Source organism: Elephas maximus, chromosome 18, assembly GCF_024166365.1.
Source record: "Elephas maximus indicus isolate mEleMax1 chromosome 18, mEleMax1 primary haplotype, whole genome shotgun sequence".
Lineage (NCBI taxonomy): Eukaryota > Metazoa > Chordata > Mammalia > Proboscidea > Elephantidae > Elephas > Elephas maximus.
In genome coordinates this window covers 15,142,984-15,284,657 of record NC_064836.1, presented here as the reverse complement: position 1 = coordinate 15,284,657, position 141,674 = coordinate 15,142,984, and the positions used below count along the sequence as shown (strand labels likewise).

General features: G+C 47.0%; 3 protein-coding genes across 8 annotated transcripts; 2 read left to right on the top strand and 1 right to left on the bottom strand.

Annotated features, from left to right (window-relative positions):
* The first annotated feature begins 23,823 nt into the window (after positions 1 to 23,823).
* On the top strand, positions 23,824 to 45,082 carry SLC45A3 (solute carrier family 45 member 3). 6 transcript variants are annotated; one of them, XM_049858440.1, is made up of 6 exons: positions 23,824 to 23,894; positions 29,809 to 29,909; positions 37,848 to 38,250; positions 39,324 to 40,109; positions 40,951 to 41,216; positions 43,698 to 45,082. In XM_049858440.1, the coding sequence occupies exons 3-6, from the start codon at positions 38,079 to 38,081 to the stop codon at positions 44,130 to 44,132; spliced, it is 1,659 nt and encodes a 552-aa protein (XP_049714397.1). In that variant the 5' UTR covers positions 23,824 to 23,894; positions 29,809 to 29,909; positions 37,848 to 38,078; the 3' UTR covers positions 44,133 to 45,082. The 6 variants fall into 6 exon arrangements, with proteins under 6 accessions (XP_049714397.1, XP_049714400.1, XP_049714395.1 ...); XM_049858438.1 differs by lacking the exon at positions 23,824 to 23,894 and adding an exon at positions 24,213 to 24,300; XM_049858441.1 differs by lacking the exons at positions 23,824 to 23,894; positions 29,809 to 29,909 and adding exons at positions 35,983 to 36,117; positions 36,251 to 36,353.
* Positions 45,083 to 63,074: 17,992 nt separating this feature from the next.
* ELK4 (ETS transcription factor ELK4) lies at positions 63,075 to 79,710 on the top strand. Its single transcript, XM_049858449.1, has 5 exons — positions 63,075 to 63,165; positions 71,048 to 71,263; positions 72,622 to 73,497; positions 74,267 to 74,383; positions 75,902 to 79,710. The coding sequence occupies exons 2-5, from the start codon at positions 71,057 to 71,059 to the stop codon at positions 75,998 to 76,000; spliced, it is 1,299 nt and encodes a 432-aa protein (XP_049714406.1). The 5' UTR covers positions 63,075 to 63,165; positions 71,048 to 71,056; the 3' UTR covers positions 76,001 to 79,710.
* Positions 79,711 to 95,122: 15,412 nt separating this feature from the next.
* Positions 95,123 to 137,937, bottom strand: MFSD4A (major facilitator superfamily domain containing 4A). Its single transcript, XM_049858444.1, has 10 exons — positions 137,647 to 137,937; positions 127,494 to 127,692; positions 126,243 to 126,503; positions 122,596 to 122,764; positions 121,875 to 121,990; positions 120,594 to 120,767; positions 112,847 to 112,994; positions 108,312 to 108,382; positions 105,826 to 105,946; positions 95,123 to 98,275 (listed from the first exon to the last, which is right to left on the bottom strand). Exons 1-10 carry the CDS (start codon positions 137,874 to 137,876, stop codon positions 98,220 to 98,222), a joined length of 1,545 nt encoding a protein of 514 aa, XP_049714401.1. The 5' UTR covers positions 137,877 to 137,937; the 3' UTR covers positions 95,123 to 98,219.
* Positions 137,938 to 141,674: the final 3,737 nt, after the last annotated feature.

Genomic DNA, 141,674 nt, shown 5'->3' with positions numbered 1-141,674 from the left:
GATATTTTAATGATAATGTTCGATAATTTCCACATTCCATTGGATTACCTTTCTTTGGGATGGACACGTATATGGATCTTTTCCATTTGCTTGGCCAGGTAGCTGTCTTCTAAATTTCTTGGCATAGATGAGTGATTGCTTCCAGTACTGCATCCATTTGTTGAAACATTTTAACTGGTATTTTGTCAATTCCTGGAGCCTTGTTTTTTGCCAATGCCTTCAGTGCAGCTTGGACATCTTCCTTCAATACCACCAATTCTTGATCATATGCTGCCCCTTGAAATGACTGAACATTGACCAATTCTTTTTGGTGCAGTGACTCTGTATATTTCTTTCTTTTTTTTTTTTTTTATTGTGTTTTTAGATGAAGATTTACAGAACAAACTAGTTTCTCATTAAACAGTTAGTACACATATTGTTTTATGACATTGGTTAACAACCCCACGACATGTCAACACTCTCCCTTCTCGAACTTGAGTTCCCTATTACCAGTTTTCCTGTCCCCTCCTGCCCTCTAGTCCTTGCCTCTGGACTGTTGTGCCCCTTTAGTCTTGTTTTGTTTTATGGTCCTGTCTAATCTTTGGCTAAAGGGGGAACCTCAGGAGTGACTTCATCACTGAGCTAAAAGGGTGTCCAGGAGCCATACTTTCTGGGTTTCTCCAGTCTCTGTCAGACCAGTAAGTCTAATCTTTTTTTGAGTTGGAATTTTGTTCTACATCTTTTTTCCGGCTCTGACCGGGATCCTCTATTGTGATCCCGGTCAGAGCAGTCAGTGGTAGTAGCCAGGCACGATCTAGTTGTACTGGACTCAGTCTGGTTGAGGCCATGGTAGTTGTGGCCCATTAGTCCTTTGGACAAATCTTTCCCTTGGGTCTTCAGGTTCGTCATTCTTCCTTGCTCAGGAAGGGGTGAGACCAGTGGAGTATCTTGGATGGCTGCTCATAGGCTTTTAAGACCCCAGACACTACTCACCAAAGTAGAATGTAGAGCATGTTCTCTATAAACTATGTTATGCCAATTGAGCTAGATGTTCCCCAAGACCATGCTTCCCACGGCCCTCAGCCCAGCAACTTGGTCCCTCAGGGTTAATCCCAGTTTTGCCATAAAGCGGCTCTGCAACCACAGACAAGTTGCCTTACCTCTTGGAATTTAATTTTACTTATCTGTAAAAATGAGAGCACTACCACTTGGCTTTATAAGATTGTGGTAAGGATGAGAAAATTACGTGAAAGTACAAAATAGATACAGAATAAGCACTGGTTTTAAAATAAATCCACAAGGCTGTCCAAAGACAGTAAACAGGAGCCTGTGTGCTGTCACACACTCATCTCCTCTCCATTCCTTTAATCAACTTTAGATCAGTGGTTGCCAGGGGCTGAGGATGGGGTGAATAGGTGGTACATAAAGGATTTTTAGAGCAGAGAAATGAGTCTGCATGATAACGTGATGGTGGACACATGACATTATGCATTTGGCAAAACCCATAGGACTGTACAACACAAAGAGTAAACCCTAAAGTCAACTGTGAGTCTTAATTAATCAATATTGACTCTTTAATCATAACAAACATACCACGCTAATGCAAGATGTTAAAAATAGGAGACACATGAGATATCTAGGATGGGGAAGTGTATAGAGAGGCAAGGGAAAAGGGGTACTCACTGCTTAGGGGACCCTGAGCTGCTGTTAAGGGGGATGGAAAAATCTGGAAAAAGATAATGGTTGAACAACATGGTAAACAACTAATGTAAAAATATATATAGTGCATGCCTGTGATGGAACATTACGCGGAAATAATAAACTAGATGTTCACATCAGAGTATGCTGGATGTTAGTTTTTTTTTAAGTAAGAAATAGAAAAAATAAGGAAAACTGTGTGGGAGGGGTGTTAGCACTTAAATTGTGTCCCCCGAAAACATATGTTGAAGTCCTAACCCCCAGTACCTGTGAATGTGATCATATTCGGAAACAGGGTCTTTCAAGATGTTATCAATTAGATTAACATGAGAGTAGGGTGGGTTCTAAACCTATGTGATTGGTGGCCTTATAAAGAGCAGAATTTACACAGTGACAGGGAAACAGAGGAAAGATGCCATTCAACATTGCAGCTACAAGCCAAGGACACCTGGAGCTACCAGAGACTAGCAGAGACATGGAGCAGGTTCTCCCTCAAAGCCTCAGAAGGAATCAAGACCACCAACACCCTGATCTCAGACTCTGGGCCTCTGAAGCTGTGAGACAACCCATTTCTGTTCTGATACGCCACCCAGCCTGTGGTGTTTTGTTAGAGCAGCATTAGGAGATCCGTGCATGAGGGCATAAGAGAGCTCTCTGTACTATCTGCTCACTTTTTCTGCAAATCTGAAACTGTCCTGAAAAATGAAGCCTATTAAAATAAAATAAATCCTCTGGTTTTCCAAAGATATTTAAAAAAGAGCTTGGGTGCTGTTACTCCATTCCTTTAATCAACTTTATCATGCTTTCTATTTAAAACGGCTGAGACAGGAGGCAGCCCTGAATAATGGATACACAGAAAATCCAACCCCTTCCTTCACCCATCCCACCCTGCCACCAGGTCACCGACTCTCCTGGGGTCAGGTCAAATGTAGGCCACTGCCTCTTTTTGTGCAGCCCCTGGTTGAAGAATGGCTTGTACATATTTAGGGGGTTGAAAAAAGTCAAAAGAAGAACATTTCGTGATACGTGAAATACATGAAATTCAAATTTCAGTTCCTATAAAGTTTTATTAGAACACAGCTGTAAGTCAGAATCCACTCCAGGGCAAGGGGTTTTTTTAGAACACAGCCATGCCCATTTATTTATGTATTATCTATGGCTATTTTTGTGTTATGCCACACAGTGGAGTGATTGTGACAGAGGCCATGAGACCCTTAAAATGTTTACTATCTGGCCCTTTATAGAAAAAAATATATGGACCCCTGTCTGATTCTAAAGAGTAAAAGGTTTGTCTACATCAGAATACCAGCTACGTGGCTGCAAGGAGATGGACAAAACTGCGTCCGGAGGCTGTCCCCTCCTCTTCAGGAGCCCCTGCTGCATGCTTTCGAAGACCCTGTTTCACCTCTGGCCACAGAGGCAGCCCAACCTCCTGGGGCCCCGGGGGAGCCCGAGGGGCACTGCCCACCCCTAAGCCTAGTGAGGCAGGAGCCCCTAGCCCTGTTGCAGCTCCTCTGACTTCCCTTTTCTCTGGGCTTAGTTTTCTCTCTAGAAGGTAGGGAGGTGGGATGGTTAGAGTGGCTTGGCCTCTGGGGACTCAGTTCTCAAAGACAAAGGCGAGAAACCCAGGGGTGGAGCCCTAGGCCCCCTCTTCTCCCAGCGGCTGTTCCCACGTCTTCCCCGCAGTCCTGGTGGAGGAGGGAGGTCTGCAGAGCCCTCTTAAGAAAAACAGGAGAGCTAGCCGCTCGCTTCAGGGAGGTGGCAGCCTGCTCCTAATGACAGGCCTCTCTCTGGGGAGCTTATAATCACATTGGGAGGCTCCCGCTTCACGTGGCAGAGACGCTGGGGCTGATAGAGCCCACGACATCTTGGGAGGCTGCTGGGTGGCCTTGGGGGTAAGGATGTGTGTGCCCATTCGGGGCTACGCGGAAGGCAGGGACAGGAATTAAAATGCGAATACAAAGGCTCTGCCCGTACAGAAGCCAGAGGTGCTGGAGATGGATGGGAAGCTGGATCAGGAGGCGCCCCTGGCTGCCGGCCTGAGTGCAGTGCTCCTGCGCAATCTCCAGGCCTCTAAAATACCTCTTTCCTTCTCCTAGTCCTTCCCCGTGATCTCTGGGGAGTCCAGGAGGCAGAGGCCAAGAGCCCACCTCTAAGGGCTAAAAGGTCTGTTTTCCCAAAGACATTTCTGGGAGCAGAGATCCGTTGTCCTGTCCAGCCTGTCCATGGTCCTGAGCGCCCAGCAGCCTCTGCCCCCTCAGGTCATCTTTCTTCAAAGTGGACATGGTCAGAGGGCTAGAGGTCAAGGCCAGGCTCAACACTTGGCGTCACTTACTACATCGTTAACTTTAAACGTCCCCCCTTTCATAACACATGCGCCCCAAGGTCATTGTGAGGACCAGGTAACATACTGCACATACCACTTTGAAAACCAATAAAGAGAACTAAGGAATATTCATGGGGACAGGCCAAGACCTTGGCGCCTACACCACCCCGATGGAACTAGTCAGCCTGTCTCTACACTAAGGAAGCAGGCCAGAGTGGCTGAGTGACTTCTCAATAACCTGAGCACACAGAGCCTGAGGGGATCCAGGCCTCTAGACACTGTGATGTCACTCACCATCTCTGAGTGGTGAGAGTGGGAGGAAGGCCTGCCCCAGAGCTGGAGGCCTTGAAGATGCTATCACAGCTTCCTGTACTTCTTCACATCTCAGGCAGCCCTGCTTGTGGTCTGATCTCAGCCTCTCTGATAGGCCTTCTTCCTGCTTCAGACCTGACAGTTAGAATAACACAGGGGTCCGCTTCCGGCCAAGACTCATCCTGCAGCTTCTCTTGATACCCCCCTCTGCTGCTGAGTTGCTGGGAGTGGGTGGAAAGAGAGGTTTTGAATGTCTAGGCTCCAGGTGGCACCTGCCTCTCCCGTCTTTTATCCTTGAAGGAGTTGGCAAAGTTATAGACATTCCCACGTGACCTCTGGGGAAGCCCAAGACTAAGGAGAGTGAGCCCTGAGTTCTAGCCCAGCTCTGCTACTTTGCAGCCATATAACCCTTGATAAGTCACTGTCTTAGTCATCTAGTGCTGCTGTAACAGAAATACCACAAGTGGATGGCTCAACAAACAGTAGTTTATTCTCTCACAGTCTAGGAGGCTAGAAGTCCAAATTCAGGGCATCTGCTTCAAGGGAAGGCTTTCTCACTCTGTCGGCTCTGAGGGAAGGTCCTTGTCATCAATCTTCCCCTTGCTGAAGAACTTCTCAGGGCAGGGACCCCGGGGTTCAAGGGACGCGCCAGTCTCCTGGCTCTTGTTTCTGGGAGATTTGAGGTACCCTCCCCCTCTGTTCACTTCTTTCTTGTATCTCAAGAGATTGATTTAAAACACAACATAATCTTGTAGATTGAGTCCTGCCGCATCAACATAACTACCTCTAATCCTGCCTCATTAACATCATAGAGGTAGGATTTACAACACATAGGAAAATCACATCAGATGACAAAATGGTGGACAATCACACAATACTGGGAATCATGGCCTAGCCAAGTTGACACATATTTTGGGGGACACACAATTGAATCCATGACACTCACTTTCTTACCAGTGCTGTACCCCTGTCCTATAAAGCAGAGAATTAGTGCTTTTCCTGTCCACCTCTCAGAGCAGTGAGGAGCAGATGGGGGGCATTTGTGAAAATGCTTTGAAAATGGTGCCATTTACATGTAACCAGTAAAACCCGGTTACCATCGTGTCAGTTCTGACTCACGGAGACCCCAAGTGTGTCAAGAGTAGAGCTGTGCTCTGTAGAGTTTTCAGTGGCTGATTTTTAAAAAGTAGATGTCCAGGCCTTTCTTCTGAGGCATCTCTGGGTAGACTAGAACTTCCATTAGCAGTCCAGCACATTAACTGTTTGCACCATCCAGGGGCTCCATTTACATGCAAGGAATTGCTATTTTTTTGGAATAGGGACTAGGGAAGCAGACACAGACCGGGCAGGAAGATGGGACCAGGACCACACAATGGCCCTGAGCCAGGGGTAGAAGAGAAAGGGGGAAAGGGGCCAGGGAAGGGATGATTTAGTGCTCTGTGTCAGGAATCATATTAAGTGCTCCCAGATCCACCCACAGCCCCCTAAGATGGGTATTATAGTCCCCATTTTTACCGAGGGAGTAACCTAGGCTTCGCCGAGTTAAGTCCTCTGCCCAAAGTTTACAGCTAGGAAAAGCAGAGATGGCCAGCAAGCCCAAGTCTGTCTGACTCTGAAGTCCAAGATCGTTGCACCCACCAAGTGCCTACAGAACCTATCCTGGGTATGGGCATAAGGTTAAAATGGGGGGAGAGGTGAGAGACAGGAGGTACCCCTAAGCGCCTTGTACAGTGCCTGGCCCACAGGAGGTGCCAGGGCCACTGCTGGCTCCCACAGCACTTTCATGCAAATTGTAAAAAATGTAGATGCAGCAAGTAAGTGCCTTGCCTAGTTGCCCTTACAGAGTGGAGAACATGCGCAACTGTACCTGGTGGCCCTGGGAAGGGCTCTGAAATTAATGAATGAATTAAAGAAAAAACCTAGCTGCTGTCAATTCCAACTCATGGCGACCCTATGTGTTACAGGGTAGAACTGCTCCATAGGATTTTCTTGGCTGCAATCTTCCCTTTTTCAGACAGCTTGAATTTTTTTTTTTTTTTTTTTGTACTTTAGATGAAGATTTACAGAACAAACTAGTTTCTCATTAAACAGTACACATATTGTTTTATGACATTGGTTAATAACCGCACGACATGTCAACACTCCCTTCTCGAATCTGGGTTCCTTATTACCAGCTTTCCTGTCCCCTCCTGCCCTCTAATCCTTGCCCCTGGACTGGTGTGCCCCTTGAGTCTCGTTTTGTTTGGTACGTCTGTCTAATCTTTGGCCGAAGGGTGAACCTTGGGAGTAACTTCATTACTGAGCTGAAAGGGTGTCCGGCAGCCATATTCTTGGGGTTTCTCCAGTCTCTGTCAGGCCAGTAAGTCTGATCTTTTTTTGTGAGTTAGGATTTTGTTCTACGTTTTTCACCAGCTCTGTCTGGAACCCTCTGTTGTGATCCCTGTCAGAGCAGTCAGTGGTAGTAGCCAGGGACAATCTAGTTGTACTGGACTCAGTCTGGTGGAGGCTGTAGTAGATGTGGTCCATTAGTCCTTTGGACAAATCTCTGCCTTGTATCTTTAGTTTTCTTCATTCTCCCTTGTTCCCAAAGGAGAGAGACTAATGGAATATCTTAGATGGCCGCTCACAGGCTTTTAAGACCCCAGACGCTACTCACCAGAGTAGAATGTAGAACATTCTCTTTATAAACTATGTTATGCCAATTGAGCAAGATGTTCCCAAAGACCATGGTCCCCACAGCCCTCAGCCCAGCACTTTGGTCCCTCAGGGAGTCTGGATGTGTCTATGGAGCTTCCATGACCTTGCCTTGTACACGTTATGCTGGCTTCCCCAGTATTGTGTACTAGACAGCTTGATTTTTTTTTTTTTTACTTCTTTAAAAAAATTTTTGCTTTAAGTGAAAGTTTACAATTCAAGTCAGTTTCTCATATAAAAACTTATACACACATTCTTATGTGAACCCAGTTGCTCTCCCTACCATGTGACAGCATACTCCTTCTCCCACCCTGTATTTCCTGTGTTCATTCAACCAGCTTCTTTCCCCCTCTGCCTTCTCATCTCACCTCCAGACAGGAGCTGCCCACATGTGTCTGCTTGAGCTAAGAAGCACACTCCTTACCAGTATCATTTTATATCTTATAGTCCAGTTTAATCTTTGTCAGAAGAGTTTGCTTCGGGAATGGTTATAGTTTTGGGCTAACAGAGAGTCTGGGGGCCTTGACCTCTGGGGTTCCTCCAGTTTCAGTCAGACCATTAAGCCTGGTCTTTTTACTAGAATTTGAGATCTGCATCCCACTTTTCTCCTGCTCCATCAGGGATTCTCTGTTGTATTCCCTATCAGGGCAGTCACTGGTGGTAGCCAGGCACCATCTAGTTCCACTGGTCTCACTCCGGCTTTTGGAGTCTCTGGTTTATGTGGCCCTTTCTGTCTCCTGGGCTCATCTTTACCATAAGTCCTTGGTGTTCTTCATTCTCCTTTGCTCCAGGTGGGTTGAGACCAATTGATGCATCTTAGATGGCTGCTTGCTAGCTTTTAAGACTCCAGACACCACTCACCAAAGTGAGATGCAGAACGTTTTAATACACTTTGTTATGCTGGTTGACCTAGAGGGCCCCTGAAACCGTGGTCCCCAGAACCCTGCCCCTGTACTCTGTCCCTTGAAGTGTTTGATTGTATTCAGAAAACTTCTTAGTTTTTGGTTTAGTCCAGTTGAGCCAACTCCCCCTTTATTGTGTGTTGTCCTTCCGTTTGCCTAAAATAATTCTTATCTACTATCCCCTCTCCCTCGTCCCCACCCTCGTAACCATCAAAGAATGTTTTCTTTTGTGTTTAAACCTTTTCTTGAGTTCTTATAGTAGTGGTCTCATACAAAATTTGCCCTTTTGTGACTGACAAATTTTACTCAGCATGATGCCTTCCAGATTCCTCCATGTTATGAGATGTTTTATGGATTCATCGTTGTTCTTTATGGTTGCCCAGTTTTCCATTGTGTGAATATACCATAATTGGTTTATCCATTCATCCACTGATGGTTGCATTGTATCCATTGATGCTGTTGTAAACAGTGCTGCAATGAACATGGGTATGCATATGTCTATTCGTGTGAGGGCTCTTATTTCTCTGGGATATATTCCAAGGAGCGGGATTGCTGGATCATATGGTAGTTCTATTTCTAATTTTAAGGAAATGCCAAATCAATTTTCAAAGTGGTTGTACCATTTTACATTCCCCCCAGGAATGTATAAGTCTTCCAGTCTCTCCACAACTTCTCCAACATTTATTATTTTCTGTTTTTTGGATTAATGCCAGCATCATTGGAATGAGATGGTATCTCATTTTAGTTTTGATTTGCATTTCTCTAATGGCTGATGATCGTGAGCATTTCCTCTGTATCTGTTAGCCTCCTGAATGTCTTCTTTGGTGAAGTGCCTGTTCATATCCTTTGCCCATTTTTAATTGGTTATTTGTCTTTTTGTTGTTGAGGTTTTGCAGTATCTTGTAGGTTTTAGAGATTAGACTCTAATCAGATTTGTCGAAGCCAAATTTTTTTTTTCCCAGTCTGTAGGTTGTCTTTTTAGTCTTTTGGTGAAGTCTTTGGATGAGCATAAGTGTTTTATTTTTAGGAGCTCCCAGTTATCTATTTTCTATTCTGGTGTTTGTGTATTGTTAGTAATGTTTCGTATACTGTTTATGCCATGCATTAGGGCTCCTAGCGTTGTCCCCATTCTTTCTTCTATGAACTTTATCGTTTTAGATTTTATATTTATGTCTTTGACCCATTTTGAGTTAGTTTTTGTGCATGATGTGGGGTATGGGTCTTATTTCATTTTTTTGCAGATGGATATCCAGTTATGCCAGCACCATTTGTTAAAGAGACTGTCTTTTCCCCATTTAATAGACTTTGGGCCTTTGTCAAATATCAGCTGCTCATAGGTGGATAGATTTATGTCTGGATTCTTATTTCTGTTCCATTGGTCTATGTATCTGTTGTTGTACCAGTACCAGGTTGTTCTGCCTACTATGACAGTATAATAGGTTCTAAAATCAGGTAATGTGAGGCCTCCCATTTTGTCTTTCTTTTTCAGTAATGTTTTACTCATCTGGGGCCTCTTCCCTTTCCATATGAAGTTGGTGATTTGTTTCTCCATCTCATTAAAAAATACCATTGGAATTTGGATCGGAATTGCATTGTATCTATAGATGGCTTCGAGTAGAATAGATATTTTCACAATGTTAAGTGTTCTTATCCATGAGCCAGGTATGTTTTTCCACTTATGTAGGTCTCTTTGGTTTCTTGCAGTAGTTTCTTGTAGTTTTCTTTGTGTAGATCTTTTATGTCTCTGGTTAGATTTATTCCTAACTATTTTATCTTCTTGGGGGCCATTGTAAATGGTGTTGGTTTGCTGATTTCCTCTTCAACGTTCACTTTGTTGATATAGAGGGATCCAACTGATTCTTGTATGTTTATCTTATATCCTGATACTTTGCTGAACTCTTCTATTAGTTCCAGTTGTTTTCTTGTGGATTCTTTAGGGTTTTCTGTGTATAAGATCATATCGTCTGCAAATAGAGATACTTTTACTTCTTCCTTACCAATTTGGATGCACTTTATTTCTTTATCTAGTCTAATTGCTCTGGCTAGGACCTCCAGCACAATGTTGAATAAGAGCAGTGATAAAGGGCATCCTTGTCTAGTTCCCCTTCTCAAGGGGAATGCTTTCAGACCCTTTCCATTTAGGATGATGTTGGCTGTTAGCTTTGCATAAATGCCCTTTATTATTTCGAGGAATTTCCCTTCTATTCCTATTTTGCTGAGAGTTTTTATCATGAATGGGTGTGGACTTTTTCAAATGCCTTTTCTGCAGCAATGGATAAGATCCTGTGGTGGTTGTCTTTTGTTTTATTTATGTGATGGGCTACATTGTTTTTCTAATGTTAAACCATCCCAGTATACCTGGTATGAATCCTACTACTTGGTCATAGTGAATTATTTTTTTGATATGTTGTTGAATTCTATTAACTAGAATTTTGTTGAGGATTTTTATGTCTAAGTTCATGAAGGATATTGGTCTGGTTTTTTTGTGTGTGTGTGTCTTTACCTGGTTTTGGTATCAGCATTATGCTGGCTTCACAGAAGGATTTTGGGAGTATTCCATCCTTTTCTATGCTCTGAAATGCCTTTAGTAGTAGTGGTTTCAACTCTTGTCTGAAAGTTTGGTAGAATTCTCCAGTGAAGCCATCAGGGCTAGGGCTCTTTTTGGTTGGGATTTTTTTTTTATTACTTTTTCCACCTCTTCTTTTGTTATAGGTTTATTTAGTTGTTCTATCTCTGTCCGTGTTAGTTTAGGTATGTATGTGTTTCTAGAAATTTGTCCATTTCCTCTAGGTTTTCAAATTTGTTAAAGTACAATTTTTCATAGTATTCTATTGTGATTCTTTCAATTTCAGTTGGATCTATTGTGATATCGCCCATCTCATTTCTTATTTGGGTTATTTGCTTCCCCTCCTGTTTTTCTTTTGTCATTTTGGCCAATAGTTTATCGATTTTGTCGATCTTTTCAAAGAACCAGATTTTGGTCTTGTTAACTCTTTCAATTGTTTTTCTGTTTTGTATTTCATTTAATTCTGCTCTGATTTTTATTATTTGCTTTCTTCTGGTGCACAAGGGCTTCTTTTGCTGCACTCCTTCTATTTGTTCAAGTTGTAGGGATAATTCTTTGATTTTGGCCCTTTCTTCTTTTTGGATGTGTGCATTTACTGCTATAAATTGACCTCTGAGCACTGTGTTAGCTGTGTCCTAAAGATTCTGGTAGGAAGCGTTTTCATTCTTACTTGATTCTATGAATTTCCATATTCCGTCCTTCATTTCTTCAATTAGCCAGTAGTTTTTTAGCAAGGTGTTGTTCATTTTCCATGTGTTTGATTTTTTTCCCTTGGTTTCACTGTAATTGATTTCCACTTTTATGGCTTTATGGTCAGAAAATATGCTTTGTAATATTTTAATGTTTTGGATTCTGCTAAGGCTTGCTTTATGACCTAATATGTGCTCTATTCTGAAGAATGTTCCATGTGCATTGGAAAAGAACATATACTTTGCTGCTGTTGGGTGGAGTGTTCTGTATATGTCTATCAGGTCAAGTTGGTTGATTGTGACATTTAGATGTTCCATGTCTTTTTATTGAGCTTCTTTCTGGATGTTCTGTCCTTCACCGAAAGTGGTGTGTTGAAGTCTCCAGCTATTATTGTGGAGCTGTCTGTTTCTCTTTTCAATCCTGCTAGAGTTTGTTTTATGTATTTTGGAGCCCTGTCATTGGGTGTGTAAATATTTGTTATGGTTACATCTTCCTGGTGTATTGACCCTTTAATCATTATGTAGTGTCCTTCCTTATGCTTTGTGGTGGATTTTACTTTAAAGTTTATTTTGTCAGAAAGTAATATTGCCACTGCTGCTCTTTTTTGATTGTCGTTTCCTTGATATATTTTTTTTCCATCCTTTGAGTTTTAGTTTGTTTGTGTCTTTAAGGCTAAGGTGTGTCTCTTGTAGGTAGCATACAGACGGATCATGTGCCACTCTCTGTCTCTTTATTGGTGCATTTAGTCCATTTACGTTCAGCATAATTATTGATAGGTATAAGTTTAGTGCTGTCACTTTGATGTCTTTTTTTGCAAGTGTTGTTGACAGTTTCTTTTTTCCACTTAATTTTCTGTGCTGAGTAATTTTTCTTTATATATTTTCTTTTTCTCTTTTTCATTGTTGTTACTCTTGTATTTTCTGAGTCTTTTTGTTTTTCTTGTTTTTTATTTTGATGTGTAGGACTGTTAGTTTCCTTTGTGGTTAATATTTACCCTTGTTTTTCTAAGTTTAAAGGAAATTTTATTTCTTTACATCAGTTTGACTTCCTCTCCATATGAAAGATCTAGGACTACATTTTTTAGTCCCTCTTTTTTATTTAACGTTGTCATCTTTTACATAATGACCTCTCTGTTTCCCTGTTTGCAGTGTTTTAGCTTTGATTTATTTCTGTGATTTCCCTATCTGGGTTGGTATCTGGTTGCTCTGTCCTGTGTTCTAGTCTTGGGTTGTTATCTGATGTTATTGATTTTCTAACTGGAAGACTCCCTTTTATATTTCTTGTAATTTTGGTTTGGTTTTTGCAAATTCCCTAAGCTTCTTTTTATCTGGAAATGCCCTAATTTCACCTTCATATTTGAGAGATAGTTTTGCTGGATATATAATTCTTGGCTGGCAATTTTTTTCCTTCAGGGCTTTATATATGTCATCCTGTTGCCTTCTTGCCTGCATGATTTCTGCTGAGTAGTCTGAGCTTACTGTTATTGACTGTAGTTTCTAGGTGACTTTTTGTTTATCTCTAGCCACTCTTAAAATTCTCTATTTTTGGTTTTGGCAAATTGATTGTAATACGTCTTGGTGACTTTCTTTTGAGGTCTACCATGTGTGGGGTTCTAAGAGCATCTTGGATAGATATCTTCTCATCTTTCACAATGTCAGGGAAGTTTTCTGCCAACAAATTTTTGACAATTCTCTCTGTATTTTCTGTTCCCACCCCTCACCCCGCTCTGGTACTCCAGTCACTTGTAGGTTATTTCTCTCGATAGAGTCCCATGTAACTCTTACAGTTTCTTCATTTTTTAAAATTCTTTTATCTGATTTTTCCTCAAATATGTTGGTGTCAAGTGCTTTACCTTCAATCTCACTAATTCTGACTTCTATTTCCTCAGTTCTGCTCCTGTGACTTTCTATTGAGTTGTCCAATTCTGAAATTTTATTGTTAATCTTCTGAATTTCTGTTTGCTGTCTCTCTATGGATTCTTGCAGCCTATTAAATTTGTCATTAAGCTTTTTTCTAATCTTCTTAAGTTCCTCTAATGCTATGTCTGTGCATTCCTTGGCTTATTCTACATTTTGCCTGATCTCCTCCCTGATCTCTTGAAGAGTTCTGTATGTTAATCTTTTGTATTCTACCTCTGGTAGCTCCAGGAAGCTCTCCTCATCTGGAAGATTCCCTGAGTCTTTGTTTTGGGAGCTTCCTGAAGCCATCATGGTCTGTCTCTTTATGTGATTTGATATTGACTATTGTCTCTGAGCCATCAAAATATTATTGTATTTATTTATTTCATGTTTGCTTACTGTGTCCTAGCTTCTTGTTTTGATATGCCCAAATAGGCTGCTTGAGTGAGCTCGTTTGATTATTTGTGCCTTTGAAGCTCTAACATCCTGTCACCAGGTGGTTAGGGCTGTTACTAGGTATATGAGCCCAGGGGTCTGTTTACTTTTCTTGTATGGATTCAGCTCAGGTGTCCAGGTAGTCATTCAACAAGTGTGTGGTGCAGGCTCTCACCTACAGTCTCAGATGACTAGGGGTGATTGATATAGGCACAGGTATCTGGCTGCAGAAGGGGATCATGCAGTGAGCAAGGCAGGGAAATGACTACTGCCCCTGAGTGTCTATGAGGAAAGCATGTCCCTGTTTCCTAGGGCACCTAGGTGGGTGGGTTTTGCAGCCAGACTATGGGCACCCAATGCTGATGCCTGTAAGGCCTGGGAGGTATCACTTCTTCTTGGACCCCTGTCAAGGGTGGCTAGGTCGTGTGGGTGGAACCACCAGTCCTCAGGTCCCTCATGTAGGTAGGTGAGGACCCAGCTTAATAGACATAGCGGTGTCAAACATCACAAACCTGCCTCTCCACCATATAGCTGAGACAGTTGAAGTTAGACTTCAGGTATATACCCTGTTGTACTGTGCTAATGAGGCCCTATGCTGTTGAAATGGGTCTACACAGGACTATGCAGGGGTGAAAGGCATTCAAAGTCTGTGGACTGCTTATCCCTGTGCCTAGGCAAAAGAGCTGTTTCTGCCCTGAGTTCCCAGCTTAGGGGAGCCAGCAGGTTATTTTTTCCCCGTTTGTTCATTTGTTCCTTCTCCAAGGTCAGGAGGATGGCTCAGAGTATGTGACAGATCTTACTTCCAGCCCAGGGAAAGCAGCTATCACTGAAACCAGCTTGGGACCCAGTGCAGAGTGGGGAGAGGACGGTTAAATGGGAGACAGTTTTTTCAAAGGGGTGTTTTTTTGGTCCTCGTGGTAGATTAGACACAAGTATTTATGTTTTTGCCGAGAACGCCACTTTTTGCTGCTTCTGGAGGTGTGAGTGAACTCTTTACCGCTTGGTCTCTCCCGATGTGGAACATGCACCCCGAATGCCACTGCTTGCCTCACCACACTCGTGCCAGCAGATCCGGCCTGTGGGGTGCCTGTTCCTGCCGGGTCAGGTCTGGCAAATCCTCACTGCTTCTGAACTGTCTTTCCCTCCCCCTGCCACTCAGTCTGATACCTCAACTTTGTATTTGATGTCCAGGGCTCTTAGATTGTCATATATAACTGGTTCAGTTGTTTTTTCGGGTCTTTGTTGTAAGAGGGACCACTAGAAGCTTCTGACTACTCTGCCACCTTAGCCCCGCCCAACTGGCTACAATCTTTACAGAAGTAGATTGCCAGGCCTTTCTTCCACAGTGCTGCTGGGTGGGTTTGGATTGCCAACCCTTAGGTTAATGGCTGAAAGCAAATCATTTGTGCCATTTGGGGACCTTAAAAGAAGTAAATAAAAATCAAAATCCATTCAGGAAGAGATGGAGTTAAACAACAAAAAGTAACTGGGGATGGGGAAGAAGAAGGAATAATGTGGGGGAACAATATTATTTTTTAATTTTGTTGTCGTTGTTGAGAATACACACAGCAAAACATACACCAATTCAGCCATTTCTCCATGTACAATTCAGTGACATTGATTACATTCTACGAATTGTGTAATCATTCTCACCCTCCTTTCCTGAGTTGTTCCTCCCCCGTTAACATAAACTCACTGCCCCTTAAGGTTCCTGTCTAATCTTCCCAGTTGCTGTTGTCAGTTTGATCCCATATAGATAGTCCCTAAAAGAGCATAGTGTTCAAGGCAGACATTCTTTTACTAGTTAAGCAAAACTACTGTATGGTTTTAAGAAGATGTCGGAATATTTTTGGTTTAAGGTTTAAAGATTATCTCAGGGCAATAGTTCCAGGGGTTCATCCAGACTCCATGGTGGGAAACAATACTGAAATGGGAGGAGTGTCAAAGGGTGTATCATACTAAGAGGGGAGGCAGAGAGACAGCTTTCCCTGACTCCTCCAGATCAGGGGCCCTTTGGTGTGTCCTCTGTCTCTATACCCCTCTCGCAGGGCACCTGGTAAGCACATTTGAGTGTAATTGCTTGCTCACTTGCTGTTTCACCTGCTGGACCATCACCTCTGGGCGGGCAGGGGATGGTTACCCTAGCGTTCTGCCTCTTCGCTTCTCACTGGACAAAAGAGGTATCTTTGGCCAGGATGGCTGGATAGTGCTCAGCTCCTCCCTGTGGCTATCCCCCTCCCTTCCCTAACCCAGAACGTGGAGGGGCCTCTCCCACCAATTCCTTCCAATCCTCTGGAGTTCCACTGTATGGGGGCTGGTGTCTCCTGCCCAGACACCTGGGCTCAGGCCAGTGGATGAGTTGTGCAAAAGTAGTACCACATCCTGAGGCAAGAGGTTAGTTCACAATCTAGTTATTAATTACTCACTTGCTTATTATCTTGAGCATTGCATCAGGACCGTGAGAATGGCTTTATAGCAACTTAAATTAGTATCAGCTCCCCCCTTCCCCAACCCAGACACACACAACCACACAACACAAATTCAAGTCCGGTAGTCAATCCGGCCAAGAGCCATCCATTCACAGGCTATCCCCCACAACTCCTAGCACATTCAGGCCATCCCTTCCAGAATGGGAAAAGCTTCCCAGCCAGCTTAGGCTGGGAGGACACTTGGGGGAGAAAGGTTAGAGATTTTACACCTTGCCTCAGACACCTAGGGAAGTCCCTCCTCTGGTCTGACTTCATCACTCTTGCTGCAGTCCTAGTGTTTTCCCCCTGGTTTGGCATCCCTTACCACTGTCTGAGTAAATACTGGGAGAGCACTTAATGGTGGGAGTAGCAGACTCCTCCTCCGATTATCTCTACGTCACAAGTCAGAGAGTCAGCCCTGCAGGGGAGAAAGGCAGCAAGACCTCCTGGTGTCTTCTCTTGCGCCCTCCTGCCCCTCACTTGACCCCTCTACTTTCCCACTCTGAAGACTGTGGAGGCACAGCCCAGCAGCCAAATCCCCTTTGAGCTCCCCAGCCTCCTGATCTGGGCTCTGTCCAGGCCTGCCGCTGCCGTGGCTGCTGTGGCTGCTGCGCGGGAACACGCTGCTGAGGTCCGGAACTGAACGTAGCCAGAGCCAAGCCCTCCCTCTGTCGCCAGGTGTGTGGAGAAGGCAGGGCTCTGAGTACACCCAGGTGATGGGGCTTGGGACTTGCACTTGCTTCAGCTCTGGCACCTTGGGCAAATTAGTTGACCTTAGTCTCCCCATCTGTAAAAGGAGTTGGCACCTGCCCACCTTAGAGGTAGTTGTGACAATCAAACCAGCTGATGCCTGTGAATGTGCTTTGCAAGCCCGTCAGTACAGCGCGGAAAAAAGTAATTCCCATTCACCACCACCAACGTGGCTGTCGCTAGCTGTTGTCAAGGTGATTCGGACTCATGGCAGGGTAGAACTGTTCCACAGGGTTTTTAAGGCTGTGACCTTTCCGAAGCAGATCTCCGGGCCTGTCTTCCAAGGCCTGTCTGGGTGGGTTCGAACTGCCAACCTTTCATACTGGTCTCAGAACTCAGTTCAGAACTTCCCTGCTCTCCCCAACTTCCCTGGATTTATTCCCACTCGACTCAGATAATTTTTGACCCCTGAAGTTGGTTTGTGGCCTCGAGATTTTTGCACTTGCTGACATGCTGCTGAGTCACATTTTTGCACCACTTTTTATTTCCTATAGAAGACAGTGACCTCCACAAGGGCAGACTGTAACTTGTATGTCCTCCGTCTGCCCACAGCATCACATTTAGAATTCTGTCCATAAGACAGAACAATGGCAGGCACTGAGGTCCTCTTCCAAGTACGCTCTCTGTCCAATAGCCTGCCTTCTTCCCAACAAGCTTTCTACATAAAGCTGGAGGCTCAAAGGTAAGACGGCTTCTTCGCAGGCATAAAGCTACGAGATCTTAGCCCCATGCCTGCCACATAATTGTGACTTAATAAATGTTTGCTGGAATAGCACATGAATGATCGGATGCATAGTACATGGACTTGAGTCTGATTCCAGAGCCCACACTTTCTCTGCTCTAGCACACAGCCCTTCTGCAACTAGCCAGGGAGCAATGTTCGTGAGGGTGTGGAACTGGGGGAGCTCTGTCGTCTCTGGCTGTCCCGCTCATTCTCCAACCCCACCCTGGTAGTCAGTCCCTCAGGCTCTCTGAACCCCAGAGTAGAATCCCTGGCATTCACAGTGACGTAATCAACTAGTTGCTCCAGCCGTTTCAGAATCCAGGCCTCAAAACTAAGTGTCCTTCCCTCTAGAGACTTACAGGGAGGTTGGCTGGTTCCCTCCTGAAGCCCTCAGGGGGAAGCAGGTAGCATCATCTGTTATGCCTCTGATGCAGCACCCTGAGCGAGTTCCATCAAGTGTCTAACCTCAATCCCGATTAGTCCTGGTGCTTTGGTTTCTAAAATTGAGCCTTTGTAGCTGCTGTTGCAGAGTGCCCTGACTTCCTAAGCATTTTGCTGATGTCTCTAAAATGTGGGAGGCTAAAGGACCCAGGTCTGGCCTTTGAGAGGGGACTGGCACTGGTTTCACTAGATCTCAGGCCTGGAAAGTGTCACCCCTTATCAGATGCCTGAAAGCCTTACAACATCCTCAAAATGCTTGTTGTCATTTGCTGTGTTTGAGTCGGTTCCCGACTATCTTAGGCTGCGTTCTCTAGAGAAGCAAAACCAGTAAAGCATGTGTGTGTGTGTGTATATATATATATATATGGAGAGACAGAGGAAATGGCTCAGGCATTGTGGAGGCTGGCAAGTCTGAAATCCGGGGGTCAGGTGTCATGCTGGAGGCTTCTTCTGACTTACATGGTTTTGGAGGTTGACGAACCCATAATCAGTAGGTCAGATGGCAGGCTGCTGGCCCATGGGGCTGTGAGAGCTGGTGAATCCCAGTATCAGCAGGTCAGGCTGCTGGCTTGAGGGCTGTGGAAGCTGGTAGGTGAGATGGCAGGCTGTTGGCTCAAGTCCCAAGAACCAGAGGTCAGATGATGACGAGCCAGATGAAGGATCCACCACAAGAGCAAGCTTTGCCAGCGTGTTCATATGTAGTGGATGTAGGTCACAATCTTAAGGAAACAAACTCCCCTTACATCAGACACTTGAGTAGGGCTGTGACTTGAGTAGGGCAGTGACTTGAGTAGGACTGTGGTTCGAGTAAGGCTGTGGCTTGAGTAAGGATGTGACTTGAGTAGGGAAGTGACTTGAGTAAGGCTGTGACTTGAGTAAGGCTGTGACTTGAGTAGGGCAGTGACTTGAGTAAGGCTGTGGCTTGAGTAAGGCTGTGACTTGAGTAAGGGTGTGTATTGAGTAATGCTGTGACTTGGGTAAGGCAGTGACTTCAGTAAGGCTGTGACTTGGGTAGGGCTGTGACTTGAGTAAGGCTGTGACCGAGTCACGCCCTTTAATAATGGTGTGACTCAAGATAACCAAAAAAACCAAACCCAGTGCCGTCGAGTCGATTCTGACTCATAGCGACCCTATAGGACAGGGTAGAACTGCCCCACAGAGTTTCCAAGGAGTGCCTGGTAGATTCGAACTGCCGACCTTTTGGTTAGCAGCCGTAGCACTTAACCACTATGCCACCAGGGTTTCCTGACTCAAGATACACCCCACTAATCCTGCCTTATTAACATACGGAGGTTTAGGATTTGTAACACATAAAATGGAGGATAATTACACCATACCACAAAATGGAGGACAATTACATCAGATCACGAAATGGAAGATAGTTACACAATACTGGGAATCATGGCCTAGCCAAGTTGACACATAAAATTAACCATCACACGGACTCATGGCAACCCTATTCTGCAGGGGCCATGCACAATCGGATTGGATGGTTGTGATCCATAGTGTTCTCATTGGCTAATTGTTCAGAAGTTGCTGATCCTAGTTTCTCTGTTGGCAGCACACAAGCCTCCAACGTCAGATAGTTGGTGGCTGCTCAAGAGGTGCCTTGGCTGGGAATCAAACCTGGGCCTCCCACATGGAAGGTGAGAATTCTACCACTGAACTGCCAATGCCCGATGAGAAGGCTAGAATTGGCAAAAGTACAAAGACAAATGTAGATTAGTGGTTTGCCATGGGGAGGAAGAACGGGGAGTTATTGCTTAATGGGCACTGAGTTTCTGTTCGGGGTGATGAAAAAGTTCTGGAATAGATAGTTGTGATGGTTGCACAACATCACGAATGTAATTCATGTCACTGAGTTGTACACTGAAAAATAGTTGAAATGGCAAGTTTTATGTTTTTATACATAGAGAGAGACAAAGGCCCTGGGTGGTGCAAATATTTAATGTGCTCGGCTGCTAACCAAAAGGTTGGAGGTTCGAGTTTGCCCAGAGGTTCCTGAGAAGAAAGACTTGGCAAACCTACTTCATATATATATATATATATGGTCCCTATGAGCCGGAATTGACTCAACAGCGGTGAGTTTTATATATATATATGTAATATTAAATACATATTAAAAACCCACTTCTGTTGAGACAATTCCAACTCATAGGGACCCTATAGGACAGAGTAGAACTGCCCCATAAAGTTTCCAAGGAGCGCCTGGTGGAACTGCCAACCCCTTAGTTAGCAGCTATAGCACTTAACCACTACGTCACCAGGGTTCCATACATATATTAGCATGATAGAAAAAAAATTTAAACCTTCCCTGCATGGGGTGCCACGCCAGAGCAGTGCTCCCACCTGCCTCTTGTGTCTGTGCCCCCGCTGTGCAGTGAGGGGCTGTATTCCCTAGCAACTCTAGAGCTCCGCCATCTAAGCAATGGCAGTCAGGGTGGGGGCACAGGGGACCTCAAGAAATGAAGGTCATGCTCATTCCCAAACTTTGGCCTTATGGGGGAAGATGCAGCGGTCCAGCTCTTCTTTTGGTGGTTTAAATTTCCTCCTCTACCGTCCCCACAAAATATCCCAAAGCTCAGACTGTTTGATGATTGTGGAAACACAGTTCAGGTTAAGGGGAGTGTGGATATATCCGCTCCAGTTTCTTTCTTCACCCTTTTCGAACTCTGCTCCATCTTACTTCTTCTTCACCCAAAAGGTCTTAATCCTTTCAGCTAAGGACTCCCCAGGGGTTGGGTCTCCACTCAGGTCTCTCCTCCACCCACCCCTTTGAACAGCAACAGTGTGTGGGATTCCACAGAGGTGGGCAGACTCAGTGGTAGTTATTCCTTTCTTTGAGAAAATAATATTTATAGATTCTTTTCTATTTACAAAAGTAATTTATGAACCATATAGAATACTCGAAATTACAGAAAAGATCTCTCCCCTGCAAAAAATAAAAATAAAAACCACCCTTCCCACTTTGAGAAAACCAGTATTAGCTTTTTGGTTATGTCTTCCTTATCATTTATATTCTATAGATATACACCAAATTTCTTTTAACTTTTTATTTTGGTACAATTTTAGACTTACAGAATCTCAATAATGCAGAGAGTTTCTTACATAAGCATAGTACAATGATCAGAAGTAAGAAATTAATATCGTGGTTGTTGTTAGTTGCCATCCAGTTGATGACAACTCCTGGTGACCCCATGTGTGCAGAGTAGAGCTGCTCGGTAGGGTTTTCATGGCTGTGACCTTTCACAAGCAGATCCCCAGACCTGTCTTCCTGGGAGCTTCTGGGTGCGTTTGAAGCACCAGTCTTTCAGCTCGTAGTCAAGTGCATAACCAGTTACGATACCTAGGGACTCCTAGAAATTAACATTAGTGCAATACTATCAACTAAAAATGCTACAGGCTTTATTCAGATTTCACCACTTTTTCTACGAATATTTTTCTTTTTTTTTTTCTGTTCCAAGACCCAATCAGTATGTACCTAAGTAAAAAATATATTTATCACACTGTGTAGCAATTTTTTAGCTGGGATTTTTTACTTGGTAATATATTATGAACATTTTTGCAGTCAGTTAAAATGAAGTATGTCATCATCACTTTAATGGCAGCGTAGTGTTCCATGGCATGGATTTGCCATCACTTATTTCGCCAATACCTTATTACACCACATGTAGATTGTTTCTCATTTCTCATTATTGTAAAGAACACAAAACAAACATCTTTTACACACTTCTGACACAGATATCTCTGATTATTTCCAGAAGAGAAATTCCAGAAATGGAATTGCTGTGTCCAAGGGACCCACCCTCTTTTCTTACTCTCATCTCTTCCAAATCCATGGCCAAGATTTGGCCCTGCTGACGACGCTTCTGCTTAAAGAGATGCTCACCTCTCCCTCGGAGGCAGGCAGAGGAAAAAGCGAAGAGACCTCAAAGTGGATCACAGCTCCTGGATAATGGAGATGGGAACACCAAGGGAACTCCAGGTCCTTCATGGCTTCTCAGCCTACTGCAAGCTCAAGAGGATAATGAGGATGACGCTCCTGAGGATAATGGGAGGGGGCTGTAGGTGGGGTGTGGGGCAGAAGCTGCTAATGCTTCTTGCCAGCATCTTTGGTTTCTCCAATATTCAGCCAGACTATTAGCAGTTCCCCAGGGATGGCTTTACTCCTCACATCATCCCCCATTTCCTATAAATGGAAAGCGGCTAGGGAGTAGGGTGTGTGCCTGTGTATGTGTGGTGGAGAGGGAGAGGGAAGGAAGAGAAGGGACATGGTGGTTTTCCAACAGCCGACTTAGTGGAGGAAGGAGGCCCAGAGAAGTCGTTATTTGCCCAGAACGACACAGCATCTTTGGGAAGTGCCGGTGTTAAACCACAATATCGTGACTTTCTCTAAGGCCCTGAAGTCACCGCCAGGCTGGATGAGGGATGACTGCCTCTGCCTTGTTTCTAGAGCCCAGAGACTGGGGGTGGGGGGGGGTGTGGAGAAGGAGAGCAGGCAGAGGGCCCAGGGATTAGACTGAGGGATTGTTTTGATTTCTTTGTCTGAAAACGGTACCCGTCTCTTGGATTGTCCTAAGGATTGAATGAGTCAATGCACGGCAAGCTTTCAGGACAGTGCCTGGTACAATCAGTAATGCTTATCTATTAGTATTAGCACACTATTACTATTACATCATCAGAAAAGGGGAGGTGCGTCTTCAGAACAGAGCGCCCTACAGCATCCTGTGTTGGACAGGGCCTGGAGAGTGCACCCACCTGGTAATGAAAGGTCACCTGCGTTGGCAAGGGGTGACCGGGCGCTTATTCAGGTGGACCTAACATCAGGATGTCTGCTCACTCTCTGGAGCCCTCCTCCCACTGCCGCAGGTCACCAGCCACAGGGCATGCAGGCCTCGGGCTAGAAGTGGGGTGGGGTGGGGGGCTGCTACCCTCTGAGGTGGGACAGTTCTCTCCTGCTCCCAGTGTTCTTTCCCTAAGCCTGAAAATACCACGTCGACTCTCTCCTGCCTCTGTAATTTTCCAGCTGACCTGAAATTCCCCCTGACTCCTGCCCTCTTGCCTGGGGCAGAGGGGTACCAGCTTAGAGGCCCAGGACTCCACCCTAGTTTCTCTGTTGGCCACCGATGGGTGTGCTGAAGACTTTGGAAGGCCATCGGGGTCCCAGTGGGTCACCTGCTGGAGATGCCTGTGCTCCCAGGCAGGCATTGCTGAGACAGCTGTCAAGTTAAACTTGTTTAGTGGCTCAGGGGTAGTCTCGATTTTTCTCTGCTCTCTCCTGTGCTCTCTGTCTTCCCCTCTGCCACCCCAGGTCCACTGCTTCCCCTTCCTTCTCTAGTTCCCTTTCTTCTCTGCCTGCCTTTGCCTCCCAGCTGGAGGTGCCCTTCCAGATCATATGGCCGAGTTCCTCTTCTTACAGAGCCCAGAACAAGGAAGGGACTTGCCCCACATCACACAGCCGGTTGGGGGCAGGGCCAGCATCCACCGGATGCGCCAATGCCCAGGCCGGGGCTGCAGCCAACCATGTGCTCCCCTTTAAAGGCATCTTTAGGGGATTTGGTAGTAACCAAGACAATAATCCACAGACTGGATTTCTCTCTACTCCAATAAAATTCCTGGAGGAAAAAAGACACAACTGAGGTTCTCCCGGCGCCTGCCAGCCTACTTTAGATCCCTGTTGCCCACCTGCTCTGTTCCTTTTCTATCAAGAGCATCCTGGAAACAGGATCTCTTGGCACCTTGTTCAACAGCTAACACGAGGGGACATTTAACTGGCAGCTATCATTCCTCTTCTCCATTCACATCCTTAAGGAGAAAAACACTGGCACGTGGCTCTCCGTTGCAGGGAGAGGGAGTGTGTTCGCTGTAAGGAAGCTCTTTTTGCCTTGGAGAACAGCAAACAGTAGGAAGAGTAACTGGAGAGCGGCTGACATCTCCTTTCCGAAGGGTCCTGGATGCCTGGGTTGCAGCTCTGCTTGCAGACAGGAGGATGCCCAGAATGGCACATGTGGGTAATGACTGCAGACGGGCTCCGGGGTGAGGAGGTGCCCCGCGGAGCTGGGTAGCCCTTTCCTAAATGTTTTGGCGGCGAGCTACAGAGGGGGCGGTGCACTGTCCTAGGTAATGATAGGGCAGTTGGGAGCCACACGGGGGCTGCCCGTCGCGGTCGCGGCTACAAAGACAGTTCTGAGACCTCCTGCTTTCTGCCCTTGGGTACCAGCCCCACCCCTCTATACCCCCTCCCAGCACCCCCACCTCTGTCCCGCCTCGCCCCGCCCCCTCTGGCAGCGCCAGCGCGCATGCTCTCTCCCCCCGCAGAGTAACCTGGAGATTTAAAAGCCGCCGGCTGGCGCGCGTGGAGGGGAGGGGGAAGCTCCCACGCGCCGCCCTCGGGTGACAACCTCACGCCTCGGCCAGGTAGGAGGGCGCCCCTCCTCTCCCGGGGGCGAGGGTCCCGGCGCCGGCAGGGCAGGGGCGCTGCGCGGCCGAGCTCCCGCGGTGTCGCGTGTTTGGCGCCCGGTGGGATGGGGCCGCGCCGTGCCGGTCCCGGGCGCAGCGCGCCGAGCCCCGCGCGAATCCGAGGCGGTCGCCTGGCTGCGGGCACCCCGCTCAGCCGCGGGCTGGCCGCTGGGCCCCCGCCGAGCTGGGCTTTCTTCCCCGGTGGGTGGGCTGCAAGGCGCCCGGGTGCCCCGGCTGTCCCAGGCCCTGCGGCGGGTGGGCGGGGAGCGGCCCCCCCCCGGAGCCCGAGCCGCCCAGACGGCAGGCGGACCGGCCGCTCGCTCCTGTTGCAGCCTCCGGCCTCAGAGTTTTCTTTGGAAAGTTGCATTTATTTTCTCCGCTTGTCTCGGCTTCAGCGGAAAGGGGCAGGATGAGTCACCACGGCGCGCACAGTCCGGGACTTGGGGGAGACGGGAAAGGGGTCGGCGGCCGGGACGCTGCGGGGTCCTCGGACAGGGGCCGGCTTCCCTAGGGGGTGGGGCTGGGGTGAGGAGGTTATTAAGGAAGGGAAAGGGGACTGAGCCGTTTCGGACAGCAGGCCTGGGGCTAAGCTCTGGGCAGAAAGTTGAGGCTGGAGAGTGTGTGTGTGTGTGTGTGTGTGTGTGTGCCTGCGCGCGCGTGTGTGTAAGTTACTGTCCACCGTTTTCTCTTCACCTCCTGCATCTCGGGGCACATGTGGACATGGTGCGTTTCCGACACAGCGCGCAGGCGTGACGTGGTCGTATCTGGGCATCCGACTCTTAAGGCTCTCAGCTTAAGCAGAGACCTGCAGAGTTTCTTTTGAGTGAAGGTCAGACCTTGCCAGAGTCTCCAGTGCCCCTCAGGCACTGGAGCCCCTGCGCTGCTCTTGCCCTTGAACTCTGAATCAGCTTCCATCCCCCTGACGGACACTCTTGACCTGCTCAGCTCTCCCCCGCCCCCCCCCCCAGGCCAGTTCCCCTGCTTCGTCTTTTCCAAGGGCCAGAGTTGGGGGTGGGCAGGGTTTGGCATGGTGGGTACCTGGTGAGGACTTGCCCTTCAGCTGTTACACAGACCCGATCCCAGTGGAGCGGCGACTAAGAATAGCCCAGCCGCTGTTTTGCTGCCCTGGGTCTGCAGCCAGGCATTGCCAGTGGACCAGGGCCCAGAGTGACCCTTGCTGAGCACCCAGAAGTTTTGTTCAAGGGTGGTGGTGAGGCCATGGGGGCTTCTGCTGCCTTTCCTGATTCCATTAGCAGATCATCTTTCAGAGGCAGGATGCCTTGGAGTGGACTCACCTGCCCAGTCCTGGTTCCCGAGAAACTGGCTGGCATATAGGGGTAGGGTGGGGGGAGGGTCCAGGAGGTACAGGCTGGATGGGGAAAGTTCCAGGAAGCCTGAGGCAACCCATAGGGCAACTTCTTCTAGGGAATGAGTGGGACACAATCTGAAGTCACAGGCCCTTCTGTTGGATCAGTCCCATGCTCTCAGTCCTCCCCTATCTTCTCCCCCCAGGCCTGTCCTGGAACCAGGGCTCTTTTTCCTAAAAGAGGGTACTAAGAAAATGAAGTTTTAGTCAGCTGGAGGAGTTGGAAGATAAAGACACAGCTGTGGATGAATGTACAGCTGTGAACACACAGGCCCCAATTTAGTGGGTGTGTTGGGGGGAGGTTTTCCTGTGTACTCACTGAGCGGCTGGTGAGCTCCCCTTGCCCCTCCTGGCTGGCTGAGTAACCCTGCGGGGTCACGGGGGGGGGGGGGTGGTGGTGGGAGGGTAGCAGGGAGGTGGAGGAGGAAGAGCTGGACAGTGATCCTGGGCTGTGGCACTTGAGCCCCTTGCAGGCGGCTAGGTGGGGGAGGATGGCTTGGAGGCCCCTCTGAAGCTATCCCTTTGCCTGAGCTGCTGCTCTCAGCCAGGCAGGGCTCTGGAGAGAAATGCCAGAGAGACCAGGATGGTCCGAAGACTCAGGAAGTAAAATTAAGCACTGTCATCTGGATCATCAGAGTTTGGTAACAACATTATGAATAAAAACCTAGACTGTCAGGAAGACAGTTTAAATCTTGTCATCACCCCCCCCAACCCCCAGTTGTTTTTGGGACAAGTCGATTCCGAACCCTGTAGAACTGCTCCATAGTGCTTCCAAGGAGCTGCTGGTGAATTCCAACTGCCGATCTTTTGGTTAGCAGCCAAGCTCTTAACCACTGTGCTACCAGGACTCCTTTGGCCCCTCCACAAGCTGTAGAATGTTAGGCAAGTTACTTAATCTCTCTATCCTCAATATATAAAAAAAAAATCAAACCCACTGCTGTCGAGTCGATTCTGACTCACAGTGACCCTATAGGACAGCACAGAATTGCACCATAGAGTTTCCAAGGAGCGCCTGGTGGATTCAAACTGTGGAACACTTGGTTAGCAGCCATAGCACTTAACTACTACCCCACCAGGGTTTCCATCCTCAATATACCCACCTGCAAGACAGGGGTGATAATAATGATAAAAATTCTTACCTTATAGATAATTGTTATTATAAGAATTAAATCATGCATATGGAACACTTAACAGGGTGCCTGATGCAGACTAAGTGCTCAGTAAATGTTAACTAGTATTAACTATGTCTGTTACCTGTGGGTGATGCTAAACCATTAATGCGTTCAGCCATTAACCAAAAGGTTGGTGGTTCAAGTCCACCCAGGGGTACCTCAGAAGAAAGGCCTGGCGATTCACTTCCAAAAAATCAATCATTGAAACTCCTATGGAGCACAGCTGTACTCTGACACACATGGGGTCGCCATGAGTCAGAATCAACTGGATGGCGTACCTGTCATCTGTGACCACGTGGGCAGCAGCACCCAGGCTGCGATGCTTTCTTGGGCCCTACTCTTTAAAACAAAACAAAAAAAATCTGCTGTGGACCTCTTTCTTTGGGAACAAAGCCTCCTGGACTTTGGGGCATCACTATGAATGGTTAAGAAACTGGACTCTGGAGGCAAGCTGCCTAGGTTTGAATCCCAGTTCCTCCTTGTGCAAGTGGCTCAACTTCTCTGTGCTTCAGCTTCCTCCTCTGTGAAGCGAGGGTGACAGCAGCTACCTCACAGTGCTGTGAGGGTTAAGTAAGCTGCTGTAGGTAAACCTCTAAGCGCAGCAGCTGCATGTAAAAAGAGCTTGATAAATGTCAGCTGCTGTTATTTGGCGACAATGGAGGCAATCATTGTGCTTTGCACTTAGAAGCCAGAGTTCTTTAGCAAGGGAATTGGACCATATAGAAACTGTATGTAAACCACGAATGACACTTCTTAGTTGAACTTGTGGCGTGGTGTAAAGAGCATAGTCGAACTGGATGTCCTGGTCTTCCCCCTGTCAGTATCTGTGATTATTAGTTTTTAATCAGGCTGGAAACTCCCGTCTTGTGGTCCTCCCAAGAGTGTGCTCCTTGAGTCAGAAGAGGGTACCTGAAGGGATGGAGGTGAATATTTATCCTGCAGGGTTAAGACCCTCCTGTGCAGAAAGGGTATTTGTTGTTATCTTTAGAGAAACTGGATGAGAGGGACGGGGCCTGTGAATGTGGGATTCTGCTCTGGCCTTCCTCCCTCTCCAACCCTTGGAACCTTTTGCACTGCTTTCTGGTGTCCAGAGAGAAGCCCAGCCTGGCTTTCTCTGAACAGTCAGTGGCCCTGTTTGCTGGACAGCAAGGATGGAGGCTGGACCAGTTGGTACCAGCTCCAGTGTCTCTGGTGCTGATGCCACTTGACTCCCAGCAATAGAGCTGGAGAGCTCTTTGTCTAGTGTATTAAGTGTCCCTGGTTGGGGGTGGGGCTGGTGACAGAGCCATCACGGGATGGTCCTGATCCCTGGCCAGAACTTTCTGTTTAATCCCTTTTTCTACTCCGTGGTCTATGTTCCCTCCTCCCTGGGAAGAAGTCCACCATTTTACCACTGACGCTGAATGTCTTGTGGGGCTTCTGATGGAGGAGGTGGGCCTGCCTCACCCGTTGGCTTTGGTTTCTTGGTCTGTAAGATGGAGACGACGATATTCACCATGCAGGGCTGTGATGAGGATTCCATGTGGAAATGAATGTTTAGCAAATGCCTGCACAGATCAGTTGCTCAATACATGTTTGTTCTCTCCCCCTTCTCCTTTGTTAATGATGGAGAGCGCTCTTTCTGGGGAGCAGGGACGAGCCAGCAAGAAGGGGGTTGGAGACTAGCCCCGGGTCCCACAGCTGAGCCTCAGTCACCAAATGGGGGCCAGATGGAATGCCAGGCAGATAGGATGCCCTTAGGAGCAGCCAGCCTGCTGTAGCAGTCCCTCTTTTCCTGATGCTTGGTGTCACGTCCCTCCTCAGCTCTTATCCCATGTGCACTTTGAGCCTGTAAATAGTGTCAATTCAGGAGCACTGCCCCATCCCTGAGGATGTGGCAGTCTAGCTCCCCACTACTGGCCCTTGTCACTAGAGATAGCTGAGCACCATGAGCGTGGCCCTGCCTGAATCCTGGGCACTGTGGCCAGCGCACATCTGGCAGGAATCCTGATTCAACCTCACCCACGAGGCCACCTGTTGGACACCCACTCTTCTTGCTCTGGGTGGTGCTATAGTCCTGGCTTTGAAGCAGCTGGTGGGCTGGTTTGCAGGGAGGCAGGACAGCAAACCAGAGACCATGACGATCAGATGCAGCTATCCAGCCCGCTGGGGGGCCTGGCAGCCAAGATTTGAGAAAGAGGGAAGTCTTTGACAGCTGGGGTTCCAGGGAGCCCTCCAGGAGGTGTGAGGTTTGAGCTGGACAGGATTCAGGTGAGAGGGAGAGGCGGTACAGGAATAGGAAGTGACTGGAGCTGAGTGTTGATGAATTCCCTGACCCTGGGCCTAGGGAGCTGTGACAACTCACCTGAGGACTCGCAGGTAGCTGGAGCAGACCTGAGATCAAAGCCCAGTCCCATGGTTTTGGGTCTGGTGCTCTACTGAGTCCCTGGTGGTGCAAATGCTTAACATGCTCAGCTGCTCACTGCAAGTTTGGAGGTTTGTGTCTACCCAGAGGCACCTCAGAAGAAAGGCCTGGTGATATACTTCTTAAAAATCAGCCATTGAAAACCCTATGGAACACAGTCCTCCTCCGACACACGTGGGGTTGCCCTGAGTCAGAGTGGACTTGACAGCAACTGGTATTCTTTCTGCCATACCTCACTGCAGGGGGCGCCAAAGCTGGGGGAGGGGCGTTGGGAAATCCCAGGCCTCCAGTGGCCGTGTTTGGCAGATGCCTGCCTTTTTCTGCACAGTCCTAGCTGTTCACCTTTCCAGGTTCAGCAGGGTGGCCACCTCTTGTAGGAAGCCCTGGTAAGACGGAACATGTCCCATGCCTTGGGCCTCCACTCTGTGGGCTTCCGCCTCAGCACCTGCTCCACCTCAGTGCACTGATTGCATCTTAGCTCTGTTACCCATGTGAGCCATAAGCAGTTGTTTCTCTATCCCCAGCACCTTCACAGTGGGCTTGCACATAACCGGGGCTCAGTAAGTGCTGAATGGTCGGACAGACGGACGGACGGACGGATGGATGGATGGCTAACTGTGCAAAGGTGAGTCTCGGTGCTCTGACATTCATTTGAGGGAGGTGAGGTTGCGCGCACTGAGACATACGTCCCACAAGGCTGGACAAATCATGACTCTTGAGTAATTAAAAAAAAAAGTCTCTTTTGGGGGCCCCCCTCTCACCACTGAGTGACTTTTTTTTTTTTTTTTGAGAACACCGTTTCATGAGGCCTGAGTGCTGACCTAGAGCCCCTGAGTATAAAACACTAAGGCCTGAGCCGGAGCTGGTCACAAACACTAGAGTGTCAGAGTTGAAAAGGCCTCGGGGACTATCGAATTTGAGATCCTTGCCAGGGGTGGGACATGGCCGAGCTGGAGCCTGGTCATTCTTCATCCAGTTCAAGACTCTGCTGATCTGTAGGCTTGCCCAGGTCCTCAGTCCCCTGGCTTCCTTCCTGAATATTGCACCGCACCTTCTAAAGGAGGCTGGGCGCAGAGAGGGGACCAGGATTGGCTGTGCAAGGACGGGGGAGCCGCCTTGGCTGGCCTGGCTGTAAGGCAAGGTTCAAGTTCTCTGGGAGTGAGGCTGTTCAGGTGTCATTTTGCAGGAGCTGTAGGGAGAAGTGTGGGGCGGGGAGGGAACTTCCCAGTGGCCTGGAGACAGTTCTGAGCTCCCCTGCTCTCCACCCACATTACTTTCCCCCCCCTCAGCCAAGGGATATGTGGTACCACTCCCCAGCTGTGCAGGGAAGTATTTATTGTGGCCCAAGTAGAGAAACAATTTAGTTACTAATTTCTGCCAGGAACAGAGTCCAACTCTGGGAGGGAGTGGGGAAGAAGGCATTTCTGCCCCTAGATGTCCTGGTCATTCTGCTCATTTCAGGTGACCGCTGACCCTTGGCACTGTGTTGGTACTTGAGCAGTATGCAGGCAGGTAAAGGATGGGATCATACAGCTGGGGAACCCTTCTCCACCTGGCTCCCTGTTGACTGGAAACCTCTCCCCCCACCACACCAAGCTGTATAGTCAGTGAGCGCTCAGTGGGCACCCGTCCATGGAGGGCACCCTGCCTGGGTGGTGGTGGGGCGATGGGTGTGGGATCATATAGCAGTCCATCTGTAAAGAACTTTGGACATGTTGTAGTCTCATTTTACAGGTGTGGACGCTGAGCCCTAGAGAGGTGAAATGGCTTTTCCAGGTCACACAGCTATAAAAGGGTGGGATGATTTGTCAAAGGACAGTGAGAAGTCACACAACTTGAAGAATGTTAACAATGCCATTGAATTCTACATGTAGAGTGTGTTGAAATGCTTTGTTGTGGATATGTTCACAAAAAATAAAATAAAAAATTTTAAAGTTACTGAAACAGAACTGCATTCTCCAGGCTGCCAGAAATTTCCAATGGTTTGGCTTTTTGGTTCGACTACTTTTTATCTGTGCAACCTTGAGCAGGTTAATTTCTCTGAGACTTCATTTTCAGCTCTCTGAAATAGGAATATTAAATACCTACTTTGTAGGATTGCTGGGCACATTGGAGAGAAGGTATGTAAAGCACTTGGCCCAGGCCGGACACCTCCTGGGCAGTGAGCAGGTGTCAGCCACTGTAATTGTTTAGCCTGTAGATGGATCCCACCCTGTCTCCTAGCTCTGAGATGTTTATCCCACCGGCCACCTCTCTTCCCGGCCATACCAGACCCATCTGTTGCAGTGACCTCTCCTCACCTGTTGGGGCCAGCACCTGGGAAGGCGTTTACATTCCTGGCATTCCTCTGGCTGCTGGGGGCTGAAAGAGGCGCTAGTGCAGGGTGGGGGAGGCCCGTGAGAGAGGGGCCGAGAAGGGAACGGAAGCTGGGAAGAAAAGGCAGAGTCAGTCCCCCTATGACTACTGCTGCTTCTGTTTGGGAATGAGAAGACCCTCTCCCAGGCTTTCTCTGCTAACAGCCTGTCCAGACAACTGAAGAAGTGTCTATCAGGGGATTTCACGTACTTAAACAGAAGGAGCCCTGGTGGCACAATGGTTTAGTGCTCAGCTGCTAACCGAAAGGTTGGCGATTCAGACCCACTCAGTGGCTCCGTAGGAGATAGACCTGGCGATCTGCTCCCATAAAGATTACAGCCTAGGAATCCCTGTGGGGTGGTTCTGCTCTGTCATATGGGATTGTATGAGTTGGAATTGACCCGAGGGCATCCGATAACTATCTTAAACACTACAAGTCATAATGAAGTTGGTGGGATCAATCTGAGTCTCCTCACTTGTCAGATGAGTATACTAATCGTACCTACTCCATTGAAAGGTCGGAGAGGATTAGGATACTGGGAAGGGTGCCTGGCATGTAGTAACCTCAGTGCTACCCCTACTGTTAACTGCAGATGAAGAAACTGAGGCTCGGGAGGTCAATTAACAAGGTCATGCAGTTAGAGTAAGTGGTGTAGCTGGTGTGCGAACCCAGGTCAGGCTGACTCCATAGCCCAGGTCACCCTGCAGAAGCTACCAGTGTTCAGGGACGTCAGGGCTCAGGGCTCAGGGCCCCAGGTTGGAGAGCGTTGGGAATGAGGACTCCCAGGTCTTTGTGCTGGTTTGGAGGGCATGTCCAGTGTGACCTTGGGTAGCAGCTGGTCTCAAAGTCTGTTGGGGAGGCCGAGGTGCCTGGAGCCAGAATGTATGTCTGTGTTGACCATCACCATGGGATTGCCAGGTGACCCTTGGGAGGGGCACTTCAGCCTCAGCTTAGGCTGGTGGGGCTGACTCTGGCCAAGGTGAGGGTCAGCTGTCCCAGAATCCCTGTCTTTGGGCTGGGGAGGGGAGGGGAGATCAGGGCTGCCTCCAGGGACTGCCTGGCTGTCCTTTCCCTCCCCTTCCCCCATCTCCTCAGGCATTTGTTTCCTTTCAGAAGCTGGGCTGGGCTCTCAGACAGGGCAACAAAAGCAACTTTCCACCAACCCACTGCCACCTGTTGGGTTTTCACACATTGGGGGTGAATGGGGAGGGAGCCGTTGCCCTTTTCCCAGTGTCTGCGGTGTGCCCCCGCGGCCCCCCCAGGGCCTGGGATTCTCTTTGCTGCCCGATGATGTGACAGGACTCAGGAGCCCAAGGGGGTGGGGGGCCAGCAGCAGCTGGAAGGGGAATTGAGTGGGAAGGGGCCGGCGCTGGCAGCCGGGAGGGAGCGTGATGGATTACTCTGCGGGTTGAGGGGTTTCTCCCTAATCCCCCTTTGTGTCCCAGCCTGCAGCCCCCTCATTCTCTCTGACAAGCTGCTCAGCAGAAGGCTTCCAGTCGGAGGGAAGAAAAGGCAGCTCAGCAGGGCGAACTCTAAATCCCTGGCCTCCGGGTGTGGTGGGCTGGGGAGGGGAGGAGGGGGGTCGGCAGGAGCTAGGGAGCAAGCCTGGGGGGTTCCCCCTCCCTACTCTGGACCCCTGTTCTTTCTCATGATGCCCTGGAGATGGAGAGGCTGCCTTCTGAGCAGTGTTCTCAGGTGTCTGTGGGAGCCCTGGAGGTAGTGGCTCCCAACTATTTGTGCAAGTCCTTATTACAGAGTTGCTTCTTTATGAAGTGGGATTGGGAAGCAGGCCTTCACTGCTTTGGGAGTATTCGAGTCCAGAGAATCAAAGCTTGCATGGGTTGGAAGGCACTGAGGCCACCAGGAGTCTAATCCTGCATCCCCCTGACCCCACACCCCCAGCAGCCCAGGTAGGAATTCCCAAGACGCAGCACCCCTCCGAAGAGCTCCTTGAGAATGGAGAACCCATTGACTGCCTCATAAGGATGCTGGTTTCCGGGTCCCCTGGGTGGCCAGGAGCCAGTGGATGGCCCTTTCTGGGGAGCCTGTCCCAAGGCCCATTATCAAGCTGCTGTGTGGGCGGCACTCATTTTAGAAGTGGTGTGTGCCAGGTTTAATTTAGTGAGCCTGAGGGCCTTGGTCCCCTGGACTGAGGCAAGGAGGTGGCAAGAGGCCTTCTTCCCTGCCCCTAAACTAGAGGCCCCAGGAGAGCTCAGCTTGGGACCAGGCTGTTGGGGCCCAGTCGGGTTTGGGGGTCTGCGGGTCCCCCTTCTCCACCATCTTGCTGCTTCCGACCCCTGGGTTGCTTGGCACCTGCAGTTCCTGGCCAGGGCCCGGATAGCCGCTGGTGGGGTGTGTTAGGGAGACTGGCCTCGGGTGACCCCACCCCTTCTTCAGCTGAGTCATTATCCTCGTGCTTACCCTACCCCATCCCCGTTTCCTTTTCTGTGGGAGGGCACCTGCCTGCTGGCGGTGAAGGGCGGAGGAGTGTGCTGCCCGGGAGCGTGTGAGAAAGCGCCTTGGTCTTTGTGAGTGTGGCGGGAGGGCACAGGGTCGCGGAACCACAGGGTCAGGGTGGGGGCTGTGGCCGTTTGATGTGCCTGGGCTGGTTGTGGGGACACGGCCACATAAAGAGCCCATAGAATTGCTGCCTGACACTGGCCGGGGCTGGCTGCCTCTGCCAGGGCTCCCTCTGGTCTCAGTCAGCAGAGGGAACCTTCGCCCCCAGCCCCACCTCAGCGTGCAGGGTGGCAGGAGCCCTTTGAAAGCCTCTTTATCTGTCTCTCTGACCCTCCTTTCCCTTAGGGAGCGACTGGGGAGTGGGTGCCTTTCCCCCGCCTCCTCCACTTGGTTTTTGAATTTTGGAGAAAGTTCAGGCCCGGTTTATTCCTGTTGCATGGTTTTGCTTCCTTCATCTCCCTGCTCAGGGTCCAGCTTGAAGCGGGGGCGAGGGGCAATAATTGGGAATTCCAGGCTGGGAGAGGCTCCCTGATCCACTCAGCACCTTTGGACCTTTAGAAATTTCCAACTCGGATTGGGGCTGGAATGTCCTTGGTGTGTACGTGGTGGGGAGGAGGGGGGCTTAAGTCTTTCCCATCTCTAACACTCCACCCCCACCCCAGGGGTACCCGGTACCTGGAGCTGAGCAGATAGAATCTGGTTCACTGAATTTGCCTGGGGCCTCTCCAGTCTTTGGGTCTGTGCCCCCAGGGACGAGGAAGGATGGCCTGGGGCAGAGCACCAGGGGGGTTCCCAAGGGCTTAGGTTTCCTCCAGCTTTCCTGCTGTCCTGTCATCAGGGGGGCCTGGAGAGGAGGGGAGATGTTTGGAACTTGAGACGGACTTGGCCTCCTAGAAAGCTGCTCCTTCTTTTCTGCGAGGTCTGCCCAGTTTCCCATTTCTGTACCTTCCCCTTCCCTCTTCCTCCAGCCCCTTCCTCACCAGGTGAGCATGCCTGCAGCTGGCTCTCCTGATTGATCTTCTGTTTGCCAGACAGTCTGAGGGCTCCAAGAGCAGTGGGGCAGGTGGATTTGAGTCAAGCATTGCAGGAATTGGAGGGTCTAGAGAATTAGACCCTGGCCCCCTTCCTGTGTCCCTGAGGAAGACAGGGGAGCTCCCCAAACAGGGGGCCCAACAGTGACTCTCACTTTCAAGCCTTGCTGCAGTGTGTGCCCTGGGGCTGCAACCAGGAGTGAGGGCTGGAGAAGGTGCTGATCCCTCTCTTGTTCTCTGACCTGTCTGAGCCTGGGAACCAGGCAGGACCTAGGTTTCTCGGTTTGTGCCCCAAGGAAGAAGAAAGACCCTGGAGGCGATGGCTGGGTGACTGGAGCTAGTGTTGGGGAAGTGGTCTTAGTTTCCTCTACCCTGGGGCTGAGGTGGGGGCTAGGGCATTGGAGAAGAGAGGGGGCTTTAGAGGGGAATGTTGTTATGGGCTTTAATTTCCTCAGGCAACTCGGGGGCTGGGAAGAGGAAAGTCTGAGCTTGACTAGAGTGCCCCGGACCCTGGGGCAGAGTAGAAATCAAAAGGAGGAGGACGGGCTCAGCAACCTAAGAGGAGAGGGGCACTGAGCAGGGCTGGGAGCCGGCTCACTTCCTACTCAACTCCTTTCGAAGAATTCTTCACTTGGCCCAGCCCCTGGTAACCAGGTGGAGAATTTCTGGGGGTGGGGAAAGGCACTCCAGGAAGGGGAGGCAGCCCAAGCCCTATCTGGACTGTAGGAGGATGGGGAGGCTTCCTCTTTTCATCCTTTTTTGCCTTTCTCCCATGCGGCCTAAGGAGGGTGGGTGCTGCTCCCTCCAGGACTGCTGAAACGCTGGCTTCAGGGAGGCAGGCAGGGAGGTGGTTCCTGGTTGCCAGAGAGCTGCAGTTTATCTTAAACAGCAGAGGACAACTGGGGCCTGGGCAGGAGGGAGGCTGTGGGTGAGGCCAGGCCTCTGTTTGTTCAGGGAGGACCTGGTCCCCTGAAAGCCCAGGGCAGGTGAGTGTCCAGGGCCCTACCCGACTCTGGGTGGGGAGTGGAAGGGGCTGGAAACCTTTTGACCCAGAGCCCCTCCCACCAGGCTGGCCAGTACCGCCTCTCCTCCATGCAGTTTCCTGCTTTCCTGACTCAGGTGCTGTGGAAGTGCAGTGATTGTGGAGGGACTCCAGCTGAACCCACAAGAGCCCATTTAAGACTGCTGACTGGCGCCCCCCCGCCCCCAGCCCACAGTGTGGGTCAGTATTTTATACTCCTCCCCGGGCATCCCCCAGGAAGCTGGTGCACCTTCCTGTGTACCGTGTGGTTCTGAGTGGGACCTGGGGGAGAAGGCAGGAGGTTGCCCGGTCTTATCTGAAGACCTTTCCTTCCTGGCCTACCAGCCACAAAGCTCCAGCAGGTGGTTATGGGATGGACAGGTCCCACCCAGCACTGGCGACCATCTGATTTCTCTGTGGCTTTGTAACATGCAGGGCCCCATGGGGCCTTGTAAAGAAAAAAGAAGTGCCAAATTATGAGATGCTGAGACTGGAAGAGAGAAGGCCGCCTGGGAGCAGTGGAGAGGGCCCTGTCCTCAGCCACTGTGGACCTTGCACAGGAGTAGCTGCTCCCAGTAGCATTTATGGGCCTGAATAGGTGAGGAAAGGGAAGGCCCTCCTGCCAGGATGAGTGGACCCGAGCTCTGCCCTGCCCCTGTTTTGGGGTAGGTGGCAGGTTAGGGTCCTCTGGTCTTTCTCTTGGAGGCCCACCCTCTGTATCTCCATTGATGGCTGGCTTGACGTTCCCTCTCTTGTCAGCTCTGAGCAGAACAGACTATGGTAGGTGCTGTTGTTGGAAGCAAGGCCTGAAGGGCCTCTGGGGACACAGGGTGGCGAGAGGATCAAAGCACAGGGGGCAAGGCTGGCAGGAAAGGCAGTGGGCATCTTCCACCTGAGAAGGGAACCGTTTGGGGAGCAGGAACAGGTCTCCTGGCAATGGTGGGCATCCTGCCAGCTCAGGGTGATGCCAGGTGGTGTGGCTTCCTCCGCCCCTGAGGCTGAGACCTGGGACCGGCCCACTGTCCTGCGACAGATAGGCAGCAGCTTGTGGGAATGTTCTTTCTCCATGAAGACTGAACAAGGGAGCAGGACTCCAGAGCGAGGGCTTTCAGGCCTAACTTCTTCCAGGTGGCTTCAGTGACAGGTTACAAATCCAGCCCAGCAAACCACAGGCTGTCCTGCCGACCTAGCCTGCCTAGTCCTGGAAGTGGGGGTTATGGTGTAACGTGGCTCCCCGCCAGGCAGCGTGGAAATAGGAAGCGTTACTTCAGACAAGGGGAATTGAACGGCTTCTGGAAGTGGAGAGAGAAAAGCAAACAATCCGGGGCTGGCCGGGTCTCCAGGCGCTGTGATAGCAGGGCCTGGGAGACTGGAAATACAGTTGGTCTGATTTTTTTTCCATGCTAGTAGGCAAGGGCAATTGTAAAGATGTTTCAAAACAGAGAATAACCAACATGTGTTTGGCTCTGCAGTGTACTGAGGTTGAAAAATTATATTTACCTTATTAATTATGTCAGCCTTTGGCTAATATTAACATGCATTTCCTGATTGGACAGTGGGGGTAGCTCTTAGGTGGCAGGGCCACGCCACTGGCTGGAGAGTAACAGGATTCAGAGAACCCACAGAGCAAATCCTGGAGACCCGGTTCCCAGGGCCAAAGGCTTTGTATGCTGACGCTTGTCCCCGCCCTTTTAGGATCTGAGGAATGAGATGTGTCCCCACCGAGGTGCCCCACAGCACCCCACATTCAGCTTGGGCTGAGAAGCTGGACCTGGACCAGACGGCTGGCAGCAATGGGCTCCTGGCCGGATCCTAGACAGCTGGTGGCAGCGAGGAGGAGGAGAGGCCTTGGGGTCTGGAGCAGGGCTGGGAGGAAGCAGGACTGGAGTGTGTGAGCAGCCCCCGAACCTTCCCGCTGGGCCCACCATGGTCCAGAGACTGTGGGTAAGCCGCCTGTTGCGGCATCGCAAAGCCCAGCTCCTGCTGGTCAACCTGCTGACCTTCGGCCTGGAGGTGTGCCTGGCCGCGGGCATCACCTACGTGCCCCCGCTGCTGCTGGAAGTGGGGGTAGAGGAGAAGTTCATGACCATGGTGCTGGGTGAGTCACTGCACCCTCCCTCCTTCCCGCCTGCTCCAGACACGTTCAGCCCAAAAGTCACCAGGCAGCAGGCCTCTGCCCCAAGAGCCATGGGCAGGGAGAGGAGGTGGGCACGGCTGGGAGGGTGACCCTAGGCTGAGGGGGCCCCAAGAGAAAGAAGAGATAGACGACATACCCTAGTCACTTCTGTGTCCCTGACCCCTCCACAAGGCCTGGCTGGTAGGAATGCTGGAGAAATGACTCCCACCTTCACATACAGAGAGCCCTTTGTAACTGATAGCTGTCATCTCATTTAATCCTTGCAACACCCTTGGAGGCAATCCATTTTACAGAGAAGAAACGGAGGCTTGAACAAGGTTAGGTGACCTACCCAAGGGTTTGCAGGTACTGATCAGTGGAGTAATCAGTGTTTCCCAGCCAGGGTTCCTTTTTACCTCCTGGGCCAGGGGGTGGGCTCCTGACTCTGCAGAATAAGTTCTGTAAAAGCCACAAAAGGCAAGTCGCTGCCAGCATGGGACCCCCAGGAAGAGGGATCAATCAGGATTGCAGGCTCCAGAGTCAGACTGCCTGTTTAAACCCCTCCTTTGGCCCTTCCTGGCTGTGTGCCTTTGTGCAAGCGTCACTATCAGTAGCCCCTTCCTCAGTTTCCCCATCTAAAAATGGGAGGGTGGTTAGTAATACCTAAGGACTCCTTGGGTAGTTCAAATGGTTAACATGCTTGGCCAGGAACTGAAAGATTAGAGGTTTGAGTCCACCCAGAGGCACCTCAGAAGAAAGGCCTGGCAATCTACTTCAGAAAAATCAGCATTGAAAACCCCATGGAGCACAGTTCTACTCTGATGCACGTGGGGTCACCGTGAGTCAGAATCAATACCACAGCAACTTTTTTTTAGTAATACCTATGTTGTGAGGAGTAAATCAGAGTTGGTGTGAAATACTTGGCATAGTATCTAGCACAGAGTTTTCCCTCTGTGTGAATATTACCCTTATTGTTCCCATCCTTCTCAAGAAGATTGGCCCCCCTGCCCCTGAGGGCCCCATCCACTGACTCTCATTACTTGTCCTTCCTGCAGGCATTGGTCCAGTGCTGGGGCTGGTCTCCGTCCCACTCGTAGGCTCGGCCAGTGACCACTGGCGTGGGCGCTACGGCCGTCGCAGGCCCTTCATCTGGGCTCTGTCCCTGGGTGTCCTGCTAAGCCTTTTCCTCATCCCGAGGGCTGGTTGGCTGGCAGGGCTGCTGTACCCGGATGCCAGGCCCCTGGAGTTGGCACTGCTGATCCTGGGCGTGGGGCTGCTGGACTTCTGTGGCCAGGTGTGCTTCACCCCGCTAGAGGCCCTGCTCTCCGACCTCTTCCGGGACCCAGACCACTGTCGCCAGGCCTTCTCTGTCTATGCCTTCATGATCAGCCTTGGCGGCTGCCTGGGCTACCTCCTGCCTGCCATCAACTGGGACGCCAGTGCCCTGGCCCCCTACCTGGGCACCCAGGAGGAGTGCCTTTTTGGCCTGCTCACACTCATCTTCCTCACTTGTGCGGTGGCCACGCTGTTTGTGGCTGAGGAGGCAGCACTGGGCCCCACTGAGCCAGCTGAGGGGCTGCTGGTCCCCGCCACACCCCCCCACTGCTGCCCATGCCGTGCCCGCCTGGCCCTCTGGAACCTGGGTGCCCTGTTGCCCTGGCTGCACCGGCTCTGCTGCAGGGTACCTCGTACCCTGCGCCGGCTCTTTGTGGCTGAGCTGTGCAGCTGGATGGCCTTCATGACCTTCACACTGTTTTACACGGACTTTGTGGGCGAGAGGCTGTACAAGGGTGTGCCCAGGGCTGAGCCAGGCACCGAAGCCCGGAGACACTATGACGAAGGTAAGGCCACAGGCTGTTGTGGGGGCTGCTCTCCAGAGGACATTCGCGGGGAGGGAGATGCACACAGCCCGTGCCAGGACTGGATGCTGGGCTCCAGAGCCTCTGTTTCCTCGTCAGAAAAATGGGCTGGAGTTCCTGGGTGGCACAAACAGTTAAGCACTCCATTACTAGCTGAAAGTTTGGCAGTTGGAACCCACCTGGAGATGGTCTTAGAAGACAGGCCTGGTGGTCTGCTTCCAAAAATTCATAGCCTTGAAACCCCTATGGAGCAGTTCTACTCTGCACATATGGGGTTGCCATGAGTCGGAATTGATTTGACAGCAGCAAAAAGCAACGCCATGACTAGTCTGAGCACGCAGCTCCTTGTGGTGCAGGGCAGTCTCAAAAGAGCACCCAGCAGCCCTGAGAGTTTGAGCTGAGTCATCGCTCCAAATGGACACTAGAATGGAGGAGTCCAGGCTGGGTCTCACGTCTGCCTGGCTCCAACTTCAGGGACTGTCTGCTCCTCTTGCAGACTTCCTAAATAGCCTCTGCAACACCCCCCAGCTCAGGCATTCTGGGACTCTCTGTCTTGAAGCCTATGTAGAACTATGGTGCTCCCGCTTCCCCTCCTCTCACCAGACCTGAGGCTCCCAGGAAAGCCTTAGCCGTCATCCGCCCTCTGCCCTTACCCTGTGGCTTTGGCCACACTCTCAGGTCAGTGGAAGAACCTGGGCTCCTGGTGCTACAGGTCAGGTGGGAGGGTGCAGCTCTGCGCCCCTAATGTTGAGCTCTCGCCTTCAGGTTGTACTGGATTCCTTCCCCAGCTTACCTCTTCTGACCTTTCTGTCATTTCCTGCAGGGGTCCGGATGGGCAGCCTGGGGCTGTTCCTCCAGTGTGCCATCTCCCTGATCTTCTCTTTGGTCATGGACCGGCTGGTGCAGCGATTCGGCACCCGGGCAGTGTACCTGACCAGCGTGGCGGCTTTCCCTGTGGCTGCTGGTGCCACGTGCTTGTCCCACAGCGTGGCTGTGGTGACTGCCTCGGCTGCGCTTACCGGCTTCACCTTCTCGGCCCTGCAGATCCTGCCCTATACACTGGCCTCCCTCTACCACCGTGACAAGCAGGTACTCACGGTGGCTGCCGGGTGGAGTGGGGTGGGGCGGGTGTTTAGGAGAGACGTGGGCTATCCCAGAACCCAGCAGCTTCTGACCAGGGGCTTTGGAGAAGGCATTTTTCTGTCAGAGATGAAACCCATCTGAACCCCACAGCCAGAGAGCTGGGCTACAGAAGGTGGGTTTAGATTAGACTCTGGGAATGACTTCCTGCTGTCAGGACTATAAAGCACTTAAGTGGATGAGTATAGGAAATGCACATTCCTTCCCTGGGAGTCCAGAGAACAAGCCCCCAGAAACCCCCAGCCCTGGCTGAGTGAGGTGTGTCCTTCGTGGAGGCAGGGGGCTGGATCAGAAAACCTTTGGGGGCACCTAGCTTCAGCCAGTGGTGAGCAAGCGGAAAGGCCTGGCCTTAGCATGCCTCCTTTTTCTGGGGGAGGCTGCGTGCCTCAGCTGTGCCCTGCTTCGCTCTCCAAGATGGCAAAGGCTCCTTGCTGCCCCCTCTCTTTCTGGTTTATCATCCGTCTGTCTAATTCTCTCTTTTCTTTCCCTCCTCACTCCTTTGCCTCTGTCCTCTTCCCACTGCCCCGTCCCCCCCACCCCCCGCCACGGTGGACCTCTGAGCACCCACCCGGCTGACTAATCCGCCTGACACTGCTCGCCTGGGCTCTGTGTAAGTTGGGGGGCTTCCTTCCTGGTCAGCCTCAACACTAACCAGCTTCCCCACACTTCCGTGGGAGGCCTCCCTGCCTGGGCAGTGTGCTCACCTTGCTCCTCTGTAGGAGGCTTCCTGGCCTGGGCAGCGTGCTCGCCTTGCTCCTCTCCATGGGCCTCTCTGAGCTCTGACCCTGGGTGCAGATCTCTGAGGGGCAGGTAATGGGGGTGTTTGAAGGAGAAGGAGGTGCAGGCCTGTCCTCATAGAGCATCCAGACCCTGGGGAAGAACCTAGCCTGCCCTTGTGGGAGATGAGTGGGGTAGTAGACAGGTGTGTCAGCGTGGAGTAGCTGGCAGGCTGGTTCATCGACTAGGTGGCTGCAGAGGTAGGAAGCATGGAGGCAGCGGCAAGTTGTTTGTTGATCAGCCTCCACTCTCCTGCTGTCTCGGGCTGGGAGTTACATGCAATTGTGCCTGTCTACTGGTCCAGCTTTGTGATGAGCTGTGGGCTTCCCTGGTGTCATGTGTGAGCTCTCCTTGAGCTCCCCTCCCCACCCCAACACAGCCTGCTGGAGAACCTTTGTGTTAGACACTGTGCTGGGCACCAGGGGGCAGTGTCAGACCTGACCGTGTCCTTAAATAGGAAGCTCTGGGCTGTTGAGAAGGATCCCTGATTGGCACAGTGGCCAAGTGCTTGAATGCTATCTGAAATGAAAGGTCAACGGTTAGAACCCACCAGCCGCTCCACAGAAGAAAGAAGTGGCAGTCTGCTTCCATAAAGATTACAGCCTTGGAAACCCTATGGGGCAGTTCTGCTTTGTCCTACAAGGTTGCAGTGAGTCAGAATCCGCTCGGAATCAACTTGCTGGGGTGGGGTGGGCTGGATTGAACAGACACAGGGCACTGATCTAAGGCAGCTGACAAGAAGGAAGCGAGAAGGCCTTCAACATTAGCACAGATGGGACTGTGGGAGTGGGGAAGAAGGTGATTCCTATCCCCATCCTTCTTTTCAGAGTCCTGCTCCAAAAGACAGGGAGAAACCAAGTGCCTCTCCTCTGGAGGCTGAGTGTCCTGGATCCTCCCTGTTAGACCCACAGGGCTGCCTGCTCGCCTTCCAGTTTGTGGCTGTTTGCCACCCCATGGTGGTGAGGTGCAGAGCTGCAGGATGGAAACAGGCTTCTGTCTGCCTTCTCCCAGTCTTTGGGGCTGGCTCTTCAAATGGGCTTCGGTCTGGACTTCTACAGGGAGGCCAGGAAGGCAGGGCTCCATGCACTAGGGTATAGAACTTTGCAGAGGGATTACCCAGGCTCAGGGTTAACATCTAACTTCCTGGTCAAGCAAGTCATTCCCAGAGAAGGGATTTTGGGAGCTGCAAGGGACCTCACAGTAGGGCAGCAACTTCTGGGACCCCATTGGGAACAGTGCGTCTTCTCATGTAGGTTAGTGAGGCTTTCCTAATGTCTGATGGCAGAGTTGAGGGTAGGGAGGGTTCTGAGAGTTTGGATTCCCAGGGGCCCTGCCTTTGGATTTCATCCTGTGTTCCTGCACCTGTCTTCTCACCTGTCTTCATCCCTCTGCAGCACTGAGTCTGTCAGCCACCTGCCTGCTCTGGGAGAGGCTAGAGGAGCCTAGACTTTGCTTTCCCCACCCCTGAGGGTACTGACTAGGCCAGATGAAGCAGCGTCTGCTCAGTGTCCCAGCTTCTGCCTGGTTTTCCTCTAGGCCTGTTGCCTGGTTTTCATCCAGCCCCTGGGGTGAAAGTTAGGGTCTAGTCTCACAGCTGGAGGAGCCCTGTCCTGGGTACACACCAGTCCTTGTCCCCTTTTCTCACCTCTCCAGGTGTTCCTGCCCAAATACCGAGGGGACGCTGGAGGTGGCAGTGAAGACAGCCTGACAACCAGCTTCCTGCCGGGCCCCAAGTCTGGAGCTTCCTTCCCCAATGGACACATGGGTGCAGGGGGCAGTGGTCTGCTCCCTTCACCACCCACGCTCTGTGGGGCCTCGGCCCGTGATGTCTCCATGCGCGTGGTGGTGGGCGAGCTGTCCGAGGCCAGGGTCGTCTCGGGCCGGGGCATCTGCCTGGACCTCGCCATCCTAGACAGTGCCTTCTTGCTGTCCCAGGTGGCCCCGTCCCTGTTCATGGGCTCCATCGTCCAGCTTAGCCAGTCTGTCACAGCCTATATGGTGTCGGCTGCAGGCCTGGGTCTGGTCGCCATTTACTTTGCCACACAGGTAGTATTTGACAAGAACGACTTGGCCAAATACTCGGTGTAGAGCACTTCGGACCTGTTGAGGGAGTGCCTGCCCCACTGGGTGGGTCCCAGTTCCCCCTCTTCCAGTTCCTAGATAGCCCCACAGGGCTGCCCTCTGGCCTTCCACTTCCTATTGCTGCCGAAGTGGTGTGGCTCTCTGCTGCCACCTCGTGGTGATGAGGTGCATAGCTACACAAATGGGGGCTGGGGTCTTCAGCCTTTGGGGCTGGCTGGCCCCTCTCCAGATGGACTTCAGTCTGGACTTCTATAGGGAGGCCAGGAAGGCAGAACATTTGATTAGCTCCACGCACTGGGATGCAGGACGCTGTAGGTGATTACCCAGGCTCAGGATTAACAGGAGTGTCCTGGCCAAGTCATAGCAGAAAAGGGGTTTTAGGGGCTGAGTCAGCTTAGCCACCTGGTCTCCCCGCTCCAAGCCCCCTTGCCGTATAGGTTCCCCCAATATTGCTCTTGCATGGGGTTTTTCTGAAGCTGTCCCCGACAGGGGTTGAGAGTTATTTTGGGGGAAGAGTTCTGAGGGAAGGGGAAAGCCCTCTTGCTACCCCTCCCCAGCACTGCCTTTCTGCTGACTTCCCCTCACCCCACATTTGATCAGGACATGGCTTGTCTGTCCCTGTGTCACCATCATAGGGGCACAGGCCTTTAAATATTTAACTTATTTATTTAACAAAGTGCGAGGGACTCAATTCCCAGCTCTGCCTTGTAGGTCTCTAGGAGTTCGGAGGGGTGGGCTCCCCAACAACCGGGTCCTCTAAGATACCTGGTTTTTGGGCTGAGCATTGCCAGAATCCTCTTCTCCTGGGGTGATTGGCGTGGCCCCCAAAACTGCCTAGCTCAGGAGCTTGGAAGCCCCATTTACCCCAACAGAAATCCCAGATGCTGTCACCAAGGTGGAGGTGGGTCGTCAGGTCTCTGTGGCCCCCTAACCTCCCCTTTGCCCCTGGCCCACCCACCCACTGCCCTCGGCCCCCTCTAGGCCTGAGAAGGTGAAGGAGCTGCCAGCCTGCCTTTGCCCAGTTGGCTTCTCTTTGGGGACCAGAAGCAGAGTGCGCCTCCACTAGCCTGTGTCGGTCTCAGCACCCAGGGCACGTCTGTGCTTGGGGATCCCGCACAGAAACTCAGGAGCACGCCCCCGCCCAGGCTAGGGAGGCCTTATCTCTGGGCCTTAAGTGCCCTTTGCAATAATGTTACATCTTATTTATTTAGTGGAGTAAATGTTTTATACTGTATGTGAACAATCAGAGTATAGTGTTTATGGTGACGAAATTAAAGGTTTCTTATATGTTTAACTGGTGTGTGTTTATCTTTTCTGAGGGGGAAGGACTTGATCTCTTTAAAAGTATCCTGAACTCTGTTCATGGGGACCCTTAGCTTTTTGGCTAAGTTTCCGGTTAACGTTTGTCTAAGCTGTTGATGGAACCCTGGTGGCGCAGTGAGTAAGAGCTACGGCTGCTAACCAAAAGGTCAGCAGTTCGAATCCACCAGCTGCTCCTTGGAAACCCTATGGGACAGTTCTATTCTGTCCTATGGGGTTGCTATGAGTTGGAGCCGACTGGATGAGGGCACCTAACAACAAAGCCGTTGATGATCATTGCGTCAGTTCCCAGTATTTACCAGCAGATGGAGCCATAGACCAGCAATCTGCTGCGGATCAGTGATTGGGCGTGGCTCTGGTACACCCGTGGCTTGAGTTCATTCACGCAGTGGGAGGGGGCGGGAAGAGTCCCGGATGCAGGAGTGTGTGGCATTTTCCTTCTGAAAGGGTTTACAGCGTGGCCAAGGTGGATGGAGCAAGTACCCATTATCAACCTCGGCAGAATAGGGAGCACACTTGGCAGGTGTATGGTGAGGATTTCGACACCACTGTACATTGGTTTGGAAACCCTGGTTGCATAGTGGTTAAGTGCTATGGCTGCTAACCAAGAGGTCGGCAGTTCAAATCCACCAGACACTCTTGTGGGGCCGTTATACTCTGTCCTGTAGGGTGGCTATGAGTCGGAATCGACTAGACGGCAGTGGGTTTCTTTTTTTTTTTTTTGGTACCTTGGTTTCTCTTTTGATGTGATTCTAATAATAGTCTTTGATATTTCTTTGCTTTCAGCTGTGACAAGATGGCTCAAGTTCATCGTGTACATTTCCTGCTCCAGACAAGAACTTGGTCATTTCTCCAGGAATTCCCTGGCTTGTGTCAGTGACCACAGTCTGAGTGCTAGGGGTGCATAGAGATACTGAGTTAGTCCTTGTGTCTAAGTCTTTTCAGTGACATAACTAGGAAATGCGTATTTTTTAAAGGAAAATAAAAAACAAAACCAAAAAAACCCAGTAAGTTTGTACTAATATTTCCCAGTCAATATTGCAGAGTTTTTACTTATTTTATAGGTATATTTTTAGTTTTTATTGCCATTAGGTGAAAGTTAACAGAAGAAATGAGTTTCCCATTGGATAGTCTGTACATGAAGCGTGCAGGACGTTGGTTCCATTCCCCAGAATGTGTCAGCACTCTCCCCATTGCTGCCCTAGGTTCCCTGTTTCCTTTTGTTCTGATTTTCTACCCCTTCCTGCCTTCTCGTCTTTGCTTTTGGGCAAATGTTGCCCTTTTGATCTCGTATAATTGATTTTTCTAAGGAGCACATTCCTCTCTGGTGTTGTTGATTTTATGGGCTTGTCTATTGTTTGGCTGAATGGTGGTCTCTGGGAATGGCTTCTCTTCCAGGTCAGAAGGGTTTCTCCAGCCTCTGTCAAATCAGTAAGTCTGGTCTTTTTGTGAATTTGATTTTTTGTTCTACAATTTTTCTCCCACTCTGTCTGGGACCCTCTGCTGTGCTCTAAGTCAGAGAGATCGTGAAAGTGGTAGCTGGGCACCATCTAGTTCTTCTGGTCTCAGGGGTCATGTGGGCTATGGTTCGTGTGGCCCACTAGTCATCTAGACTAGTTGCTCTCTTGAGTCTTTGGTTTCCTTCACTCTCCTTTGCTCTGTGCTTATATTTGTATTGCTTATACGGAAACTTTGGGTTCCTAACCATATTGACATAGTTATTTACTTTATCCTTCAATCTATATAACAGTTTGAAAAGTGACAATATCAATACTATTGCTAACAAGGCCACTAAATGCAATTTAAGATTTCTTTGTGGTTGTTTTAGTCCTTAGGATATGTATGGTTTGGGATGAACAATCAAGATACTGTTATAAACTTTTTATCATGGAAAATATCAAGTATGCAGCAAAGTAAAGAACACCAATGTACCCACCACCCAGCTTCAGCAGTTGTCAGCTCATGGACAACATTGTTTCATCAATACCTCTTGCATTCCCACCAACCTTCTCCTATTTTCTAAAAAAAAAAAAAATCAGTGAAAATATATACAACGAAACATACCCCATTCAACAATTTCTACATGTACAGTTCAAGACATTGGTTACATACTTCGCATTGTATACCCATCATTCTCACTGTCATCTCTACCCGTGTTGTTTCATCACCATTAACTTAGACTCTCTGCCCCTTAAAATTCTCATCTGCGTTTTAGAGTTACTGTTGTCAATTGGATCTCATGTAGATAATTCTTTAAAAGAACACAATGCTCAAAGGAAACAGTTTTTATTGGTTGAGTTAAATTGTTGTTTAGTTTAAAGATGACATCATGGGAGAGCTTTAGTTCAAGACTTTAAGATTATCTCCAGGTAATAGATTCAGGGTTCCCTCAGTCTCAATGTGTCTTAGTCATCTAGTGCAGCTATAACAGAAGTGTCACAAGTGGATGGCTTTAACAAACAGAAGTTTATTCACTCACAGTCTAGAAGTGTCACAGGCTGTAAGTCCAAATTCAGGGCACGAGCTCCAGGAGAAGGCTTTCTCTCTCTGTCTGCCCCGGAGGAAGATCCTTGTCATCTTTTCCTCTGGTTTAGGAACTTCTCAACGCAGGGACATTGGGTCCAAAGGATGGTGCTCCCCTCCTGGTTCTGCATTCTTGGGTAGGAGATCCCATTCTGTCTTTTATATCACAAAAGAGATTGATTCAAGATACAACCTGATCTTGTAGATTGTCCTGCCTCATTAAGATAACTGCCTCTAATCCTACCTCATTAACATCATAGAGGTAGGATTTACAACACTTAGGAAAATCACATCAGATGACAGAATGGTGAACAATCACACAATATTGGGAATCATGGCTTAGCCAAATTGATACACTTTTTTTGTGGGGCACAATTCAATCCATAACAGAATGGACCCAGTAAGTCTGGTTTCCATAAGAGTTTGAAGTTCTACATTTTTCCTCCTTTTGATCAGGCTCCATCTATTGGGTTGTTGATCAAAATGTTCAGTAATAGTTTGTTGTTATTGTTAGGTGCCGTCGAGTCGGTTCCGACTCATAGTGACCCTACGCACAACAGAACAAAACACTGCCTGGTCCTGTGCCATCGTTACAATTGTTATGCTTGAGCTCATTGTTGCAGCCACTGTGTCAATCCACCTCATTGAGGGTCTTCCTCTTTTCCGCTGACCCTGTACTCTGCCAAGCATGATGTCCTTCTCCAGGGACTGACCCCTCCTGACAACATGTCCAAAGTATGTAAGATGCAGTCTTGCCATCCTTGCCTCTAAGGAGCATTCTGGCCACACTTCTTCTGAGACAGATTTGTTCGTTCTTTTGGCAGTCCATGTTATATTCAATATTCTTTGCCAACACCACAACTTAAAGGCGTCAACTCTTCTTTGGCCTTCCTTATTCATTGTCCAGCTTTCACATGCATATGATGTGATTGAAAATACCATGGCTTGGGTCAGGCGCACCTTAGTCTTCAGGGTGACATCTTTGCTCTTCAACATGTTGAAGAGGTCCTTTGCAGCAGATTTACCCAATGCAATGCATACTTTGATATCTTGACTGCTGCTTCCACGGCTGTTGATCGTGGATCCAAGTAAAATGAAATCCTTGACAACTTCAATCTTTTCTCCGTTTATCATGATGTTGCTCATTGGTCCAGTTGTGAGCATTTTTGTTTTCTTTATGTTGAGGCGTAATCCCTACTGAAGGCTGTGGTCTTTGATCTTCATCAGTAAGTGCTTCAAGTCCTCTTCACTTTCAGCAAGCAAGGTTGTGTCATCTGCATAACGCAGGTTGTTAATGAGTCTTCCTCCAATCCTGATGCCCCGTTCTTCTCCATATAGTCCAGCTTCTCAGATTATTTGTTCAGCATACAGATTGAATAGGTATGATGATAGTAGCTGGGCACTATTCATCCTATTTACTTTTGAAGCAAATCTTATTGTCATTGTTAGGTGCCGTCCAGTGGGTTCCAACTCATAGCAACCCTATGCACAACAGAAGGAAATACTGCCCAGTCCTGTGCCATCCTTATAGTGGTTGTTATGCTTGAGCCCGTTGTTGTAGCCACTGTGTCAATCCACCTCATTGAGGGTCTTCCTCTTTTCCACCAACCCTGTACTTTACCAAGCTTGATGTCCTTGTCCAGGGACTGATCCCTCCTGACAACATGTCTGAAGTATGTAAGACATGGTCTTGCCATCCTTGCTTCTAAGAAGCATTCTGGTTGTACTTCTTCCAAGACAGATTTGTTTGTTCTTTTGGCAGTCTGTGGTATATTCAGTATTCTTCGCCGGCACCGCAATTCAAAGGCATCAATTCTTCTTCGGTCTTCCTTAGTCATTGTCCAGCTTTCACATGCATGTGATGTGATTGAAAATACCATGGCTTGGGTCAGGCACACCTGCCTTCAAGGTGACATCTTTGCTTTTCAACACTTTAAAGAGGTCCTTTACAGCAGATTTGCCCAATGCGTCTTTTGATTTCTTGACTGCTGCTTCCGTGGGTGTTGATTGTGGATCCAGGTAAAGTGAAATCCTTGACAACTTCAATCTTTTCTCCGTTTATCGTGATCTTGCTCATTGGTCCAGTTGTGAGGATTTTTGTTTTCTTTATGTTGAGGTATAATCCATACTGAAGGCTGTGGTCTTTGATCTTCCTTAGTAGGTGCTCCAAGTCCTTTTCACTTTCAGCAAGCAAGGTTGTGTCATCTGCATAACGCAGGTTGTTAATGAGTCTCCCTCCAATCCTGATGCCCCGGTCTTCTTCATATAGTCCAACTTCTCGGATTATGTCAAATCTTAGACATGATATTTCATTCATAAATGTTTCAGAATGTATCTCTCAAAGATAAAGTCTTCCAAAAAACCATATTACAATGATCATACCTAAAAATAATAGTTCCTTAATGTAAAATATTCAGTCAGTGTTCACATTTTCCTGTCTCATAAATTCTTTATGCAACTTTTGTTCAAATCAGGTCTAAATAAGTTCCATATGTTGCCAACTGGCTGCTGTATATCCTAAACCTCTTGTAATCCACAGTTATCTCTTCAATATATTTTTTTTCCCCTTGTAATTTATTTGTTAAAGAAGCTAGGTTGTTGTTCTGTAGATATTCTCATCTGGATTTTGCTTACTGCATTTCCATGGTGAGATTTTCCATGTTTGTATTGCCCCTGATTTTCTGCAGATCAGTAATTCTAGTCAGAGGCCAGATCGAATTTGGTTGGTTCCTTGTTTTTTCTGCAAGAATGCGTAATGGATTGGTGTACTTCCATATCAGAGAGCACTCACTGTCTGGTCGTCCTTCTTTTTTGTTGTTAGCAGTCCTTGATTATCTTTACTTAGATCTATGATTTCATAAGGGTTGTACAGTGAGGGTATTCTAATTCTATTATTTCTCCATTCATTGCTGGAATGCTTCTAGAAACAGAAACTGAGTTCTGTGGTTAAGATCTTGGGTGCTAACCAAGAGGTTGGCAGTTTGAATTCACCAGCCGCTCTTTGGAAACCCTATGGGGCAGTTCTACCCTGTCCTATAGATCACTATAGGCAAGAGGTTTTGGGTGGTGCAAAGAGTTAAGCGCTCAACTACTAGCTGAAAGGTTGGTGGTGTGAACCCACCCAGATGCACCTCAGAAGGCAGACCTGGTGACCTGCTTCTGAAAGGTCATAGCCTTGAAAACCCTACGGAGCAGTTCTACTCTGCACACGTGGAGTCACCATGAGTCGGAATCGACGACGCAAACAACAACAGGCATAAGGCGTGGGGGCAGTGGTGGTTCAGTGGTAGAATTCTTGTCTCCAATGCAGGAGACCTGGGTTCAATTCCTGGGCAACGCACCTCATGTCGGCTGCCACCCATCTGTCAGTGGAGGCTCACATGTTGCTATGACGCTCAACAGGTTTCAGCAGAACTTCCAGACTAAAATGGACTAGGAAGAAAGGCCTGGCAATTTAGTTCTGAAAACCAGCCAGTGAAAATGCTATGGATCACAATCCCCATGTGGCCCAGGACAGGGCAGCATTTCATTCCATTATGCATGTGATCACTATGAGCGGGGGGTGACTGGACAGCAGCTAACAACTGCTGCAACTGTGAGGGGATTGAAGATGTATAAAATGCAGTCCTTTCTCTCTGTGAGTTCCCAGATTACCTGGGGAAAGAAGACATGTTCAAGTGAGAAGTGATTCCTGTTGGTACAAGGGCCAAAAGTGTAAGGAGCACAAGGAAGCCGTTGCTAGAGGAATTTTGTAAAAAATAGGGACCAAGATGATTTCCTTCTATAAAACCAGTTCAGAGTGATTTTGACTTAATGCATCCTTTTGAAATACATAAGCACTTCAATCGATTGTTCATAAATGTTCTCGATAGTTATGCATTAGTCATAAAGAAAAACCACCACAGTTTATTGATTCTACTTCCTAAGTATCCCTCACATAGATCATCCCATTGCCATCCTAACTGCCCCTGTCGTGATTCGGGGCCTTATCATCCCTCCCCCGGACTATTACATTAACTTGATCCATCTCCTTTCTCTGTCTCCACCCACCCTGGCTGCCGACGCCGGGTCCATCCTTGGACGGCGCCCCAAGTTATCTTCCCAAAGCACTGAGCTAACTGCCACGGCATGTTGTTGGGTGCTGTCGAGTCCGTTCCGACGCATAGTGACCTGATAGGCCAGAGTAGAACTGCCCCCTAGTGTATCCTCGGCTGTAATCTTTATGGAAGCAGATCACTAAGTCTTTTCTCCTGCTGAGTGGCTTGTGCCCACCAACCTTTTTGTTAGCAGCCCAGCACTTAACCATTGCACCACCAGGGCTCCATCTGGCTGGCATAGGAACCTCTTATGAGGCTCACACTTCTGCACATGGCAAGCAAATTCCTTCACGATGTGGCTTTATCAACTTTTTTATTCCTTTTGTCTACCATCCCCTGCTCCCACCAGCCCCTCAAACCCTGCTGCAGCCACAGTGAGCTTCTTCCCACTTTTCAACCGAATTTTGCCCTTTGGAGCCTCAGTGCCTTTGCACTTGCTGTGTTCTCTTCATGGAAAGCCCTTCCGCCGCCTCTTCTCTGCCTATTGTAGCTGTACTAAGGAACGTGTGATGGTGTTGCCATGGGGAGCATAGGGCGAGGGGAGTGCCTGGCCCTTGCCCAGTGTGGGAAGAAGAGGTGGAGTCAGCTACCAAGGCTGGCCTTGCCTTTACCTCCAGGACTTCAAAGAACTTTCCCATCTAATCTCTGTTGTTCACAACCAGAGCCAGGCCTCTTAAGTGACTTTCATCTACCTCGATGAGGTTTTACTAACATCTGGCATTGACCCATAGACACCAGAGCGGGGGATCAAACCACCCCCTCGGTTTACAGATGAGGAAACTGAGGCCCAGGAAGGAAGTTCTTCCCACTGCACGTTCCACCAACCATGCTGATGCTTGGAATCTCCCTAACTGGAGACAGTTCGTAATTGGAAATAAAGCTTAAGGTGCAAATACCCCTGGGGAAATAATGCAGCTGAATGAGTAAGAAGACATAACTGACTGGTACGACGTTTACTCTGAAGAGTAGTTTTTGGTGAGGGAGGAAGAGATGGCCCAGCTGGCATACCTTGGTTCTTGAAGGCAAAGGAAGGAGGCATTTGGGACAACAGGAGGCAGAGTACAGGACGGACAGGGTAGGACCCCAGGCCTCACCTTTATTACTCTGTCCAGAGCTGGCCAGACCGCCGCAGGCCACGTGAACCTAGGTCTGCACACAGCTGGGGACGTGAATCCTTAATTTCAAGGAGCTCACAGACACTTTCTGGAAATGCAGACTTCTAACAGCAGCACTTACATCTTCTTTTGAGCACGCGCCTGCCTTCCTGGCTGCGCTGGCATGTGTCTGGGAGCCGCAAGGTGGAGCAGGGAGGCAACCACAGCAGCCTATTTTCAAACCTTACGTGTAACTTTTTTTGTTTATTGAGTCTATGAAGTTGATGACTGAGTTTTCTCTTTGAAACTTGAAAGAGAACACCCTATTCTGCCTGGTCCGACCACTGCCATAATTGTCCTTCCTACTTAGAGCAATGGTGAAGGCGCTTGGAGTCCATCAGGTGAGGAAGGGGGAAGGAAATGAGGTGTTTAGCTCAGAAAAGAGACTCCTCAGGAGACTTGAAAGCAGTCTTCAGCTATTTAAACAGTCGTTCTGTGGAGGAGAGGATGGATTTGTTCTGTGTTCTCCGGAGAGCAGAAAGGGAGCGGGGAGACGTTATGGAAATGCAGGTTTGGGGAGTCAAAGGACAGAAGGTGTCGGGAGTGACCAGCCCCACACTGTTCAGGAGAAGGGGCTCTCTTGCCTGTGCAGGTGTACCCCTGTGTGTAGCTGTCGATCATGGAACAGTAACCTCCTCCAACCAACACCCCCTACCCAGACGCCATGCTCATCATCTACCACGATTGTTATTGTAATAGGTTTCTTCTGTTGTTAGCTGCCCTCCAGTGGCCCCAACTCCTGGCAATCCCAAGCACAATGGGATTGAATCATTGTGATCCATAGGGTTACCCTGGCTGATTTTCAGAAGTAGATTGCCAGGCCTTACTTCCTAGTCTTAGTCTAGAAGCGCTGCTGAAACCTGTTCAGCATCAAGCCTCCGCTGACAGACAACTAGTGGCTGGGCTTGAGGTGCATTGGCCGAGGATTGAACCTGGGTCTCCTGCTTGGAAGGCGAGAATTCTACCTCTGAACCACTGCTGCCCTCAGTAGGTTTCTCCGGCTGCTGTCATAAAATATCACAAACTGGGTGACTTATAACGCCAGAAATTTATCCTCGCACAGTTCTAGAGGCTAGAAGTCCAAGCCAATGTGTCAGTCAGAGTCTCCAGGGGAAGACCCTTTCTTGTCTCTCTCACTTCTCATGGCTCCAGGTTCCTTGACTTGGAGCTGTATCACTCTCTGTCTCACAGAGCTGCTTTCCCCTGTCTGTCTGGGTCTCTCGTCCTCTTTTATAAGGATAAGAGGACCCCAGTCTTATCGGATTAGGACCCACCCTACTCCAGTATGACCTCATGTTAACTGATAACATGTTCAAACACTCTATTTCCAAACAAGGTCACATTCACAGGTAGAGGGGTTAGGACTTCAGCATACCTTTGTGGGGGACACAATTCAATCCGTAACAGTCATGATTTGGCTCTTCATGTTAACTTCTCTACGGAACGGGGAGAAGACGAGTATGTGAAGAAGGACCCCATCACAGTACTGATCTTAATGTTATAACTGCCTGCTTGTCTGCCTATTACAGTAGACGGGAAGTTCCTTATAGCCCTCTCTCTTAGCGCACTGTGTGGTACATAGCAAGAAATAACGAAATATTTCTTAACGGAATAAAGACTGAAAGGAACAATCACACTTAATTGGTGTAGAACTGGGGAGTGGGCCGGGAGAGCAGAGAAGAAATAACCTTTGAGAACTGGGCCTTCCTTAAAGTGGGAGCTCTTCAGGGAGAGTCATTTAGTAATTATGAAGTCCCAATTATGTGTCAGGCACCAGGCCAGGAGACACTGGGGTACAAAGATGATCGACACAGTATTTGCTTCTCAGTGGGATGGAGAAGACACTCCAGGCTGAAGGGGCTAAATAAGCAAAAACCTGGAGTCCTGGAAGTGCTCTATGTGTTTAAGGAGCTTTGTTTTTGAAGCTGGAGGTTAGGATGGAAAAGGGCTAGACTGTTAAGGGCTGCTAACTGAAACAGGACACATCGGAGAGTGTGATATGGCCTTTAAACCTTGCCCAGACCTAAACAGCTATGTCAAGCTAGAGTTTGGACTTTATCCTGGAAGCAACAGAGAAATCAATCACTGGATACTGTTGAAGGGTGATGGCATAATCAAATGCATATTTTGGAAATTTCCCATGAGGTAATGTGGAGGATGGGATGGAATGCCCGGATGCTGGGAGACAAGTGAGAAGGCTAACAAGAGATGCCAAGAGCCTCAGGGATGGGCATGAGGAGGGACAGATGTTAGAGGTTCTGGAGGTCGATGGAACAAGCCTTAGTGACCAAATGTCCGTGGAGGGTGAGAAAGAAGGAGTTGTCAGGGATCACTGAGGTTTCTGGGTAATGCTTTCAACTGAAACTGGGAAGAAGGATCAGTGTTGGTGTGGGAGGTCTAGGTAATGGGTTGAAGCTGTATATTGTGAGATGGAGGTGTTTTTGGGACATCCAGGTGGATAAATCCTGTAGGAAATTGGAAACACGGATCCAGAGCTCAGGGGAGAAATCAAGGTTAAAGATAAAGGTTAGAGGTGTGATGGTTAATGTCATGTGTCAATTTGGCCCAGCTATGATTCTCAGTGGCTTGGCAGACACTGTGTAATCACGTTCCGTTTTGTGATCTGATGTGAGCATCCAATCAGTTGAAAGGAGAGTTTTTCTGGGGCTGAGGCCTACCTCTAGTACATAAGTGGATGTTCTGGCAAGGCTGTCTCTCTCTCTTGATCCTGTATGCTTCTTGTCGCCTGACCTCTGGTTCTTGGGATGTGAGTCAGCAGAAGCCTTCAGCCTGCCACCTGACCCACGGATTTGGGACTCGCCGCCAGCCCCCACGACTGCATGAGTCACTTCCTTGAAGTAAATCTCTCTCTATATATTTATGTATACACTTCACTGGTTTTATTCCTCTAGAGAGCTAAGACAGTGGTAATTAACATTTGGGTGGTAAATGAAGCTTTGGAGAGAAGGCGGTTCCTCAGGGGGAGTGTGTTTATTGACAATAGGCCAAGAATAGAACACTGAAGCAAGGATAGAGCCCATTTTTCAGACCTGGTAGAAAAGAAACCCCAAAAGATAGACAAAAACTGGCCAGAGAATTAGGAGAATCATGGAGACCAGGAGAGGAGAGTGTTTCAGAGAGGGACTGCTTTGTAGGTCAGGGGACACTTACCTTAGGAGGTGATGTCTAAGCTGGTCTTGACGATGAACCTGATGAGATCATGCCTAAAAAGAGGATGTTGGCTTTGGCAGTTAGGATGGTTGTTGTCTTTACTAGGGAAGAGTCAGTGGTGGAGACAGTAGACAGATTCAGTAGATGGAAGAATGACTAGAAGGTGAGAACGTGTTTAAAGTTTGATACTGAGGGGAAGGAAAGAGAGGAAAAGATAGGCTGATAGTTAAGGAGGGAAATTTTCTTAGGAGGGTGAAGCAGGAGGACAGGGAGGTGATCTTGGATAGACATGAGGATGATGGAGGGGACTGGTTCAGGTGTTAGTCCACCACACCTCCCCATGTCAGAGGGTTCGATACCTCTGAGCTCTGCTATGCTGTTCCCTTATCCCAGATCACCCATTTTATTCCATAAATGTTTACTGAGCAGCTACTGGGGCAGGGATTGTGCTGGGTGCTGGGCCTGCAATGTTTACCAAGATCTAGGCTCTCCTCTTAAGGACTCAGTCCAAAGGGTTGAAAAGAAAACTAAGAAATTTCAAGTCGGTGTGGTGAGTGCTATAAGAAGCGTCCACAGTGGACACGATGGGAGTGCACCGGAGAGCGCCCAACCCAGACTAGGGGGTGTGGGACTTAGGGGAGTAGGTGACATCCTGAAGTAGAGTTAGCCAGATGAGGAAGAACAGGCGAGAAGGCATTCCAAGCAGAATGTTTTCCCTACACACCTCTTCTCCAACCTTCTCTGAATCCTAGATACCCTGGAGCATCCAGGTTGTGTTTTCTGAAGAGAACACACGAATATTCCTCATCCTCCTACTTCCTACTCCCTGCACACAGTTTGTCCCCCTCCTTAACACCCCTTCCTATATATATTTTGAGTCCTATATATTATCATAGTTTTTACCCGTGTCTATTAGAAACGTCTAAAGAGAAGAGACTGGTCTTAGTCATCTTTGTATCTCCTAATTATCTAGCACGGTGTTCAACACAGGGTCAATGCTTTAAAAAAACATTTTTTGATTTGAAATCTTCTCAGGCCCAAGCATCGCTATTACAGCTAATACATTTCCAAGGGGACCACTGGCAGGGTTAAAGCATAGAGGTAAAAAGGGAAAAAGAAAAATGTAGTCATAGGAAGAAAAATAAGGCTGAGAGAGGAAGAAAGAGGACTGGGGGACGGGGTGGAGAAGTGGCAAAGAGAAAAGGAAAAATCGTATACACAGTGAGCAAGGTAAAATTCCAGAAAAATCTAACCAGAATTCTCTTTGCCCCATGAACCCTCATCTTTTTTTTTTCCAACATGGGGCGAACCCCATCTCTCCCTGTACTTGGGGTCTCTCATGGGAATCTGATTCCTAGACATACTCCTTCAGTTGCATGCATCACGGATCAGATCTCCTGAGGAGAAGGGAGGAGCTGAGAGAAAGAAGAGAGAAAAAAAGCCCCACAGACCCAACAATGTTCCCACTTTACAGGATAAGTCTAGAGAGAATTCCAGTTTTCTCCCCTTGAGAGTCTGAGAAGGGAAGCCGCTGGCTGTCAACACTTCTGAGTTAGGTGCACCACTCACACGCTAAGTTCTCTGGCAGAGCAAAAACGAATCTTGTTTTGCCACTGGATATATATATAAAGTAAGGCAGAGAAGCTTTTTTTTTTTTTTACACATTCTTGAATTAGCACCAAGGGTTTCAAACTCCACCTCTTCCAGGAAATGTTCCTTAAGGCAGTGGGAGGTGGTAATTTTACCCCTTCTTCCAGGCCCTCACTTTCCCTCCCTCACCACAACACTAAGCCCTGTTTCGAGTTTATTTATCTGTTCGTCAGCCTGACTTGGCCTTCCGCATCACCTCTGGATCCACAGCGGGTTCTTTGTCTGTGTCAACAGGATCACAAGAGATCATGGGGAAGAACTCTGAAAAGCGTGTAAGCTGTGGGTGGTGGTAATGTTCTCTGAAGATGTATTTTCAGTCCAAGACTGAAAATTCCTGGGGGGACAAAGCCTCCTTGAATTTCTTCTATAGGAGCCAGCGGAGTATCATATGTTGGTGGTTCCTGAATTTTAACTGAAGAGGAACATTTTTCCAGCCAGTGATCATGATGTAGAGAAGAGAGAAAAAACGTCTGGCTTAAAATTTAGAGCAATATATATTCTATAAGGAGTTGGTCAAACCACTAAGACTCTTAAATAATTATACAAGAGGCAAATTTCCTGACAGTTTGTCAATTACCTGGTGGTGCAGTGGTTAAATGTTTGGCTGCTAACCAAAATTACCAATTAAGCACTTGCCTGCTACCCCAAAGGTCAGCAGTTCGAATCCACCAGCTGCTCCTTGGAAACCCTGTGGGGCAGTTCTACTTTGCCCTGTAGGTTTGCTATGAGTCGGAATTGACTTGTCAGCAACAGGTTTGGTGAGTTTTTGTCAGTTACCAAAACCAAACCCATTGCTGTCAGGTCGATTTCAACTCGCAGCGACCATATACGACAGAGTAGAACTGCCCCGTAGGGTTTCCAAGGTTGTAATCTCTACGGAAGCAGACTGTCACATCTTTCTCCTGCAGAGCAACTGGTGGGTTTGAACCAACAACCTTTTGGTTAGCAGGCAAGTGTTTAACCACTGTGCTACCAAGGCTCCTTTTTGTCAGTTAAGGGAACATCTTTTCCAAAGGGCAATTAGAAGTGACCAGTTCCCTCCTTTTTCTCTAGTACATACTCCACATCAATTTTTATTAGTCCAGTAAAAGTAAAATGATCAAAGACAAGTAAAATTATTTTAGATTAAAAATATTAGTGGAGGAGGAAAGAAGTAGACTGGGTGTACAGACCAAAGATGACAATTATGGGAAGTTGTTTCTGAAGTGTGATTGTGACAGGTCACTATCAATATATTAGATAGTCGCTATGCCCCAGGCATGTAACTGCAAGAAGTCATGTCTTATGTCCTCTCTCGAAAAGCCATGTGTTGTGGAGATTAAGCTAGGGCTGAAAGGTGTTGCCCTGAGTTTACCTCACAGTCTAGAGGCCAAGAGTACCTTGCTCAAGGGCCCTTCCCTGTGTTTTTCTCTGGACATTGAATAGCCTCTAATTATGTCTTATTCGGGATGAAGTTTCTTTGTCCAGAAGAATAGTCTTGGTGTGAAGATATTTCTAACCATCATTTCGCTGGTTGTATTTGGCCACTTTTAATGCTTTGATAGACAGCTGGGTTGGCAAATGCTGCCAGATAACGTATATAGCTAGCCAGCATTTTAAACGTAATATTTTCAAAGACAATTTCCTCTACTGAAGATTTCAATCAACACAAGTACGTTAGCTATAGGACCATTTAACAAGTGCTCCAAGCATAGTTAGATCTTTTGCTGTACCCATCACAGACAAGAAGTGGAAGGTGTGAGTCTCTTTGATTTTTAAAGATGTTGAAAGCGAGGCCTAGAAAGGATAAGTCATAGAGATTGTCTCAGGAGGATCAAGCTTCAAGTTTAAGGACATCCAAAGGCTAGAACCCAGAAATCCCTGATTTTTATTCTTTCATCTCAGTCCTGCTGCAACTTGCTTCACAGCCGTCCCCAAGTGGGGTTGGTGGTGCTCTCTCGGACTTGGAGGATATCTCTTCTTTATCTCATGTGCTGCAAGACATCCCCTGAAAGACACAACAGGCAATTGGATAGATAGCTCCATGCCTACGATCAGAGTTCATGAAGTACTTCTTTAGGAAAGAGTGATGGTAACTAGGGGTAATGATGAGGCAGTGAAATGGAAGAGAGGGAAGTGGACATTGCCTTGAGAGAATAATGATGAGGGCTAGGTGGTATTGAGTTGTTTGTTGTTGTGTGCTGTTGAGTCGATTCTGACTCATAGCAACCCTATGGGACAGAGTAGAACAGCTCCATAGGGTTTCCAGGGCTGTAAATCTTTATAGGAACAGATCACCAGGTCTTTTCTCTCGTGGAGCCTCTGGTGGGTTTGAACTGCTGACTTCTCAGTTAGCAGCCAAGTGCTTAACCATTGCACCACCAGGGCTCGTTGATATTGGGTTACCCACACCCATTGCTGTCGATTCCGACTCACAGTGACCCTATAGCGACCCTACAGGACAGAGTAGAACTGTCCCATGGAGTTTCCAAGGAGTGCCTGCTGGATTTGAACTGCCAACCTTTTGGTTAGCTGCTGTAGCACTTAACCCTTATGCCACCAGGGTTTCCGATATTGGGTTAGGATATGTAATTAAATGGGGGAGGGGAGGGGTAGAAGGGCTGAGACAACTATAATGGTTAAGAAACACAATCTGGGGCAGGTCAAGCAAAAATATATATTTAAACATTTAAATAAAACCTGCAAATTTTATTTGGGATAGCATCGAATGGCTAAGATTGGGAGTCCATGTATTTGGTGGGAAAATGACCAAAGAGTAAAAAAGCAGTCTTTTTGGTTGACCAACATAACCACCACGGAGCTTGCAAAAACAAACCATCTGTTGTGTGAGGAACCACTGAGAAAGATTCCGTATTTACAGAATCCTGAGTGGGAAAACCAGGCACATTGACCATACTTTCCTCTTCCAAGTTCACTAATCTGAAATCCACTTTTATTCTAGTTTCTCTGCTGTCAACATGTACTGTTTTTAAAAAAAAACAGTCAATTTGAAAGCAGACAGACTTGCTGTGACTAATTTAAGAACTCCCAAAGCAGGCTCTTTTCCAAAAATACATTGCAATTGACAAAGCTGTAAGCTCAGTCTAAAGGGGAGAGGATACAAGTGGGGGCCCTGAGGCTGAATCAGGTGTTCACTGCAAGTCTGGGCAGAGTAGGGTAGTCTGTGGGAGACCTCCACAACCCTGAACTGTTCCTGTTACGGGGTTTTAAAATTAAACCTTTCTATAAACAAATGTTTCCAACGGGTGTATCTTAAACAGCCTACCTTAACAATTCTTGTTTTTTCCTCTTGGTTTCTAAAATGGAAGTCGTTGCAAGGGGAAAATTTTATATTAGGTGCGAAGATTGCTAGTGCTTTGCAGATAGCATCTGTTCCCTTTTCAGCACATCTTACATGAAATTATGTTTACATTCTTCAGGAAAATTATCTCTGAGAAGCTAACATAATATTGTTGCTTTCACAGGAAGTTACTTCTATGTATTATAATCACTCTTGTTATTATGGAGGCTACCACCCTACTACCCACTGCTGTCTATTCCAACTCAGACCGATCCTATAAGGTTGGAAATAAAGGAAGTGATGATTCTCTTCCAAAAGCTTACAAAGAGACGATAGAATCACATTTCACTCAGAGAATTCGATTAATGTCACCACGAATTTAATCGCAGGGATGAGGGGGAACGCAAAAATAAATGACATGACCATTCACTGGGTGTCTACCATGTTGGAGGTACTGCACTAAGCATATTACATCCCATTATCTCATTGAATCCTCTCAGACGACACTGCGCACTATCACCTTCATTTTACCTGAGCGAACTGAAGCTCAGAGAGGTTAGCAACTCACTGCAGGTCTCACAGCTAGTAAACGGCCAGAACAACAGGACTCTTTCGTTCCACGTTAAATAGAATATGCAGCCTATTTCTTGGAGTCTGGTTCAGCAGTTCAGTTTATTAATTACCGAGTCCCTTCTGCTCCTCAATTGTTCAAGTGGCCTCTTGTACCAGCTGTGACCTGGCTCCTTAACAATTACATTTAACGAGAACCTAGGGGCTAGAAGCTGAGCTAGGTGATTTATGCCCTAATGTCCTGTGATCAGTGCACTCAGTGCTCTCACTCCATCTTAGAGACGACCAAACTGTCTTGGAGAGACAAGGCTGTGCTTAGTGAGGGGCAGGGCCACGACTGGATTCCAGGTTTCTGGCTCCAAGGCCAGAGCGAGCTTCTCCCACGACCCCAGCGTTCCGACGTGCCAGTCCCCGGGCCAGGGAGCCACACTGCCGATCTGCTGTTTATCGACCGTTCGTAAGCACCGCGAACGGACACCTCCACGAGAAGGTGGTGGCGGCACCCACTCCTCCGGCCAGCCAGCGAGGAGGAAGGCAGGGCGAGCGGCAGAGGGACGAGCCCTCGCACTCAGGCCCCCGGAACGGCTGCTGGGCGGGCGCCACCTCACGCCGCGGACGGAGGAGAGAGCTGGCAGAGGCCCCGGAAGCCAGCGGAGACGGGAGGCCGAAGTCCCGACACAGGTGGCGGCCCTGCTCACGCCGGCCGCGTCGCGCGCCTCAGGAACGGAAAGTAGCCGGACCGAGGCCGGCAGAGTGGCAAGTGGGGAGCTCCAGGGGGCGCCCTCACTGCATCCGCGCCCGAACGCCCACGACCCCCAAGCCAGGTTCTGGGGCGGCCGCGGCTCGCAGCACCCCTGGGGCCCTCGGCTCCTCCCTTCCCGCCCCCGGAAGTGACGCGCGGCGGCTACGGACTCAGGGAGGGGCCCGCTGGGGGGGTTTGAGAGTGGCGGCGGCAGCGGAGCAAGAGGCAGGCCGGGCCTCGGCGAGGGACGCCCGGAGCGCGCGCCCGGCGGGTAGCCGCCCGACGACTCGCGCCGCCGCCGCCGCGAGCCGGGGCGGGGCGCGAGGGGCTGCGGCGGCCGCTGCTCCGGCGGCGAGAGATGCGGGCGGCTGCGGGCACCCGGCGGGCTCGGCTCGGCCGCCGCCGCCTTCTGCTCTGCCGCGGTGGTCGCAGCGGCTGCCGCGCTGTCCTTGGGTTCTCGGCGTGAGGAGGCGGCGGGTGAAGAGGAGCAGCGTGTTCGAGGCGGAGACCAGGAAGGAGCCCCGCGGCCTCGGTGAGCGGCGAGCCGTGCGCGCCCGTCGGGCCCCGCTGCCGCAGCCCCCACGGCCGGGCCCGGGGCCGAGGGGCGCGCGGTACGACAGGAAGTGGGGGCGGGGGCGGGCGGCGTGGGTGCGCGCCCCGCGGGGCCCGCCCCCGCCCGGCCCTGCGTCCCGCGTCCCGCGCGCAGGTGGACGCTGGCGGCCCGCGCGCCGCCCTCGCGCCCCTGCTGGGGTCTCGGGCGGCCCCTGGGACAAACGGCGGCCGTGCTTGTTGGCACGGGTGGGGAGGAGGGGGCGACTCTGACTTTATGTAGCGACAGGAAGTTGGAAAATGAAAGTACAGTAATTCAGTGCTTTCAGAGGCCCCGAGAGGTGGCGGCTCTTCCCCGGACTTTGATCTCCCCTGGGGCACGCGGTCACCAGTGTTTCCTCCTCTCCCCCAGCTCTGTTCATCCGGTGTCGGGCTTCGTTCTGTGGCTGCCACTCTTAAGTGACCCCCGCTCCCCCCTCACTTTCCGCCCCAAGCACAGCTGGGGCGAGGCCGGTGGCAGCTCCACTCCTGGGGAGATCGATTGGAAACCTCTTTTGGGGGCAGAATATGAAGTGGCTCTGGCAGGAAATAAGGGGTATTGTTGACTGAAGTAGGCGAAAGATAGTTGGCTTTCTTCCGAGCTATTGCTATTTGAAGTTTAAGGCGTTTAAATAGAAACTAGGGTTTTATTCTTCATCAAAATGGTTCCCCCATTTACCCTTTTGGTTGTTGGGTTAGACCCCTCCCCACACCCCTCCCCCAGTGCTGCGTGGAAAACTTGATGCTTCAGTGTTTAGGGCTGTCGGTGGTGTTTTCATTAAAGTGTATCATGATTCAAATTTTCCCCCTAAGGAACTCTCTCTTTGATTTATTTAAATATTTAAACTGCATAAGTGGGATCCATTGCGTTCTTAGGGAAATACTGTCTTCAAAGTTTTTTTTGTAATGCAACAGTATACTTTTAATATTCATTTAACATATAGGGTCGCTATGAGTCGGAATCGACTCGACGGCAGTGGGTTTGGTTTTTGGTGTTTAGTTTAAGAGCCTATGCAGTTGAATACATCTGGTTACTTTTTGACAAGAAGATGAATTTTTATAGTACTAAGCTTGATATGTTTTATAATTTTATTTAAGCAGCACTCTGAGGAATTTGGAGACCTTTATTTTTTGAGTCTTAGCTAGTGTTTCTGGAAAACAGTTGTGTTACAGGTCACCACAGCAACTGGAGTATGTGTATTATAAACATGTTTAGGGTGGAAAAGGTTTCATTTAATAGAGACTTCCTTCCCCTAAGAAGTTACTTCAGCATGCTCCTTTCAGTTTAGCATAGGGATTAATCTACTGCTATCTTGGAAGTGTTAAAGTTGTGGTCAATTATGATGTTTTCAGCATTTAACCCCTCAAAGATCAACCTACTACATTTGGGTTAGGTAAGTGTTTCCTTAAGTATTATACTGAAAAGCTCTTAAAACTGTAATTGTACCCATAAACAGAATGACACTCAAGGGGCACACCAGCCCAGGGGCAAGGACTAGAAGGCAGGAGGGGACAGGAAAGCTGGTAACAGGGAACCCAAGGTCGAGAAGGGAGAGTGTTGAGAGCGTTGACATGTCATGGGGTTGTTAACCAGTGTCATAAAACAGTATGTGTACTAACTGTTTAATGGGAAGCTAATTTGTTCTGAAAACCTTCATCTAAAGTACAATAATAAAAAAATACCAGAAAAAAAGTACACACGAAAATCTCTTATGAATACAGAAGGAAAAAAAAAGCTAATTGTAGACTTTCATGAGAAGGCAAATAAACCATCCCTCTCCCATTTGACTGATAGGTAGCAAGAATAAAATAAAATTTATTTTTTAACCCATCATTTCATCTTTGTAATTTTTAATAACTGTCTTTTGGAAAAAAATTCCTGTAGTTCTCTCTTATGGTTGAGAAAATCATTAAAGTTCATACTTAATACCACACTTTTGGGAACTAAAATGAGATTGAACTTAACTACATATCTAGAAGTTCACCAACTTCTCAGTGAAAGAGTAACCTGATAGCAGCGTTGAATGAATGAAATATCCTTTAAAGTACTCACTGAAAATGTCCATTTTTGTGTTATTCAGTCTTTCTCAGAAAAAAACTCGTTCCACAACTTCACTCCCTAGCCGCAATGTCCTTTTTCTTTCATTCTCAACAACCTTCTGTCCCAGGCCCAGAAAATCAAACCCGTTGCCATTGAGTTGATTCCTACTCATAGCGACCCTATAGGGCAGAGTAGAAGCGCCCCATGGGGTTTCCAAGGCTGAAATCTTCACGGAAGCAGACTGCCGCATCTTTCCTCCAGGGAGTGGCCGATGGGCTTGATCTGCCAGTGTTTTTGTTAGGAGCCGAGTGCCTAACCACGGTGCCACCAGGGCTCATCTCACTGCTTGCTACTCCACTAATGAAGGCAAGGTGGAAGTTAAACCTGTACCACCTATGGAACACCCACATACTTTGGGAGCCAACCCGTGGCTCAGGATGGCACTATGTGCACCTTGTGAAGAGTGTTAATGTGCTTCTGTCTGTCTGGGCTCATAGTTTAGCCATTGTAAGCCTGTGGGGCTCAAGCAGTATCTGTAGGTATCAAGACTCCCGGATTTGGTTTTTGGAATTTTTCTAACAACAAATGGAATCAAAAATGCTAAATCTGTAGTAGCCCAGAGATTCCAGTTTTCTGCCTTTCTCTCCTTTCTTCTCTCCTCATCTCTCTCACACACATAATCACACCTCTACGCCATATCAAAAAGGCCAAACCTTTTGCTGTCGAGCCTATTCCGACTCAGAGCGGACCCTATAGCACAGAGTAGAACTGCTCTGTGTGGTTACCAAGGAGCGGCTGGTGGATTCGAAATGCTGACCTTTTTGTTGGCAGCCATAGCTCTTAACTACTGCTCCACCAGGGCTCCTACCGTTATATAAGCATTCTTAATATGGAAGTAATGTCTAGAAATATAGAGACGGAGTTCTTTGGTTAAGCTGTTATTCACTAGGAAGTAGTTGAGTCGAAATTGATTCAGTGGCAACTAACAACGACAGTTTTAACAGGCTGGTTAGCTGTTGTCAGGTTGGCCCCTGACTCATGGCTACCCTGTGCACAACAGAACTAAACACTGTGCCATTCTCATCATTGGTCATAGATTGGACCGTTGTGATCCACAGGGTTTTCACTGGGGGGAGGGAAGTAGATTGCCAGGTCTGTCTTAGTCTGAAAGTTCTACTGAAACCTGTTCAGCATCAAAGCAAGCCTCCGCTGACAGACAAGTGGTGACTGCATGAGGTGCTTGAGCCAGGAATTGAACCCGGGTCTCCCGCATGGAAAGCGAGCATTCTACCACCGACCTGCCAGTGCCTCATTTTAACAGGCTCAGGCTAGCCAATCTTTGTTTAAATGAGAAACCTATGTAGTATAAAAGTAACTTGGCATAAATAGGCATCATCAAATGTCTGGTAAACTCAGAGAAATGACAGGGAACACTCCTTCCACTCTCTCAATAATTGATGGATAGAAAATAAAACCCCTATTTTAACCCGGTTTAAGTGAGGCCGTGAGAAACTATGATTTCTAGTGGGCATGGTTATTTAGCATTGAGGAGGTGTTAGCTGCCACCATGTCGGCCCTGGACTTATGGCAACCCGATGCACAATGGAATGCCCAATCCCGTACCATCCCTGTGATTGGTTGTGGATCTGACTGTTGTGACTCACAGGGTTTTTATTGGCCCATTTGATATTTTGAAAGTAAATACCAGGCATTTCTTCCTAGTCCATTTTAGTCTGGAAGCTGCACTGAAGTGGAGCATCATAGTAACAAGGAAGCCCCCTCTGACAAACAGGTCGTGGTCGCACATGAGATGCACTGGCCAGGAATCCCGCCTGGGCCTCCTGCACGAGCGGTGAGAATTCTGCCACTGGACTACCACTGTCCCCCTAAACATTAAGATTTGTACATTAGTATCCTGCCCTGGTGGAGCTTTGGTTAAACACTCCGCGGCTAACCGAAAATCAGTGGTTCAGACCCACGAGCTGCTCCTCAGGAGAAAGGACCTGGCAGTCTGCTCCCTTAAAAGATTACAGCCTAGGAAGCCTATGGGGCAGTTCTACTGTGCCCCGTAGGGTGGGTCTGAGAAGGAATCCACTGACACAAACAACATCACTTATCCAATATGTAATGCTTTTTTTTTTTTTTTTTTAGATAAAGGTTTACAGAACAAATTAGTTTCTCATTAAATAATTAGTACACACATATTGTTCTATGACATTGGTTAACAACCCTACAACATGTCAACACTCTCCCTTCTTGACCTTGGATGCCCTGTTACCAGCTTTCCTGTTCCCTCCTGCCTTCTAGTCCTTGCCCTTGGGCTGGTGGGCCCCATTAGTCTCATAGTGTTTTGTGGGTCTGTGTAATCTTTGGCTGGAGGGTAAACCTTGGGAGTGACTTCATTACTGAGCTAAGAGGGTGTCCGGGGGCCATACTCTCGGGGTTTCTCCAGGCTCTGTCAGGCCAATAAGTCTGGTCTTTTTTTTGTGAGTTAGAATTTTGTTCTCCATTTTTCTCCAGCTCTGTCCAGGACCCTCTATTGTGATCCCCGTCAGAGCAGTCAGTGATGGCAGCTGGGCACCATCTACCTATACTGGACTCAGTCTGGTGGAGGCCATGGTAGTTGTGGTCCGTTAGTCCTTTGGACTAATCTTTCCCTCGTGTCTTTAGTTTTCTTCATTCTCCCTTGTTCCCAAAGGGGCAGGACCAGTGGAGTATCGATGGCTGCTTGCAGGCTTTTAAGACTCCAGATGCTACTCATCAAAGTAGAATGTAGAACATTTTCTTTATAAACTATGTTATGCCAATTGAGCTAGATGTTCCCTGAGACCATAGTTCCCACAGCCCTCAGTGCAGCCATTGGTCCCTCCAGGGAGTTTGGATGTATGTATCTATGGAGCTTCCATGACCTTGCCTTGGACAGGTTGTGCTGGCTTCCCCAGCATGTAATGTTTCTTTATGTGGGTGCTTTTATATCCATCCAGGAGGTGGTTTCCCTCATGAGTATAGTATATGACTGTGATTAGAGGAACTTGGCTTCAGAGCCTCAGCCTCTGTTAACTCTGTGGTTCTGGAAGATGTTTCTCCCTTTCTATTTATTATTTTCCCATTTCACTTTTAGGTAACAGTATCTCTGTACAACCAGCTTCACAGTGATACCATGAGGATTATTGGAGGACATTTTCATTGTTTCAGAAAACTTACAGAAACTGAGATATTTATCTTCAGCTCTTTATCTTTGCCCTTTTTGGAAACAGACATGTTTGATTTTTAAGGATCCCATCCTCTTAGTTGTTGTTATTAGAATTAGGCTTCTCAGGCCTAACTTTTAGAATGTTTCTAGTGTTAGGGTTGTTGGTTTGTTTCCTTCCCCTTAGGTTTTTTTTTTTTTAATTATCAGAATATAATTGACATACCATAAAATTTGCCTATTTAAGTGTACAGTTCGGTGGTTTTTAGTGTAGGCACAAAAGTTGTACAGCCATCACCACCATCCACCTTGAGAATATTTCCATCACCCCAAAAAGAAACCCTGTACCCACTAGCAGTCACTCCCCATTGCTCCCCCGCCAGCCCTAAGCAACCACTAATCTACTTTCTGTTTCTACAGATTTGCCTATTCTGGACATTTCTTATAAATGAAATCTTACAGCATGTGGTCTTCTGTGACTGGCTTCTTCCATTTAGCATAATGTTTTCAGGGTTCATCATGTTGTAGCATGCATCAGTAACTCACGCTTTTTTATGGCCAAACATGCCACTGTGTGGTTGTGCCACATGTTGTTTATCCTTCCATTGGTTAATAGACGTTTGGGTTGTTTCCACTTTTTGACTATTACGAATAATGGTGCTATGAGCATTTGTGTGCAAGTTTTTGTGTGGACATATGTTTTTAAATTCTTTTGGGTGTATACGTAGGAGTGGAATTGCTGGGTCATGTGGTTACTCTGTTTAGCATTTCGAGGAACTGCGGAGCTGTTTTCCAAAGTGGCTGTACCATTTTACACTTCCACTAGCCTTGTATGAGGGTTCCAGTTTCGTTTATATCCTTGCTGATACTGTTATTATCTGTCTTTTTCATTATAGCTATCCTAGTGGGTGTGTGAAGGGGTATCTCGCGTGGTTTTGATTTTCATTTCCCTAATCATGTTGAGCATCTTTTCATGTGCTTACTGGACATTTGTATATCTTCTTGGGAGAAATGTCTTTTCAAATCCCATGCCCATTTTAAAATTTTTTTTTAATTGAGTTTTAAGAGTTCTTTATATATTGTGGATACAAGTCCCTTATGAGATACATGATTTTGAAAATGCTTTCTCCCATCCCGTGAACTGTCTTTTCACTTGACAGTATTGTTTATATCACAAAAGTTTTAAATTTTGGCATATTCCAGTTTGTCTGTTTTTGTAGTGTTAGGTTTTAATGGAATTGATTTAATTTGTTTTCAGGCCCTCTTTTGGTCCATTGAGTTCTCGTTCCTAGATAAACACAGGAAGGTCTTGTTTTGTGAAGGTTTTCAGTTATAAGCTTCTTGGGAAGACCTTGTATGTATTTGGCCAGAGTGTTTGCCCTAAAGAATTCTTCCTAATAGACAAAGTGTTTTGAAGTTTTACAAGGAGAATAATACATTGTGAGCATTTCCTCACTGATCCATTGACTAAACCAGTAGTTCTCAACTGGGTGATTTTATTCCCCCATAGACAGTTGGCAAGGCCTGAGACATTTTTGGTTGTCCCAGCTGGGCAGAGGGCGCTATTGGTATCCAGTGGGTAGTGACCCAGGATGCTTTTAAACTGTGTACAGTGCACAGGACCATCCCCCACAACAAAGAATTATTTGGCCCAAAATATCAATAGCACCAAAAATACCAAGCGTGGATAAACAGGGAGATGGTAAAGCTTGAGATATTGAAGGATTTTTCTTCATTTTGTGTCTTGATAATAAAATAAAATGAAACCCTGGTGGTGTAATGGTTAAATACTACCGCTGCTAACCAAAGGGTCTGCAGTTCGAATCCACCAGGTGCTCCTTGGAAACTCTATGGGGCAGTTCTTTCCTGTCCTGTAGGGTCGCTATGAGTCAGAATCGACTTGATGGCGCTGGGTTTGGTAATCAAATAAAAGGAGGATCTGTGTGGATAGACTGTCTGGATGGAATGGTGACAGAACTTGTGAATTAAATCAGGGAACATTTTGCTGAATTCTGGGTGCTGACAATTTGTATGGAAATTACATTTACGGTAATGGAACTATTCAAAGGGGCAACATCAGTGATGTAAGAGTAGATTATTCCTTACACCTTGGCCCTGAAGCAACACGCGTACATGAACTAACTGGGTTGATTTAGTTAGATGCTGAAACAGTGATCTCCTCAGAGAATATGACAATGGAGGTTAATTAACAGCGATATTCAAGTGATTGGTAATCTTCAGTCCGCTCCTGTAATTCATAGAGCTAGCATTATCTTTCCTAAAAGTCACTTGTTGCGTAAGAGAAAGATTTTTCTTAAACGGAATGGCATGGCAGTTATGAGTTTGCACTCTGGACCCAGATTGCCTGGGTTTAAATTTCAGCTCCAGCGTTTGTTTGTGTGCCTTAGACAAGTTTCTTAACCCTTTTATGAATCATTTTTTCATATGTAAAATGGGGAGGCAATAGTATTGATCTTGCAGGATTATTATGGAGATGAATTGATTCATCTAGAGCCCTTAAAACAGCGCCTAAGGTGGTGTTGTGGAGTGTTGGCTGTTAATCTTCCGTCTGTCTTGTCTGTGTCCCCCCTGTAGCCCCTTGCTATGGACAGCGCTGTCACCCTGTGGCAGTTCCTTCTTCAGCTCCTGCAGGAGCCTCAGAACAAGCACATGATCTGCTGGACCTCTCGGGATGGGGAGTTCAAGCTTCTGCAGGCAGAAGAGGTGGCTCGTCTCTGGGGAATGCGTAAAAACAAGCCAAACATGAATTACGACAAACTTAGCCGAGCCCTCAGATACTATTACGTAAAGGTAATACACAGCCCAATCTTGACACTGTATAAAACCAAAACCTAACCCATTGTTGTCAATTCGATTGTGACTCATAGCGACCGTATAGGACAGACTAGAACTGCCCCGTAGGGTTTACAAGGAGTGGCTGGTGCATTTGAACTGCCGACCTTTCGGTTAGCAGCCAAACTCTTAACCACTGCGCCACCAGGAATCCTGATACTGTATAAACCAACCAAACCAAACCCAGTGCTGTCGAGTCGATTCCGACTCATAGTGACCCTATAGGACAGAGTAGAACTGCCCCATAGAGTTTCCAAGGAGCGCCTGGGGGATTCGAACTGCTGACCCTTTGGTTACCAGCCGTAGCACTTAACCACTACGCCACCACGGTTTTCTGATACTGTATAAAAAAAAAATTTTTAGAGACCCTTAAAATAAGAATTGTTCTTTCTCTCCTTGAGGGTATAGATACTAATATCTGGTTTATTTTAATCCAATTTATTTTATACCCTCGGCAGTTTGGAAGTAGGATAAAAGGAATGGCCCTGCTGTGTTTCTACAAACTCCCGTCACACATTTTTCTTCCTAATTGCAGTTGTCTTTAAAAGACGAAGGGAGTACAGGTTTGGAATAAGATAAAGGAAACTTGCGATTCTTGAGGATAAATAAATTATTCATGTGTATGTCGTAATTTAAGAATTACCATATAAATACTTGTTCTTGTAGGTTTACTTAATTTTTAGTTTTTAGTGTAACCTGGGGAACACAAGTTAATACCTTAAAGAATAACACATAAAGTTGATTTCTTAGTTAAAATTGTACTTTGTACTTAATTTCTAATTATTTTGAATGTATTTTGGGCCCTGAGATAAAAACAAATGGCTCAGGAGAATAGAATTAGGATGAGAAGCTGAGCTCTTAATTTCTTTAACCTTTAAGTGGTTGATCCTATCAGCTCTCTTTATGGAGATACTAGGTAAGAATTTCTGAAGGAAGTAGGAGCCTTAGCAGAAGTAATGTCCTAAATTCCACTTGGCTTACTCAGGATGTGTATACCTGTGTCTTTGGAATTGTTTGGAATTGCATTTCAGCAATTTCTGACTTAATACAGATACTTGGTTGAGAGTATTAAGCAATTAAAGTCTTTTAGGTTTTATGTAATAAGACATTTAAATGCTCTTGCCTTAATTTATGCTCCATAATAGTGGGGACTGTGTTCGGTATGGCGAGATAAATTTGGATGATTTTGAAGCTTTTAAGTAAACTGTGTCTAGGTCTCAAAGAGAAGACAGACATCCTTAGGTCAGCTTTTTTAATATGCTGTGGCATATAAGTTTATCAGAAAGTATAAGAATGCTTATTTTGTTTGCCTACAGAATATCATCAAAAAAGTGAATGGTCAGAAGTTTGTGTACAAGTTCGTCTCTTACCCGGAGATTTTGAACATGGATCCAATGACAGTGGGCAGGATTGAGGGAGACTGTGAAACGTTAAGCTTCAGTGAAGTCAGCAGCAGTTCCAAAGATGCGGAGAATGGAGGGAAGGAGAGACCACCACAGCCTGGTGCCAAGACCTCCAGCCGCAATGACTACATACACTCTGGCTTATATTCCTCGTTTACTCTCAACTCTTTGAACTCCTCCAATATGAAGCTTTTCAAATCTATAAAGATTGAGAATCCAGCGGAGAAATTGGCAGAGAAGAAATCTCCCCAGGAGCCAACATCATCTGTCATCAAATTTGTGACAACACCTTCCAAAAAGCCACCACTTGAACCTGTTGCCGCTAGCATCTCAACTGGCCCAAGTGTTTCGCCATCTTCAGAAGAAACTATCCAAGCTTTGGAGACTTTGGTTTCCCAAAAACTGCCTTCTCTGGAAGCCCCAGTGTCTGCATCCAGCATAACTCCCGCTTTTACCACCACCCCTCCTGTTGCGTCCCTGTCCCCGTCTTTGCGGGAGCCTCCTAGAACGCCCTCACCACCACTGAGCTCTCACCCGGATGTCGACACAGACATTGATTCAGTGGCTTCGCAATCGATGGAACTTCCCGAGAACTTGTCACTAGAGCCTAAAGACCAGGATTCAACTTTGCCAGAAAAGGACAAAACAAATAATTCATCAAGATCCAAGAAGCCCAAAGGATTAGAACTGGCACCCACCCTTGTGATCACAGGCAGTGATCCCAGCCCACTAGGCATCTTAAGCCCATCCCTGCCCACAGCGTCTCTTACACCGGCACTTTTTTCACAGGTAGCTCGCTCTTGCTTTTTAGCATCTCCTTTGTTTGCATTTATTCACTTTCTTAAACAAATCCAGATTTTGTAGTCACAAGCTCTCATTCTGCTACTTAGTTTTGTCTTAGGTTATGTTTGATCCTGTGAAAGTAGCCCAATTTCTCAACTAGGCTTGCCAAATAAAAGGTTTATTCTGTTAAAAATTTTACTGTGCTATATAAATAAACAAATATTTTGGTTTTTCCACTTCTTCCTAAAGGAAACAAGTTTTTTTTTTTTTTTGCTCTTATAAAACTAGATATCTTATTTAAAAAAAAAAAAGGTAATAATCTGAAGTTAAGAGAACAATAGGTCCTGAGAACCTTAAGGAAAATGATTGGTGTGATGTTAAGTAACAAGTTTATGCAGTAGAATTAGGTATTTATTAACTTGCTCATCTCATACAACATTTTAATAGGTAGGTTACTCCCAGCCCTTCTCATTGTAAAGAAACCTGCGTGTGAATCAGTTACCCATTAGTCCTCTGTACCCGAATTCAGATTGGTTCTCTTATTTGGGAAATACCCTATAGGAGCTGGGCAAAAAAAAAAAAAAAATTATTTTGATCTTTCTTAGGTTGTACAAATATTTTGAGTTTTTCCTGATGATAAATTTTTAGAGTTGGTGATATTTGAAGTGGAGAGCGGGACACTGTTGTGTTCAGGGCTGTGTGTGTGTATTATATTAAGGACGGGACATAACCCTAACAGGTCATTTAATGGATTTTTTTGCTTCGTGTATTGCAGACGCCCATATTACTGACCCCGAGCCCCTTACTCTCCAGTATCCACTTCTGGAGTACTCTCAGCCCTGTTGCTCCCCTGAGTCCAGCCAGACTGCAAGGTGCTAACACACTTTTCCAGGTAAATGACCTAAAAGGCCTGTTTCTTATAATTGGGGCATGTTAAATGAAGAAATAGCCAAAAAGGCACTGTCCCCTGTTCAGTTTAACCATTCTACAGCATATATTTAATAAATGTTCTTTGATTTATTTTTTAATTTCTAAGTGTTCATTTCCTAGCCAGCAAACAGCACGGATAAATATTCATAGCAAAGTTTCCTTCTTTTTCGTTTAATATTACACGTTTGAGATAGACCAAGAATTGTTCAATATCCTAGTAGATTTTGAGCCCACACAAATTTTTTCTGTTATTTTAAACACTAGAAATCCTTTATTTTTAGAAAAACCAAAAACCAACCCCACTGCTGTCATGGTTAAATATATATGTGTATTTTAGGGGAGCCTCTCTGCACATAGGTTTCTCCTTTTAATTGAGGGTTTAAAAAAAAAATTCAGAAAGCCTTGAGAATAGTATATCAAATACTCCCATTTCCTCCTCAGAACTGGTATTTGTGAACATTTTAACATCTTAAAAAAAAAAAAAAAATTATCGCTTTACCAAGACGTTAGGAAAATTCTTGGAGTTTTTTTTTTTTTCATTGTACTTCAGGTGAAGGTATACAGAACACAAACTAGTTTCTCATCAAACTGGGTTCCCTATTACCAGCTTTCCTGTTCCCTCCTTTCTTCTAGTCCTTGCCCCAGGGCTGATAAGGTCTTGTAGTTTTTAACCATTATTTTGCCCCAGAGTATGTAGACTTTATAACTTGCAGACTTTCTTGTGGTTAATTCATTCAGTTATTCACAGGTGACTTACTTTCTTACAGTTTGTCATCTAACTTTTCATTTGTTCTTTGGGAATGGTAAGGGAAGAAAAGAAAATTAAAATCTTTCTACTTCTCCATTTGTTTGCAAGAAGCCCTAAATTATGGATGAGAAAGTGTATTGAGAACTTCCCATATTCCATTTTTAGATGTGTCTTTGCCCTTCACTGACAGACAGTTGAGTTGTGGAGTCACCTGAGACCTTATATAGCTTCAACCTCAGAGTCCATGCAGGGACGCCCCTTTATAGGGCGACCCCCCTGTAACTGCCTGTGCCCGTACAGAGAGTTAGTAGATGGGTGTTTCTTTCTGTACCTTTCTGGACCCCTTCAGCGGGTCTATGATTTGCTTTATAATTGAATTACACTCTGTAGTGCATATTGTCACTACTGAACTTTCTGAAGTCTTCCTTTGGGAATGAGGTGTGAAGGAAGCCTGTATGCTTTAGCATATAAGGGAAGGTGTAAGTTTGTTCTTTGTTCCATTTTATCAAGGCAGTGGGGAAGGTGTTAATGTTAAAAACCACTTTTTCATTAAAGTTTTTGTTACGATGTCACATTCTTCCTTGATGAGCAATGGCTGACTTTGGGAGGACCAGGCACTGTGAACCCTTGCAGAACCCCGTTGTCTTCTGCCTCAGGGAATATTTAGTTGGGCTGAAAGTAAAAGTTGGGGTTGAGTAATAAGATGATGATGTGTTTTATTTTCTTTCTCAGTTTCCTTCTGTACTGAACAGTCATGGGCCATTCACTCTGTCTAGCCTGGATGGACCTTCCACTCCTGGCCCATTTTCCCCAGACCTACAGAAAACATAATGTGTGCCCTGTGGAATGAGAGAACTGGGGAACAAAGAAGCAGAGAGACATTCACCGTGATTACATCTGAAGTGAGCAATTGATAAATCCACAAAGCTGATAAAGGACTGTTGTGATTTCTCCCATTCCCCATCAAACTGCCTTTTTGGAATTCCTTTGACTAGGACTCAAGTTGAACTCTGTATAAAAATGCCTTAATTGGAGTCCAGACTCCACCTCCTTCTCTTTTCTTTTTCGTAGTATTTTGAGCTTTGTATTAAAGTTTTGGTGGGATTTTGCCTTGCAAGAGCAGTCAAGGACAGAGTTACTCATTCTGGCCATTGGGACCCTTTGGCCAGAAAAAAAAAAAAAACATGCTTAGAGTATATTAAGAAATACTAGTTAAATGAAATTGGCCATATCTTTAGGACTTAAGTGTGCTGTGTTGAACCATGAAAAATGAGCTGTAAAGAATCATTCCTATTCTCACAGAGTAAGAGTGGAGCAGTGCTATTGGGGAGATTTTTTTTGTGTGTGAACTGTGACATATGTCAGCAGCTCCACAAAATGCATCTTGTTTACATTCATTCAGGGTGGATCTCTTAGCCATATATGTGATCTTGCCTGAACCTGTCAACAGAGCATAGAGCTAGTCTACCGCAACCTAGGAAGATTTGTAAACCTGGGGTTTTAGACAGTGTTTGGAACATCCAGTGAGAATATGGGACCCCACATCTAGCATGGAAGTGTCTGCCCTCTGGGCGATGTGACCACATATTCCTGAAATACAGTATGGTAAATGCTGTCTTTTCATCGAGATGAACCTGGGCTTTGAAAAATTGAGGCGCCTTTGAAGATTCAGTTAAATAACTTGAAACGTGAGATGTTTTCCCAGATAGAAGATGCTCAAGTAAAGGACTGTATTTTCTGTTCCTTTGACCTCATATTCTGTGGTATAGTTATCTTCTTTTCCTTTTAAATTTAAGGTTCTTAGAGGTTGTGATAGTTTTAAGAATGGAATTAGGAAGATGAAATGCAAAGGGAAGCCTCCAGATCAGTAGTGAGGTAAAGATGTGCTTATTTCTTCCAATTTATTTTTAATTAGGAAGGAGCGGAGTTCACTCGGGAATGCTCGCACATAGGGTTGGATTGTTTGTTTAGTGGTAAACAATTTCAGCCTCGGGCCTAAATCACCACGTTTATAAGATATGACCATACAGCCAGGTGCAGACAGATTTGTTGGTTTCCCCAAACTGAATTGAAATTATTCCCACAGCAGGACCTTTGGTTGATATATTTGGCTCTAAAGCCCAGGATGAAATTATATGCCAGCACCACCACCCTGCCCATTAAAATCTTCTTTTAACCCTAGAAATAGTCCCTGTAATTGACTCACATGAACTGAATGGGAGGAGGGAGTAAGGACTGGGGGACTCAGAATGACAGAGACAAGCCAGCATGTTCCAGGTGCATTATATTCCCTGTAAGATGTTTATATACAGTGTAGAGAAGTTTGTGTAGGACGTCTGTGCTAGCTCCCTAGGAGTGACCTTTCTATTTGTAGGTTGAAGGTCTGTTCTGGGTCATGTGTGGCTATCAGCCGAGAGTCCTGGTTCTGAAAAGTGCAATAGTAGTGTTAGACGGCAGCGTCCATTTCCTTTGCATGCCTGTTTGAAATTAGACCTCTCAGCAGCACTTTCAAATAGTTTATTAGGTTAATTAACATTTTGTACCTTAAGTAATAAATATTGATGACTCGAGTTAACTAGAAGTTTTAAATTTTCAAAGCACAGAAGTATTTTGCCTTTTTTTTTTAATCCACAGAAGTTTATTTTCTCATATTTTGCCTTTTTGAATTAAAGGAGAAAAGCCATTTGTTTTCAGAGATGGTAAGGAACTGTCTCAGCATGGGGGTGCTTGGGAACCACAGGTACCATTAAAAAGCAGTAAAAGCAACTTGTTAGGAACCAATTTTGTGAGTCCTCTTTCTATGCACCTATCTGGAGAGCCTCTGAGAGGTGTGAGGCGTTAGGAGTTAATGATCTGTCTTCTCTTTGAGATCAGCTAATTTGGGAGAAGCTTGTGTGTGTGTGTGTGTTTTCTTTTTATTAATGAAAGTTTACATCCTTAGCTAAAGGTATGAGACAGAATGTTCTGTTTGTAGACTGCCTCCTTCCTAGATAAGTCTTCAGCTTCGTATTTGGACATACACAGAGTTCTTACATCAAAAGGTGACATACCATTTTAACATCAGTATTCCCTGGAAAGACTTATATTTGGTAGTTGTGGTGGTTTCCATCAGTTGCCAGAATGAATGCTGTTGGGCACCAGCGGCCTACACTAAAGGAGGGTAAGCAGGTTGTACGGGGTTTGAGGACATCTGCTGTCAGTGATTGTTCTAGCTTTTCTTCTACTCTGGCCCCATTCGCTCAGTGGTGTGCTGGAAAATATTTAACAGCCAGGCTCTCTGGGGGAAAAAAAGCCCTTAATTTGTAGCCTTTGCCCATTTCTGTGATGTAAATTACTCCCACTGTGACTGATTTCAGGCCACCACCATACAGTTGGGAAGAGATAATGTAGGCTTGACTCAGAGCTGCTGCCAGCAAGCCACTGCATTTGCCACCCAAGAGTGGGTTTTTACATAATTTCTAAAATAACTTTTTTTGTTCACATCTCATTATTTAAAATACAGAATTAAAGTCACGTGTCTGACTTTAGTAATGCTTTTTTTAATGATTTGCCATGGTGCTTTTGCAGTGTTAAAGTCCTCGTGGCATGTTTTGTGTTCAGGTAAAGTAGAAACTCTCATTGACTTTTTTTTTTTTTCCCTGGTATATAATTGAAGACTCCAGAGGCCCCCCACAAGTCAACCTTAAACTTAGAGTTAAAATACAGGTTTAGTTTTTTTTTTTCCCCAGATTTTGATGGGAAAAGTAACCCATGACCCTTAATAGTAAAAGGGCACTGGATTTTTTTTTTTTTTCCAAACTGGGAAAATTCCTTGAAGATTTACATATTGTTTTAGAGTTAAAAAAAAAAAAAAAAGACTGCCTGTTGAGTCTGTATACCTGGCGTGATTTCTGGTTTTCTCCATACTTGTCAGTTAGGCTCGGAGGGGAAAATAAATCATAGGCTTGGAATTCTTGAACTGCACCTGCAGGCTGTTGATTGTATCACATCAGCTCTGTTTACACCTGTCACTGTAGGGTGTCTAGTCTGTCAACATTTTTCATCCTGATCTCAGAATTTGTGTTGTGATTCTGAAATTCTAAAAAGTAGCTTTGTATCTTTCTAGTGAATTTGAGCACGGGTAGAGTAACTCATTGATATTTCAGAAAAGCAACCTCTAAGTCTTTTGAACACATATTTTGAAGAGTGGAAAGATTTTGAACACAAATGCCCTATTAAAAATCCATACATCTACATGCTGAGTTATGTACCACTATACTAATGATGAGCCTTGGTGGCGCGGTGGTTAAGAGTTTGGCTGCTAACCGAAAAGGGCAGCAGTTTGAATCCACTAGCTGCTCCCCTGTGGCACAGTGATTAAGCACCCTGCTGCTAACCTTTCTGAAAGATCAGTGGTTCGAACCCACCAGCAGCTCCTCGAGTGAAAGACCTGGGGACCTGCTCCTGTAAAGGTTACAGCCTAGGAAAACCTGTGGGGCAGTTCTGCTCTGTCACATGAGGCCATTATGAGTTGGAAATGACTCGATGGCATAAAACGTACTAATGTGTGTCCATTATAATGTAATATGTCCATTATAAAATGTGAAAATAGACATCAAGGATGACATAGAGAGTAAATATTGCATACAAGTTCTAATACTTTCTTCCTATACCTGACACACATTCAACTTTAAATACCACTGACTCAGGATATTGCTTTGGTCTAATCCTCGGGGAAAGAAGTGTGTGCCTTTGTTGTGATATGTGGAGAACTCTTTCACAGATTTTCATGTCAAATCTCTAGAAGTAATCTGGAATTTTTAGGAGAGCTCGTTATCACCTTTCTGGAATTGCACATTCTTTTTCATAAGTTGCCAGATAAATAGCCCACTACCAGATTTTTCCAGGGACTTCACCCATGTTATTTTTGACAACAGCCTGTTGTCTCTTTCCTCTTAGTATTCAGTATGATTCTGTATTTTACTGGTCTGTTGATAAATTTTTAAGCCTTCTCTCTTATATTTTGCCAACAAATTCAGAATTATTTCAAGTTGCTTTATGTTAAAATACATAACTTCCATTTTCTTGCTGCATTAGTAAAATTTTTTTTTTCGGTGCAGTGACATTTCAGCATCTGAAGGAATGCTTTTCTGGTCGAGTCGGTTCTGTTTATGACTTCATTTACCATTGTTTTACACTACTTGTTTACATGGCAGAAATCTAGAATTGTGCTGTTGTTAGTTGTCTAAATAAGTGTGGCTGTGAGCGCAGGTCTCTGTGCAGAAGCCTGGGGCTCTGAGTGAGTCACCAAACCAGCAGGAAAGAGAGACTGCCCGTGATGTAGTCTGTTGTCTGAGGGGAGGACAGAATATATTATGTGAACATGGGGTGGAACGAAGTGATGGCTCAGTCTGCAGTCATGTAAGTGAAGTTGAGGTCGACCATCATTGTCTCTCTTGAGGGAGGTGCTCTGAGCAGAGAACAGGTCCTATGGAAAGTATTTTGTTCATTATCTGCTTGGCTCTGGGTCAACAAATAAGTGTTTTGTTACTGCTTTTAATGCTGCTGGCCTTGCCTGAGACAAGGTGCCCAGTTACTTTTCTTATGTCATCGGAACTCTGCTTACTGAAGTTGAAGTTATAATCTTAGAATCTAGAATTGTTGTGGGTGGTGGTGTAGTAAGCAGGACAGAAGGCGGTCTGATTTCATTTCTTGTACTTGGTGGAACCTGTTAGTATAAAAAGTCCTGTTTTGACCTGTAAAGTGAGCAGATCTGAAAGGTGGTTGTCGATGTGGAATAGCTGTTCCGTTTGAAGCTGCCAGTTTCTTCAAGCTGCTCTTCTGGGAAAAAACCTTTTTTTTTTTTTTTGTAAAGTCACAGCCTGCCAGAAAGTAGCAATTTCTAGGATGCTGCCATTCACACTTACCCACTGTGAAAGACAGAAACCCAGAGTGGTCTGTGGGAGAAGGAAATGGTGGCTGTAGGCTTTCTCTAGAAACCAGGAAATCCAAGTTTGCGTTAACATGATTTTAAATGAAACCTTTAACGAGAAAATCTACGAGAGATGCAATCAGACATACTAAGTCTCTTGAACTTGAATCTTTTGAGAATAATACATATCAGGAAGTATAAAATTTTACTTTGAAATTTTTAATTAGGAGACTAGAACATTTGTTTCCAAGTCATTTTGATGCTTTGACTAAGTATGTGTGTGTGTGTGTACTGAGTGTGTATGTGTATTTTCAGAGGGAACATGTATTATTCATCCTCTAGGCTCCTAGGCTATTTCATATAAGAACTTAAACTGCTGCACTTTGCAGTTGCCACTTCTTAAAGGTTAATGCCTTGCACATTTCACATTTTTTTAGTACCTAAATTGTAGACCTTATAGACTGACCGCTTGCCAGCTTTTTAGAAGTACGGCGCTACATGGGATGTATTCTAGACAAAATTGTCGGAAACTCTTCTCATGTGCTCGTGTTACTGAGCCAATAAGGATGTCCTCTCTTAAAAGTTCTACATTTACTTTCGCTTCTGTGTAAAATCCTTAACTGGTTGGGATATAAATTCCTCAGAAGCAAAATTCCTAAAATACAGAGCTCTGACCATGAATCAGTACACTAGTGGAGGGATTCTGGTATTGTGGCCTCATTTATCCTTTTGAAAACTGTACATAATAAGCACCTCAAAGTAGAGTATCTTGGGCTAATTGCTCTTCTCAGCTTTGCCTCGTTTTCCATCTCATAAGGGCCCATTCTGGTTCTTGTTCCTTCCGAGGATTTTGAGCCCTGCTAGGACAGGCCTGGGATCTTCTGGACTGGGGGTGCCCCATGGCTGGACCAGAGCTCTAGCCAATGGAATCATTGAAGTACGCCTGGAGTTCGGGGTGGGGATGCCAGATACCGGTGTTCAGTCACTTGGCACTTTTTTGAACACCATTGTTAGCACTGTTTTGTTTTTAATAACTGGAAGCACTTAATGATTATTTTATTCGTTTAATTTCACCTTAAGGATATTGAAAGTCAGGGAAGTAAGATCTACTTCTCATTTATGTTTTCTGATACATGAGACTCTTTGGAGAAGGGATGAATGGATTATGTAATGAGCCGCTCTTCTGGGCTCTCTTGTAAGGTATGCTCTTTTGGCCAAGATGTTTTAAAATAATTTACAAGCTTTTACTGTTGCGCTTTGTAGAAATTTATGAAATGTTTTAATGATTCGCAATTGATGGATTATATTCAACTTTGTAAACTATCCCATTTTAAGTTTCTTTTCTGTTTAAGCATTGTTGCTTACTGTCTGTTGCTATGCAGAGTACATAGTCCCTTGTAAGACATTTTGTATTTTTTGTTTCTGGGGCAGTATTACCAGTGGCCTTTATATTACATTATACTCATTGGTCATGTGGTATAGTAGCATATTTCATGAACTTCCCTGTCCAATAATAGTGAATTTAGCTAAGACACACATATGTAAAAATGGAAGAGAAATGAATGCAATTAATTCTTGATTACCCGAGGCCTGTCTGTTCAGTTTAGCCATGGATCTTTTGCTGACAACAATCAGATCTGTTTCTTCACTTTTGCCTTCTAGCAGTTTCATTTATCTTTGTGGGTAGGGAAGATTAAATATGAAACTCAGTCCAGTCATTTTGCTACTGGTTACCTTTGGTTTAAGCATTTGGTTTGAGGTGAATAAAAGTTTTTACTAAAATCAGTTTTTAGGGAGGATTCTGCCCTTTATTCACTGAATAAATAAGTTGGGTTAAAAATATATATATATATATATAATTTTGCATTTTGAAAAAGAAACTAATAGTTTTTCACAAGCGATACTGGATGTTGTAAAAATGTTTATACCAGGAGACCACTTGGAATGAGTATGATTAATGGGAAATAAGTGTAGCTGGATGATCTGAAATTTCACTGGCCAGGTGCCTTGGCCACAGTGGCTCTGGCAGTTTGTGGACTACTCAGTGTGGACATCACTTAAAAATTAAATGATGTTAAACGATAAACTTGATTTTCATTCACCCAGCCTCTGTAATTCCAAAAAAAGCACGTCTTCCATGGACTGTTGCAGTGTGTCTGCAGCAGGGGAAACCCATGAGACAGACGTCATCATTCATGTGTGTCTCAGTTAGGGACACGCACCTTCCTGAAACCTAGATCAGTGAGGTTGAGAAGACGGTTACTTCATTGTTTATTTTATTGAAATCTTTAGCTTATAGTATTCGGTATCCACCGCTTTTATATAGATAGATGCTTGTATATGATGTAAGTGCCCACCTACCCAAAGGAATGAATAACTGTTAAAGTGTTATTAATAACTTGTCTTAATTTCAGTGTGATTTACATTAGGGAGACCTTCAAAGTATTAAAATCACCTTTTTGTATTCTTTTTCATAAAAAAGCAATTAAATTGGTAATCGCTAACTAACATTTATTAAAATTCACATTAAATGTTGAAGCGGCTGTTCTGTTTAAGCATTGTTGCTTATCGTCTGTTGGTATGCAGGGGACGCAGTCCCTTGTAAGACATTTCATATTTTCTGTTTTTTGGGGCAGTATTACCAATTGAAGGAGCCCTGGTGGCACAGTGGTTAAAGCTCTTGGCTCCTAATCGAAAGGTCGGCAGTTCAAACCCACCAGCAGCTCCGTGGTAGAAAGATGTGGCAGTCTGCTTTCGTAAAGATTACAGCCTTGGAAACCCTATGGGGCAGTTCTACTCTGTCCTGTAGGGTCGCTCTGAGTTGCAGTCGACTTGGCAGCAACAGGTTTGGTGTTGGGTTTTTATTACCAGTGGCCTTTATTTTGTTGTGTACATTACACTCAATATCACGTAAGAAACTGCCGTATCTTCTAGCTGAGCAGTTCTGATTTCCCTGCTGGGAAACAAGGGCTGTGGTTCCTAGGTCGGTTAGTGTGATTGTAGCTAGAGTCTGGAATTCTCCTATTTGTATGAGGCAGAGAAACTTGATATAAAGTTTATGAAGAGTTTAGTTAGGTGAGGCAAAGATGGCGCTAGCACTTTGAGGGCTTTATGGTATGCTGCTTTTACAAGAAAAAAGTGTAATGATACTCAGTGCATCTCCAGATAGTGAAGGGTTGCTCTGAATTACCAGCCAGGTGATGTGTTTTCTATCGCTTCAAGTTTTATGCAGAAATTTTGTTAAATTCTGTCATGGTGATACGCATCTTTTTAGCAAGATGATACATTTCAAGAACTATTTTATGTAAGAACTGACAGGAATTTGCTTTGTATAATGTAAGCTGGCTTTAAGAAAGCACTGTAGCAAATTTACTAAAGTCCAAAATTATACAAATACGTTAATAGGTATATGTGCAACTAGATATGGACAATTGTATTTTTTTAAATAAATATTTTTAACAAAATGACTTTCTGAACTGATTCATTCTCTTCTCGCTCATATCCTACATGGCGTTAAGGTAGTTTTCCAGTGTGTCATACTCTCATCCATGTTGTATGGGGGTAAAGAAAGAGTCCAGCCTTCGCAGTGGTCGTTATGAAAACCTGGCCTTCGACTGTTTGATGAGTGTCTGCATCAAAATATTTAAAGCCTGGGCGAAGGTAGATGGTGAAGAGGGAAGATTATAAAATGACTATCAACATAAAAAAAGAAGACAGCTGACTGGCTAGAAAAATTATTCATCATGTGAGATCTCTCTTTACTGTAATTTAAAAAATTTAGTTTTTATTTTAAAAGGGACATTTTTTAAATTTGATCAAATTCTTTTATTCCAGGCCTTATAGGAAGCACCTTTTGCTTATTTTGACTGTTGGCACTGTTTCTTCATGTGGTTATTGAGATAAGAAACTGGAGATTTCAGTTCATTTAGCAAATGAAGTTAGGCCTCTGGAGAGCTGGGTTGATACAGTACACTTACGGTAACGGGTTAAGAGGTGGCAAAATCATACCAGGAAGCTCTTTCATATCTCTGGGTGAAAATTAGAGGTTAGAGGGATGGGTGGTTTTGTGGGCAGGGTGGGGTACCTCACTAGCACTGCTGAGTGATACTTTTAAACACATAAATCAGGTCATGTCACCTTTCTGCTCAACACTTCTCCCAAGAATCTCAAATCACTCAGAAAAGCCGTCCAGACTCCTATCAGATCTGGCCCCCAGCTGCCTCTCCAACCTGTTTCCTGCCACTCTCCCCCTCCTCACTGCACTGAAGCACACCAGCCTGCTCACTGTTCCTCAAAGTGTTGTTGGGTGCTGTCGAGTTGATTTTGATTGATAGTTATCTCCTGTGACAGAGGAGAACTGCCTCATAGGGTCTTCTAGGTTGTAATCTTTATGGGAGCTGGTCATTGAGTCTTTCTCCTATGGAGTGGATGGGTCGGTTAGAACTGCCAACCTTTCGGTTAGTAGCTGAGCGCTTAACTGTTGCTCCACCAGGGCTCCTTGTTCTTCAAATATTACAACTATATTCCAGCTAACACCCATGACTGTTCACTGCCTGGTAGGATCTGCCCCAGGTACTTGGATGGCTTGTTCCCCCGTATCATTTAGGTTTCTGTACAAATAGTACCTCCTCAGAAAGTTCTTCTGTAGCATCTCCTGACATTTCCTAGGTCCATTTCCTTCCCTGCTTGATTTTTCTTCATGGCACTTTGTTCTCCCTTGACCTGTTCTATATTGATGTGTTTATTGTCTGTGTGTTTTCAACCACAGTGTCATCTCTGAGGACTGGGATTTTTGCTGTAAATCCCAGCCCCTAGGTCAGTGTCTTGATTAAAGGTAGCAGGTGCTTATCTGCTTTACACCAGCAAGGAGGATGTATTTCCTTTTCTAAATCCTCGTTGAGTATTGTGTTGGTAGAACTTACCGCTGACCTTTTGATCTCGAGTGTGAACGTAAATTTGACCTTGATGTTCCGAATTGCATTTTTATGCAGTGTTTAGTTTAAAATCGTGGATGGCAATAATTGTTCCTTGCTTTTATAGTTGTATTTTGTACATTTTGGGTTTCTCTACATAAGGTCATGGATTCTTAACTGTTGTGATTTTAGTGTGCTTAGTACTAGCTTGCTTAAGGCATACTTTTAATCAAGTAGAACAAAAGCTCTTACTACCAACATCTCTACATGCAGATGGAGCCCTGCTGGCACAGTGGTTAAGAGCTTGGCTGCTAAACAAAAGGTCAACAGTTCATAATCCACAGGCCGCTCCTTGGGAACCCTGTGGGGCAGTTCTACTCTGTCCTGTTGGGTCCTTTGAGTCGTAATCGACTTGAAGGCAACGGGTTTGTTTTTTAAATACATGCAGAGAGTATTACAGTACTTAGTATATGAAATATTTTGAATACACTTCTGTCAGTCTAAAAACTCAGTGGCAGTGTGTTCATCGTAATATAGATATACAAGCTACAGCTGTTAGATGACAAATCTGAGCTTTTCTCCTGCGTGTGTATACATGTCCAATTGTCGGCCATGACAGAAGTGACATACTATTTTTGTATTTTAAAAACCAAATTTGTTGTATTCAACTTTTTTTTTTAAATTTCTTTTGTGCAGATCAATTTTTAAACTCATGTAGGTAGGTATCTTTATAAACTATGAAACGTCAGTGTTCAGGCACACTGGTTTGACAGAGCAGTGAAAGTCGAAATTCAGTGAAGACCACCTGAAGGAACACATCGTTCTGCTTTGCCTTGAAAGTGTCATCAATTCGCAGTTTTAGTGCTAACTCTGCAGAAATGTCTATAGATATATTTTGTATTAAATTATGGACAGACCAGCATCCGCACAGCAAAACAACTTCAAAAACTTGGAAAGAGGGTGGGATTAAGTATACACACACTTGGCTGATAGTAAATGAACTGATTTTTACTAACTGTTTAGCCTGTATAAAATGTTAATATTTATGGGAACCCTGGCCACCTTCATCATTGTGATAAAAACACCAGGTATAGTGCCAAAGAAGTTAATATGTAGGCAGCAGTCGGTATTGCTGACAAAGTGTTTGTCAAAAGTGATAATAAACTTATCTTCACATGAAAGAAATTTAGTGTATTTGTGGAATCAGGGCCGTTGGGTTTTAAATTTTGGCCAGTTAGGATTCTAGGTGATGAGCATATGGGCCACTCCTAAATTAGATTAATAGTATCTTTTATATTGACTGTCTTAATTAGTTTGTTAAATTTTAATTTTTTTAAAATAATTTTTACAGTGCTTTAAGTGAAAGTTTACAAATCAAGTCAGTCTCTCACACAAAAACCCATACACACTTTGCTACACAGTCCCAATTGCTCTCCCCTAATGAGATAGCCTGCTCTCTCCCTCTACTCTCTCTTTTTGTGTCCATTTCATCAGCTTCTGACCCCCTCCACCCTCTCATCTCCCTTCCAGGCAGTACATGCCAACATACTCTCAAGTGTCCACCTGATCCAAGAAGCTCCTTCCTCACCAGCATCCCTCTCCAACCCATTGTCCAGTCCAATCCATGTCTGAAGAGTTGGCTTCGGGAATGGTTCCTGTCCTGGGCCAACAGAAGGTCTGGGGGCCGTGACCACCGGGGTCCTTCTAGTCTTAGTCAGACCATTAAGTCTGGTCTTGGGAGAATTTGGGGTCTGCATCCCACTGCTCTCCTGCTTCCTCAGGGGTTCTCTGTTGAGTTCCTGTCAGGGCAGTCGTCGGTTGTAGCCGGGCACCATCTAGTTCTTCTGGTCGCAGGATGATGTAGTCGCTGGTTCATGTGGCCCTTTCTGTCTCTTGGGCTCGTAATCACCTTCTGTCTTTGGTACTCTTCATTCTCCTTTGATCCAGGTGGGTTGAGACCAATTGATGCATCTTAGATGGCTGCTTGCTAGTGTTTAAGACCCCAGAGGACACTCTTCAAAGTGGGATACAGAATGTTTTCTTAATAGGTTTTATTATGCCAATTGACTTAGATGTCCCCTGAAACCATGGTCCCCAGACCCCTGCCCCTGCTGCGCTGGCCTTCGAAGCATTCAGTTTATTTGGGAAACTTCTTTGCTTTTGGTTTAGTCCAATTGTGCAGACCTCCCCTGTATTGTGTGTTGTCTTTCCCTTCACCTAAAGTAGTTCTTATCTACTATCTAATTAGTGAATGCCCCTCTCCTACCCTCCCTCCCTCCCCGCTCTTGTAACCACAAAAGAATGTTTTCTTCTCAGTTTAAACTGTTTCTCAAGTTCTTATAATAGTGGTCTTATACGATATTTGTCCTTTTGCAACTAATTTCACTCAGCATAATGCCTTCCAGGTTCCTCCATGTTATGAAATGTTTCACAGATTCATCACTATTCTTCATCGATGCGTAGTACTCCATTGTGTGAATATACCATAATTTATTTATCCATTCATCCGTTGATGGGCACCTTGGTTGCTTCCATCTCTTTGCTGTTGTAAACAGTGCTGCAGTAAACATGGGTGTGCATGTATATGTTCGTGTAAAGGCTCTTTATTTCTCTAGGATATATTCCAAGGAGTGGGATTGCTGGATCGTATGGTAGTTCAATTTCTAGCTTTTTAAGGAAGTGCCAAATTGATTTCCAAAGTGGTTGTACCATTTGACAGTCCCACCAGCAGTGTAGAAGTGTTCCAGTCTCTCCACAGCCTCTCCAACATTTATTATTTTGTGTGTTTTGGATTAATGCCAGCCTTGTTGGAGTGAGATGAAATCTCATTGTAGTTTTGATCCGCATCTCTCTAATGGCTAATGACCGTGAACATTTCCTCATATATCTGTTAGCTACCTGAATGTTTTCTTTAGTGAAGTGTCTATTTATATATCTTCTGCCCATTTTTTAATTGGGTTATTTGTTTTTTTTACAGTTGAGTTTTTGCAGTATCATGTAGATTTTAGAGATCAGGCGCTGATCAGAAATCTCATAGCTAAAAACTTTTTCCCAGTCTGCAGGTAGTCTTTTTACTCTTTTGGTGAAGTCTTTGGATGAGCATAGATGTTTGATTTTTAGGAGCTCCCAGTTATCTAGTTTTTCTTCTACATTCTTTATAATGTTTTGCATACTGTTTATGCCATGTGTTAGGGCTCCTAACGTTGTCCCTATTTTTCTTCCATGATCTTTATCGTTTTAGATTTTTTTTATATTTAGGTCTTTGATCCATTTTGAGTTAGTTTTTGTGCATGGAGTGAGGTGTGGGTCTTGTTTCATGTTTTTGCAGATGGATATCCAGTTGTGCCAGCACCATGTGTTAAAAAGACTGTCTTTTCCCCATTTAACTGTTTTGGGGCCTTTGTCAAATATCAGCTGCTCATATGTGGATGGATTTATGTCTGGATTCTCAATTTTGTTCCATTGGTCTATGTATCTGTTGTTGTACCAGTACCAGGCTGTTTTGACTACTGTGGCGGTATAATAGTTTCTAAAATCAGGTAGTGTGAGGCCTCCCACTTTGTTCGTCTTTTTCAGTAATGCCTTATTTATCCGGGGCCTCTTTCTCTTCCATATGAAGTTGGTGTTGTTTCTCCATCTCATTAAAGAATGTCCTTGGGATTTGGATCGAAATCGCATGAAATGTATAGATCGCTTTTGGTAGAATAGATACTTTTATAATGTTAAGTCTTCGTATCCATGAGCAAGTTATGTTCTTCCACTTATGTCTCTTTTGGTTTCTTGGAGAAGTGTACTGTAGTTTTCTTTGTATAAGTCCTTTACCTCTCTGGTAAGATTTATTCCTAAGTATTTTATCTTCTTTGGGGCTACTGTAAATGGCATTGATTTGGTGATTTCCTCTTCAATGTTCTTTTTGTTGGTGTAGAGGAATCCAACTGATTTTTGTATGTTTATCTTGTATCCCAATACTCTGCTGAACTCTTCTATCAGTTTCAGTAGTTTTCTGGAGGATTCTTAGGGTTTTCTGTGTATAAGATCATGTCATCTGCAAATAGAGATACTTTGACTTCTTCCTTGCCAATCTGGATGCCCTTTATTTTTTTATCTAGCCTAATTGCTGTGGCTAGGACTTCCAGCACAGTGTTGAATAAGAGTGGTGATAAAGGGCATCCTTGTATGGTTCCCGATCTCAGTGGGAATGCATTCAGGCTCTCTCCGTTTAGGGTGATGTTGGTTGTTGGCTTTGTATAAATGCACTTTATTATGTTGAGGAATTTTCCTTCTATTCCTATTTTGCTGAGAGCTTTTATCAGGAATGAGTGTTGAACTTTGTCAAATGCCTTTTCTGCATCAATTGATAAAATCATGTGATTCTTGTTTTTTGTTTTATTTATGTGGTGGATTACATTAATTGTTTTTCTAATGTTGAACCATCCCTGCATAACTGGTATGAATCCCACTTGGTCATGGTGAATTATTTTTTTGATATGTTGCTGAATTCTATTGGCTAGAATTTTGTTGAGGATTTTTCATCTATATTCATGAGGGATATAGGTCTATAATTTTCTTGTGGTGTCTTTATCTGGTTTTGGTATCAGGGATATGGTGGCTTCATAGAATGAGTTTGGTAGTATTCCATCCTTTTCTATGCTCTGCAATACCTTTAGTAGTAGTGGTGTTAACTCTTCTCTTAAAGTTTAGTAGAACTCTGCAGTGAAGCCCTCTGGACCAGGGATTTTTTTTTTTTGTTGGGCATTTTTTAATTACCTTTTCAATCTCTTCTTTTGTTATGGGTCTCTTTAGTTGTTCTACCTCTGTTTGTGTTAGTTTAGGTAGGTAGTGTGTTTCTAGGAATTCATCCATTTCTTCTAGGTTTTCAAATTTGAATACAGTTTTTCATAGTAATCTGATACGACTTTTAATTTCAGTTGGGTCCGTTGTAATATCCCCATCTCATTTCTTATTCGGGTTATTCGCTTCCTCTCCTGTTTTTCTTTTGTCAGTTTGGCCAGTGGTTTATCAATTTTGTTGGTTTTTTAAAAAACCAGCTTTTGGTCTTGTTAATTCTTTCACTTGTTTTTCTGTTTCATTTAGTTTAGCTCTAATTTTTATTATTTGTTTTCTTCTGGTGCCTGTGGGTTTCTTTTGTTGCTATTTGTTCAAGTTGTAGGGATAATTCTTTGATTTTGGCCCTTTCTTCTTTTTTGGATGTGCACATTTATTGATATAAATTGGCTTCTGAGCACCGCTTTTGCTGTGTCCCAAAGGTTCTGATAGAAAGTGTTTTCATTCTCATTGGATTCTCTGAATTTCTTTATTCCATCCTTAATGTCTTCTATAATCCAGTCTTTTTTGAGCTCAGTTTCCAAGTGTTTGATTTCTTTTCCTGTTACTGATTTCCACTTTTATGGCCTTATGGTCAGAGAAGATGCTTTGTAATATTTCAGTGTTTTGGATTCTGCTAAGGCTTGCTTTATGACCTAATATGTGGTCTATTCTAGAGAATGTTCCATGTGCACTAGAAAAGAAAGTATACTTGGTTGCTTTTGGGTGGAGTGTTCTGGGGTATGTCTACGAGGTCAAGTTGGTTGATTGTGGCATTTAGATCTTCCGTGTCTTTATTGAGCTTCTTTCTGGATGTCTGGTCCTTCACCGAAAGTGGTGTGTTGAAGTCTCCTACTCTTATTGTGGACCTGTTTCACTTTTCAATGCTGACAGAGTTTGTTTTATGTATCTTGCAGCCCTGTCATTGGGTGCATAAATATTTAATATGGTTATATCTTCTTGGTGTATTGTCCCTTTAATCATTAGTATCCTTCCTTATCCTTTATGATGGATTTAACTTTAAAGTCTATTTTGTCAGAAATTAATATTGCCATTCCTGCTCTTTTTTGATTGTTGTTTGCTTGATATATTTTTTTCCATCCTTTGGTTTTAGTTTGTGTCTCTAAGGGGTGTCTCTTGTAGGCAGCATATAGACGGATCTTGTTTTTTAACCCATTCTGCCGCTCTCTGTTTCTTTATTGGTGCGTTTAGTCCATTTACATTCAGGGTAATTACGGATAGGTATGAACTTAGTGCTATCATTTTTATGTCTTTTTTTGTGTGTTGACAGTTTCTTTTTCCCGCTTGATTTTATGTGCTGAGTAGATTTTCTTCTTATATTGTCCTTTCCTCATATTTGTTGTTGATTTTGTTTCTGCTGAGTCTGTATTTTTCCTTTGTATTTTATTTTGATTAGTAGGATAGTTTGTCTCCTTTGTGGTTACCTTATTATTTACCCCTATTTTTCTAAATTTAAAACTCACTTTGATTTCTTTGTATCGCGGTATCTTCCTCTCCATATGCAAGGTGTATGATTACATTTCTTAGTCCCTCTTTATTATTTTAATGTTGTCTTCTTTTATGTAATAACATTGGTGTTACCCTGTTCTGGGCTTTTTTTTTTTTTTTTAAATAATCTTGCTCTGTTTTTTTTGGATCTCCCTGTCTGGGTTGACTTCTGGTTGCCCTGCCCAGTGTTCTAGTCTTGGGTTGATACCTGATATTATTGATTTTCTAACCAAAGAACTCCCTTTAGTATTTCCTGTAGTTTTGGTTTGGTTTTTACGAATTCCCTAAACTTGTGTTTATCTGGAAATGTCTTAATTTCACCTTCATATTTAAGAGACAGTTTTGCTGGATATATGATTCTTGGCAGGCAATTTTTTTCCTTCAGTTTTTTAAATATGTCATCCCACTGCCTTCTTACCTGCATGGTTTCTGCTGAGTAGTGTGAGCTTATTTTTATCGGCTCTCCTTTGTAGGTAACTTTTCGTTTATCCCTCGCTGCTCTTATAATTCTGTCTTTATCTTTCGTTTTGGCAGGCTTGATTATAATATGTCTTGGTGACTTTCTTTTCGGATCTACCTTATGTGGAGTTCGATGAGCATCTTGGATAGATACCTTCTCATCTTTCACAATATCAGGGAAGTTTTCTGCCAACAAATCTTCAACAATTTTCTCTGTATTTCTATTATCCCTCCCTGTTCTGGTACTCCAGTCACTCATAGGTTATTTCTGTTGATTCTTAAGTTTTCTTCATTTTTTTAAATTCTTTTATCTGATTTTTCTTCAAATATATTAGTGCCAAGTGATTTATCTTCAAGTTCCAAAATTCTACCTTCTACTTGCTCAATTCTGCTTCTCTGACTTTCTATTGAGTTGTCTACTTCTGTAATTTTATTGCTAATCTTCTAAATTTCTGATTGCTGTCTGCCTGTGGATTTTTCCAGCTTATTAAACTTTTCATTATGTTCCTGAATAATCTTTCTAATTTCTTCATTTGCTTTATCTGTGTGTTCCTTGGCTTGTTCTGCACATTGCCTCATTTCCTTCCAGATGTCTTGAAGGATTCTGTATATTAAACTTTTGTATTCTGTATCTGGTAATTCCAGGAAGGCACTTTCATCTAGAAGATCCCTGGATTCTTTGTTTTGAGAGCCTGTTGAGGTGATCATGGTCTCTTTCTTTATGTGACTCGATATTGACTGTTGTCTCCAAGCCATCTATAAGTTACTATATTAGTTTATTCTTGCTTACTGTGTCGTAGCTGCTTGCTTTGTTTTGTTTTGGTATACCCCTGTGGGTTGCTTGAGTGAGCTAGCTTGATCATTCTCACCTTTGGAGCTCTGGTGTCCTGTGCCCAGCTAGCTAGAGCTGTTATCAGGTATATCAGTCTAGGAGTCCATTCAGCTTTCTTATATGAATTCAGCTCAGGTTCCCAGGTAGCTGATCATCAAGTGTGTGGTACAGGCTCTGTCCTACAGTCTTAGAGGGACAGGGGTGATTGGCGTATATACCGGTATCTGATTGCAGCAGGGGGTTACACTCTGAACAAGGCAGGGGACTGAGAACCGACCCCCAAGTGTCTCTGAGGAAAACACGTCTCTGTACCCTAGAGCGTGCTGGTGGGTGGGTTCTGCAGAGGGACCATGTGCACGCAAAGTTTTTGGTTGTAAGGACTGGGAGGTACCAGTTATCTTTGGGCCCCTGTCATGGGTGGTTGGGTGACCTGAGTGGTGCTACCAGTCCTTAGGTCCCTGATGTGGGTAGGTGAGGACCTTGTTTAACAGGCAAAGCAATGTCAAACGTCAAACACCCACCTCTCCACCGCACAGCTGAAGTGGTTGGAGTTTGCCAACAATGGCCTATTCTCCTGAAGTAGGCCCACATAGGTCCGTGCAGAAGGGAAGGGTGCTCAAGGTCCACGGACGGTTATGCCTGGACAGGAGCTGCTTCTGTCCTGAGCTTTCCCGTTTAATGGAGCTAGCAAATTATCTTCTCCCCCAGTTGCAAATTTTTTCCTTCCCAAGGCCGGGAGGATGGCTCTAGGTGTTCACCAGGGTGTATCTCAGGCCCAGGGATTCAGCCGCTGTAGCCGGCTTGGGGGTGAGGGGGGCAAGGTAAAGTGTACGCAAGTACTTAGCTTTTGCTGAGAGCGCCATTCTCCTCAGGTTCTGGAGGTGTGAGTGGACTGTGTGGCTGGCTGCCTCTCCCTGAGGAAACTGCGGCCGAATGCTAGTGTCAGCCTGCTGCTGCCGCCACTGCCACCCTGGGAATGATGCCTGAGGGCTCCCCACGATTCAGGTCCGGCAACTCCTCTCTACTTCTGAACGGTCTCTTCCTCCTCCTGCCCCTCAGTTCGTTGTCTAAGCTTGCCTTTGATGCTCAGGGCTCCCAGCTTGTCCCAAATATAGTCGTTTTACTTGTTTTTTCGGGTCTTTGTTGTAAAGAGGGCTCACTGGAAGCGTCTGTCTATTCTGCCATCTTGGCTCCGCCTCCTAAATTTTAATTTTTAAATTAATTTTAAAATAAAACATGCTTCCTAGGAGAAAATTAATCCTTTGATATACCAATGGTACGTTTAAGGTAAAAGTATCTTTAGATCATAGAACAGAAATATGTAAAATGTTATATATCAAATGTTAACAGGTACTTTCCACAGGTTTGACTTGTTTCTTGATAAAGACATTAGGGAAGGGCACACTTAATGCAAATGAATGGGATGAGCAAATAAAGAAGACCTAAGAGTTGGCCATTGATTTTAAATATTTAATTTGTTCCTATAAACCTTGTCGATAAAAATAATATTCATTTTTTGAATGAATGAACGAGTTCACTGTGAAAGACTTCTCTATGTCACTGTGTCTTCCTTGAGTGAAGCAGGTGTGCCAACACGTTAGGTTCTCAGGTCCAAGTAGCAGAGGGATCTCTGGGAAGAGGGTGGCTCCACAGCACTCAGAAACGTCAAAACTCTAAAAGGAAGATAAGGAAAAAAAAAAAAAAAAGCCCTACTTGTTGCAGTGCAATGGCTTTTGAAGTCTGGTATAGAACCTGCCTTTCACTTATATGTAAGAGGGACTAGTGGCTCTCCACCCACCTGTCTGTGAGAGTTGTTTGCTTTTCTTTAAAAGTATCAGCCTTGTGAACCCACGGTATGAGAGAGACTTGTTTTGGGGGGAGCAGTAGGTCGTTTGTTTCGGAGCTCGTAAAAGGACTAACTGTCCTTGATAATGGATAACACACTTAGTAAGTTTAAAATATTTTATTTTAGGAAACATACTCAGGTTTGTTTTAATCTTCTTTTCTATATTCACAAATTAATCACTACCAACTTAGACACAGTCATTGGTTCCTCTTCCTAAATCTGTTTAAAAAGAAAGTTTTCTTGAAAATTCACAAAAAATACAGCTGATTTCTTTTTGCCAAGGCCATCACTTACTACAGTTAGACTGTACCATTAAGTTTGGTTGGCATCAATACTTTCTGAATAGGCATATTACTTTTCAGTAGTAACAGATACAGTAGGTAAAACTATACCCCTAGATCACCAGCTTTCAAAAGAAGTTGGATCTGTTTAACTCATAATAAATATGTACCAGACATCTGAACAATTTCTAAGCTGCTTGCTTATGAGAAAAAATAAAAATTGCTATGAGAAAAAAAATTTTTTTAAGTTGGCTAGTACTTATTAAGCATTTTCTATATCAAGCACATAGTAAGTACATGAATTTTCTCGCTTAATCATTCTGAATTCCTTTGAGGTAGGGTAGGTACTTTATAACTGTCAATTTACAGATGAAAAAAGAGAGGTTGGAAGAACCTGGGTAATCTGCCCAGGGCCACACAGCTAGGCCAGGGGAAGCCAGTGCTTGAACCAAGTCTCTCTCTCTACAGCTGGATTCTTACCACTGTACCATGGAGCTGGTTAGCTTTACCACGCTTGTTCTTGCTGTTGAGTGCCTTCGAGTCAGTTTCAGCTCATAGTGACCCCATGTGTCAGAGTAGAACTGCCCCATAGAGTTTTCTAGGCTGTCATCTTCACAGAAGCAGATTGTCAGGTCTTTCTCCCGCTGAGCTGCTGGATGGGTTCGAAGTGCCAACCTTTCAGTTAGTAGCAGAGCACTTAACCATTATACCACCAGCTCTGTAGGATGCCTACAGGTCCAGGAAAAACCTTTTAGTGTCAGGCATGTGAACCACAGCACTGGGGACAGGTTACTGAGAATCATGATCTGCTTTAATTTTTATATTTACACATGTACATTTGTATATGCATAGGGAAAGTGCAGGGAAGCCAATAGACCATCAAACAGTCACTGTAATGGCCATTTCAGTACTTGCAGAGGTCTCAGTACTCCTACCCTTTTCTAAGCGGGTGCGTCTGCATGCTCTTCTTGCATGACTACAGGATTTGCTAAGGGCAGGAGCTGGAACTCCTGGACAGGCACTGCCTGCTGTATACTGCACAGCTGGGATTGTTCAGTAGTCCCAGCTTCTTGTTAAAGAAGACCTTGACACAGTATAAAGAGGTTTTCTTCCTCTATAAAAGATGTAAAATTTAAATTAGATATTTTTAGGAATTCCTCATGCTGTTTCTACACCTTTTATAAGCTAGTCGACCTCAGTCAAGAAAACTGGAACAACCAACTTACTCTTCTAGGCAGCTTCTGGATCAGTTAACATCAGTGACTAGCAGTGGTATGCTGGTAAATGTTTAACAACTAGCTCTCCGAAACCTGTTGCTGAAGAGTCGATTCCGACCCATAGTGACCCTACAGGACAGAGTAAAACTGCCCCATGGGGTTTCCAAGGCTGTAATCTTTACGGAAGCAGACTGCCACACCTTCCTCCTGCAGAGCAGCTGGTGGGTTCGAACCACTGACCTTTCAGTTAGCGGCTGAGTGCTTAACTACTGTACCACCAGGGCTCCAGGGGGAGGGAAAAAGCCAGAATTTGTAGCTTTTGCCAATTTTTGTGGTGTAAATACTCCCACCACGGCTGATTACACACTGTGAACATGGAGTTGGGAAGAAATGGGCAGTAGCACACCATCATATGGTATTTCCCACCATACAGATACAAGAGGCGTAAATAACCTCAAGAGCATAAATAACGATAAAATGTAATAAAATAATTAGGAAGTGATAAGCTTTGAGTATCTATCACCTTTATTTTTAATATCATTTATCTAATTATAAGTTTATATAATTTACTTCTTAATAAATGGCTGTTTAACAACCAGCTCTCAAAAATTCAACAATTAGCTCTTGTAAGCTGGTACAAGTTAGCTCCAGCATACCACTGAATTGGTGTTCCAAAGATAGCAAGTTTCAGATTTTCCTTTTGATGTTTTACAAGTTAGATGAACAAGAGCCAGCATCAGGACTCTTGGGACTTTGGACTATTAATCAGTAAAAAGCACATAAATCCTTTGAGCATGCCTGCGAGTAACAGGGTTTGCTGTGATTAGTTTAAAAGATATCTACATATAGGAGTGATCACTGAGCTTTACAATTTTAACCTATTGTTTTCAAGCTTCAGCTAGGAGTGATCACAAACCCAGGGTACGGTCCACGTGTGAGGTGGCAAATGGGATGGAGTGTATGGCTGTCTTCTTCCTTCCCATGTGGGGTAGTATCCTGGAAGCTCTTGCCAAGAGTCTGAGCCAGGGAAGAGGAAGGCAGTTTGAATCGTCAGCTAAACTCCTAATGATTTGTCCAGGGGAGACCCAGGTCCCAGGACTCAATCTGATTTCTTCTACTCAACCAAGTATTAGTGCAGAGAATTTGAACAAAGGTGTCTGAGAGATTGCTTCCACCTCCACCCGATCTTCTTGAACAGATTGTTCCTTGTTGGTGTTCAACACTGGAAGTCTTCACTTGCCTCCTTCCTCTACCAGTTTTACCTCTGGTAGCACTCAGGACTCTCCATTCCATATGGTTTGTCTTGCGTAGGAACTACAAAAGAGAAAAGAAAGACTGTTTCAGCAGCACTGACTCCATCCCCAGAGCTGACCCAGGGTTTTTGTTTCTCTGCCATTCTGTGGCTCATCAGGGAGCGAAGTGAAGTCAGACCTGCTAAAAAAAACCCTAGTGCCCAGACCTGCTAGTTCAGTTGAAATGTTGGTGGAGGCAGTTTGTTGAGACTCATGTTTAGGGCTTGGCGGATATGTATTTCTTTTTGCCTTTTGTGAATAAGGACCTCATTAAGTGTTGTTGGGTGCCTCTGAATCGATTCTGACTCACAGTGGCCCCATGTGACAAAGTAGAATTGTCCCACAGGGTTTTCTTCTTGTGCCTTGGATGGCTGCTGTCTGTGATCTTTACTGGAGCAGACTGCCTGGTCTTTTTCCCAAAGAGCTAACTGCTGGGTGAGTTTGAACTGCCAACTTTTTGTTTAGCAGCTGAGCACTTACCTGTGGTGCCCAGGGCTTCTTTGTTAAGTGTTACTCATTTGCTATTCAGCAAATATTTACTGAGTGTGTGTCCTAAATGAAGGTGCTGAGTGCTGGGCCAGACAAAAACCAGTACCTGCCATCTCAGGTGTACGGCTGTAGTTAGGGCTGTTTTTTTTTGGACCCCATTTGTCTTCTGGACCTTGAAACTGAGTGTTTCCAGGGTTGATGTGTCCACCCATTGAAAGACAGGACTGTAGATGCCTGGTCCTTACAGTCTTTTTTTTGAAGCTAGTCGACTCCGACTCATGGCGACCTAATGTGTGTTCGAGTAGAACTGTGCTCCATAGGACTTTCTTTTTCTATTTATTTTGTTGTTGTTGTTGAGAATATACACAGCAGAACATACACCAATTAAACAGTTTCTACACATGTACCATTTAGTGACAGTGATTACATCAAGTTGTACAACCATTCTCACCCTCTTTTCTGAGTTGTTCCTCCTCCATTAACATAAACTCACTGCCCCCTAAAGTTCCTATCTAATCTTTCAAGTTGTTTTCAGTTTGATCCCGTCTAGATAGTTCTTAAAAGAGCATAATGCTCAAGGCAGGCATTTTTCACTAGTTAAGCTAAACTACTGTTTGGTTTTAAGAAGACTTCAGGGGATATTTTTGGTTTAAGGTTTAAAGATTATCTCAGGGCAATAGTTTCAGGGGTTCATTCAACCTTCATGGCTCCAGGAAGTCCAGAGTCCATGAGAATTTGAAATACTGTTCTGCATTTCCCCCCTTTTGATCAGGATTCTTCTATAGACTCTGATCAAAATGTTCAGTAGTGGTAGCTGGGCACCATCCAGTTCTGGTCTCATGCCAAAAGAGGCAGTTGTTCATAGAGGCAATTAGCCACACATTCTGTATCCTTCTTCTGTACCTGATACCCTCCTTCCTCTATTGCTCCAGGTGAATAAAGACCAATTGTTGTGCCTTGGGTGGCTGCTTGCAAGCTTTTAAGACTGTAGGCACTACGCAACAAATTAGGAGGAAGAACAGAAACACTAAACAAGGTATTAAGCCAATTAACTGGGATGGCCCATGAAACCATGACCCTAAACCTTTTTTTTTTTGTCATTGTTGTAAATATGTCTGTAGCACAACTTCTGCCAATTCAACTTTTTACAGGTGTACAACTTATTGACAGCAATTATAATAATCGACTGTGTAATCTTACCCTTAATCAATGCAATATTTCCATCACCATTAACCACCCACCCTTCCCCTTCCCTTGGGCCCCTGGTAACCACTAATAAACATTGTCCTCTGTACATGTGCCTTTTCTTGTCTTTTTATACAAGTGAGTTCCTGCAATATTTGTCCTTTTGTGGTTGGCTTATTTTGCTCAGCATAATATCTTCAAGCTCCATCCATACTATAGCATGTATCAAGACTTCATTTCTCCTTCTGGCCGAGTAGTATTCCCTTATATGTAAATACCACATTTTGTTTATCCATTCATCTACTGATGGACAATTAGGTTGTTTCCACCTTTTAGCAACTGTGAATAGAGCTGCAGTGAACACTGGTGTACAAATCTCTTTTTGAGTCTCTGCTTTCAAGTCTTTTGGGTATATAGCTAGGAGTGGAATTGCTGGGTCATATGGTAGTTCTATATTTAGTTTTTAGAGGAACAACCACAGTGTTTTCTACCACAGCTCTACCATTCTGCATTTCCACCAGCAATGGATAAGGATTCCCACTTCCCTACATCCTCACCAACGTTTATTTTATTTTATTTTTAATCATAGCCATCCTACTGGGAGTGAAATGTATTGGCATCTCTCTGATGGCTAATAACGCTGAGCATCTTTTCATGTGTTTGGTGGCCATTTGAACGTCCTCTTTGGTGAAATGTCTGTGCAGATTCTTTGCCCATTTTATGATTGGGTTGTTTGTGTTTTTGTTAAGTTGTCCAAGTTTTATATATATTTTGGTTATTAGACTCTTGTTGGATATATGGTTTCCAAAGATATTCTCCCAGTTGGTAACTTGTATTTTCATTTTTTTGGTAAAGCTGTTTGATCAACAAAAGTTTTTAATTTTTATAAGGTTCCATTTATTTATTTTGTCTTTTGCTGTATGTACTTTTGTTATTATGTTAGATAATTTGTTGTTGAAAACTAGACCTGACGGTGTTGCCCTTGCTTTTTTTTCTAAGAATTTAATGGTTTTAGTTTGCATATTCAGGTCCTTAATCCATTTTGAATTTGTTTTTGTGTATGGTGTGAGGCATGGATCCTGTTTCATTTTTCTGTATTTGGAAATCCAATTTTCCCAGCACCATTTATTGAAGAGACTTCTTTCCCCATCGAATGGACTTAGCACCCTTGTCAAAAATCAGTTGACCATAGATGTTGGTGGTTTATTTCTGGACTGCTAATTCTATTCCTATCAAGGAAGACCAGTCAGTACGACTATTATTCAAATTTACGCACCAACCACGAGGGCCAAAGATGAAGAAACAGAAGATTTTTATCAGCAGCTGCAGTCTGAAATTGATCGAACATGCAATCAAGATGCATTGATAATTACTGGCAATTGGAATGCGAAAGTTGGAAACAAAGAAGGATCAGTAGTTGGAAAATATGGCCTTGGTGACAGAAACAATGCCAGAGATCGAATGATAGAATTTTGCAAGATCAGTGACTTCTTCATTGCAAATACCTTCTTTCACCAACATAAACGGCGACTATAGACCTTACCAGATGGAACACACAGAAATCAAACTGACTACATCTGTGGAAAAACACGATGGAAAAGCTCAATTTTTTTTTTATAGACCTTACCAGATGGAACACACAGAAATCAAACTGACTACATCTGTGGAAAAACACGATGGAAAAGCTCAATATCATCAGTCAGAACAAGGCCAGGGGCCGACTGTGGAACAGACATCATTTGCTCATATGCAAGTTCAAGCTGAAACTGAAGAAAATCAGAGCAAGTCCACGAGAACCAAAATATGACCTTGAGTATATACCACCTGAATTTAGAGACCATCTCAAGAATAGATTTGATGCACTGAACACTAGTGACTGAAGACCAGACGAGCTGTGGAATGACATCAAGGACATCACACATGAAGAAAGCAAGAGGTCACTGAAAAGACAGGAAGGAAAGAAAAGGCCAAGAGGGATGTCAGAGGGGACTCTGAAACTTGCTCTTGAGCATCGAGCAGCTAAAGCAAAAGGAAGAATTGATGAAGTAAAAGAACTGAACAGAAGATTTCAAAGGGCGTCTCGAGAAGACAAAGTATTATAACGAAATGTGCAAAGGGCTGGAGATGGAAAACCAAAAGGGAAGAACACGCTCGGTGTTTCTCAAGCTGAAAGAACTGAAGGAAAAATTCAAGCCTCAAGTTGCAATAGTGAAGGATTCCATGGGGAAAATATTAAACGATGCAGGAAGCATCAAAAGAAGATGGAAGGAATACAGAGAGCCATTATACCACAAAGAATTAAGTCACTGTTCAGCCATTTCAAGAGGTGGCATATGATCAGGAACCAATGGTACTGAAGGAAGAAGTCCAAGCTGCTCTGAAGGCGCTGAAGAAATACAAGGCTCCAGGAATTGATGGAATATCAATTGAGATGTTTCCACAAACAGATGCAGCGCTGGAGGTGCTCACCCATCTATGCCAAGAAATATGGAAGACAGCTTCCTGGCCAACTGACTGGAAGAGATCCATATTTATGCCTATTCCCAAGAAAGGTGATCCAACCAAATGTGGAAGTTATAGAACAATATCATCAATATCACACGCAAGCAAAATTTTGCTGAAGCTCATTCAAAAATGGCTGCAGCAGTATATTGACAGGGAACTGCCAGAAATTCAGGCCAGTTTCAGAAGAGGACGTGGAACCAGGGATATAACTGCTGATGTCAGATGGATCCTGGCTGAAAGCAGAGAATACCAGAAGGATGTTTACCTGTGTTTTATTGACTATGCAAAGGCATTCGACTGTGTGGATCATAACAAACTATGGATAACATTGCGAAGAATGGAAATTCCAGAATGCTTAATTGTGCTCATGAGGAACCTTTACACAGATCAAGAGGTGGTTGTTCGGACAGAACGAGGGGATGCTGATTGGTTTAAAGTCAGGAAAGGTGTGTGTCAGGATTGTATTCTTTCACCATATCTATTCGATCTCTATGCTGAGCAAATAATCCGAGAAGCTGGACTATATGAAGAAGAACGGGGCATCAGGATTGAAGGAAGACTCACTAACAACCTGCGTTACGCAGATGACACAACCTTGCTTGCTGAAAGTGAAGAGGACTTGAAGCACTTACTAATGAAGATCAAAGACCACAGCCTTCAGTATGGATTGCGCCTCAACATAAAAAAAAAAAAAAAGAAAACAAAAATCCTCACGACTGGACCAATGAGCAACATCATGATAAATGGAGAAAAGGCTGAAGTTGTCCAGGATTTCATTGTACTTGGATCCACAATCCACGGGCATGGAAGCAGCAGTCAAGAAATCAAAAGATGCATTGCATTGGGTAAATCTGCTGCAAAGGACCTCTTCAAAGTGTTGAAGAGCAAAGATGTCACCCTGAAGACTAAGGTGCGCCTGACCCAAGCCATGGTATTTTCAGTCGCATCATATGCACGTGAAAGCCGGACGATGAATAAGGAAGACCAAAGCAGAGTTGACGCCTTTGAATTGTGGTGTTGGCGAAGAATATTGAATATACCATGGACTTCCAAAAGAATGAACACATCTGTCTTAGAAGAGGCACAGCCAGAATGCTCCTTAGAAGCAAGGATGGCGAGACTGCGTCTTACATACTTTGGACATGTTGTCAGGAGGGATCAGTCCCTGGAGAAGGACATCATGCTTGGCAGAGTACAGGGTCAGCGGAAAAGAGGAAGACCCTCAATGAGGTGGACTGACACAGTGGCTGCAACAATGAGCTCAAGCATGATAACAATTGTAAGGATGGCTCAGGACTAGGCAGTGTTTCATTCTGTTGTGCCTAGGGTCGCTATGAGTCAGAACCGACTCGACGGCACCTAACAACAACAACAATTCTATTCCATTGGTCTGTGTGTCTGTTGTTATATCCGTACAAGGCTGTTTTGATTACTGTAGCTGTATAGTATGTTTCAAAATCAGGAAGTGTGAGTCCTCCTACTTTGTTCTTCTCTTTCAACATTGCTTTAACTATTCAGGGCCTCTTGCCATTCCATATAATGTTGAGGATTGGTTTTTCTATTTCTGTGAAGAAAGCTGTTGGTATTTTGACTGGGATTGCTTTGGGTAGTATTGACATCTTAACAATATTAAGCTTTCCAATCCATGAACATGGAACATTTTTCCATTTATTTAAATCTTTAATCTCTTTCAGCAATGTTTCATAGCTTTTATTGTATAAGTTCTTCAGGTCCCCTGGTTAGACTTATCCCTGGATATTTTATTCTCTTAGATTCTGTTGTAAATGGAATTGTTTCCCTAATTTCCCTTTCAGATTTCTCTTTGCTGGTATGTAGAAACCCAACTGATTTTTGTTTGTTGACCTTGTACCCTGCAACTTTGCTAAATTCCTCTATGAGTTCTAGAAGTTTTCTCGTGGACTCTTTGGGATATTCTATATATAGATAGCATCCACGGAGCGAGACTTCACTTCTTCTTTTCCAGTCGACACCTTTTACTTCTTGTTTTATTGTTCTGGCTGGGACTTCTAATACACTATTGAATAGAAGTGGTGAGTGCAGGCCCGTTTTCTTGTTTCCGATTTCAAGGGGAAAGCTCTCAGTCTCCATTAGGAATAATGTTGGTTGTAGGATTTTCATATACTCTCTGAATCACATTGAGGAGTTTACCTTCTACTCCAGTCTCCTTTAGTGTTTTAAGAAAGGGTGTTGGATTTTGTCAAATGCTGTTTCTGCATCCATACAGATGATTGTGTGGTTCTTTTCCTTTGTTCTACTAATATGTGTATTATGTTGATTGATTTTCTAATGTTGAACCATCCCTGCATTCCTGGAATAAATCCCATTTGGTCGTGGTATATGACGCTTTTAATATGCTGTTGGATTCTGTTCACTAGTATTTTGTTGAGGATTTTTCCATCTGTATTTATAAGAGATATTGGCCTATAGTTTTCTTGTAGTATCTTTGGTTTGGGTATCATTGCTTCATAGAATGAATTAGGGAATATTCCTTCCTTCTCTATCTTTTGGAAGAATTTAAGTAGTACTGATGTCAATTCTTTTCTAAAAGTTTGGTAGAATCCCCAGTGAAGCCATCTGGTCCAGGACTTCTTTTTGGTGGGAGGTTTTTGATCACTGATTTGATCTCTTCACTTGTTATGGGTCTGTTGAGATTTTCTATTTTCTCTTGAGTCAGTTTGGGTCCTGCGGTCTTTTTCTGATTGTTTTCCTTGTATAGAGAGGATGAGAGCTCTGTCTGGGCATGTTCTCTTAACAGCTGGCCAGGCACACAGCTGACATAGCTGCTGGGCACGCTGAGAGTTCTAGATGGAAGGGCAGGTGAAGGCTCAGGATTATGAAAATAGCTTTGGGATTCCCCCTGCTTGGGGTTCCCAGGAGAGAGACTATTCTTAGGAGGTGTCTCTGCCCCGAAGGAGCTTTTCTTTGCCACTTGGCCTGAAGGACTCCTTCTTGAAAAAGAGATTTGGGCCAGAGTCAAAATCCTGAACTGCAAAGAGATGGCCAATTAGGCCACTGGGCTGAGTTCCAGCCAAGGAGGCTGGCTCTGCCTCTTAGTGCCCTGAACAGGCTGGAAAGAGTCTTGGCCAGTGGTTCCATGGCATGGTGGGTGCGGGAAGCCAAGTTCACAGTCATGCCCCTCTCCCAGCGGAGAGACCATGAGTCAGCCTGTCCCACTCCCGCCTGCCCTAAGAGCCCAGTGCAGTCGCATGGTGAAGCAGGAAGAGGGGGAAAGGAAGCTGTAGAAAAATAAACATTTCCTTGCATTTTACTTGGAACAAAACACCATTTGTGGCGTCCTCAGATCCATAATGTTTCTCCCCTCCTCCCCCGGCTGTTTTCCTCCTCTTGTGTAGCGACGGATTCTTCCCTTACCTGATGAGAGTCCAGGGTGCATCCTGTGGAAAAACAGGAGCAAGATATAGAAGGCAAAAGCCAAGCAACCAAAGATCACGCCACAGACCAGGAAACTATAGCTGCCCTGAGCCTGGAATATCTGCCAAAGGGAAAAACACAGAGACAGGGCGTTAAAACTTCACATGGAAAATTATCGGAGGAAGAGGCCTTCTTGGGCCCTTGGCAGGCTTTTCAGTCAAGTTGAAGCCTGTCATACCAATAGCGAGAAACATGGGGTAGGAGGGAAGTCTTGGGCTCGTTTCATGGTTATGTTTCTGGAGGAGGGAGAAATCCTGCTCTGAGGCAGGGCTTGGACCTAGTGACCCCCACCCCCACCCCCACCCTCACCCCATAGTCTTTTTCAGCTCAGTATTCTGGAATCTTCTGAAAATCTCTATATCATCACTGAAACTCCAACCATATTAGGTGTTCTATACTCACAAAGCTTAACCCGATCTTTGCAGAGGATAAATATACACACAGACACATTTAACTTTTTATTATGGAAAATTTGAAACCTATGCCAGAAGAGCATATGGAACTCCCATGGACCCAGCACCCCACTTTAACAATCAGCAACAATTTCATCTGTACCCCTTCGCTTCTGCCCTGCACTCGTTATGTTGCAGTGAATCCCAGATATCACATCATTTCAGGGCAGAGGGTGTCATAAGATACAGCTTGTCACCCATCTGGTAGAGCAAGAGAGGAAGAAAGGAGACTTGGGTGGTGATTAGGGGGATTTTTGGATACTGCAAGGCCTAGGTTGGAACGTCACCTCTGTCAGTTACTAGCAATGTGACTCACCTAGGACAAGTTATCTGAGTTTCAGTATCCTCCGTTGTAAAAAGAATAACATCTACATCATAAGCCAATTGCCACTGAGTCGACTCCAACTCATGGTGACCCCATGTGTATCAGAGGAGAACTGTGCTCCATAGGGTTCTCGATGGCTGATTCTTCAGAAGTAGATTGCCAGGCCTTTCTTCCAAGGCACCTTGTGGTGAGCTTGAACCATGAGCCTTCTAGTTGTCAGCCAAGAGCGTTAACTGTCTGCATCACCCAGGGACTCCCTATCTACTTCAGATATGCCCATGTTTCACTTGTTCACCAGGAAAAAAAAGGACTAACATCAGTTTTTTATTAAATATTATGTTGTTGTTCTTTTTGTTGTTAAGTGCCATCAAGTTGGTTCTGACTCATAGTGACCCTATGTACAACAGAACGAAACGCTGCCGGGTCCTGCGCCATCCTCACAGTCATTGCTGTTTGAGCCCACTGTTGCAGCCACTGTGTCAATCCATCTCATTGAGGGTCTTCCTCTCTTTCACTGACCCTCTACTTTACCACGCATGATGTTCTTCTCCAGGGACTGGTCCCTTCTAATAACATGTCCAAAGTACATGAGAGGAAGTCTCGCTATCCTCGCTTCTAAGGAGCCTTCTGGCTGTAGTTCTTCCAAAACAGACTTGTTTGTTCTTCTGGCAGTCCATGGTATATTCAATGTTCTCTGCCAACACCATAATTCAAAGGCATCAATTCTTTGGTCTTCCTTATTCATTGGCCAGCTTTTGCATGCATATGAGGCTATTTAAAATACCATAGCTAGGGTCAGGTGCACCTTAGTCCTCAAAGTGACATCTTTGCTTTTGAACACTTCAAAAAGGTTTTGCAGGGGATTTTCCCAATGCAATATATCGTTTGATTTCTTGATTGCTGCTTCCATGGGTGTTGATTGTAGATCCATGTAAAATGATATCCTTGACAACTTTAATCTTGTCTCCATTTATCATGATGTTGCTTATTGGTCCAGTTGTGAGGATTTTTGTTTTCTTTATGTTGAGGTGTAACCCATACTGAAGGCTGTGGTCATTGATCTTCATCAGTAAGTGCTTCAAGTCCTCTTCACTTTGAGCAGGCAAGGTTGTGTCATCTGCATATCGCAGATTGTTAAATACTATAGTGTTCCTTTTTTTTTTTTCCCCTGGTGAACAAGTGACACATGGGCATGGTTGAAGGGAACTGGGGAGAGTTGATCCTTGATCAAGGCAGGAGTTGGGCAGGGAAGCTGGGCTCCGTGCAGGGTGACCACAGGCGGTGAGAGTTGGGGTAGGGAGCGGTGAGCTGAGAATGGATGGGAAAAGACTCTGACTGCAGCTCAAACCCATCTTGGGCCCTGAGAGCCAAACAGCGTTCCCACAGGCCCCTCTGGCTCCGCTCCCGGGCAGACTCATGTTTGCTTTGGACCTGACTACACATCCCCTCACTTCTCCAGGTCCCACATGTGGCGGCTCGCTCTCAAGGCTGCCTCTGATACAGTCACAGGTACCGCAGGCACAGTGGGCCCTACTTGCTCTGTGGGAGACCCAGGGAGGGCCAGTTGGGTTCAGAAGGTGGGTGCTGGCGTCCTCTCACCTGCCCTGAGGCATGCTCCAATTGTCCCCCACCTAGAGTTTCCCACATACCGAACCAACCAGTAGCTGGAGCACCATCTCGCCGATTGCTGCCCCGGTCACCAGCACAGTGGTCGCACAGCCTAACAAAAAGAGAAGGATTTGGTTTGGTAGAAGCAAGTCAAGGGGACAGATGTCAGCTGTCCTAATCCAGGCTGTTTCTGGGAAACCTCTGGAAAATGGTATGGCTGCCTAAAAGGACTACATTGGATTCCTAGATTTCTAGACTTTAGCCCTTAACTTTGGTTTGGGAGTGCTTATGTCTCCTCCTTCTCCTGAAGCCTTCAGTTGCTCACAGTTGTCTTCAGGCCCAGCATTCAGCTGCCCCTCCCAATCTGACCACCACCTACCTTTCCAGAAAGGTGTCCTGATATTGTCAAGGACAGGAGCTGGGCGGGAAAGCCCTCTGCTGTAGGCTGAGTGTCCCAGCTGCGCTGATGGGCCACAAGCCTCTGACGAGCCTGAACACATGGCCTTCAGAGCCCAAGCTTCCGAGTCGGACTTGGGTTTCAGTCCCAGCTCTGTCACCTTAGGCAAGTTCTCTAACTTCTCTAGGCCTTGGTTTACTTCTCTGTAAAATGGGCATCACAGCACCTCCTTCACAGGGTGGTGTGGCTAGCTCTGGTATAATACATGTAAACTGCTTATTAGCATAGGGCTGGGCCGCCAAACCTGGACTAGTTGCTCCTCCCCTGTGCTCCCACGGCCCCCTTCCCCCTACCCACTTACCCCACTGTCTGTAAACCTGCCAGCCTTGCCCACCAGGCCAAAGGTCATGAGAGGAGGACTGACCTGGAGCTCTGGCTCCCTGGCGTGCCCCCAGCTGGTGAGCTAGGTGGCCATGGGAGCAGAGCTCAGTGTGCTGACTAAAACAGCTGTCCTCATCTTGTGCTCTGGGCTTCCAGCTCCTGTTAGCTTTTCAGCCTGTTACATTGCTGTCTGTCTCTGGCGGGTGCTCTCATGCTGGTAGCTGCCCTACCCTGCCCGCCCCCCTACCCCATGCCTTTTCTTTTCCTCTGCCTTTCCAGATCCCAGGCCAGCTCACGTCCTATCTCCTCCATGAAGCTACCTGTAGATTCAGCACTGGCTACTGCCTCTCTGAATTCAGTGGCACCCACTGTCTAGTCCAGTTATTCATTCAAAACACCCGAAGGCCTTCGCACAGGAGGTACTGTGCTCGGCACTGACGAGGCGCAGACAAATGGTAAGAGCTAACATGTACTGAGCACTTGGGAGCCAGGCACACTGCTAAGCCAAGGGCTTTGATTATCTCTAATGCACAAAACAATCCTTTGTGCACCTCCATTTTAGAAATGAGAAAATTGAGGCTCAGAGAGGGGATGGAAATTGCACAAGGTCATAAAGCTAGTGAGTGCTGAGTTGGGATTTACTCAGGTCTGCCTTTTCCCTTGTCCCTTGCTGATGCCCGCACGGAGCACATGTCCAGGAGAGGAGGCAAGTTACGTAGGCACAGAAGCCTTGAGTGGTTGAACGGGAGAGGCAGGGGCGCTGTGCCGTGGAGCACCAAGGAGGGGGATCGGAGAAGCTTCCGGAGGATGGCGGAGGAGAGGCTTGCGTCAGGTCTGGAAGGACAGCAGGCAGATAAAGGGCAGAGAGGGCATTCCAGGCAGAGGGTTTAGCATGGGCCAGGGGGTGGAGGGACAGGACAATTTTGTGCCATCAGAGAACAGCATGTACTTCAGTGTGGCCCTGGTGGCATAGTGGTTAAGAGTTCGGCTGTTAACCAAAAGGCCAGCAGTTCGAATCCACTAGGTGCTCCTTAGAAACTCTATGGGCAGTTCTACTTTGTCCTGTAGGGTTGCTGAGTTGGAATCGATTCAATCTCAATGGGTTTGGTTTTTTTTTTTTTTTGGTTTTCAGCATGGCCAGAATGCAGGCTGTGAGGGGGAGCAGGGGGAGGAGGCTGGGGAAAGGAAGACAACTCCACAGGAAGATACCAAGGCTGTGTTTTAAAACGACCCCTCAGCAGCATGGCTTAGTCAATGGCCCCCACCCCTGACTACACGCTAAAACCACCCCTCGGCAGCATGGTTTAGTCAATGGCCCCCACCCCTGACTATCCACTAAAATCCCGCAGGAGTTCCCACCCATGAACTTGGACTTTCTGGAGAGGAGGCCCAGGCATGGATCCAGGCTTGTTATAAGCACTCCTTATGATTTTAATGCTCAGCCAGGGTCGAGCACCACTGGACTGACAGCAGAAGGACAAGCCAAGGTATTATTAAAACAGTCCAGGCAGGTAAATGACAAGAAAAGCTGCGCCAAGGAAGGGGCAGAGAGAAATGAAAAGAGGGCGGACCTGAAGGATGATTTACAGGCAGAATCAAACAATATAACTTATTGTTATTACAGTAAAACCTGAGAAGGCTGGAACCTGTGTAAGGTGGAAACCTGTCAGAGAAGGAAAACTCAAATATTATCCATGAAAACAAGTGATAGAAAAGTGGTAAGACGGCGCCCTGTCAAAGGTGGAAAACTTTCAAGATCAGGAAAAATATGGCAGTCCCATGGATTTCCAGCTCTCACAGGCTTCAATGTATTTAACATGTGTTGTACCTAAAACTCTGTGGGATACACTGTGTTGTGCATGAGACCAGCATTATTTCATTATTCCATTTATTGCCTGAGGTTTCGAGACTGAGGATCGAGGAAGGAATCCCAGTGCTTTCCCATCCCTGGGAGCTGGGTGAGCTGGCTGCTATCTGTGTGCCCCAGGTGTGTCTGCGGGAGGTAGGGCCTCCTTGGGCATGTCCTGAGGGACCCAGTACTGTGTCCTTAGGGCAGAAAGGTGGGTGAATGAGTGACCAGGTGGATGAGCAATCCTGATTGCACGAGGCATCTTCTTCCCTCATTTTTCATTACGGCCAGGACTTCTTTAGAATCATAATCCAATCAAATTTATATCAGGCTAGTCCCTGATTTTGGGGTACTCCTCAGATCATGTTTAGAACCCCGACTCAGACAAGCTGAAAGCTGAAACTCGAATACATTTGATTCCTTGATTCATTCTGTCACATGACTTGTTTTTTCTTCTAAATGACAAATGTTAAACAGTGTATGGTCTGGTCTCATCCAGATTGAAATATATATACTGTGAAGCCTGTGAGTGCCAGAAGCTCGACAGGGACTGCCTTGTTTTTCTGTGTCTTGCAAGTTTTCGGCCTTTGAGAGGTCAGTCTTACCACTTTTTCTATCGCTGGTTTTAGTGGGAAATATTTGAGTTTTCCACCTTATGTAGCTTCTCGCTTTCGAAGGCTTTACTGTATATGTTTTTATGCCCAAAAGGGATCTGGGAGGAAACAAATCACACTGCTAACATGGTTATTTTCAGCTACTTTGACTTACAGCTCTAGATACTTGTATTGTTTGAAGTCTTTACAGTGAATATATACTACTATTATAATAAAAAACTCCATTTGAAAACAAAAACAAAAAAAGTTCACATTTGTTGTAGAAAATATTTGATTTTTCCATAATGGTGGATGATGATGTTATGTGCTAAAATTATTTGGGGATTATCCTTAGATTTCAAGGACCCAGGCTCCCCTTGTCTCTCACTTTGTGGGTAATGGCGAGTCTGGCCCTCCCTACACACCCCATCTCGCCGCCTCCTCCAAGGAAATCACTTATCTTAATGCTGGTTTTCCAACACTCTAGGGCATCTGGAGCCCTGGTGGCAAAGTGCTTAAGAAATCAGCGGCTAACCAAAAGGCTGGCAGTTGGAATCCAGCAGCTGCTCTTTGGAAATGCTATGGGGCAGTTCTACTCCGCCCTGTAGGGTCGCTATGAGTCGGAATCAACTCGACAGCAATGGATTTGGTTTTTTGGAGGGCATCCCTAGTTACTTCCAAAGATAAAGTTAAATGTTTGAAGCATAATTAATCTTAACTCATTAAAAAAAGATCTTTGCTACATGCACTTGGAAGGCTAGGGAGAGTGGAGCGGGACTGGTGGAGAGAATTATAGGTTTCTGACATTGAAGGTGCTGTGTCACAACCCCAAGCCAGGTGTGGAGTCACTGTGGTAACTCTCTATGCCTCAGCAATATCTTCAACGACAACAAAGCAAGGAGGTACCATTACTGATACTTAAATGATAAAATACCTTGCATATGCCATAGCATTTCATATACATCTTAGCTTTTCTTTTCAACTTGGAATTTCCAGCACATGCCTGTTACACAAATGTCAGCTGTAAGCCAGTAGACAATGCCATGGAAAAAAAGAAAACGGAAAAGGAACACCTACTTCAGGCTACTCTGGGGCCCACAATCACACTGATACAGGTAAAATTTTGAATGGAGGGAGCCATGTGTGTCAAAACAAGCCCTGTTTGGAAACCTGTTCCCGCTAAAGCCAGGAGGGGAGCATCCGTTCGTCCGAGGAGCTGGGGCGAGGAGCTGGGGTACTTATCGGAGTTCCAGCAGAGAGATGGTGCTGGGCTCCAGTATCACAGATGGGTGGGGTGGGAGGAAGGGGCGCTCAGCCAGCAGGAGAAGGCCGCTTTGGTCTCAGCCCTTAACTCACCTTTGTACTGAAGGATGTCCTCGGTGTAGGCTAGCATGCTGGGAAAGGTGCTACTGAGGAACAGCCCCAGACTCGCGGTCCCCACAAACAGGAAGACGACGTTGTAGGAGAAAATGAGAAGCACCAGGAAAGTCGCTACCACGCCGACCTGTCACAGTAGAGATAGAGGCTTAGAAATTGGGAAAAACTGAACATCCATTAGGAAAGAGGAAAAAACAGGCCTCAGAAAGACCTACGGGCTTGCCGGCTGTCCTGGCTTGGGAAAGTGTCCTCCCTAGTCCCAGGGGCAGTGCTGTGTAGCCAATGCGCCACCCTGTGGTACACGTGGGGACTGCAACTTTCCTATTCCGGTGTCCACGAAGGAAGCCCGGAGAGCGAGAGCCACGGCCGGGAGGCGAGCCCACCGAGCTCTATGCAAACGGCGTACCACGCCCGCTCGTTATGCATTTGGTGAACGAATACTGCCTGTACCCAAGGGCTTATCTGTAAAGCCACGGGTAATTCCATCCCAGTCATCGGCTCTCTGCCCTGCCGGCCTGGCTTGTATGAGTCTTCTATTTCTCTGTGAAGAGAAGCGACTTCGCTTTCACTAAAAGCTCCTGAGTACACCAGGCCAAGAGTGCGCAGAGGAAGCAGTTGGGCAGCAAGAGAGGCGGAGAGGTGGTTGCAGCGTCCCACCCTCTGGGAATCCAAGCAGATCTCACAGGCTGAGTGTCAGTGGCTACAGCAACCAGCGTGGATTCCTCCAGCTCAGGCTTGGATTCCCAGGGGCAGATGCTCATCTGTGGTTGGGGACCCTTGTGATGACACAGGCCCCAGCTGAGCCCTCTGCCAGGAACGCTCACAGTCAAGGTCTCTGTCACGTGGGCATATTTTGTTAAAATAACCCTATTTCTGTCTTTTTTTTATTGTTGTAAAAATGTAGATAACACATTTGCCAAGCCAACATTTTCAGAGTATAATTCGGTGACGCCAATCACATCAGCCGTGTTGTGCAGCCATGGCCAATACCTGCTGCCAGATTTTCAGAAACAGAAATCCAGCGCTTCCTAAACAACAACCCCTCCTCTGCCTCCCTTCCGCCCCGGTGACCACAGCCCAACTCTGACCTCTGTGCGTTTGCCTGTCCTAGGTCTTTCGTATCAGTGGACAGAGTGAACCAAGTCAACCACAAAAATAACCCGATTTCTAAGTTCTTGAAAATGCTTTCACCATGCGGAACCCCTCTGGGAAGAGACCCTAGGTCACGTAAAATTTGGAGTCTGAAGACCTAGGTCTAAGTCCCAACTCTGTTATTTACCAGTATTTACGAAAGCCCCATAAAGGGTGATGGTGAAATCATAAATAATGAAGGGTCTCTCTGTACAGTGTGAACCTGTAGACAGATATCAGCCCTAGTGTTTATGTGCAGACTTCTCTTAATTTAGGAGCCCTGGTACTGCAGTGGTTAAAGACCTCGACTGTTAGCTGAAAGGTTGGTGGTTCAAACCCACCCGCTGCTCTGCAGGAGGAAGATGTGGCAGTCTGTTTCCATAAAGATTACAGCCTTGGAGACCCTACTGGGCACTTCTACTCCGTCCTATAGGGTGGCTGTGAGTAGAAATTAACTCTACAGCAACGGGTTTTCTTTTTTTTTTTTTATATCTTAGGAGACGAAGATCCTCTGTTGAAACCCATAGCTTTGAGGCAAATCTTGCTGGGTGAGCGCATGTGTTTCTAGAAAACATAAGATAAAACCATAGAGTATAGAAATAGAAGGTGTGTAAAGAATACACTTAATTGGGCTCATGAGGAACCTGTACGTAGATCAAGAGGCAGTTGTTTGGACAGAATAAGGGGATACTACGTGGTTTAAAGTCAGGAAAGGTGTGCATCAGGGTTGTATCCTTTCACCATACTGATCCAAGCTGTATGCTGAGCAAATAGTCTGATAAACTGGACTATATGAAGAAGAACGGGGCATCAGGATTGGAGGAAGACTCATTAACAACCTGTGTTATGCAGATGACACAACCTTGCTTGCTGAAAGTGAAGAGGACTTGAAGCACTTACTGACGATGATCAAAGACCACAGCCTTCAGTATGGATTGCACCTCAACATAAAGAAAACAAAAATCCTCACAACTGGACCAATGAGCAACATCATGATAAATGGAAAAAGGATTGAAGTTGTCAAGGATTTCATTTTACTTGGATCCACAATCAACAGCCATGGAAGCAGCAGTCAAGAAATCAAAAGACGCATTGCATTGGGCAAATCTGCTGCAAAGGACCTCTTTCAAATGTTGAAAAACAAAGATGTCAGCTTGAAGACTAAGGTGCGCCTGACCCAAGCCATGGTATTTTTAATTGCATCACATGGATGGAAAGCTGGACGATAAATAAGGAAGACAGAAGAATTGGCACCTTTGAATTGTGGTAGTGGTGAAAAATACTGACTATACCGTGAACTGCCAAAAGAACGAACAAATCTGTTTTGGAAGAAGTACAACCAGAATGCTCCTTAGAAGCAAGGATGGCGAGACTGTGTCTTACATACTTGGGACGTGTTGTCAGGAGAGATCAGTCTCTGGAGAAGGAAATCATGCTTGGTAAAGCAGAGGGTCAATGAAAGAGAGGAAGACCCTCAAGGGGATGGATTGACACAGTGGCTGCAACGATAGGCTCGAGCATAACAACGATTGTGGGCATGGGACAGGACTGGGCAGTGTTTCGTTCTATAGCGCATAAGGCTGATATAAGTCAGAACTGACTCAATGGCACCTAACAACCACAACGACAAGGGGTCACAGGAACCCTGGTGGCACAGTGGTTAAGAGATTTGCTGCTAACCGAAAGCTCAGCTGTTAGAATCTACCTGCCGCTCCTTGGAAACCCTATGGGGGTAGTTCTACTTTGTATGTCGCTATGAGTCCGCATCAACTCGATGGCAGTGGGTTAAGGGATCATATCTAATCCAGTCCCCACCCCTCTCTGCTGTGTAGATGAAAGACTGAGACTGCAGAAAGGAAGAGACTTCATAAAGTCACTGAAATAGGAAAAACAGTCAGTGATCCCAACCTGTGACCCTTGTCCTTTGCTCTCCTTCCCCATCCCCTCAGTCTCTGTGCTGCAAGATGTTGTAGGTGTGAGGCATTCTCCTGGAGTCATGCTTTGAGACTCAGGGTCCTTACCCAGAAAGACTTCCTGCTCCTGGAGAGGAAGGAGCCACAAAACAGTGGCTGAAGAAAACACGCTCTCTTCACATTGCAGAGGCAACACAACAGAACTCTTTAATGCAGTAAAAATATGAGAGCAATGGACAGATCTATCATTCTAATATAATGTATGTCCTTGACATAATATATTTGCTCTTTCTTCCTCCTCTGCTCCATTTCTAAATGTTGGAGTGGCCCAGGACTCTATTCTGGCTCTTCTTTATCTACATTCCCCCCCTTAGTCCAGTTCTGTGGTTTCAAATATCTGTATGCCCGGTACTCTCAATCCTATCAGCCACAACTCGTGTCCGGAATTCCAGACATGCATATAAAGCTAACCCTTTGATGTAGTCACTGAATGACCAACTTAACATGTTTAAAACAGAACTTTTAATTTCCTCCACCAAACTTACTCCTCATAACCAATTAGTAGCATCTTCATCCATTCTGTTGCTCAAGCCCCATGTTTAAGAGTGGTCCTTGATTTCTCATACTCTCACCTTCTATATTCAGGCCAAGGGCAAGTCCTCTCAATTCTACCTCAAAAAATGATTAGCCTGGAGCAGGAGAGGAAGAACAAGGATCAGGAATTGCAGGAAGAACTGGAATGCATGTGTAATCGCCTACATGAACATCTGCCTCCTTTGCCATGAGACCACAAGATTGATCAAAAATTCTATAGAAGAATCCCCATCAAAAGGGGGAAAATACAGAGTAGAATTTCAAATTCTCATGGAATCCAGCCTTTCTGGAGCCATTGAGGCCGGATGACACCCCTCCAAACTGTTGCCCTGAGGAAATCTTTAAAACGTAAACCTTAACCAGAAAGTATCCCCAAAAGTCATCTTTAAACCAAACAATAGTTTAGCTTGATTAGAAAAGAATGTCTGCCTTGAGCAAAGAATTATCTGTATGTGATTAAATTGACAACAGCAACTCGAAATGTTAGATAAGAAGCTTGGGGAGCAGTGAGTTTGTATTGATGATGGTGCAACAGTTTGGAAAAGGTTCTAGAGAAAGGTGACACAGCCACTCAAGTGTACATGCAGAAGCCGTTGAATTGGTGTACATTTTGTTGTGTGTATTTTCACTAAAAAAAAAAAAAAAATGAGCATCTTTGTATCTCTCTAAATCCATCATGACCACCCTCGTCCAAGCCACCTCCATGTCAGGCCTGGACCACAGGAGTAGCCATCTCACCAGCCTCCCTGCTGTTACTCCTGTCCCTCTATAATCTATCCTCCCACATAACAACTAGTTGTTGCTGGCTGCCATCGAACTGGTTCCTGACTCATAGTGACCCCCACACACAATGGGATCAGACTGCAGTGATCCATAGGGCTTTCATTGGCCAGGCCTTTCTTCCTAGTCCATTTTAGTCTAGAAGCTCCGCCGAAACCAGTTGAGTATCATAGCAACAGGAAAGGGCAAGCCTCTACTGACAGACGGGTGGTGGCTGTGCATGAGGTCCATTGGCCAGCAATCAAACCCAGGTCTCCCGCATGGAAGGTGAGAATTCCACCTCTGAACCACCATTGTCTTCATAACAACTAGAGTGAGCTTTTAAAAATGCAAAGCAGATCATGTCCATTCCCTGCTTAGATCCTTCTAATGGCTTCCCATCCACTTAGAATAAAATGCACTCCCTGGCTGTTAAGACCTACAGGGTCCAGCGTGTGTCTGCTTCCCCAGCCTCACCTGTTTCTGCTCATGCTCCCCACCTCCACACTACCGCCATGCTGCAGCCAAGTGAGCTGCCACCTTGGGGCCTTGGACTAGCAGTGCCCTCTGCCAGGAATGCTTACCCTCTGCTTTCCACCTGGCTGGCACCTTCTCAACTGAAGTCTCTGCCACAGAGAGGCCTTCCCTGAGCTTGAGCAGGCACCGGTACCTTGATATTGCTCCTGCTCCTACTGGCCATCTGGCTTCCCAACGTCCAAACCACCGTTTCCAGGCCAGCCTCGAAGACAGTCACCCAGTAAGAAATCCCTAGATTTGCGGAAGTTTAAAAACACCTAACTCTCTTATGTTTCTAAGGCCATTAGCGTGTAAACCCCTAGGCCTGAGGGGTGGCCAGAGGGTGGCTGTTTGTGGAGGGTATGGGTGGAGCTTGGAGAAGCAGGCTGAGGTGTCCACACATGTGTGTCCAAGATCCTCATGGCGTGGGACAGAGCTGGGGTGGAAAGAGAAGGAGACAGGCCACTGGACAGGGCTTATACCACGCTGCCACATCTAGCACAGAACTCCGAGGAATCTGAGAGACTACATGGAAACCTGACTTTTGGGCTCATTATGAAGGTGTATTCATCAAGGTAGGAAGATAGAGCATATTTTTTTTAAAGGTGTGTCAGCTTGTTTTGTAAATCTAATATATTTACACATATGGTACATGGGCCTCTGTGTGACTTCTTGCTCCAGGCTCCACAAATGTTAGGACCAGGCCTCCGCTGGGTCCTGATTGCCAACCCAGTAAAGTCCACACTTGGACACTTGAGGCTTTGCACCCCGAGATCAGCCAGCACAAATGGGGCAGCCCTGGGTTCTCTGATAACACTGAGCTCTCTACCTTTGCTCTGTGTCCCCTTTGCCAAGACTTCTTCCCCAGCTCCATCTGCAGGCCACCATCTCTCAGCCATCTTCACCACTTGGAATTCTCTCTCCAGCCTTCAAAACTGACTGACTCCTGCTCTTCCTTCATGGTGCCCCCATCTCCCCCCAGCTGGAAGCAGCTCTGCTTCCCTCAGGGACCTACTGCATTTAGTAAATGTCACTCATCTGACATTAGGAGACTCTGCCTTAGGAGACTGAGGAGATCTGAGCAGCCATCTCCTCTCCCTATGTACACCGTAAGCTCCCTGAAGGCAGAGGACTTGTCTCACAGAACTTGGCTCCTCTGCAGGCCCAGCGGGGCCTTGCACAAGTGCGTGCTCATTAAGTCAGTAAATGGTTGTGCAGACCTAGGAGAAAGTTGAGGACAGGGTGACTGCTGATTTAAAAATGAGAGGACTGTATTCGCCTGGAGCAACAGAGCAAGAAGGAGAGTCAGGAATAGGATGAGGAAATGGAATGCATGGCTAATGATCTCCATGAACAACTGCCTCCTTTGTCACAGACCAGGTGAACTGGATGGTGCCCAGCTACCATTACTGAACGTTTTGATCAAAGATTCTATAGAAGAATCCTGGTGAAAAGGCAGGAAAATGCAGGAAAGAATTTCAAATTATCATGGACTCCAGGCTTTCTGGAGCCAAGGAGACTGGATGAACCCCTGTAACTATTGCCGTAAGATAATCTTTAAACCTAAATACAAACCAAAAATATCCCCTGAAGTCTTAAAACCAAACGATAGTTTAGCTCAACTAGTAAAGAATGTCTGCTTTGAGCACTGTGCTCTTTTAAGAACTATCTACATGGGATCAAATTGATAACAGCAACTGGGTGCTATCCAAGATACAACAATTGGTCTCTATTCACTGGAAGAGACAGAGAAAGAAGGAGACCCAGAAATCAGAGAAGGGATTGGACTATGGGACTAATCACCTCCATGAACTGTTGTCTCCTTCTGACCAGAAGAACTAGATGGTGCCCAGCTACCATTACTGAACATTTTGATCACAGATACGATAGATGAATCCTGACCGAAAGGAAGAAAAATGTGGAACAGAATTTAAATTCTTAAAGATTCCAGACTTACTTGACCCATTAAGACTGGAGGAACCCATGAATCTACTGCCCTGAAATACCGGCTAAACCTTTAACCAAAATTATACTGTTTAAACCTTTAACCAAAACTATCATCTTTAAACTAAACAGCAGTTTAGCTCAATTAGTAAAGGACATATGCCTTGAGTGCTGAGGTCTTTTAAAAGATTATATATATGCGGCCAAATTGACAATAAACCCAATTGCCGTCAGGTTGCTTCCAACTCCTAGCGACTCTAAGTCAGAGCAGAGGTGCCCCATGGGGTTTCTAAGGCTGTAAATCTTCATGGAAGCAGACTGCCATACCTTGCTCCCTCAGAGCGGCTGGTGGGTTTGAACTGCCGACCTCTCCGCAGCCGAGCAGAAATAGCGAGATTGAGTGAAGGATGTAAACAATCACTGAACTGTATATGCAGAAATTGCTGAATGGGTGCATGTTTAGCTCCATATATTTTCACCAAAATAAAATATTAAAAAAAAAAAATCACTTGGGAGAGCTCCAATATGCCAACTCCCAGGCCCCAGCCCAGAGATGGTCATTCCGAAGGATTGCTGACCTCCACAGCCTCCACAGGCCCAGAGGGCTCTGACCAGCTGGGCACCAGCGTGAACATGGGAGGGTCAGGGCCAGCACCTGCTTCTATCATGCTCCTGGCTGGTCGTTGGCTGGGCTCTGCTCCGCACACAGCAGCCATCTCCGCCTGCAGCCCCTTCCCTCTGTGGGCGTGAAATCAGTAGCTCCCCAGCCTGCATTTCCATCCCTTCTTCACCAGCTTCTCTCCACCCTGTCCGGTCCTCAGCAGCTGTTCCAGGGCAGTGGCAGCACCAGGCGTGAACAGGCCACTTACCACGTTGATGAGAACCATGGTGGCTGGCTTCACTCGTGAGGAGACGGGAATGGAGAAGAGCCGGCCAAGGGTGATGAAGCCCCAGAAGAGGCTGGGGAGGTAACCTGCCACCTTGTGTCCCACAGACAGCGGTTTCTCTACTGCGTAGCTGTACACAAAGGCGGAGTACATCCCCTGTGGAGAGACCAGGCCTTGATGAGCACACCTGCAGCCCAGCAGACCCTAACCCTCAGGCTGAGGCAGGTGAGGCAAGGGCTGATGGGGGGCTGGTCCTGCTCCCAGACAGTGAAGGGTGGGCTCAGAACCAAGCCCATACAGGCCTGAGCTGAGAACAGAGCTGGGGCCACAGCTGACTGACTGCCCCAGTGGAGGCCCAGGAGCTCCAGGGAAGAGTCTGGATCTCCACAGGAGGCCCCGGGGGGCTAGGCAGGCACTGCTCCCCCTTCCACCACAGGAGAGCTCTCCTACGTGCCTTATTTATGAGGATTCCTCAGATTTTTTGTTGAAGGAAGGGTGCCACAGCTAAACAAACAAACAAAAAAAGGGTGTGCACAAGCATCTCATTTTACAGATGAGAGATCAGACAGAATTGACTTGCCCAAGGTCACACTGGTAGTTGGAAGTCAACCAGAACTGTCACGTGTACTTTCCACTGGGCCACCTACGTTTCTTAGGGCCTTCTCTCTGGAGAGTCTCCCATACGCTATCTATTCATCCATCAGCTATTCAGAAATGTGGTAATCTAATCCTAAAGAGATTTCTGAGAAAAGGTACGGTGGAGTATTACAGAAGTCACTAGAAGAATGAAGTGCTGTTGTTGTTAGGTGCCATTGAGCCCATAGCTGGGCCCAAATCCTGCCTGGGGCTTGTTCCGACATTGGCTGGAGAAGCCTGGGCTTGTAATGTATTCCAGGAAGCAAAGTGCCCTTGAGTTTACGTGACATGACCTCTAATTGGGGGAACAGGGCTCTGCCCCTTAAAAAGAGTGAGAAGATTGCATTTGCTAACAAACGAGATGGGCTCATATCCACGAAGTTAATGAAATAAAACAGAAGCCCACACACCAAGGGGCCATGGGTGATTCTGGAGAGAGGCTCCCCCAGGAGCTTTAGTTAAAGTTTTGAATCAACCACACTACAGCAACTCTGCAGACAGGAGCAGGTTGGCTAGGTGAAGTCTCTAGCAAACTTAGATGCCCCGCTCTTTCTCTTGCCACCCCCAGACTTGAGCCCCAGGGGAGCTGGGTCCCCAAGAAGGGGGACCATCGGAGGGCAGGCTCACCGTCATGCCATCTGTCATGAACAGGACCAGGGCGGCTGTGATGTGGATGGCGAAGAAGGAATAAGGGGCCCCTCTGAAGTTCCTCCTCTGGCAGCAGCCGAGCAGGTCCTCGTGCCCTGGAGAAGACACACGGGTGGGTTTCAGCTTTTCCCCCTCCCTCTGCTTGTCTGCAAGCAGAAGAGCCCTGCAGAGTGAGGACCACGTACTGCCTCCCACCTTCGCTAGCCGTCAGCCCCTGTCTCTCCTATAGTCCTGGCAGAACCATGGCTCAGAGAGGTTAAGTAACTTGCCCAAGGTCACACAGGTGGGATTGGGCAGGATGGAGGTTGGAGCCAGCAGTCTTGCTTCCCCCTTGGCCAGTTTGCTCTATCTCCTGCCCCACGAGACCATCCCAAGTCAGGGCCAAGGCTTTGTTCTAGCTGTTATCGCCTGTGACGTAGATTCACCCACACTGGGGGAGGGGGCATTGCCCAGGGAAGCCCCAAGGACTGCTCACTCCTTGAGAATTATGATCACCGAATGTCACCACTAAAGGACCTTGCAGGAGATCTCCTCTTACCCCCTCTGTGTTCAGGTGCACCAGGGGCGTCAGTTCTCCATCCCCCTCCTCTGTGACAGCACCCCGCAAGCCCCAGCAATCGGAACCCTGTGCTGGGAGCTGGTAGGTGTGTGTGCGTGGTCCATGTGGGGCTGTGAGGTTGAGAATGCCTTAGAACTGCACCTGGGTCTGGCTGAAGCTTTGGGGGCAGCGAGGAGGGGTCTTCCCTCTGCGGAGGCTGTGTCTCCAGGGCGAGCTCGTCTGCAGACAGAAGCAGGGGACTCCTCTGCAGGCAGCAGGTCAGCAGACGCTCCTTGGACAGCAGAAGCAGGACAGCCACGGGCACTGGAAGCTGGGGGCAGAGGGTCAGGGGCCTGCCCCGTCCACCCTGCCACCCTGGCCCAGTGCACACACCTCCACCGCAGTACCCACATCCCACGTCTGCCCCGTCCAGCTCTTTTTCCGGGTGTCCACTTAAGAGCCATGTCCAGCTAATGTAGCCCGGTGCCCTGACGGGGTAGGGGAGTAGGGGCGGGCTTGGTGTAATTTCTGCCCAACCTTAACCACATGCGTTTCCCTGAAGGGACAGGCACCTGTCACATGCAGAGCTTGTGCTCCCGCCAGGCCTCTGCTGGCACAGGAGAGGTGCCAGAGAGACCCGGCCGGAACAGTGCCAGAGCGAGGCGCCCCTCTCTGCTCCATGCTAGGAGATGATGCATGCAGTGCTTTATAAACCAGGTTACTTTTGCTCATGGCAACTCTATAAAATGTGTCCGGGCAAATTATTATGCCCATTTTGCAGATGAGGCAACTGACGCGCAAAGAAGTTGTCATTTATCATAACCCGTTAGAGCTAGAAGAGGGCGGAGGGATAAGCAAGTGACCCCGTGAGGAGAGGCGCCCTGGCGACACAGCTGACTTGGGGCACAGCAAGGCTGGGACCAGGCATCCTGGTTCTCCGTCCAGCACTGCTCTGCCTCAGGGCCTGTCTGGGGATGTTCTACTCGAGGTGGGTACAAAGGCTGTCCTGGGGCTTGGGGTCTAAACTGGAAAACAGACATGGGCTTCTTTCTATCGGAAAGCATGTGCTTAGAAGCACCATACACACTGTATTCACACGAAGCCAGTTAGGTTTTCCTGAAACTCCCCAGAGCAAGGAGAGCATCTCCTGCTTCTGAGGTTGCCTGGAGAAGCTGCTAGGACCTCCCTCAGGTGCCTGTGTCTAACGACCCTAGCTGCCGGGAAGTGCTTCATCATGTGTAACCTCTGCCCCTCCCGCTGCAACTCCATCCCAGATCCCTGTGCTTGGGAAACAGAGGAAGGCCGGAAGCTGTGGAAGTTTCCCAGAGCTGGTGCGAGCCGCCAACTAATGGGCTCCTCAGGCTCGCAGAAGCCTGTCAGGTGGAGATGGAAATCTAGCTCGCAGCTCTGGGGGAGCCTCCCCCGCTGGCAGGCTGGCCCACACAGACGTGTTCCCAAGTACCAGAAAGGTGTGACCAAGACTGCCCCTGTGTGGGCACCTCCCTGTGGTGAATTTGGGAGCCTCTCTGCACACTCAAAACTCACACAAAGTCCACTGTGTTGTACAGGTAGAAACGGCTGAATTGGCAAATGTTCTGTTGTGTATATTTTCACCACAATATAAAAGAAAAGCTGCATTGAATTGTCAAAACAAAACAAAAAGAGTACTATTCCAATGTCAATCTGTGTATAAACTGTTGAACGAGAAACTAATTTGCTCTGTAAACTTTCAGCTAAAGCGCAATTTAAATAAACAAATAAAAGAACACCACTCAATGTCAGACACAGTCTGCTGGCAGCCTTAAAGTCACAAGTCAGCCCTGTGGGAGGAGTCACAGCCCTGCCCTCAGGGAGTCCTCCCTTCAGTCTGATAGGGAAACAGGAAGCCCACACACAGAGGCCTGAAGTGGCCAAAAAAAAAAAAAAAAAAAAACGCCAGGGGAAAAGGCCAAGAGGAAACAGCTGTTTAAGAGGTGTGATCACTCAGGGGAGGCTATCCAGGGAGCTGAGCAGAGAGCAGGGCTTTGAATTTGCATTTCCACCCCAGATATACTGAATCGGAATCTACAGTTTAACAAGAGCCCCAGGTGATTCTCATGTATAATAAATTTTGAGACCCGCTGCTGTACTAGTGGTTCTCAGAATTGGTACCTAACCAGCCTGGGAACTTGAGGTTCAAACTGGAACAAACCGGTTTGAAGCCCAGGTGGAGAGGCCTTGACAGAGGACTGGCTGGCACTGTTCACACGAGATCTTCGTGATAAGGATTCCATTTAGGAAGGCCAGCTCTTATTTAAAAACGAGCAAATGCCAGGTGGGTGTGCGTGGGAGTGGGGGTGTGCTCACTCGCTGGCACAGCTCCATTCTCTTCTTGGGGGGACTGTTTATTCTCAGACACAAGCCACTGGAAAAAGTCCGGAAATCCTGCAGCAAACAAAAGCCTGTCCAACTGCACCCTGTGGGGCAAGAGAGAACAGACCTAGGGCTTAGCAGGACCTTCTGGCTTCCTGGTCTCAGCATGCCTATACTGACAGTGCTCTGTCCTCTGCAGGTACCCCCTGGAAGGTACAGGCCCAGCTGCATTGTTTCCAGAACAATGGATGGGCACTGTCATAGAAGGGCAGGGGCAAGCGACTGGGGCATTTCTGAGAGCCTCCAGGGAAGATTCTGGCATAGGAACGCCGAGTTACAAGCAAGAAGAAAGGGCGAAGGAGCAGAGACTGGGGCAGTAGGTAGTAGGTCTCTGTTGGGAGCCAGAGGTCCCAGCCTGGCTTGGCCTTTGCTAGCCCCTTACCAGGACCTTGAACTAGTGCCGGGGGAATGGGTGTTCTCAAAGGCTCCTTTCGGTGCTCTGTACACTCCATCACCCCGAGGCCAGCAGGAGTTGTGCAGCTGTAGTGCCTGAGTCAGGGCCAGCCTGGCTGGCTCTGGAAAGGTGGCAAGTCTGCCTAGTGCAAAGGGGTCTCTGAGTCAGGGGATGAGCAACACCACGCCTCCATCCCACAGCCTGGCTAATGGCTTCCTGTGATACTCCCGACGCTCAGCTCCATGCTGGGCCCAAGCCAGGAGGCCAGGACTGCTCCTGGGGTTCCCGACAGTGCACCCCCAGCCAGCCAGAGCGGGGAGGTCCCCACCCCCTCCTTTAGCCCCCAGTCGGGCTGGCATGGAGGATGCTGTCTTTGGTTGCAGAGCACCAGGCAAGGTTTCCAGCCAGAGACCAGAGCCAGTGCTGACTTGGCTGGGGAAGAAGAGTGGAGACAGGGTGCAGAGGAGGCCTCAGTATCTACCAGTCACAGAATGGGGGGGCGGGGGGTGCTTCTCTTCTGTGCTCACACCCACAGGCAGGGCCCCTCAGATGGTGTCCTGTCTATCCCAGCCTCCCCAGGAACCCGCCTAGACAGCAGGGCACAGAAGAAGAGAGAGTGAGGCCCCTGGAGAAGAGCCTGACCCACACCTCCTCAGCGCTCTATCCCAGCGATGTCATCTACCTTGGCTGAAAGAGCGGGTTTTCTCTGGAGCCTCAGGTGCCTTGAAAGTTGACCCTGGTTTTCTTTATGCTAAACCTGCTCACTCCTTCAAAATTATAATCAAAGAATGTCACCACTAAAAGTCCTTGTGTTCAGATGAACCTCCAACCCCCTTTGTGTTCAGATGAACCAGGGGCATCAGTTCTCCTGTCCCCCCTCCTCTGTGACAGCACCCCGTAAGCCCCAGCATATTTCTCAGAATCGGAACGCTGCGCTGGGAGCTGGTAGGTGTGCGGGACTGTCCACTACCTCCCCACCCAGTCCTGCCCCAGTGGCACTCACATTGATCAGGGCCATGATCCAGAAGGCATAGGACACATGGGTTCCCGCCCTATCCTGGGGGGGCAGCCCAGGGGCCGTCTGGTTGGACTGAGGCAAGACCTTGGGATGGCGCTGGCCCAGGACCTGGTGGGCATGGAACAGGTGGCTGCTGGAGGTGGCGTTGGCTGTACTGTTGGCAGGTGAGCAGTCGGTCTCAGAGAGGAAGGGGTCGGCGATCAGGGGGCTCAGCAGAGCACCAAAGCCCACAAAGAAATGGAGCACCTGGGGAGGAAGAGAACCGGATGGGGTCAGGTGTGGCTCAGCCTTAGGCCAAGGCAGCCTGGCCTGCCCTTTGGCCCAGAGTGCCTGCAGTGTGCCACCCTGCCTGGTGTCCTGTCCTAGGCCCTATCTGGGCCCCAGAGTGGTGAGCATGGAAGGTGGGGGCAGAAGAGGGGATCCTCATTGCAGGGAGTGAAGCTCCTCTCTCAGCTGTCCTCTTGGCTTGAGATGTCTTTGGTGACAGTAGCCAATACCTCCTTCCCTCTCTCTCTTTTTTCCCAAAACTTAGCCCCCAACTAAGGAGCCCTGGTTGCACAATGGTTAGGTTAACCAAAGGCTTTGCAGTTCGAATCCACCCAGCAGCTCCGTGGGAGAAGGCCTGGAAATATGTTCCCTTAAAGATTACACCCAGAAAACCCTATAGGGCAGGTCTACTCTGTCACATGGGTTCACTGTGAGTTGGAAATTGACTTGAGGGCACCTAATAACAACAACAAAGCCCCAACTGGGGGCTGCTCCCTTAGCATCCACCAGCTAACCCCCCAAAGAAAGGAGGCAATAAAGGGAATGGTGGACTGGAATCCTGAGTGCCTGGGAGAAGGAAGGAAAAGACAGAAGGAGAGAAAACAGCAATTGCTCCACACACCATTTTTTAGGGTTCATGAAGAACTTTCTCTTGTTGGCACTTAGAGTCCTGTGACAATCCTGTAAGTCAGGCAGGGATCATTGCCTGGTTTTAGAGATGAGGAAACCAAAGTCCAGAGATACTGAGTAGCTTCCCAGTGTGGCACAGCTGCTAAGTGGTAACACTGGGCTGAGCCCCTGGTGCCCCTTCTGAGTCACTACCCTGGCCCAGAAAAAGGATGCCTGGGTCTGGGGACAGGGTCAAGAGTCGGGGTGCAAAGAAAAGAGAGGTGAAGGGGGACCAGGGCCGAGGGAGCCCTCTCCCCTATGCTCTTCCACTCCCACACCCCTGCCGCTGGCTGGTCTCACCTGGAGGAAGACAGCTGAGTCCTTCTGGTAGATCCTCACCAGCTGCATGTTGGCCACGGTGTCGATGCAGCCCATGGCCAGGCCCGCCAGCGCCATGACCAAGGCCAGCACCTTCACGTCGCGGCATAAGGGGATGACGGCAAACACCAGCGAGATGGCCAGTGACGAGGTGAAGAGGGCCCATAGCGACTGGGCCAGCCTGGAGCAGGGGAGGCATGAGTCAGGGATGCGGAACCCTGGAGCCTGTCGGATAAAGGGCCCCCACCTCCTCCTTCATTCACTGGGTGGCCTCGGGGGAGCCAAGACATCTCCCCCACCCTTTGGCAGGAAGGGAGCGGGAGCGGTGGAAGAAGTGGGTCGTGGAGGGGAAATGGGGGATTATTTTTCAAGGAGTGGAATCCCTGGGTAAAGCAAACAGTTGATGCACTCGGCCACTAACCAAAAGGTTGGCAGTTCAAGCCCACCCAGAGGTACCTTGGAAGAAAAGTCCGGCAACCCACTTCTGAAAAATCAGCCATTAAAAACTCTACGGAACACAGTTCTACTCTGCACACATGGGGTTGCCATGAATTGGAGTTGACTCCACAGCCCCTGGTTTTTACGGATCGTGGACAAGTTGTTTAATTTCTCTAAGTCCTCATCTGTAAGTGGGAGGTAACGGTGCCCACCTGAGCGTTGCTGTGAGTATTCAGACAGGATGCGGCGCTCCACATCCTGGGCATTCAGCAAAGGGCAAGTACTATTACTTATAAACAAACACGTGCAAAAATAACTCCAGTCCCTGAATGTTGACATGCTGTGGGATTGTTAACCAATGTTGTAAAACAATATGTGTACTAGCTGTTTAATGAGAAACTAGCAAACCCTGGTGGCGTAGTGGTTGAGTGCTACGGCTGCTAACCAAAGGGTCGGTAGTTTGAATCCACCAGGCGCTCCTTGGAAATTTTATGGGGCAGTTTTACTCTGTCCTGTAGGGTCGCTAGGAGTTGGAATCGACTCAACGGCACTGGGTTAGTTTGTTCTGTAAACCTTCATCTAAAGTACAATTTAAAAGAAAAAAAAAATGAAAAAATAACTCCTGTCCCTCCCAGGGATGGGGTGAGGGGACTGTTCTGAGCACCCCAAGAGAACCGTGCTAGATGCGTGAAATGGCAGGGGGCCTGGGATGAAACCTGAACCCCAGATCCCTGAGACGAGCACTTCCTCTCGCCCAAAGGAGAGGTTTGTGGGCTGTGGTGTGTCCTCTCCACACAGAAATGGTGATACCGCCAGTCCCCTTCACGGGCAGAAGGCCTGGCCCACCTCAACCAAAGCCCACAGCTGAGGTATTTGGGGATTTGGTGACCTTTCTAGAGGGCAGAGGTGTTGGGTTCTGTGCTTGTAAGTGTCTGGAAGGCCCTGAGCCCATCCCCACTGAGAGGCCTCCAAGTGGTGACCCTGATGACCTTCACCTCTCTTCAGACAACAGAAGAGGAGGCAGAGGAGCCCGTAAGCAGGGAGGCTGAGGGTGTTTCCCATAAGTGAATGAATGAAGGAGTGAATAAATGACTGGGGTGTCTAAGGCTCTGTCAAGGTCTTTTTGGGACACCCTGCCCAATAACTAGACTCTCAGGCAAAGGACTAAAGACTTACATCTGCTGGGGCATCTGAAAAGGTAATGTGGTGGGGGGTGGGGAGATGGGACAGCAAGAAGGTTCTGGAAGAGAGAGGCTGCAGAGGACCTTTTTCATAAAAAATTAGAAAGCCCACAGCCAGTCTCCAATCTGGCTGCTGGACTTGGAGAGATGGAGGTGGGGGGTAGCATGGTCAAGACAACCTTCCTCAGTTTCTAGCACACTGAGGAAAAGAAGGGGGCCCCCAACTGACTCCCCAGGCTGTGACTTTTCCTGGCAGCTCCTGCTTCTGATAGCCTTGGCTCTCCGCAGTTTCATTTTGCCCCACTGAACCCTTATCAGGCCGTCTCTGCTGATAGCAGAAGTTGGTGATTTTCTCTTTCCTGGCTTCCAGGCTGATCTGACCCCTGCCTGTTGCCAGCTCAGGACTCTGTGTGCCTGTGAGTGAGGGGGGCAGGGGCTCACTTCAAGGCCACCCAGTAGGAGGAGAATGAGAGGGTCACGTGTGGGGGCAACCCTGTGTCGCAGCTCTGACAGCACACAGTGCCGACCACCTGGGCCGTGTTCCAGCCCGCCACAGGTGGCCCTGTGGTTTCACGCGTGTCTGCTTCCTGCGATGTGGCGGCCGTGTCTCCTTCTCCTCCTCCTTGCACCAGTGCACACGGCAGGTTGATAAAAACGATAGACCTCTCATAATAGCTCTTTCTCCCCTTTCCTCCCTTGGACGAGGTTTCCCACACTGCGTGCAGGCAGCCTTCAGGGATAACAAGAGGGCCCCCTATCTGCACTGTCAGATAGTCCCCCCTCGACCCTGGCACACCGGGCACGGCATCTCCACCTCACTCACCACTCTGTGGTAAAGCACACAGGCTCCAACCTTACTCTTTTCAAGAATGCGCACATTAGCATTGTTCCCTGAAAAACTTGGGTTGGGGTGGTTAATCCTGTAGCAACATCTGGAGGGAACGGGGCCTGGGATCAGCAAACTGAGTAAGCTGAGAAGTGTGTAATCTGGAAAGGACATGAAGATGATGCTAACATTTGCTTGCAGTTTCAGAACATTTGGTGCAGGCCCCGTCCCCAGTGCTCGGCCCCTCCCTGCTGGCCCTGAGGTAGCCTTTGTAATTATGCCCATTCCACCCATGAGTAAACCGAGGCTGAGAAAGGCTGAGAGAGTAACTGACAGAGACTGGACTGAAACCCAGGTCTTCTGATGTTTTATTTCCTACACTGTGTTGCTTTCCCACATGCACAATGGGGGAACGTGTGTGTGTGAGAGAGAGCGAGCGAGAGGAGAGAGAAAAGGGCTGGTGGTGGGCCAGAGACCCAGCCTGGTTGGAGGGAAGGGGGCCACCGGGGAGCACAAGGCAAGGTTCTGCAGAGCCTTGAATGGCAGGATCAGGAGCAATGGAGAGCAGCTGCAGTCTCTAGGCCCCCACGTCCTTCTGCTGGGGCTATGGCGGCTCCAAATGCTTATATCCTAATTGCTTCCGAAGGCCATTCATTGTGGAACCCCCATGCCTGGTTCGGGGTTGCTGGATGTCGCTATCGTTGGGTGACGTTGATTCTGATTCATAGTGACCCTACAGGACACAGCAGAACTGCCCCATAGTGTTTCCAAGTCTGAAATCTTTTTGGAAGCCAACTGCCACATCTTTCTCCCAGAGAGCGGCTGGTGGGTTTGAACAACCAACCTTTCAGTTAGCAGCCGAGAGCTTTAACTAATGTGCCACCAGGGCTCCTTCTGCATGTTGCCAGTGAAATGAAAAGTGTTTGAGACAGTCATGAATCACCCCACACAGGACAGCCTGGAGACTGTTAGGAGGCTGAGATAGGAATTTTAGTAGATTATCTGATGGGAATGACAGAAAAAGAGAGAGAGAAGGGGATAGACAGACACAGACAGAATAAAGGGCTGCCTGGCTTCTGGGGCTTGCAGCAGGAGACCCAGGAGCAAGGGGAGGAGCTGGGGAAGAGCTGGGGCTGCGGGGGCGTAGGGGCGTAGGGGTGAGGCTGCCCGGTCCAGCCCTCTCCCCTATCCCATCTGTACCTGCTCACTTTGTCATTCTTAAGGACACGAGATGCCCACGGGGGCTTTTTTGCTCCCAGGCCTAGGGACAGGCAGGAGGAAGGGAGAAAGAGGGAGTTCGGGCGGAAAAGAGAGGCCAGAGGGAAACCAAACCTGGGAAATCCCCTCCTGCCAATGCCTGGGCTGTGATTTCAGCTTGGCGCCCGCAGCAGGGCCTGGGAGGGCTGAGCCCACACTGGGCCTGGGGTTCTTGGGCAGCAGGGGCATAGAGACCAACCGCAAATAATGGGGACTCCTGCACCACAGGAGACCCTTGTTTTTGGATCCCAGGCTGCCTAGCCTCCCAATTGCTTCAGCAGGACCATGCCTAGATATTCCAAAAATTAGCCTGAACAAATTTCTTTATAATGGTATGTTGCTGCCAAGCAAAACCAAGTCCCAGTTATATAGCAGAGCCAGAATGAAATAAATGCACTGCCTGTTCTAAATGGCCTGGTCAACAGCCCCTTCCAGAATGTGGGTAGTTGAAAATTATGGAAGAATAATGTCAAAGCAGCTTTGGCAACATGGGTGAAGTGGCCTACCTCTGCCACTTCCCAGCTATGTGGCTTGGGGCAAGTACCTTCGTTTTAGCCCCTCTGGGCCTCAGTTTTCTTCACTATACAATGGGAATAGTAAGATCTGCCTCCTGAGGCTGCTCTGAGGACTCAAGGTCAGGTTACATTTGTTCTTCCTTCTCTTGCTCCCTGGGATCCTCCCCAGCCACTTGTAGCTCCCCGCACCCCGCCCCCCTGCAACGCCCGTTCCCTCCTGCCCTGAGCTCCTGTAAAGAACACCGTAGGGCCCAGAGTACCCTGCTCAGTGGTGGGTCGGGGAGGGACGGAGCCAGCTCCTGGATTGTCCCCCAGGCCCTGCCCCATTCCTGCTGCAACTCCCTTGGGCAACCCCAGGAGGCCGGTGCAGGGCTGTTAGAAGGAGGTATTACTGCCCCCACCCCGCCCTGTCCCAGCTGAAGAGTAGCAGCCAGTCATGCAACTATTACCGCAATACAAGCTTTGTACGTGCTCATCACTCCAAAAAGAAACACTTGTACCCATTAGCAGTCATTCCCCATTATTCTCCACACCCGCCCCCAGCCATAGGCAAACACTAGGCCACTTTCTGGACTATAGCTTTGCCTGTTCTGGACATTTTATACAAATGGAACCAGACAGTATGTGGTCTTTCGTGGCTTCTTTCCCTTAGCATATTTTCAAAGTTCATGTGTAGCAGATATCAGTGCTTCATTCTTTTTATGGGTGAATAATATCCCATTGTATGGCTCTACCTGATTTTGTTAATCCGTTCATCTGCTGAGGGCCATTTGGGTTGTTTTCACTTTTTGGTTCTTAGGAATAATCCCGCTATGAATGTTTGTGTACAGGTTATTGTGTGGACACGTTTTCAGTTCTCTCGGGTGGAATTATTCGGTTATACGATTAACTCCAAGGAGCTCTGGTGGCACAGCGGTTAAAAAACTCAGCTGCTAACTGAAAGGTTCGTGGTTGGAACCCACCAACTGCCCCAGGGGAGAAAGATGTGGCAATCTGCTTTCATGAAGATTCCAGCCTTGGAAACCCTAGAGGACAGTTCGACCCTGTTCTATAGGGTCAGTATGAGTCGGAATCAAACCAACAGCAACGGGTTTGGTTTTTTGGGTTTTGGTAACTCCATGTTGAGAAGGATTTGTAAAGCTAGGATCACGTCTGGTGTGGGGGCCAGGAAGCTTTAGGTAAAGGTTTGCTGGATGCTAGCGGGTTGACAGGCTGCTGGAAGAGGAGCAGAGGCTTCTTCTTCCTCTCTTTTAGGGTTGTCAGGTAAAGTACAGGACACTCACCAGTTAAACTCTAACCCCAGACAAATAACAAATAATTTTTCCCTGAGAACATAGCCCCCAGACACCCTTTCAGCTCAGTAATGAGGTCACTCCTGAGGTTCACCCTTCAGCCAAAGATTGAACAGGCCCATGGAACAAAACAAGACTAAAGGGGTGTACCTGCCCTGGGGCAGGGACTCGAAGGCAGGAGGGAAGAGGACAGCTGATGATAGGGAACCCTGGGTTGAGAAGGGAGAGTGTTCATATGTTGTGGGGTTGTTAACCAAGGTCACAGAACAATGTGTCTACTGACTGATGAGAAACTAGTTTGTTCTGTAAACCTTCATCTAAAGTACAATAAAAAAATAATTTTTTAGCATAAATATGTCCTATGCAATATTTGGGATACACTCATACAAAAAACAAAAACAAAAAACGATCTGCTACCCAGCAGAGGCTTTCTAGTAGGGGAAGACCAACCACAGTCCAGCTCAGGACAGCACTGCATTTGTGTCATGTACTGGGGACCGCAGGGGGTCAGTGGGCCAGCAGGTCAGTGCAGAGGAGGAACGTGCTGGAGGAGAGCCCCCTCCCAGGAGGCTGGCTTGGGAAACAGTGTGCAGGAGACTGGGTTTCATGCAATGGGCAGAGGGAGCAACAGTGGGGCCTGGGGCACAGCAGGACATGCAGGCTGATAAGGATTTGAGAAAAAAGAAAAGTTGAGAAGGAGATAGTGAATGGGGCAAAGAGAGGAAGAACCCAACAAGCTTTCGATGGAGAGGGTACACGCAGGGGAAAGGCCAAGGAGAGGTGAGGGGAAGTCTGCTGTGGGAGCTCTGAAAGCCATTTTGTTACCCTGATGCCTCTGAGATAATGGGGTCTCCCAGCTGCCCAGAGTGGTTAGACAGGTCCCCAATACACCTGGAAAAAAACTAACCCCTTCTCTAAATACCACCTCCCCTTTCCAGTCTGACAAAGCACATACCTATATACCTTGTCAGCCAGGTGGCTTTTGTTTTCTCTTCTGATTTCCCTGTTCATGGTAAGCAAGGTTTTTCTAAGGAAGGTCTAGTCCAAATTCTTCTTAGCCTAACTGCACCCCCCTCTCCTTCTTGGCCCACGTGCAGTGACCTCCTTCAAGGTCTCTGTCTAGGCTAGAAGCCCCACAATCAAGTAACAGAGGTTGAAAGAGAAAGACAGACAGACAGATAGACACAAGGGGAAGGCTGAAGCTACCCTGAGCAGAGGGCCCAAACCCTCCCCGTCCCCATCCTAACATCAGATGCTCTTGCCAAGATTTCTCCCCACGCTGTCCCTCCAAGGCATGCCTCTATGTCAGAGTCCAGAAGCTCCTTTCCTCCTGGGTACTAAGTCTGGGTCAGGCAGTAGGCTTGGCCCAAGCAGGAACCTGAGAGAAAGAGGCAGGCCCCACTGTCCTCCCTGGCATGCCATCCCGCACTCCCCCCAACTCCCCCGCAACAGCTGTCCTGCAGATTTGTTAAACCAATCCCCTACTCACAAGTACCAGCCTAGCTCACACTAGCGGGTAATCACTTAAGCTGAAATCACTTCCAGGGGTATTAGCATTTGAACTGAGAAGTGGTGAGGCCCCAAGGAACCAGGCTTTAGAGGCCGGTTTTAGAGCTGAAGGAGGTTCTGTTTGTTTGGGGGGATTAGGAGGAGCTGCTCAGCACTAGCTAGGTAGTAGTGGACTCTGTCTGCACCAAAGGCCTCCCCTGTGGGATCCTTCCATTTCCACTGGAAGTCTGCTTTGCTCTTAGCCAAAGGAAAGTGTTCTTTACGGCATTTTGCTTTGGCAATGGGCTGGGGGGGGCGGGGTGGCGCAGTAGGGAGGAACAGAGGTTCAGAATTTAAACCTGAACTGCTGTTAGGACCTACGGGGCCTCAGTTGCCAGCAGGAAGCCCCAGAGGCCCACAGCTTCCTTCCCAGGACTGTGGGAACTCAGGAATACTCATTCCATGAGTACCACAGGGATACTCATCCCAGGCCTGTGTCTGATCTGCAGAGCTGAAGCTGGCTGTTCATAAAAAGCAAAAAAACCAAACTCATCGTGGTCAAGTCGATTCTGACTCATAGTGATCCTATAGCGACCCTATTGGACAGAGTAGAACGGCCCCACAGAGTTTCCAAGGAGCACCTGGTGGATTCGAATTGCTGACCTTTTGGTTAGCAGCACAATCAGGGTTTCCGTCCATTCACAAAGCAAGAGACATTTCCGAAGTATCTGGTTCTAGAGACAATTGCCAGGTACAAGTGTAAGCTAGGCTTCTTAGCAGCTGGGCAAATCACTTAATCTCTCTGTAAATTTCCTTATGCATAAAATGGAGATAACAGTAGTCTTTTACAGGGTTGTTCTTCAGATTAAATGAGTCACACATGTAAAGCACTAAGACCAATGGCAGGCACAGAGTAAGTGCTCAGTAAATTAGTGTTGTTGCCACTGCCATCTTTCTTTTCTTGGAGCCAGTCTCCTCTTGCAGGGCCTCTCCACTGCTGGTGGAGAGGAAGGAACCCTCAAAAAAGGAGCCCTAGGGAGTCAATAAGCAAGCAAGAAGAGGTGGCCCAGCTGGGTGTGTATCTCTGTCGGCTTCACAAAACCAAGCTCACCAACCTACCATTTGGAATGATCCCCCATTTTCCTTCCTGCTCTTTGCACTACACATACTCCTAAAAAGTCCCGGGTAAGGGAGCTTTCGTAAGTCAGAATACTTTAGGGGGAAAAGCACCCTGATATCTAGAGATACTTATCTTCATTTCTAATTAAGCCTGTAGGCAAAACGGATCTTGAGCTTTTTAAGGTTTTCTGAATCGCCCTACACAATTCACAAAAGTCCTGTGCCAAACCCACAAAAACACTACTGCACACAAAGACAGTTGCTATTTAAGAGGAGAATTTTGTTTATAAGACGATTTGGTAATGGGATAATCACTCCCTAATGAGTACTGTTTTGTAAATTTGGGTGGCCTAGGGTGGGGCCCAGGAGCCTTGGTGATGCAGTAGTTAAGAGCTCTGCTGCTTACCAAAAGGTCAGCAGTTTGACTCCACCAGCTGCTCCTTGGAAACCCTCTGGGGCAGTTCTACGCTGTCCTATAGGGTCACTATGAGTCAGAATCAACTCAACAGCATGGGTTTGCTTTTTGGTTTTTGGTAAGGTGGGGTCCATCTGTATGGACACCTGAGCTCCTCTTCAACCGCACTGACTGAGGTGGAGTGGAAAACCCACTCTCATGGAGACCGCTTAAGGAATCCTGGTGGTGCAGTGGTTAAGCGGTTGGAACCCACCAGCTGCTCCATGGGAAAAAGATGTGGCAGGCTGCTTCCGTGAATATTACAGCCTTGGGAACCCTATGGGGCAGTTCTACTCTCTCCTTCAGGGTCGCTGTGAGTCAGAATCGACTTGATGACAACAGGATGGAGAGTAGGAGTGACAGCTAGGAGCAGTGCTGGCCTGCGGCTTGGCCCAGAATTGTCCCTCCAGAGGTTTCTCTGGGATAGCCCAGCTGTGGTTTCTTCCTAAGGCCCTCTGCTTGCCTGAGTCCACGCAATCCAGGAAACCACTTGGCCGAGAGCTGGGACTAGAGAATTCAGTGCACCAGCCTCTGGCTTGCACATCATCTATGCCCCCGCTCTGGGTCTCTGTTTTCCCATCTGCACTGGGAGAGTGAATTCCACTGCTTTTCCAAAAACGCTGTGGAGGAGGGGGGAGGAGGAGAGATGAGGCCTGTGACAATGCCTTCCCCAAGCTGCCCGGTCCATTGTGAACGGGGCTCTAGAATGGTATGCAAAGGGGCATCCCCGGGAGCCATGCCAGGGAGAGCCCTGCCCAGGCAGAGGCCAGGGAGAAGTAACATCAGCAGGGAGCAGGAGGGGCACCTGGGATGAGGGTCCCCCTGGGTGAGACATCTGTGCCTCCCCCACCTGGCCCTAGCAGCCAGGTCCTGCGTGTCTCAGGGCTGGACGGGCTCTGCCTCCTGGGCAGTGGTCCATGCAGGAAGGCTGTCCCGGCGAGCCAGGACCACACAGGCCCACCAGCCCCATGGCCACCCGGGGAAGGGGTAGCCCGTGGCAGCTGACCTGGAGCTGATTACCTGAGCGGAGCCCGCGCCCAGCAGCTCTGTCAAGCCGCAGGCCAGCTCTGGCACCCGGCACTGCCACTGGGGTGACACTCCCACTCACCTTCCGCTTCACGGCCAAAACCGCCCCTGGCAGCGGGGGCCGCTACCAAGCCTCAGACCCGCTGTGCGGGAGAGGCCTCCCGCCGCCACAAACTCCACGGCTCCCTCGCTCTCTCTGAGGTGAGGGGTGGGAGAAGCGGGCTGAGAGCTGGTTTCACCCTCTCTCAGGGGTGAGTGAAGGAAAATAAATAACCCAGAAGTCACCTTCAGTCTCAGGAGTTTTCCGGGGAGAGCTGGGGTGGGGGAGGGGGGCAGCCCTGCAGCTAAGGCGGCGCGAAGGGAGCAGAGCCGGGGCGCGGGGGGGGGGTGGTCGCCGGCCCCCCGCAGAGGCGCGGGCAGCCCCGCTGGGAGCGGGGCGGCGGCGGGAAGGGCAGGGTGGCCGCGGCGGTGCCGAGCGCGGCGGGAGAGGCGCGGAGGGAGCGGGGGGCTGCGGGCGGGGGCAGCGGGCCGGCACTCACGTCCTCTTGAAGACGCCCCCGAGGGCGCTGCCCAGCAGGAGGCAGAGCTGCTGCGAGAAGAAGACCCAGGAGATCTGGGGCAGCGAGCTGTGCGTCTGGCAGCGCAGGTCCAGCAGCGTGGGCCCCAGGAAGGCGATGCACAGGCCGAAGCTGAAGAAGACGCTCCAGTAGGTGAGCGTGGGCTGCAGGTTGCGGCGGAGCAGTCCCGACACGCGCCCGTCGCAGCCCATGGCCCCGCTCCCGGCTCGCGGCCGCTGCCCGAGTGCCGCGCCGCCCGCGGAGGCCGGCCGGGCTGGGGAGGCCGGCGGCCGGGAGGGAGGGGCCGGGAGGGGCCGGGAGGGGCCGCCCGGCCAGGGGCCCCGCCCTCGGCCCGCGGAGCGGCGGGGGCGCCTCGGCGGCCGGTGGGCCCCGCGCCGGCTCTGCGCCTCCCGCGTGCGGCCCGGGCGCCGCTCCCCCTGCTTGCCAAACACACATGCCCACCCTCCCCCGGCTGCGGAGCCCAGCCCGGAGCCGCTCTTCGCCCCACTCCATCTCTTCCTCAGCGCCGGGGTCGGAGGGCTCTGAGTGCCCATTTTAGAGCTGGGCAAACTGAGACCCCGCGACGCCCTGTACGTACACAGGCTCGAGAGAGGGATCTCCCAGCCCTTCGCCTAGGTACAAGCGCTCCCACACACCAACCTGGCCTGGGCTTTGGCGGTGGAGGAAACCCAAGATCTCTCCCCTTAAACCTAGGGGCTTCGCAGATGGACTTCGAGGGTCTGACGGCGCCCTCCTCTCCCCCGGAAAAGAGGGCAAATCTTCTACATACCCAACGCCCCCCCGGAGAGTATTCGTGGCTTTCATTAGAACCCTGGAGAGGTTAAGCACAATATCCTTTAGGTCGAAAATCCTAAACAACTTAACAGTCCTCTTTATCCCAGGCTCCCTGGAAGAGCCTGAGAGCCGGTTGCCATCAGCCTCATCCCACCTGTGCCTAGACAGGTGTGAGAAGAAGGAGGGTGTCTGCTGTCCAGGACTCTGTATCTCCTTCTTCCTAGATTTGGGGGAAGTGAGGAGGTGGTGGGGGGGGTGTCCTGAAATAATCCTCTGGAAAAAGAGTTCCAAGGAAATGCCCTTTTTGTTGGAAAAAGCTGCCAGGCTTAGCCTCCAGACTGGAGCCCTGAGAGGAGGCAGGTAGGCTTTCTATCCAGCCCTCTCCACAGAGCACACCTGTACCCTGGATTTTATTTGTTTGTGTTAACCTGCCCTGTTCTAGAAAGGATATAAGGGGGGTGAGTATTATACTCATGGGGTGACTCATTTTGTTTTTTACTACTTACTTTGTACTATTTTATTGAAGTATAACTTACAGTAAAACGTGCTGATCCTAAATGAATGTTTACGCCTTTGTAGGGTGGTGGTTCAGTGGTAGAATTCTCGCTTCCCATGGAGGCTTGCGTGTTGATGTGATGCCAAACAGGTTTCCACAGAGCTTTCAGACTAAGACAGACTAGGGAGAAAGGCCTGGCGATCTGCTTCTGAAAACCAAGCAATGAAAACCCTATGAATCACAACAGTCCAATCCGCAACCCATCATGGGGATGGCGCAGGACCTGGCAGTATTTCATTCTGTGGTGCATGGGGACAACTAACAAACCTTTTGTAACCACCACCCAGATCAAGCTATAGAATGCTTCTAGCTCCACAAACACTGTGGAGTGCCTCACTGTATCAGGGCTATCACTGTGGCTGGGAGAGCTGAACTAGTTATGACATAGCAGGGAGGCACTTCTGGGAAAGTCAGGAAAGAATTTTAGGTGTTTGGGTTGGAGAAGTAAAGTCGTGGCTGCTATGTGTGTGAAGGCCTAACTCCTATAGAGCAATTAGGCTCTTTCTTTTCTGGCCAGTGGGAGCAGTTACAGGGATGTGCAATGCAGTTCAGTATAAAACCCTGCCTGCAACCAGAGGTGACCCTCACTGGAAGCAGACGTCCAGGAAATTGTAAGGTCCCAGTCAGCAGAGGTTGTCAGTCAAGAAAGAACAAATGAGGGGGGAAATGTGGGACAGAATTTCAAATTCTTACAGAATCCAGACTTATTGGATCTATTGAGACTGGAGGGACCCCTGAATCTCTCTCTCTGAGAAATATCTTCAAACCATAAACTAAAATTATCACAGAAATCATCTTTTAAACTAAACAACTATTTAGCTAAATTAGTAAAGAATGTTTGCTGTGAACATTGCGATCTTTTAAAGAATTATCTATATGAGATCAAATTGTCAACAGGAACCCTAACGCATAGACGAGAAGTTTACAGAGTGTTACTGTTGTTAGATGTTATCAAGTCAGTTCTGACTCATAGTGACTCTGTGCAAGAGAACAAAACACCGCCCGGTCCTGTGTTGTCCTCGCATCGTTGCTGTGTTTGAGACCATTGTTGCAACCACTGTGTCAGTCAATCTTGTTGAGGGTCTTCCTCTTTTTTACTGATGCTCTACTTTACCAAGCATGATGTCCTTCTCCAGGGAATGGCCCCTCCTGATAACAGGTCCGAAGTACATGAGATGAAGTCTCGCCATCCACTTCTAAGGAGCACTCTGGCTGTGTATCTTTCAAAACAGACTTGTTTGTTCTTCTGGCAGTCCGTGGTGTATATTCAATATTCTTTGCCAACACCGTAATTCAAAGGCATCAATTCTTCTTTGGTCTTTCTTATTCATTGTCCAGTTTTTGAATGATATGAGGTGATTGAAAATACCACGGCTTGGGTCAGGCACACCTTAGTTCTCAAGGTAACATCTTTGCTTTTTAATACCTTAAAGAGGTCTTTTGCAGCAGATTTGCCCAATGCAATGCGTCATTTCATTTCTTGACTGCTGCTTCCGTGGGCGTTGATTGTGGATCCAAGTAAAAGGAAATCCTTGACAACTTCAATTTTTTCTCCATTTACCGTGATGTTGCTTGTTAGGCCAGTTGTAAGCATTTTTATGTTGAGGTACAATCCATACTGAAGGCTGTGGTCTTTGATCTTCATCAGCAAGTGCTTCAAGTCCTCTTCACTTTCAGCAAGCCAGATTGCATCATCTGCATATCACAGGTTGTTAATGAGTCTTCCTCCAGTCCTGATGCCCAGTTCTTCATGTAGTCCAGCTTCTCGGGTTATTTGTTCAGCATACAGATTGAAAAGGTAGGGTGAAAGGATACAAGTCTGATGCACACCTTTATTGATTTTAAACCACGCAGCATCCCTTTGTTCTGTTTGAATGACAGCCTCTTGGTCTCTGTACAGGTTTGGCATGAGTTAATTGTTCTGGAATTCCCATTCTTCGAAATGTTATTCATAATTTGTTATGGTCCACACAGTCGAATGCCTTTGTGTAGTCAATTTGGAGGTAGTAAGTCTAAGTCAGGGGCTGTGAAACAACATGGGTAGAGATAACGAGAATGCTGACATGTGAAGAATGTAACCATTTTTACTGAATTATACATGTAGAAACTGATGAATGGGCTATGTTCTGCTATGTATGTTTTCACACACACAAAAAAGAAGACAAGCTTTTCTCAGCAGTGATGGGAGTCGAGAGGAGACTCAATCAGAGGTTGTTCTTTCCAAGATCTTTGGTTCTGGAATTCTGTGGGAGTGGCACAGAGGACTCAATGAAATGCTTGTGGTTATCATTTGCGTTTTTTCCAGAGTGTAACTTTCTATATAATTATAATCACAAGTGCTATACAGGGCCACTGTTATTACTGTGGAATAAGTAACTGTTATCGCCTGTAGACCAACTGAGCCAGAGGGACCCTGGGCCCCCCTCCCTGATACAGTCTAGGGGGCTGGAGCAGATCCCAGTGCCACTGTGAGGGAGGACCAGCCCCTGGAGAGAAGTTGGTTGTCCCACGTGATGCCTAGTTGTCCTGGGGGCACCCGCCCACCTTCCTTCTCAGCCCTTTCAGCCATGGTCCCTGTGGTGGGCAGGTGGGCATGATCTCATGGCTCCACTACTGGAACCCCTGGGCAGAGGGGACACTGTAGGGCCTTACTGCTCAA

What these genes read in the sequence shown, in the direction of transcription:
- SLC45A3 (XM_049858440.1), top strand. Translation starts at nt 38,079, where the DNA reads ATGGTCCAGAGACTGTGGGTAAGCCGCCTGTTGCGGCATCGCAAAGCC. An exon ending in GTTCATGACCATGGTGCTGG is followed by an intron (nt 38,251 to 39,323) that starts GTGAGTCACTGC and finishes TCCTTCCTGCAG; the next exon opens with GCATTGGTCCAGTGCTGGGG. An exon ending in CCGGAGACACTATGACGAAG is followed by an intron (nt 40,110 to 40,950) that starts GTAAGGCCACAG and finishes CATTTCCTGCAG; the next exon opens with GGGTCCGGATGGGCAGCCTG.
- ELK4 (XM_049858449.1), top strand. Translation starts at nt 71,057, where the DNA reads ATGGACAGCGCTGTCACCCTGTGGCAGTTCCTTCTTCAGCTCCTGCAG. An exon ending in CACCGGCACTTTTTTCACAG is followed by an intron (nt 73,498 to 74,266) that starts GTAGCTCGCTCT and finishes CGTGTATTGCAG; the next exon opens with ACGCCCATATTACTGACCCC. An exon ending in GTGCTAACACACTTTTCCAG is followed by an intron (nt 74,384 to 75,901) that starts GTAAATGACCTA and finishes TTTCTTTCTCAG; the next exon opens with TTTCCTTCTGTACTGAACAG.
- MFSD4A (XM_049858444.1), bottom strand. Translation starts at nt 137,876, where the DNA reads ATGGGCTGCGACGGGCGCGTGTCGGGACTGCTCCGCCGCAACCTGCAG. An exon ending in ACTCAGCTGTCTTCCTCCAG is followed by an intron (nt 126,504 to 127,493) that starts GTGAGACCAGCC and finishes CTTCCTCCCCAG; the next exon opens with GTGCTCCATTTCTTTGTGGG. An exon ending in CCATGGTTCTCATCAACGTG is followed by an intron (nt 112,995 to 120,593) that starts GTAAGTGGCCTG and finishes CTACTGTGACAG; the next exon opens with GTCGGCGTGGTAGCGACTTT.